Source organism: Rhinopithecus roxellana, chromosome 10 (genome assembly GCF_007565055.1).
Source record: "Rhinopithecus roxellana isolate Shanxi Qingling chromosome 10, ASM756505v1, whole genome shotgun sequence".
NCBI lineage: Eukaryota > Metazoa > Chordata > Mammalia > Primates > Cercopithecidae > Rhinopithecus > Rhinopithecus roxellana.
Genome location: NC_044558.1, coordinates 46,365,370 through 46,470,937, shown reverse-complemented (window position 1 = coordinate 46,470,937; position 105,568 = coordinate 46,365,370). Strand labels below are relative to the sequence as shown.

Here is a 105,568-nt window from a genome sequence, read left to right as displayed (position 1 = left end):
AACTCAAAGTTCAAATAATATGATTTCATCTCTGATCCAACCAATCAACACTCTTGATTCACTGACATTCCCTCACCCATCAAATCATCCTTAAACACTCTGATCCCTGGATGCTCAGGGAGACTGATTTGAATAATAATAAAACTCAGTCTCCCATACGAGGAGCTCTATGTGAATTACTCTTTCTCTATTGAGATTCCCCTCTCTTGATAAATTGGCTCTATCTAGGCAGCAGGAAACCTGTTGGGCGGTTACAAAAGGAGCCTTTTGGGCAGTTACAAAATGATAGTGTTATTTGTCAACACGTTGATGAGTAGCATTTTCATCTGAGATGAGAAACTGCCCATCCCTTCATGGATGGAGGAGTCAGAATATGGAATGGTCAAATGTAATACCTCTCTCAGGTCCTCTTCGGTTGAATTCCACGAAGTGCTTCTTCATTTGTTCTTTTTGTTGTTGTTGTTGTTGAGATAAAGTCTCACTCTGTTGCCTAAGCTGGAGTACAGTGGTGCGATCTCAGCCCACTGCAACCTCCACCTCCTGGTTCAAGCAATTCTCCTGCCTCGGCCTCCCGAGTAGCTGGGACTACAGGCATGTGCCACCATGCCCAGCTAATTTTTGTATTTTTAGTAGAGGCAAGGTTTCACTATGTTGGCCAAGCTGGTCTTGAACTCCTGACCTCCTGAACTGCCCACCTCAGCCTCCCAAAGTGCTGGGATTACAGGTGTGCATCACAGCACCCAGCCTTTTTTTTTTTTTTTTTTTGAGACAGAGTCTCACTCTGTTGCCCAAGTTGGAGTGCAGTGGTGCGATCTCAGCTCACTGCAACCTCCCAGGTTCAAGCAATTATCCTGCCTCAACTTCCCAAGTAACTGGGACTACAGGCATGCACCACCATGCCACCATGCCCAGCTAATTTTTTTTGTATTTTTAGTAGAGACATGGTTTTACTATGTTGGCCAGGCTGGTCTCGATCTCTTGACCTCGTGATTCACCTGCCTCAGCCTCCCAAAGTGCCGGGATTACAGGCATGAGCCACCGCGCCCAGCCTCTTTATTTGTTCTGAAATAATATGAGGTTACAAAATTGAAAGAGATTTCTACAATTCTAGGTATTTCAACTACCATATATGAAAGAGCTAATGTTAGTAGATAAACTGTAGATAAACTGAAGATAGGCTTTGTATGACATTCAACATAAGAAGTAACCACAAAATGAATTTACAAACAAAACAGCAAGTAAAGCTATAATACAATATATACAGCTATAATACAATAGATTGAATTGCCATATTCTTTAGGATGAGGCCTGGAATACGCTGAACATACAGACTGCAGAGGCACTCAGCCCAAGATTAGTATTGAGCCTTCATACTCGATAGTTGACCATCACAGCTAATATAAGAATTCAGGCAATGATTCAGTTATTGAGTTGTAACTAGCAGGCTGGCACTGTGCTAGACTCGGCAGATACACTGAAATAGGTAGGGCAGAAATCCTAGCCTGATAATTTTTTTCTTAGAAAGGAACATTTAATAGCAACTTGTGAATAGAAGCCATGTCTGTGTCTCTAGCAACAGTGAAACAAGATGGTGGATCCCCTCGCCATTAACCCCCATATGGAAAGGGTATATGTAATTCAGAAGGGATGTGTATTAGTCTGTTCTCACACTGCTATAAAGGACTGCCTGGGACTGGGTAATTATAAACGAAAGAGATTTAATTGACTCACAGTACCTCAGGGCTAAGGAGGCCTCAGGAAACTTACAATCGTGGCAGAAGGGGAAGCAAACATGTCCTTCTTCACATGGTGGCAGGAGAGAGAAGAATGAGTGCCCAGCAAAGGGAGAAGTCCCCTATAAAACCATCAGATTTCATGAAAACTCACTATCACGAGAACAGGATGGGGGAAACCACCCCCATGATTCAATTATCTCCACCTGATCCCTCCCACAACATGAGGGGATTATGGGAATTACAATTCAAGATGAGATTTGGGTGGAGACACAGCCAAACCACATCAGGATGTGAAGACAACTGAAGCACAATAACATCAAGGCTATTTTGACCTAAAGGCAGGATTTACAGTATGTGCTCTCACACAACTTGAAATCTTAAGAGGACTTCCGGGAACGGGGTTAATCAGAAGCCAACATGGCAGATTAGTACCAAAGATGGAGTTACTTTAGCTTCCAGATTCCACCCATCAATCCAGCTCTTACAGTCGCACCCGCCCTCCTATTTGGAGATGGTCCCTGAGCTTTTAGGGAGGGTGGTTTCATATGATATAGCTTTAGCAGCAGCACCCTAGCAGTGGAAAACAGATTGGGCCCAGAGAAATTCCAAATGAGGGAGATTCACAGGCTTTGTTGAATTATCTCTCATCTTGAGAATACCATGACTTTGGTTTTCTCAGAAGTAGAACAAGAGATACCTAGCATTAATAATTTGAATAGTAGAAACATAATGCATGCAAGGATTACAATCAAAAGAAAATTTGTATGACAGAACAACAACAAAGAACCTATTTCGTTAGGAAGCCAACTGAAAGCAGTGTGAAGAAAATTAAGGCCTGACACAGGGACTCACACCCGTAATTCCAACACTTTGGGAGGCTGAAGTGGGAGGTTCATTTGAGCCTCGGAGTTAGAGATCAGACTGGGCAACACAGCAAGTCCCCATCTCTACAAAAACAAAACTAGCCAGGTATGGTGGCGTGCACCTGTAGTCCCAGCTCCTTGGGCAGCTGAGGCAGGAGGATTGCTTGAGACCAGGAGGTCAAGGCTGCAGTGAGCTATGACCGCTGTACTCCAGACTGGGTAACAGAGCGAGACCCTTTCTCAAAAAAAAAAATCAAAACCCAGTTCTCCTTTAGCTACATCTTGTAGCCACTAGCCTGACATTTTAAACACATAAATTAGAAACATGATGCAAGAGTGATTCAAGGTATTTTATATAGGAAATGCCTGGTGTAGTGTCTTGTCCAGCTATATAAATGTAGCTGTGAAACTTTTACATTAGTTTTATTCTACGCTCTTACCATCCCTCCCTCTCCAAATTTTGTTTGTAGTCTGGGGTAGCAACCTTGTCTGTATTTCGTACATATTGAATAATCAACAATGAAATGTAAATATTGAGCACATTGTGTGTCAAACACATGTATTAACTCAAACCTCACAGAAACCCTTTGAGGTCGGTACTATTATAATCCCCGTTTTACACACTAGTAAACTGAAGCACGGGTAGACTGAAGTAAAGTGCCTGCAGTCAACTAGTAAGGAGGCGGCGTGGCAGTCAAGTCGAGGCAGCCTAAGCCTATGCTGCCTCTATGTTGCATTAATAAATTAATAAATCTGTGACCAAATAAATGAAGTGACATTTAGTGGCATCGAAAGAACCCGTGAGTAGGACTTCCTAAGAATGCTCTCCTTCTTTTGATGGACAAAATTTTAGTCTGTTTAAGATAAATTTTGGGCCGGACACGGTGGCTCACGCCTGTAATCCCAGTACTTTGGGAGGCCAAGGCAGTCGATCACTTGATGTCAGGAGTTCGAGACCAGCGTGACCAACATGGTGAAACCCCCGTCTCTAAGAAAAATACAAAAATTAGCCGGAGGTGGTGGAGCGCACCTGTCATCCCAGCTACTCAGGAGGCTGATGCAGGAGAACTGCTTGAACCCCGGAGGCGGAGGTTGCAGTGAGCCAAGATCTCGCCATTGCACCCCAACCTGGGCGACAGAGCGAGAATCCGTCTCAAAGAATAACTAAATAAATAAATACATAAATTTTGAAAAACTGTCAGCACTCATCCGTAAATCCTTACACTGCTGGACTCGGGACACTTGGGGCCGTAGACAAGCAATTAAACTGAGTCACACGTGGTTAGAACCACGTCATCTTGATTCGTGAATCCGTACTCTTAATTACTAGAAGCCTGTGTGGAACGCACGGGGCGAACCTGACGCTTGAGCTCTGACACCAGACAGGCACAGCCGGGAATTCAAGAGCTGGGTAGGGACTCCCGTGCCGGACGCCTCATCCCGGCATGCACCTCAAGCCCCGGCGACCACGCCTTCCGGCGAGCGCCAGGGAGCGCGTGTGCACCCCGCCGCCCGGAAGCGCCGCCCGCTCGCTGCATGCTGGGAGTTGTAGGCCTCCAGCCCCAGCCCGCGGGCTGCCGCCCGCACTCTCCATGAGACTGCTGGCGCCGGCGCCCGCCCGCGCGGCACCGACGCGGGGAGCGCGCTTCGCGCTGACTCAGCGGCGGCGGCGGCGGCGGCGTTAGCCGGCCCTCGCGCTCTTTCCCTTCCTGGGGCGCCGACCCCGCCCGCTTGCTTGCTTGCTTGCCTGCCTGCCTGCCCGGCGCCACGCAAGAGAAGGTGCCAGGGGACGCGGAGCGGCTAGAGGCGCGCGGTCCCTGCCAGCTGCGTCTCTGGCGTTGGCCCTGCGGCCGTGGCGGAGGACTACGGCGACAAGGACGAGGGCCGCTCTTCGAGCTCTCTGCGTGCCGCGCCGCTCCGCTCCGCTGGCTGACCATCTGGAGTGCAGACTGGGAGGCGGGATGGAGTGATAGGGAAGGTGACTCGGGGATCGGGGGCGGCGGGACCGGGCCGGATTTGGTCCGCGTGAGGCTTCGAGGAAGTTGGCCGGGGCGGACCGGCCCGGGGGAGTCCCGACGCCCGGGAGGGTGCAGGCTTGGGACCCTCCATGGCGGTGCACCTCCAGGCTGGGCGGACCGGGTGGGGGTGGGTACGATCCGGGGCCGCCGCCGAGGAGCGCGTCCCGAGTGCGTGGCCGCCCGTTGCCTGATGTTTCATCACCCGAATTGCCACGAGGCTTCCTTTAGGGGAGGGATCGGGGGAGGGATGGGAGCAAGGCTAGCCGAGGAGGGTCGGCATCGCCTGTAGTTCCCAAGCCCGTTAGTCATCGTTGTAGCCTTATCAACTGTGGACACCTCAAACTTGATTCTTTCCCCACTCCTGGACAAAAAGGAGGAAAAGTGTTATTTCTGTGCAGTAATTGGCCAGCACGGACGCTCCATTTCTTCTCAAATCTTCCTCATTATCCTGCAGGACTAGAGAAGCATGAGGTTTTCCTGTAACCAGAAAAACGAGTACTTTTTGAAAGTGCTAATTAGTTGTGGCGGGCGGGGGTTGGGGGAGAGTTAAGTTTCATTAAACCGACTTGTCAGCGTGGTGTTAAAAGGCTGGAAAGATTCAGTCGTAGTCTTTGAAACAGTCTTCAGTAGGTGTAGAGGAATTTTTCCAAATTGTTTGATTCTTAATGGCTGTCCAGGAAAAGTTAAGGCTTAATATTTTAAGTATGTTGCTCGCCTTCCCCCCAGAACCTTTGCACGATACATAATTGTTTACCGTATTGAAACACAGTTTTTGGTTTTTTTTTTTTTTTTTTTTTTTTTGAGACGGAGTCTCGTTCTGTCACCCAGGCTGCAGTGCAGTGATGCCATCTCGGCTTACTGCAACCTGTGCCTTCCAGGTTCAAGTGATTCTACTGCCTCAGCCTCCCGAGTAGCTCTGTTACAGGCGCGCGCTGCCACACCTGGCTACTTTTTGTATTTTTCGTGGAGACGGTGTTTCGCCGTGTTAGCCAGGATGGTCTCGATCTCCTGACCTCGTGATCCACCCGCCTCGGCTTCCCAAAAGTGCTGGGATTACAGGCGTGAACCGCCGTGCCCAGCCTTCCACTGCATATTGATCGTCCAAGTGCCTTCTCTGTGGGGGATTCTTTTTGTAGTGACAACTGTAACTAGTTTGTTTCCTTGGGTTTATTGGCTGTTTTCCTTGGGGCCACTTGATTTTTCTCCGATAGCTTCAGAGTGACTTGACCAAGCTTAAGCTTTTTTTTTTTTTTTTTGACACGGTATCTCACTCTGTCGCCCAGGCTGGAGTGCAGTGGTATGATCTCCGCTCACTGCAACTCCGCCTACCAGGTTAAAGCGATTCTTCTGCCTCAGCCTCCCGAATAGCTGGGCTTACAGTCATGTGCCACCACACCCGGCTAATTTTTGAATTTTTAGTAGAGCCAGGGTTTCTCCATGCTGGTCAGGTTGGTCCAACTCCGTACACCTCAGGTGATCCCTCCCCCGCTTGGCCTTCCTAAGTGCTGGGATTACAGGTATGAGCCACCCTGCCCGGCCAGCATTTTTTTTTAAAAGCCATAGCAAATTCAAGGAAGCTTTTATTGGACTTCTCAATCTGGGATTCTTAGAAACTCCGAAATTGTTTTTTCCCTCTGTGTGCATTTTTCAGGGGAATGGACATCAGATTTTCTTAACATTTAGGGGGAGCAAAGGGAACCAGTGCCTTTCTTTGTGTTTTTCTATCTTTTAAAAATGCTGATCTACTAGTATAAGAACGCCCCAAGTAGTTTCCATCCCCCATGTTCCTGCCTCTGATTATAAACAACCTATTGAGGGCTCACTATGTGCCAGCCATGCTCTGCATACCTTATCTCTTTGAAGCCTTTACAACTTTATGAGGCAGATGGTCTTTTTCCCATGTCATAGAAAGGGTTCTCTTAGGTTTTGTAAGTTTTCCAAGTGGCCCCAATTAAAAAAATGACAAGATGGGGATATAAACCCAGGTCTTTGAAATCCAAAACCTATGCTCTACTACGTCCTAGGGACATAGTGATGGATAGTGAAGACAGTCCTTGCCCTTTAAGATTATGAGAGATGGCTGAGTAGCTCACACCTGTAATCCCAGCACTTTGGGAGGCCGAGGCAGGCAGTCACCTGAGGTTAGGGGTTCGAGAGCAGCCTGGGCAACATGGCGAAACCCCATCTCTACTAAAAACTACAAAAATTAGTGAGGTGTGGTGGCTCACCCCTGTAATCCCAGCTATTCGGGAGGCTGAGGCAGAAGAATCACTTGAACCTGGGAGCCAGAGGCTGCAGTGAGCCGAGATTGTGCCACTACACTCCACCCTGGGTGACAGAGTGAGACTGTCTCAAAAAAAAAAAAAAAAAAAAAAAAAGATTAGTGAGAGAAAACTAGTAAGCTGGCAGTGACAACATAGCAGTGCTTAGGATGGGGCATGTAATCCAATTTGGGAGAGTTGGACAATAGGGGTCAAATAAGTGTTCTTGAAAGAGATGGCTTCTATGTTGAATTTCAAAGAACAGCAGGGGTTAACCTACTAACAAGAAGAAAGAGCAGTGTGCAAAGATGAAAGGTAGAATACCATTGGAGAACTGCCATGTGGTTCACTAGCACTGGCCTTGCTGACCTGTGATGCAGAATAGTGAGGAGTCATTTAGAAGTGTTTGGATCATAATCTGAAGGCAGCAGGGAGTTACACTGCCTTGAAGTCTGCAAGTATGATATGAACCATAAGAGAAAGGGCTGAGCTGTCTTCAAAGCTCTCAGTCCATATCCTGAGTTATTTGATTCAGGCAGGCTCAGAGGAAAACAGAAAAGCATGTTGTAGGTATCCTGTAACCTGGATCTGAGCCTGGCTTTGCTATTCCCTTAAAAGGCTTTTCTCCCCTACCCCCAACCCAATTAGTCTTTTGGCGTCTTTGGTTATGATAATTGAAACGAAAAACCCCACAGCCTTTTTTTGTTTTCTTTGAGATAGTCTCTCTGTCGCCCAGGCTGGAGTGCAGTGGCATGATCTCAGCTCACTGCAACCTCCACCTCCTGGGTTCAAGCCATTCTCCTGCCTCAACCTCCCAAGTAACTGGGATTACAGGTATGTGCCACCATGCTCCGCTAATTTTTTTGTATTTTTAGTAGAGAGGGGATTTTACTATGTTGGCCAGGCTGGTCTTGAACTCCTGACCTCAAGTGATCCACCTGCCTCGGCCTCCCAAAGTGCTGGGATTACAGGCATGAGCCACCATGCCTGGCCCCCCACAGCCTTTAATGGAAGTAGTAAGACTCGGTCTCCCTACCTTATAGGTCTTGAGAAAATAAATAATATTTTCACATCATTTAGAGTTTGTTCCATGTTTGCTCAAATGAATATACATTCTATCAAAAACTAGGATGCCTTTTGCGGCTTATTATTTGAGAATGTTAGAATCTATATTGTGAAGAAGTAGATTACTTCTCAGAGATTAAAAAAAAAATCTTGGCCGGGCGCAGTGGCTCAAGCCTGTAATCCCAGCACTTTGGGAGGCCGAGACGGGCGGATCATGAGGTCAGGAGATCGAGACCATCCTGGCTAACACTGTGAAACCCCGTCTCTACTAAAAAATACAAAAAAAAAAACTAGCCGGGCGAGGTGGCGGCCGCCTGTAGTCCCAGCTACTCGGGAGGCTGAGGCAGGAGAATGGCGTGAACCCGGGAGGCGGAGCTTGCAGTGAGCTGAGATCCGGCCACTGCACTCCAGCCCCGGCGACAGAGTGAGACTCCGTCTCAAAAAAAAAAAAAAAAAAAAAATCTTAAATAAGAGTAGTCAGTGTTAAGTCATTTGTGGACTTTTTTTTTTTTTTTTTTTGAGATGGAATCTCAGTCTTAACTCTCCAGGCTGGAGTGCAGTGGAGCAGGGTTGGCTCACTACAACCTCTGCCTCCTGGGTTCAAGCAATTCTTGTGCCTCAGACACTCGAGGAGCTGGAATTACAGGTGTGTGCCACCATGCCTGGCTGATTTTTGTCTTTTTAGTAGAGACAGGGTTTCACCGTGTTGGTCAGGCTAGCTTGAACTCCTGACCTTAAGTGATCTGCCCACCTCGGCCTCCCAAAGTTTGGGATTACAGGTGTGAGCCACTGTGCGTGGCTGGTTTGTGGGTTTTTGTATCTACTATTGAAAATTTTTTTTTGAAATTTCTAGAATTGGCTGGCAAAAGCAGAGATCTGTAAAATGCAAAACTAAGTCCATTGCTCAAAAGCTGAATGACTGGTTTTTCATTATCCTGTTCCTTTTGTTAGACTTCTGTTGTAGTATTTAGTAAACTCTCCAAAGGATATTGAACTCTGAGGTCAGCCATTCTAATGTTTCAAAGAAGGTTTGTGATACTGGTATCTGTAAGTAGACAGATTATTATAATTACTGTAATAAAATAGGTTTTGTCATTTTTATACTTAACTGCACTTGCACAATTGCATTTTTAAGTACTAGAGATAAGTAAAACACTGCATAAATTAGGTGCATCTACTATTTAAAGTAGAAAATGATTACTTTCTATACCTTATTAAGAAGATCCTGAAGACTAAGAAAGCTTGATGACCTTAATGGCATACTTTAAGATTTTTAGAAATTACACATTAATGGAGTAGTTAGCAGAGCCCATTTTTCTGAGAATTAGGCTCTAACTTTTAATTGTAATTTAGATAAGTTCCAAAAGAAGTTATTTAAACATTTAAGCTAAGAAGTTATTTAAACATTTAAGCTTCTTTGCATGATTTTATCCATTTACATTATTCGGGATAAGCATCTATTTGTTTATCAAGTAATGTTTTCTTTCAACTTTGTTTTTTGTGGCAGATGTTTATAAATTCTTCTGTGGGATCAGAGGGCACGCCTATTGTAACCAGAAAACTCCAAGTATAGCAGCAAGGATGGATGAACAGGCTCTATTAGGGCTAAATCCAAATGCTGATTCAGACTTTAGACAAAGGGTAAGTTACTCTGCTGAATCATTTTTTAAACCGTGTCACCACAGATTGGGATTAGGGGACTTGAATAAAAATGTACCTGGCAAAGGTCTACTTTGGGTAGAAATGAACAGAAACAAAAAAATTTGAGATATTTGAATATATTTTGAATATAGAAACAGTGAGTGTTGTGATTTATTTTCTGTTTACCTGGCCAAGCAAAAGTATTAAAATCAAATATGATTCAAGGCGGATCTTTATGCAACATCAGTCATTATTTCTAATTATTTAAAAGTTGTAATGCAAAGGATTCATTTGAGAGACTTTCCATAGAAGCAGACATGTGTATTTTATTTTCTCATTGCTTGGCTTGATCTATACAAGCTGTTTTAACACTTACCTTAATGATTTTTTTTTTTTTAATTTTTTTGTAGAGATAGGGTTTTACCATCTTGCCCAGGCTGAACTCCTGAGCTCAAGCGATCTGTCCACCTCAGCCTCCTAAAATTCTGGGATTATAGGCATGAGCCACCCTGCCCGGCCACATTAATGATATTTAACATTCTTGTTATTTGGTCTAGGCACACATAAATAAGCAGTTATGATAGGTTATGTCTTCAGTAAAATGATTACATGGCAAGAATCCATTATAAAGGGCTGGGATAGTTGGATAAATGTAAACAGTTTAATGTAGCCTACAACTGTAATCATGACTATAGCTGAATGATAGAAGAATATAAAGAGTAAGCCTATAATTAATTTTGTTAAAGACGTGGGCATTCTGAAGTATAAGGTAAGTGGAAAGGGAAGAAGCATTTTCTTTTTACTTTTCATAGCAAAGAATACTTTCTATAAATGAGCTAAATGAGGTTAACAATCTCACTAAATATAGCATTTTTTATTCTTACTTTAAGAAAAAAATCTTTTAAAGCAGTAAAAAAAAACCCCAACTAGTTTATAATATAGTACCATGTGCATGTCTCTGCTACTAAATAAGTAGCCCTTCAGATACAGGAAAATAATAGGAATTGAGATTTAAGTATCTGGCTAATTACAAGAAAACTATCAAATAAGTTAGGACATCAGAAGACATTTAAAATCCATGTCTTCTCTGTGTAAACAAATCTTTCTTGCCATAGGGTTTTATGCTACCTACTTTCAAACATAGTTGAAGCATCATAGATCTTTACCTTTAGTCTAGCTTGCTATTGCATGCTTGTAATTAAAAGCCTTTGACTGTATGTTTAGTTATTAAATGGCCTTTACTGTTATTTTTATGTGCCTCTTGAAATCTTTCATTTCTTAAGTTCCAGCATCCAGTTTTTTAAAATGTACCATGATTTCTTTTTCAGAAAATTAAAACCAATGCATTATTAGTGGTTTTAATACAGAAGTTCTGCTTTTTGTCAATAAAAATGGGTTCTGTCACAGACACGTTTTAAGCATTCAGGTCCAGGCATAATTCGGTATCCATTTAGCCAATCTGAATAACAATTTATTAGGATGAAAGGGAAGAAATCTTAAGGAAAGTGAATTTTGACAGCCCTTTTGTTGCAGTTCGGGAGTAGTGGAAACTTAATTCAGTTTGGTGGTGAGAAGAATGACTGTCTGCCAACCCCAGTTGCTCACTTGTCTATCTGTAATTCTCTGTTTTTCACATGGGCAATAAAAGTTGAACTGACTCTTGCACATAGAGTCAATAAACCATTAGAAAAAAGGTATGGGGTAGAACTAGGTGGTGAAAGCTTGGACTTGCTTGTCAGTGTCGTAGAATTTTGTTTTTTTAATTGTTAGTAATGCATAGATTCAGAATACAGAGGCTTTGTTTAAAAACTAAAAACTTCCAGGTTATCTCTCCTCTCCTTCCACTGCCCTTTTTTTTTTTGAGACAGAGTTTCGCTCTGTTGCCCAGCCTGGAGTGGAATGGCGCCATCTCAGCTCACAGCAACCTCCAACTCCCAGGTTCAAGAGATTCTCCTGCCTCAGCTGGGATTAGAGTAGCTAGGATTAGAAGCGCACACCACCACACCCGGCTGATTTCTGTATTTTTAGTAGAGACAGGGTTTCACCATGTTGGTCAGGCTGGTCTCAAACTCCTGAACTCGTGATCTCCCCACCTCAGCCTCCCAAAGTGCTGGGATTACAGGCGTGACCCACCATGCCCGGCCTCCCACTTTTTAAAAAATAAAACACTCGTCTTTGGCTTAAAACCTATTATTATTTAAAGAAAATGGTATGTCATGACATTGCTAGCAGCTGAAACCACCTCTCCCCTCTTTTGTAAGTGAAATATTAGGTGGTAGTGCAACATACATGATTAACTTCTACCTTGTCCCCTGGCCTCTGAGATATTCCTAAAGGAAACCCTGTGTTTCATGGACTGCTGTTAGAAACAACTAAGCTAGTAATATCTTTTATAGCTGCCTGTGCTCTTATAGTCTTAACTTCTAAAGAGAGACATTATTTACTCTGGGCTGTTTTCCAGTACCAACAACCAACTCTCTGATTCTGTGGACACCAACTGGTTGTCCTACAAATCAATTCAGCTCTGACACTAGCAGGATTAGCATCACATCCCACAAGTTATGGGCTCAGTCTTACAAACCGCCCCCACTTAAGACACCAGTCAAGTCCAGAACCTGTCATATTTCTAATGATGGAGTAGCCCACAGAACTTAGAAAAACAGTTGACTGACTTGTACTGATTTATTATGAAGGATACACCTCATGAGCAGCCACATGGAAGTGATGCATAGGGCAAAGTATAGGGGAAGGGGCACAGAGCTTTTGTGTCCTCTGTAGGAACACCAACCTCTCAGCATCTCGATGTGTTTGCCAACCTGGAAGTTCAGGAGTTTTTATAGAGTTGAATCTTCAGTCCCCTCTCCCCTTCCCAGGGATTGGTAGTTAGGGCTTAAATTTCCAACACTCTAATCAATTGATCTTTCTGGTAACCAGCCCTCTCCTCAGGCTGTCTAGGTTTCCCACACCAAGTTACCTCATTAACATAAGCTCTGTTGACCTCGAAGTCTCTAGTGATCCTTCCACCTTAGCCTCCCAAGTAGTTGGGACTGTAGGTGCACGTCACCACTCCTGGCTAATTTTTAAATTTTTTGTAGAGACAGGGTCCCACTATGTTGCCCAGGCTGGTCTTGAACTGCTGGCCTCAAGTGATCCTCCCACTTTGGCCTCCCAGAGTGTTGGGATTATAGGTGTGAACTGCTGTGCCTGGCACAAAGGGGCTCATTATAAATTACAAAAGACAGTCCTGTTGCTCGGGAAATCCCAAGAGTTTTAAGAGCTCTGAGCCAGCAACTGGCTGCAAAGCCCAAATGTATTTTTTTGTTATACCACATATTTAATATTATATTTGGTGATCTTCACCTAATGACCTTCATTTACCTGGTGTTCTGTCAGTGGGAGCAGCCATTAAGACCATGTATGAAAACCCATTCCCTCATTCGTACAGTTACATAGTATAGGAAACTATCACCTAAGTATAAGTACAGTGGCTTTGATCTGTAACCCAAAGAAAAAAATAACTTTACATCTTGATGACCCAGTGTGTGTGTATATATTTATATGTACATATACACATAAATAAGTAAAACAAGTTACAGAAAGTAATATTCTTGCTAGGGTACAGTATAGAATATCTAACATTCTCTATTTCATTTTTAAAAATTGTTCAGGACCCATAAACTGATTTCATAACTAGTGGGAGACACCACTGTTTTAAAAATATTTACCAATTGAAATTAGGTTTCTCTAAGGCTTATGTTTCTTTTACCTCATGTCAGGTTTTGTATCAGTACATAATTGGTGTCAAATCATGTAGCAGTGTTTCCAGTTGAGGTGCAATTTTCTTGTCTGTTGGAGATACTTTTCACAAGATGTTCACTACTATTTGTCCATTGCCATGTGTGAAACCTGCATCTGGTGCAACATGCTGATGGGAAGAGTGCCTGAAGTAACTCCATTTTCCCAACAGTTTGGTAGAGAGCATATGGACTTTGTGCTGCATCCATTCTAGAGTACTCTTACTCCTTGTTGGCACTGTTACTTGCAATTACAAGGCCCTGAATTCATAAACTTAGAGATAAGAAACTTCCTCAAGCTTTGACCTTTTCAGTTACTTAATATTTTTCAAAATTCGTATCATGCATTTGTACTCTAATTTTAATCTCTTTAGGAAACTTACATGGTATAATTAAAGACTTGAAATACTCTCCTTTTCTGTAACAGTAGATCAGATAAGGTACACAGTATGTTTTATCTTTTATAATCACCGCTTTAATAGCAGATGTGCTATTAAATAGGAAAAGTGCCCTTTATATGCCATTTTATAATTGCATATTATAATATGATCACACCCTTAACTCATCCTCTGCAATTTCTCAGTAGTATGGCAGTTGACAAAGCACTTGCTCTCATTCTTCATAATAACCCAGTGAAGTCTGCGGGGCATTTTTGTGTTGTTGCTGCTGTAAAAAAACAGGTTTGATTATCTAACTGATGGAATTTATATTTATTTAACCTATTTTTAGGAATGACCCCTAAGTTGCATATGTTTGGAAGCCTGTATTTAATGTTTTAGCTGTTTTTCTATTAAGTTTACTGACTTGTTACAAGTTTGCAACTCTCAGAATATTTTGTTTAGTATTAGCAGGGCATTGAGATTGTTTATTCTAAAATGCATTTTTTTGTTTTGCAATCTTACAGGCCCTGGCCTATTTTGAGCAGTTAAAGATTTCCCCAGATGCCTGGCAGGTGTGTGCAGAAGCTCTAGCCCAGAGGACATATAGGTAATTAAAACAAAATTTGCATGACAATTTAAATTTCTATGGGCATGACAGGACTGTTAAATTTACCTGTATTTGGAAAGTGTTTCATAAAAACATTTTATGACTTTTTTTTTTTTTTTTTTGCAAAGTCATTAACATATATCATTCCATGTAGAAATGAGAAAAGCAGTAAACCAACAGTTTGGCCATTTCAGAATTAACTTTTCAGTAAAACCATCCTTTGCCATATATTGTGTACCTGTCACCAGATCCCAGCTGGAATAAAGTGCAGAAAAAACTTCCTTATCTTATGATTGAGAGTGATAACTGCTTTTCTAAAACATTGGTAAAGAAAGTTATTGTAAATGACATATATCTTAATTTTATTATTATTATTTTTTTTCTTGAGATGGAGTCTCACTCTGTTGCCCAGGCTGGAGTGCAGTGGCACGATCTAGGCTCACTGCAAGCTCCGCCTCCTGGGTTCACGCCATTCTCCTGCCTCAGCCTCCTGAGTAGCTGGGACTACAGGTGCCCACTACTATGCCTGGCTAATTTTTTTGTAATTTTTTTTTTAGTAGAGATGGGGTTTCACCATGTTAGCCAGGATGGTCTCGATCTCCTGACCTCGTGATCTGCCCGTCTTGGCCTCCCAAAGTGCTGGGATTACAGGCGTGAGCCACCGCGCCTGGCCTATATCTTACTTTTTAATTTTAACTTAAGGTATATAATCATTCAGTGACCAAACTTTTGATATTGGACCACAGTCTTTATCTTTGTATACTGACTAGCATTTACTTTATTTGTAGGTTGGTCACACCTATAACCCATCCTCTACAATTTCAAGCATGGGTCTCTGTACAATGATTGACGATCCATAGATTTTTAAGATATTTGTCCCTGCCTCTCGAGTTTTCTGGTTATGTAGGCCATGTCAAATATATACAGATGTTTTCCTTCTGCAGTGTGGCTTTCTATGAAATCTTTCTAAAGCATTCAACTAACTTTTTACAGAAATAGGAACTCTTTTATACTCACTTCATTGGCAGATTGTTGGTCTCTAAAGGATCTTTGTCAGTGTTTATAGCTGGCTTACTGCAACTCTGTCACTCCCCTAGAAAGACAGTTGGAAGTGGGTAATTAGTGTGTTAACTTTTGCCCCCATCTTATAAGCAAGGGTACCATATTTGTAATTTAGTTTACTATATGAAACTTTGAAGCTGGACTGATAGTCCATGTGGCCCTGCTTGTTTTGGATTTGGCTACAGTAGAACTACTGGGGTTTAATTTTAAGCAGGACGTGGATGACCATCTCTACTTTCACTCAGACTCTGGCTGTTCTACCATTTGTCATTTTACACCTAACCTGTTACTGTAAAATGAAGGGGTTGTTCCAGGAATCTTAATATCTGGAATTTAGGGGGATGGTTTGCTGTTTACAAAGCAGTGTATTCAAGGTGCATCTTAATATTTTGGTAATTTTTTGCTTGTCAGAGATAACGGAAATTTTAAATATTGTATAATATTTAAAGTTCTCATAGCTTTTTAAGTAAATGGATTTTAACATCATAAAATGAGACCAGTAAGTATGAAACAAGCCAAAGGTCTAGTTTGAGAAACTTTTCTGCTGTGTTACTCATTACTATTTTGCCTTCGATTTCTTTCCCTCAGTTCATATTCTGCTTATCTCATTTTCTTTTTTTCCTTTTCAGTGATGATCATGTGAAGTTTTTCTGCTTTCAAGTACTGGAACATCAAGTTAAATACAAGTAAGGCTTTTCTCACTGTTTTGACTCTGAGATTTGCAGGGAGAGGTCATTTTTTTAATTTAATGTTTTTCTTCCTTAAGGAAACCATAATACAGGTTATAAATTGACAGTGTATATGTTATATCCAGGTCATAGATATGTTTTGATGTATCCCAGAGTGTTTCAAAAGTGCTGAGTTGGCCAGGCGCGGTGGCTGTCACCTGTAATCCCGGCACTTTGGGAGGCTGAGGCCGGTGGATCACTTGAGGTCAGGAGTTTGAGACTAACCAGCCTGGCCAACATGGTGAAATTCCATCTCTATGAAAAATACAAAAATTAGCCAGATGTGGTGGCATGCACCTGTAATCCCAGCTACTCAAGAGACTGAGGCACGAGAATTGCTTGAACCCGGGAGGTGGAGGTTGCCGTGAGCCAGGATCACACCACTGCACTCCAGACTGGGTGACAGCAAGCCTCCATCTCAAAAATTAAAAAAGTGCTGAGTTTGTTGGTTACATATAAAAATCCAAGGCTGGGCGCAGTGGCTCATGCCTATGATCTCAGCACTTTGGGAGGCCAAGGCAAGAGGATCGTTTGAACTTCAGGAGTTTGACACCAGCCTGGGCAACATAGTGAGACCTCATCTCTACAAAAAATTTTTTTAAAAAATTAGCCAGGCGTGGCTGCCTGCTTCTGTATTCCCAGCTACTGGGGAAGCTGAGGCCAAGAGGTTGGGGCTCCAGTGAGCCATGATAGTGCCACTGCACTTCAGCCTGGGCAACACAGCAACAGCTTGTCTCAAAAAAAAAAAAAAATGAAAATCCAGACATTTCACAGAAAAATGTAGATTTCCAGCTTTTCTGGAAAAGTCAGAATATCTGGTAACACCAGGCCTGTTTTTCTACACGACAGCTGTCTCTTAGAGTTAAGTGACTGCATGGGCACTTGTGTTCAGAATCTCTGACTTACTAATTAATCCAAATAACAAATCAGTACTGAGAGGATTCCTAGTTCAACCTGTTGGTTTATTCTGTAGATCACAGACCACAAAACATATTTTCTTTCGAAAAATTGTGTAGCTGTCATTCGTTTCAACATGAATAGAATCACAAATTAAAGATTGACATTGATATCCTACCTGCCACTCTCGTCCTTATCTGTAAAGCAGTGATGAGTGGCATTATCAGTTTATGTTAGGAAACTTTAGATAATTGAGAGCTATACAAATTTTCTCTTTTAAATATTTGAGGCTGTTATTTTTCACAACTATAGATACCAAATATAGCCATTATTCTTTTTCTTCTCTATTTTGAACAGATACTCAGAACTAACCACTGTTCAACAACAACTAATTAGGGAGACGCTCATATCATGGCTGCAAGCTCAGGTAAAATCGTAATTTCATTCAGTACCTCAAATTACTAGATATTTAAACTTGTTTTTCCAAGAGTTTAGAACTTTACCTCAAAGATTTTGATCAGTGTTCCTCCATTTGATTTTGTAGCTTTTTTAAAAGGTGCTGGTTTTAAAGATCATGGAAGTGGGAGTTTAGCAATAATTTAATATTATATCAATGACTGAAATGGTCATAGCTTCCATGACACATTGTGGAAACTTTGGTTTTAAAATGTAGTTGTTTTTAACTACTTGACAAACTCTGCTTTCTGTTGGCTCTTAAAGATGAGCCCTCCTGGACAGCCTCTCCACAAGAGCCCTTTATAAAGGGCCAGTTGAGTTCTTTTCAGTTAATTTTAGCTAATCTTAACATGTAAAGCAGTTGTGTAGCTAGAGTTTTTATTTTCCTTAAAGAGCAAGTAGATAGAAGAAAAACAATTTTTTTTCTTAGAAGAAATGATAGGAACTATTAAAACTCTGCACATGAAACTTTTCTGTCAAAGTGTAAGAATGAGGAATAACCATTACAGCCTTTAATGGTTCATTTAATTGTTCTTCATCTGTCCAATCACTTAAATACTTTTGATTATTTTGATAATCATAATTATCGAAATAATTTTGAAGAATATTTGTTGCATAGTTTATCTGGGCCATGTTGACATTTGATGAAGCTTTGCCTTTTAATAAGACAACATGTTTCTGGGTCTTTTCAATTTACATTTAATTTTATGGACTGTTTTTCTGTCAGATGCTGAATCCCCAACCAGAGAAGACCTTTATACGAAATAAAGCCGCCCAAGTCTTCGCCTTGCTTTTTGTTACAGAGTATCTCACTAAGTGGCCCAAGTTTTTTTTTGACATTCTCTCAGTAGTGGACCTAAATCCAAGGGGAGTAGATCTGTACCTGCGAATCCTCATGGCTATTGATTCAGAGTTGGTGGATCGTGATGTGGTGCATACATCAGAGGCAAGTAACCATGGATTTTTTATATTTAATGTTAAGTTTTGTAGGAGATAATGGGCACATACTAAAAGGAGCAGAAAGGTTTCTTGAGGTAAACTTTCTTAAGTTATATAATTATAAATTTACCTAATGTTTTGGATTGTATTTTATGAAGGAACTCAAACTTGGTTATTTTTTTTCCAGAGGTATATTGAAATTAAAGTATTATGTTAATTTTTTTTTTGAGACGGAGTCTTTCTCTGTTGCCCAGGCTGGAGTGCAGTGGTGCAGTCTTGGCTAACTGCAACCTCCGCCTCCCGGGTTCAAGCGATTCTCCCACCTCAGCCTCCCAAGTAGCTGGGATTATAGGCACATGCCACCACACCTGGCTAATTTTTGTATTTTTTGTAGAGCTGGGGTGTCGCCAGGCTGGGCTCAAACTCCTAACCTCAGGTGATCCGCCCGCCTTGCCCTCCCAAAGTGCTGGGATTACAGGCATGAGCCACTGCGCCCAGCCTGAATTTTTTTTAACTAGGCAAATACCATAGCGACATACACAAGTTGATTTTCTTTTATGAATCTGTTGAGAAAGGTAGTCTCTATTTAATACTGCTGTATAGTCCCTGAGCAAGGAAGAAGCATTGCTTAGGAGTTGTCAATGTTGCTGCTTCTGTATTCTTCATCACATAGTATAAGTACTTTGTTACTGTATTGAGAAATACCTTAAAATATGCTTAAGATTTCTAAGCAATGCTTATTTATAGTTTGTATTTACTAAGAAATTGACACTGAGGAGTAGAACAGAAAGAGGAAATACAAAGAATCACAGGATATGAGCTTAGAGCTGGTAAATAGGAAATACTGGTAGGGAATGTGTTAACAAGCCTGAAAGTTTACTCTGTGCAAGTATATTCAGCTATCAAACATTATTTTGTAAGGTAATGTGTGCATTTGGCGTTTTGTATTTTAGGAGGCTCGTAGGAATACTCTCATAAAAGATACCATGAGGGAACAGTGCATTCCAAATCTGGTGGAATCATGGTACCAAATATTACAAAATTATCAGTATACTAATTCTGAAGTGACATGTCAGTGCCTTGAAGTAGTTGGGGCTTATGTCTCTTGGATAGACTTATCCCTTATAGCCAATGATAGGTAAGTATGCCTATTATTTTTATAGCATAAACTTGTAAAATACAGTATCTAAAACTCATGACTTTGGAAATGTTACAACAATTTTATTTTCCCATTCCAGGTTTATAAATATGCTGCTAGGTCATATGTCAATAGAAGTTCTACGGGAAGAAGCATGTGACTGTTTATTTGAAGTTGTAAATAAAGGAATGGACCCTGTTGATAAAATGAAACTAGTAGAATCTTTGTGTCAAGTATTACAGTCTGCTGGGTTTTTCAGCATTGACCAGGTTGGTAAATTTATATAAAAACTTGTATGTAAAGTTGTTAGAACAAACTGGGATAGGTACTAAGTTAAATATAATGTTAGCTTTTTTTTTCTTCTAAATGTTATAAACTCTCCTTGAGATTATAATATAAACCACTGCATCTAGCCAAAATGTTGTCAGTAGCATTCTCCTTAGAAAATAGGTTATACCAGTTCTTAAACTTGAAAGCCTGCAATTGCACATTTCGCACAAACTCAGGAGATACTGACACAACTCGTTCATAGTGGAATTGAGATTTTTTGTTTTGTTTTGTTGTTTGAGATGGAGTCTCGCTCTGTTGCCCAGGCTGGAGTGCAGTGGCAGTCTTGGCTCACTGCAACCTCCACCTGCCGGGTTCAAGTAATTCTCCTGTCTCACCCTCCCGAGTAGCTGGGATTACAGGCACACGCCACTACACCCGGCCAATTTTTTACTTTTTTGGTAGAGACGGGGTTTCACCATGTTGGCCAGGCTTGTCTTGAACTCTTGACCTCAGGTGATCCACCCACCTTGGCCTTCCAGAGTGCTGGGATTACAGGCATAAGCCACCATGCCCAGCCTGGAATTGTTAAATATATAATGTCACTTTAAAATTGAATCCTGTAATTAGCACTTGATTCATACTAAAGTTCAGTTTTTCCTCTTAGCTTGGGCACGCAGTTTTAAACAGAAATGTGTCTTGATTGCTTATAGGAAGAAGATGTTGACTTCCTGGCCAGATTTTCTAAGCTGGTAAACGGAATGGGACAGTCATTAATAGTTAGTTGGAGTAAATTAATTAAGAATGGGGATATTAAGAATGCTCAAGAGGCACTACAAGCTATTGAAACAAAAGTGGCACTGATGTTGCAGCTACTAATTCATGAGGATGACGATATTTCTTCTAATATTATTGGATTTTGTTATGATTATCTTCATATTTTGAAACAGGTAAGTTTTTGTTTTATTCTTTTTGCTCAGTACATAATAATACAAAGGAGCCATGGAGAAGTGGAAAATATGGAAAAATTAAAAATGAGAAAATACCCATAATTCTACTACCTAAAAGATACTTACTGTTAAATACTAATGTATTTCCATCTTAAAAAAAAAAAGAATTGGCCAGGAAATAGTTTCAGGTTCTAAATTCAGTAGACTAACCAGCTTCAGAGGTAGTTATAGGTTTAGGTTATTTTTTATTTTGAACCTGTCTTTGTGAATACTGTTGAAATTTTCATAAGCATGGTCTGTTATTTTAATTTACATGTACATCATTCATTTCTCATGAACTATTTATTTATTTATTTATTTATTTTTGAGACAGAGTTTTGCTGTTGTTGCCCAGGCTGGAGTGCAATGGCGCGATCTCAGCTCACCACAACCTCCACCTCCCAGGTTCAAGCGATTTTCCTGCCTCAACCTCCCGAGTACCTGGGATTACAGGCGTGCACCACCACGCCTAGCTAATTTTGTACTTTTGGTAGAGACAGGGTTTCTCCATGTTGGTCAGGCTGGTCTCAAACTCCCTACCTCAGGTGATCCACCTACCTCAGCCTCCCAAAGTGCTGTGATTACAGGTGTGAACCACCAAGCCCAGCAACAATTTTTTATGATTAAAGTGTCCCCCACTTCCAGAAAGAACTTGTAGGTGGTGTTAGTCTCCATATTATAGCATTTAGCAATTAAAAGAATTAGTGACTTATCAACATGACATTGGATGTTCCATTCCAGAAATAGAAAGAGCCATTTCTGTATATTTACATTGAATTAATTGAATCAAGTCAAGCTTAAAATACCTTCCCAAATGCGTTTAGTTTCTGTTTTGTTGTAGTAAACATAACATCTATCTTTATGTATATTTTAAGAAATTTTATGCAGCAGTGTGGAAAGGTATGATCACTACTGGTAATCCCATTGTACAACTCCTAATGATTTTGTAGGCTTGTTTTGCTTTGTTTAAAAACCTTTTTTGCAGAATATGTTGTAGGTGTCTTTGTCTACATGTCAAGTTACTTACTAGAAGTGGCATTACTTGATCTTAAGTTAGGTTAGGTACATTTTAAATATAGGCAGCTGCTGCTAAACTGCCCTCCAAAAAAGTTTGGTGCATGTTTTCAAATATCTTAATTGATTAGAGGCTGGGCATAATGGCTGTCACCTGTAATCCCAGCACTTGGTAAGGCTGAGGCAGGAGGATTGTTTGAGGCCAGGAATTGAGACCAGCCTGGACAACATAGGGAGACTCCATCTCTATAAATAATAAAAAGAAAACCAGCCAAGCATGGTGGCAAGTGCCTGTGGTCCCACCCTCCTGTGGGATGGTGAGGTGGGAGGATCTCTTGAGCCAGGGATTTGGAGGTTGCAGTGAGTCATGACTGTGCCACTGCACTCCAGCCTGGGCAATAGAGCAAGACCTTGTCTCAAAAAAAAAAAAAAAAAAGGTCTTAATTGGTTAGAAAAATGTTCTGATATGCAGGTACAACTTTAGAAAACCTAATAAGTTATTGCTTACTTTTTAACAGCTTACAGTGCTCTCGGATCAGCAAAAAGCTAATGTAGAGGTAATTGACTTTATGCTTCTTTTAAACCAATGGTAGATTCTTAGTCTATAATTTGCCTTGAAATATAGCTTAATTTCAAATTATATCAAATTAGAAGGAGACTGACAAAAACTCTTTTATTCTCAATTTTATTCTTAGGCAATCATGTTGGCCGTTATGAAAAAATTGACTTACGATGAAGAATATAACTTTGAAAATGAGGTAAGAATTTTTTTTGTTGAGGAGAAAGGAGTTTTAATTTTATTATTTACTTATATCAAATTAATATTTCAAGTTTTTATTGTTTCGGGGCCCTTTAAAACTTGAAGTTCTTGAAAAATTAGTCTGTTTATATTGACACCAACCTTGGGTGAAATTAATAGAAGCCTCTTAATCCTTCATTTTTGATATTTTATCCATTAACAACCACCTCCCCCTTTTTTTTCTTTGAGACAGAGTCTCTGTCACCCAGGCTGGAGTGCAGTGGTGCCATCTGGGCTTACTGCAACCTTTGCCTCCTGGGTTCAAGTGATTCTTGTGCCTCAGCCACCTGAGTAGCTGGGATTACAGGCACGTGCGACCATGTCCGGCTAATTCTTGTATTTTTAGTAGAGATGGAGTTTCGCCATGTTGGCCAAGTTGGCCTCAAACTCCTGGCCTCAAGTAATCTGCCTGCCTCGGCCTCCCAAAGTGTTGGGATTACAGGTGTGAGCCACTACACCTGTCCCATTAACAGCCCTTTTACAAATAATCTGTAGCACTGAACGTAGTAAAATATTGATAATATTATTGGTGATCATATTTCATTTTATATTTTGTAAGAATGAGGAACTCCAGTCACAAGACTGTATTGGTAGAGTGGAAATGAGGCACTCTAGACTTGTTCCAGTTAAAAGTCTTTTTCAAGATTGTGAGTGGGTCAGCTTCCCATCAGACAAGGGCCATTGGTGCTTTCTAGGTATTCAGTCATGGTATTCGCTGCCAAGCTTTGTTCTAAAATGTTTTATTCCCCCACTTTAGGCATTGAAAAACTTAGAGTTGTAAAAGGATAATGGTGGTGATGACCAACACACTGTGCACTTGGGATGTGCCAGCCTCCTAACATTTAATATCTCCAGTTATACCACAGTATTACCACTTTTTACAGTGGATATTGACTTATAAGAATAAATAAGGTGCAAAGATTTCAAAGCCCATTCTAGTGCTAGACTATTGTCTTTAACCTTCTTAGACTATTTCTGGCTCTAGGCTTTTGAGGCCTATGGCTATGTGCAGAAGTACTTATTTGTGAGCTAGAGGGGAGAAGTTATTAAGCATAGTAAGTTTTTCTATAGTGACAAAAAATAAAAGTACAAAATGTGTAAATGCAGAAAAATACAGAACTGGATATTTACATGAATTTTAAGGTCTTTTAAGTTTTTTATTTATTTTTATTATTATACTTAAAGTTTTGGGGTACGTGTGCAGAATGTGCAGGTTTGTTACATTGATATACATGTGCCATGGGGTTTGCTGCACCCATCAACCCTAAATTTTTTAAATGAGGATTTTAACCTGTATCATAGGGTGAAGATGAAGCCATGTTTGTAGAATATAGAAAACAACTGAAGTTACTGTTGGACAGGCTTGCTCAAGTTTCCCCAGAGTTACTGCTGGCCTCTGTTCGCAGAGTTTTTAGTTCTACACTGCAGTAAGTTTGTCCTTTTGTAACAAGCCTACTTCTTTCTTTTGCTCTTTGATATGGGTCAAAAGAAATGATTCATATGACTTACTAATCTATGTTACTTATTGAGATCTTATGTGTATCTCTGGAAACAATGAAGTGTCTTCTTGATTTCTCTTGATCCTTTCTACCTTTGTGATATATATTATATTGTCTGGGAAAGTTAACAATTGCTATGACTTTTAATAATTAAAAAGACTTTTGTTGGTGTCTTACCCTGTGCATAATTCGCTGTATGAAAAATTTATCTTTAAATCTCACTGACATATTATACCTTGGTAGGAACTGGCAGACTACACGGTTTATGGAAGTTGAAGTAGCAATAAGATTGCTGTATATGTTGGCAGAAGCTCTTCCAGTATCTCATGGTGCTCACTTCTCAGGTGATGTTTCAAAAGCTAGTGCTTTGCAGGATATGATGCGAACTGTAAGTATACTGAAGATAATTTTGACCATAAATTTCTGTTTTCAGTATAAGCTAATGGGAGTTCCTTGTTAGAACTTAGTATATGTTAATACTGGGGCATTTTGATGTTGCAATAAATAAGAAGAGGTTTCTTAACTTTTTCCTGCTCTAGCTGGTAACATCAGGAGTCAGTTCCTATCAGCATACATCTGTGACGTTGGAGTTCTTCGAAACTGTTGTTAGATATGAAAAGTTTTTCACAGTTGAACCTCAGCACATTCCATGTGTACTAGTAAGTACTCTGGATTTTTGTTACTTTACATGGATTTCAGCTAATGACTTGATAGCATTGTATTTTTCTGTCTATAACTTTTCTCAGAATCAGAACCTCTCAGAAATGCTTGGCACACACTGAAAGTAACCCCTCCTCCATTTCTTTTAAATGGATAGTTTGTGCCCAATTAGTCAATTAACTAAAACAAGTTCTCTAGGGACTGTTTGTGTGTAGTTGAGAATTGCTTGTGTATTCCTGGTTCCTGCCTTTTAGGAGCTAAGATGTAAAATTCGGTGTGAACAAAAATGTAGCATGACAATAGCAACAAAACCCCTGAAAAAGTGCAGAAATAGTAAAAGTGTCTCCTTCTTTAGATGGCTTTCTTAGATCATAGAGGTCTGCGGCATTCCAGTGCAAAAGTTCGGAGCAGGACGGCTTACCTGTTTTCTAGATTTGTCAAATCTCTCAAGTAAGTATAAAATTGCAGCTAACGTTATTTTTTAAGTTACTGAATAGATGTAAAACAATAGTAAAGACATGGAATCAACCTAGGTGCCCATCAGTGGTGGATTAGATAAAGAAAATGTAGGCCGGGTGTGGTGACTCACGCCTATAATCCCAACACTCTGGGAGGCCAATCACGAGGTCAGGAGTTCAAGACCAGCCTGGCCAACGTGGTGAAACCCCATCTCTACTAAAGATACAAAAAATTAGCCAGGCATGGTGGTGGGTGCCTGTAATCCCAGCTACTCAGGGGGCTGAGGCAGGAGAATCGCTTGAACCTGGGTGATGGAGGTTGCAATGAGCCAAGATCGTGCCATTGCACTCCAGCGTGGGTGATAGGGTAAGACTCAGTCTCACAAAAAAAGAAAAAATGTAGCACACATACACCATGAAATACTAAACAGCCATAACAAAGAACAAAATCATGTCCTTTGCAGCAACATGGATGTAGCTGGAGGTCTTTAATCTAAGCAAATTAATGCAGAAACAAAAAAATGCCACATGTTCTCACTTATAAGTGGGAGCCAAATCTTGGGTACACACAGACATAAAGCTGGGAGCAAAAGACAGTTGAGGGAGGGAGTGGGACAAGTGCTGAAAAACTTCCTGTTGGGCACTGTGTTCAATATCTGGGTGATGGGATTGGATCAATAGAAGCACAAACCTCAGCATCCCATGATATGCCCATGTAACAAACCTCCTGAATTTAAAATGAAGATGGAGGGCTGGCGCAGTGGCCTACTCTTGTAATCCCAGCACTTTGGGAGGCTGAGGTGGGTGGATCACCTGAGATCAGGAGTTCGAGACTAACCTGGCCAACATGATGAAACCCGGTCTCTACTAAAAATACAGAAAATTAGCCGGGCGTGGTGGTGGGTGCCTGTAGTCCCAGCTAATGGAAGGCTGAGGCAGCTTCGGGAGGAGGCTGAGGGAAGAGAATCGCTTGAACCCAGTAGGCAGAGTTTGCAGTGAGCAGAGATCATACCATTGCACTCCAGCCTGGACGACAAGAGTGAAACTCTGTCTCAAAAAAATAAAATAAAATGAAGATGGAAATGAAAAAAAAGTAGACATATCAATTATTTTCCAAGTGCCTATGGTAGATTTGGTTCTTCCTGTTCAAGTCAAGTCATGCTTTGTCAGGTAGATGTCCCCCTCTATTTTTTTTTGAGATGGAATTTCACTCTTGTTGCCCAGGCTGGAGTACAATGGCGTGATCTTGACTCACTGCAACCTCTGCCTCCTGGGTTGAAGCGATTTTCCACCTCAGCCTACCGAGTAGCCAGGACTACAGGTGCCCATCACCACACCCGGCTAATTTTTTGCATTTTTAATAGAGATGGGGCTTCACCATGTTGGTCAGGCTGGTCTTGAACTCCTGACCTGAGATGATCCACCGTCTTCAGCCTCCCAAAGTGCTGGCATTACAGGCATGAGCCACTGCACCCAGCCCCCATTTTATGTTGCCACTTCCTTTCCTGTTCTTCAGGCAACTACTTAGTTCAATACTAAAAGTTTTTATTATTTTTTGTTGTTATTGTTATTTTTTTGAGACAGGGTCTCACGCTATCGCCTAAGCTGGAGTGTAGTGGCTTGATCCTAGTTCACTGCAACCTCAACCTCCTCAGGCTCAGGTGATCTTCCCACCTCAGCCCCCGGAGCACCTGGGGACTACAGGCGTGTGACAGTGGCCGGCTAATTTTTGTATTTTTTGTAGAATCGGTCTCACCGCATTGTCCAGGCTGGTCTCAAATTCTTCAGCTCAGTCTTCCCACCTCGGCCTCCCAAAGTTTTGGGATTACAGAAGTGAGCCACTGCACCTGGCCTGTATTATTCTTTACTAGTACCATTTTTGGGGAATGAAAACTACTCCTTATTAGGCTTATAAGATTGTAAGTCATTTTGACAATCTTATCACTACAGAGCAGATAAAGGTAATTTTTAAAAATTAACCATAGCTAATCTTAATCAGAAATGACTAGCCTACAACTGAACTTTTTTTTAGTTCTGTCTTAAAGGGGGAATTTGGTATTTTAGCACTGTTTTGAGCACTGTTATTAATTGTGATTTTCCTTTTTGCTGTTTTTCAGTAAGCAAATGAATCCTTTCATTGAGGATATTTTGAATAGAATACAAGATTTATTAGAGCTTTCTCCACCTGTAAGTATCTGTCTCTTCAAGATATTTTACCCAAAAATCATTTAAGCCACACATGCCATTAGGTTTACCTTTGTGGGCATTTAAAAAAAAACAGGTGGTGGAGGGAGGTGTATGTGCAAAGATCAGTTCTATTTACCAAAATTCTGTTGACATAGTAAATAAAACATAGGAATCAAGAGTTGACAGATCAATTTGGCAGCATGGGGTAGGTATATTGTTAAAATGTTGAAGCATTTTATGAAGAAGAAAAAATTAATTAAAGATGAGCTTGCTATTAAATTAAAATGAAAAGTATATTAAAAATTTTTTAAATGAAAAGAAAATAAAAATTGAGGAAAAAAATTCAACTTCTAAATTATTCTGTTTAGTCCTATAATTGTATTTTAAGCCATTCTTAGCAGCTGCTACTGCTAGATCAAAGGTTTTCCGTGTCATTTCAGGCTTAGGGTAAAAAAAAAATTAAGTTCTAGTCAATCTGAGTATTTTGGCGTTGGGATTGGGCCATAATCCCAAGCGTTAAAATCCTGAAATCCTAAAAACCACAATTCCGAAAGATCAAAATCTTAAAAATATAATCCTGGAAAAAGTAATTTAAAAAAATTATTTGAAAGACATTGCTTTACATTTTTAAAAGGGAATGTATTTGAGAAACATGTAAAAACATGACAGCACTTCATAGTCCACTTTACACAATAAAATAGGCAGTAATAACATACGCTTTTGCAAGTATAAGCACTCAGTTATAAAAATGACAGTTACATGGGTAAAACAGGAGCAGACAAACTGTATTCATAAAGAAATAGATCAGAAAGCAAAATGTGAAAGGGCATATCACTATGGTTAGTAATTGTGTGCCACTCAGTTTTATAACTGCACTTATCTGAAATAACCATGACAGACAACCTAAGTCTTGAGGAAATTGATAAAAAATGGCAATGGGTCACTACAACATATGCAGTCACCCAAAGAACTGAGATCACAAGAAATTTTATGTTTCACAGATGCAGATGTACAGAAAGGACCTTTCTTGTGTACATGCACAGTGTTTACACACACAGTTAATGCTGTGTGTAATGCACTTTTGCGGAGTCAAATCTCTGATGTTCAAGGCAGCAGAAGAAAAGTCTGTCCAGCTTTCAGAGAGAGACCAATTCGCCTTATGTATTTGTTCTCTCAGCGCCCCTGGTCAATTGGATGGTACCCGCCAACACTGAGGGCAGGTCTTCCCCACCTGGTCTACTTGGACAAACTAATCTTTTCTGGAAACAGCCTCACAGACACATGCAAAATAATTCTTTACTATGTATTTATTACTTAATTATTTAAAAGAAGTGTTAGGTAGCCCTCTAGAACTTTTTTTTTTTTTTTTTTTTTTTTTTTGAGACAGAGTCTTGGCTGTCGCCCAGGCTGGAGTGCAGTGGCATGGTCTTGGCTTATTACAGCCTCCACCTCTCAGGTTGAAGCAATTCTCCTGCCTCAGCCTCCCAAGTAGCTGGGACTACAGGTGTGCCACCACACCCAGCTAATTTTTTGTATTTTTAGTAGGGACAGTGTTTCACCATGTTGGCCAGGCTGGTCATGAACTCCTGACCTCAAGTGATCTGCCTGCCTCGGCCTCTCAAAGTGCTAGGATTACAGACATGAGCCACCACATGCAACCTAGCCTCATAACAATCTTATGAATAAGATCTTTACAAAAGAAAACAAGTTAGAAAGCTAACTTTAACAATTATCTTACATGATCATTTGTAGAGTCTTGTCAGGGCTGGAATTAGAACCATGATCTGTTGACCTCCAATTTAGTTTTCTTTTCATTCTGTGGTCCTGGGAGAAAATTTGTCTTTATAAGTATTTGATACATGAGTTAGTATGATAGATTACATTTCCTGTTCCTAATGCACGTTTTCTCATTAAATGAGAGGAACTCAAAAAATAAAAACTTTTAGTAAGACTAAATTTCATTCTAGGAGAATGGCCACCAGTCCTTACTGAGCAGCGATGATCAACTTTTTATTTATGAGACAGCTGGAGTGCTGATTGTTAATAGTGAATACCCAGCAGAAAGGAAACAAGCCTTAATGAGGAATCTGTTGACTCCACTAATGGAGAAGTTTAAAATTCTGTTAGAAAAGTTGATGCTGGCACAAGATGAAGAAAGGCAAGCCTCTCTAGCAGACTGTCTCAACCATGCTGTTGGATTTGCAAGGTAAGTGTGATCACAGTTAAAATTGTGAAGTGCATGTGTCTACACAGACAGAACCACTTGTTTGGTGGGCACACACATTTGTGTTTCCACAGTTGGATAGTCCACATAATTGTCTAAATCTTTGTCCTCCAAATCCAGTCAGTTAGATTCAGTTGAAGAAGGGGATAGATTACATACCATTTGCATTTTTGCCTTGACAGCTGTAAATCTTTAACCCCTCTGACTTCTTTGGTATAAATGGGTTGTGTGTTTAAGGGGATCAGCTAAAGAGTTAATATACTAAAGATACATTGGGACGGGATGTCTTTGGTTAATCTTGGTTACCTTGAAGAGAAGAGCCTAAGGTTTCTCTTTAGTTGTATTGTGTCCTGAAGACCACCCACGCAGCTATTTTTTCCCCCTCTACCCATACTTTTTGTTGACAAACAATAAACAATGGCATGAAAGTTGTAAAAATTGCTAATTAGAAGTTAAATTGTTCTATAATATACTTAAGAACAAGAGCTAGATATTAGAAAGTTGTATAAATAATTTTGAAGATGGTTTTCTAAATTTAAATGAGTAGTTTGCAGATTACCTAGTACAGCCTAGTCATAATAAGTGGATTTGTTTTCTCTTTTCTGTCCACTTTGTCAATAGGATTTTTCTCTTTCTTTTTCTTTTTCTTTTTTTTGGGGGAGACAGTCTCGCTTTGTCACTCAGGCTGGAGTGCAGTGTTGTAATCTCAGCTCACTGCAACCTCTGCCTCCCAGGCTCAAGTGATTCTTGTGCCTCAGCTTCCAAGTAGCTGGGATTACAGGCGTGTGCCACCACACCCAGCTAATTTTTCTATTTTTAGTAAAGACGGGTTTTCACCATGTTGTCCAGACTGGTCTTGAATTCCTGGTCTCAAGTGATTTGCCTGCCTCAGCCTCCCAAAGTGCTGGGATTAGAAGCATGAGCCACAATAGCCAGCCCAGTCAATAGGATTTTAATAAAACATTTAGGTAGACTCACATTAGAAGGATTATATTAACTCCGTGTCATTCATTTAAATTAATTTGAGCTTTTGTTCTGGAAAGATAATCGGAAGCAGTAGTTTACAAATAGCCATATTAGCTAAAGATAGAAGTAATTGTGATGTGGAAAATAAAGGTCTGCTTATTTAGTTTTGTTAATTTTGTAATTTGTTGTGCGTTGCTTTTGAATACTCCATAACGCTTTCAAAGAATAAAGTTACATCTGATTGCCTGATTTTTGCTTACATAGTCGAACCAGTAAAGCTTTCAGCAACAAGCAGACTGTGAAACAATGTGGCTGTTCCGAAGTTTATCTGGACTGTTTACAGACATTCTTGCCAGCCCTCAGTTGTCCCTTGCAAAAGGATATTCTCAGAAGTGGAGTCCGTACTTTCCTTCATCGAATGATTATTTGCCTGGAGGAAGAAGTCCTTCCATTCATCCCATCTGCTTCAGAACATATGCTCAAAGATTGTGAAGCAAAAGATCTCCAGGAGTTCATTCCTCTTATCAACCAGATTACGGCCAAATTCAAGGTACCGCAAACCTTCAGAGCTCTGAAAATCTCTTGAAGATCAGATGTACTTATCTTCAGACATGTTTTGGATTTGCCCTTGGGTTTCTTTCTTTTTTTTTTTTAAATGAATTACTTGAGAGCATCATGGATCATATGAATTTTTATCATCTGTGCTGTTTGGCACACTGCCTGATACATAGGTCATGCTTAATAGATGTCTGAATATAAACAGACCCTGTATGCTTTGTGTAGCGAAAGAAAACAACTAGTTGGCTGTTTTAGAAGAGCATATAAAAAGAGTACACTGAGTACTAAATGTCTAAAGAAATAAGAAGCACCATAATTTGGGTACCCAAGCAAGGGTTAAAAGTAATTCAATGTATTAGTCAGTTTTCTATAGGACATTTAAACTGGCTAATAAAAGTGGTTAATACTTACATAGTACTTCTTTTGTTCTTTTTTCTTTTTATGGAGATAGTCTCGCTCTGCCGCATAGGCTGGAGTGCAGTGGCGCAGTCACGACTCACTGCAACCTCTACCTCCCAGGTTCAAGCGATTCTTGTGCCTCAGCCTCCTGAGTAGCTGGAACTATAGGTGCATGCACCACACCAGGCTAATATTTTGTACTTTTAGTAGAGACAGCATTTCCCCACGTTGGCCAGGCTAATCTCGAACTCCTGAGCTCAAGTGATCCTCCTGCCTCGGCCTCCATAAGTGCTAGGATTACAGGCATAAGCCACCACGCCTGGCCACTTACATAGTACTTTCTATGTTCAAAAATCTGTTCTAAGCACTTTTTGTACATTTACTCATTTGATTTTCATACCAACCCTAGAAGATAGGGATTATATATTATAGTTGAGGAAACTGAGGCATGGAGAAGTTAAGGAATTTTGCCCAAGAGTTCATAAAACTCAAGAGTTCATTTGTAAGCAAGCATTGAGAACATGTTATTAAACGATGTTTTTTACCTTTGTTCAAAAAAAAAACCCCTAAGAGTTTAATCATATAAACTGATTTGTAGTTTAGCAAAACAATTCAGTTTTTGAGAATTTAATTTTGAAAATATTCCATGGCAATATTTTATTGTGAAATGTCTATTATTTTAACCTAAATCTTAATCTGTAGGAAAGGGTTTAAATTGAATGATCTTGGGTCTTTTAGTAATATTTTTTAAGGTTCCCCCCCCCCGAAATGGAGTCTTGCTCTGTTACCTAGGCTGGAGTACAGTGGTCCGATGTTGACTCACTGCAACCTCCACCTCTCAGGTTCAAGCAATTCCCGTGTCAGCCTCCTGAGTAGCTGGGACTGGGATTACAGGCGCTCGCCACTACACCCAGCTAATTTTTGTATTTTTAGTACAGATGGGGTTTCACCACGTTGGGCAGACTGGCCTTGAACTCCTGACCTTAGGTGATTCACATGCCTTAGCCTCTCAAAGTGCTGGGATTACAGCTGTGAGCCACTGCGTCTGGCCTAGTAATGTTTATGTTATATAGATTTTATCTTAAAATTGATATTTGCTAACTGAATTATGTACGTATGCATCCTAAATAGAAAAGAAAGGCTTTATGTAAAATAATTTTTTTAAGTTGTATATTAGTATTGTTACTAATTTCTGAAGTAATGATTGTTTATCTTCAGATACAGGTATCCCCATTTTTACAACAGATGTTCATGCCCCTGCTTCATGCAATTTTTGAAGTGCTGCTCCGGCCAGCAGAAGAAAATGACCAGTCTGCTGCTTTAGAGAAGCAGATGTTGCGGAGGAGTTACTTTGCTTTCCTGCAAACAGTCACAGGCAGTGGGATGAGCGAAGTTATAGCAAATCAAGGTGGGGACGCATGCCATGTCTAATTAGTCTGCTTAAGTCTGTGTCAGTGTTGTACATCTGTATGACCAAGAGCAAACTGAAGTAAATACAGAAATTTTGAAGTTTGTTGTCCCATGGGAAGACAGTTTATTGTTTTCAGGGTGGGAATCGATCACTTTTATGTAAAGCACCTAAAATTAATTTGTATTCTGTTCCCTTTTTCTTTATGCAATATTTTTAAATTTGGTTCTTTAGCAATATAAATAACATGGCTACTTACAGAATTGACCCGACAGTTGAGTCTTTATGGCAAATTTGCCATTTTGAAATATAAAATAAATGGAGGAAATTCAGGGAACAAGATACCAGAGGCAAACTATTTTTCGGTGTTTTATTTTTTTAATTTAATTGTATTTGTGAGATAGGGTCTCACTCTGTTGCCCAGGCTGGAGTGCAGTGGTGTGATCATGACTCACTGCAACCTCCACCTCCTGGGCTATCCTCCCATTTCTACCTCCTGCGTAGCCAGGACTGTTGGCACTTGCCACAGTGCTGGGCTTATTTTTTGTAGAGATGGGATCTCACCATGTTGCCCAGGCTGGTGTCAAACTCCTGGGCTCAAGCAATCTTTCTCAGCCTCGCAAAATGCTGGAATTATAGACAGGAGCCACCATGCCCAGCTGATTTTTCAGTCTTTAATGTTTAAACTTTAGGTGCCCAGTTAATAAAAATCAAGGGATTTTGGCAACTCTGTAAATGCTTTTTTCCCCCCCTTCATTTTTCCCATTCCACCTGTAAATGATTTTTCATATACATTAGTATATGAAAAGAGAACTTCAGGTTGCTTTCCTAGTTAATTTTGGAAATTACTTAAACAAGTTTTTCTCCTCAGGTGCAGAGAATGTGGAAAGAGTGTTGGTTACTGTTATTCAAGGAGCAGTTGAATATCCAGATCCAATTGCACAGAAAACATGTTTTATCATCCTTTCAAAGTTGGTAGAACTCTGGGGTAAGATGATTTTATTTCTTAACCTTCATTTCCCAAACTCTTTCATAAAACTCTTAGAGATGAAATGGAATGTAGCCCTAACAGAGAGAGAAACTGGGAGTTGGTTTTCCCTGGTGATGAATTAATTGACTTACTTTTATATATAAGATGAAAATTTGAATTCTCTTGACAGGAGGTAAAGATGGACCAGTGGGATTTGCTGATTTTGTTTATAAGCACATTGTCCCCGCATGTTTCCTAGCACCTTTAAAACAAACCTTTGACCTGGCAGATGCACAAACAGTATTGGTAAGCACCTAGGAATCTTTGTTTACCTTGTGTAGCTCTCATATATTCCCAATTTCTTCTTTAATGCCAGGTTGATTATATTATGTTTCATTGAATTTTTTTTTAATTTAGTGATTTCAGATCAGGGTTCAGTTTTTTAGATTTATGATACCTTCTGGAGTTTTTATGAATTCTTTTTGAATCCCAATGCTACTGCTGAATTTTACAAATTCTGCTCCTTCAACTTTAACACCTGACTTTTTCTAGGACCATGAAAGGACATTTGATACAAACATTCTTTCAAGTTTCAGTATTAGTTTCCTACTACTACTTTAATTCTAAAACTTGCACCCAGTGGTTTTCCCTAATCATTAAGAGCATGAAATGGCAACTTGATCCTCCTTGTATGATAGTTTCCCCAAATCTCATCTTCAGAATACTTAATGTCAATTTCCACTTTCTCACTTTCCCACAACCTGGTAAAAGCTAGATTTCATAATTGTAATGTACTGCATTAAAACAACAGTTTGTATTTTTCTGTTTTTTTTCCTTTTTTTACTTCAACCCACTTAGTCCACCTGCCTGTTACCTTTCCTTCCTCTATCCCTTCTCCGGAGTTAAATATTTCTCTGGAAATATTTATTTGAATTTCCCTGGCAGTGGCCAGGATAGTAAAGAGAAGAGCTGGATCACTAAAACAAGAATTGAGTATATAGAAATTCTTAAACTTGTTTTTCACAGGCTTTATCTGAGTGTGCAGTGACACTGAAAACAATTCATCTCAAACGGGTAAGCTTTGTAGTCCATGCCCCTTCATTTTCATCTCATGTGTGATATTATTATCTTGTTCTTGAAAGATGTATCTTGTGTAAAATTTAACTTTCGTTTTCACTTTTTTGGATGTGGGGAAAGAGGATGAATGAAAGTAGTAGTATCCATTTATTGTCCTTCATGTCTTGGGTAACATGTTTTGGTTTGACTAAGGATGTGAAAAATCTTAGCCAGAATTTCAAGATTCAATTTTCGTGATCTTGTAGGCTTCCTCACTACCAGATTTTTTACTTTATTTTTGTTTGTATTTGTCTTTTTGAGACTGAGTACAAGCTGGAGTGCAGTGGCATGATCTCGGCTCACTGTGACCTCTGCCTCCCAGATTCAAGCAATTCTCCTGCCTCAGCCTCCCGAGTAGCTGGGATTACAGGCACCCGCCACCATGGCCGGCTAATTTTTATATTGTTAGTAGAAACAGCGTTTCACCGTCTTGGCCAGAGTGGTCTTGAACTCCTGACCTCAAGTGATCCGCCTGCCTTGGCCTCCCAAAGTGCTGGGATTACAGGCGTGAGCCACTGCGCCCGGCTTATTTTTTATTTATTTATTTTTTGAGACAGGCTCTCCTCTGTCACTCAGGTTGGAATGCAATGTGCAATCTGGGGTCACTGTAACCTCCACCTCCTGGAGGCTCAACCGATCCTCCCATCTCAGTCTCCAGAGTAGCTGGGACCACACAGGTGCATGCCACCACACCCGGCTAATTTTTATATTTTTTGTAGAGATGGGGTTTCACCATGTTGGCCAGGCTGGTATTGAACTCCTGACCTCAAGTTGATCTGCCCACCATGGCATCCCAAAGTGCTGAGATTACAGGCGTGAGCCACTGTGCCCAGCCTTGCTTATTTCTTTAATATATATTTTACTTTATTTTTTGTGATAGGTTCTCCCTGTGTTACCCAGGCTGGAGTACAGTGGCATGATCTCAGCTCACTGCAGACCCAGCCTCTCAGGCTCAAATACTCTTCCTACCTCAGCCTCCTGAATAGCTGGGAGTACAGGTGCATGCCACCACACCTGGCTAATTTTTGCGGTTTTTGTATAGACCAGGTCTCACCATTGTGCCTAGGCTGGTCTTGAACTCCTGGACTCAAACATTCCTCCTGCCTTGGCTTCCCAAAGTGCTGGTATTACACCATGCCCAGCTGATTCTGGGTATTTGTAAATAGCTGGAATTGGCTGGGCACGGTGGCTCAAGCCTGTAATCCCAGCACTTTGGGAGGCCGAGACAGGTGGATCACGAGGTCAGGAGATCGAGAGCATCCTGGCTAACACGGTGAAACCCTGTCTCTACTAAAAAATACAAAAAACTAGCCAGGCGAGGTGGTGGGCGCCTGTAGTCCCAGCTACTCGGGAGGCTGAGGCAGGAGAATGGTGTAAACCCGGGAGGCGGAGCTTTCAGTGAGCTGAGATCTGGCCACTGCAGTCCAGCCTGGGCGACAGAGCGAGACTCCATCTCAAAAAAAAAAAAAAAAAAAAAAATAGCTGGAATTGGTTGCCAACATTTAAAAATCTCAATATATTTTTTTAACGAAAAATTCCTTCCTCCAGCCTCTCTCAAAGCCATAGAATGCCAGCACAGGACTGGTATTGCCACATAGCTACAGCCAGCTAAAAAGCAGTAGTTGCCCTCACTCCCTAAAAAGAACATGAGCTTTTGCTCAGTGGTCTCCATTCAGCTGTGCACTCATTTGAACTTGATTTTTTGATTCTAATAGAGACTTGAAGTGTTTTCACTTCAGCCGCATTTCCTCTATACTTGCTACCTGCAAGTAGGTGTGCAAATGGGTGGGGTAGCTGTGTGTTTAGGGACAGCAGGGGAACTGTATAAAGATAAATAAAGCATCTCCCGATATTCGGGAGCTCAGAATCAAGGGAGACCAACACATAAAAAACTCTAGTGGTTTAAGTAGTACTTTAGTGGAGATATATAAAATATTGTGGAACTAAAGCTGAATGGGCAAATTTTCCTGAGGGGGCAATCTAAGCAAGCTATAGGAAAGAGGTGATATTTTTGATGGCCCTTAAATGTAGATTGATGGAACTAATAGGGAGCTGGCATTCTGGGCAAAGTTAAGTAGGTGTACAAAGACAGATTAGATGTTGCATGGTGGATTTGGTGGGAAGTTATGGACTTAATTCTGTTTAGCTAAAGTATGGAGGCAGAAGTGATAGCTAAAAAATAAGATGAGACTAGATAGACAAAAGCCTTGTGTTACATGCGTAAAGTTGGGAAGTCAGTAGGCAGTCGGTTTGTAATTTAGGAGGGAAAGTGTTCAGAACATTGGGTCTGAAGCAGTTAGAATTAAATACTGATTTTGGAGTCCTCAGTGTAAGTCAGTCAAAGTAAAGCCATAGGAATGACTGAGACTTTCTAAGACCAGAACAGAAAGAACTTTGGCTCAAGCAAGAGTCAACAGAAAGGTAGAACCAGATAGCCAGGTGTGGTGTTGCATGCCTGTAATCCCAACTACTTGGCAAGCTGAAGCACAAGAATTGCTTGAACCCAGGAGGTGAGGTTGCAGCGAGCTGAGATCATGGCACTGCACTCCAGCCTGGGCAACAGAGTGAGACTGTCTCAAAAAACAAAAACAAAACAAAATGAAAAAGCAGAACCAGAGGTAGGAGCATTATGAAAGACAAGGGAAGACAGTCTCAAGAGAGGAGATTGGATGGCATTGTTTGGATGCTAGACAGTCAAGGTGGATGTGGATGAGGGATGAAAGGAAACAGTAAGGATGGTATTTCTAGTTCAGAAGTATTTGTTTTATCCATAGAAGTGTTAAACATACAGAATTGAGTCAAACAATATTATATTTAAAGTGTTTGCTTCAAAATCAAAAAGAAAAAAATGTTTTGCTTCATTGTTCTATTTTTCTCATTGTTTTGACTGACTTGAGGTATAAGTTTACTTTCCCTGATTCAAAACAAGCAAAACTACACTTTTAAAAAGTGATAACAGTGAGGTTACAAAGTGATGAACATTGAATAGGAAGCAATGGTACACAGACAGGGTAGACGTAAGAAAAAGATGAGAAGGAAAGTAGGAGGGATCTGGGAAACAGTGCAGGGTTACTGCCTCTCAGTTAAAGACAGGTTTCCTCTGATGGGTCATTAAACTGTGACCTAGATCCAAGGCGAAGGAGGAAACATAAATCCTTTGATTCAGGAGCACTAATATTAAACAGGAATTCCAGGTATTAGTGCAAGGAAGAGTCCATCAAGGAGAGATACATTGAATTTTTTTTTTTTTTTTTTTTTTGAGACAGTGTCGCTCAGTTGCCCAGGCTGGAGTACAGTGGCATAATCTCGGCTCACTGCAGCCTGTGCCTGCCGGGTTTAAGTGATTCTCCTGTCTCAGCCTCCTGAGTAGCTGGGATTACAGGCATGTACCATGATGCCCGGCTAATTTTTTTCTATCTTTGGTAGAAACAGGGTTTCACCATGTTGGCCACACTGGTCTGGAACTCCTGACCTCAAGTGATCCACCCACATCGTCCTCCCAAAGTGCTGGGATTACAGGCGTGAGCCTCTGCACCTGGCCAAGAACCTTATTTTTCAGATGGAGAAACCAAGGCTCAGAGAGGTTAAGTAACTTGTCCAAGTGCAGCAAACCACCAGGGCACATGTATACCTATGTAACGAAACTGCACGTTCTGCACATGGACCCCAGAACTTAAAGTATAATAAAAAAAAAAAAGAAAGAAAAAAAAGAAAAAGTTGCCAGAGCCAGGCTTCAAACCAAGGCAGTCTGGCTCTGGAGTCTGTGTTCTTAAGCACAATATTATGTTGCCTTTAAAGTGTACATGTATTGTTCCAATTCTTTTTAAGCTTATTAATGTCAAGCAAGAAAACAGTTGTATCTTTTAATCTTCAGGGCCCAGAATGTGTTCAGTATCTTCAACAAGAATACCTGCCCTCCTTGCAAGTAGCTCCAGAAATAATTCAGGTAAGAGCTGTTTCTTACCATTGTGTAGGCGAGCAATCACAGTAGTAGCAGTATTGCCTGTGACATTGTCGCCAGCAGAAATCACAAATATTTTCATATCACATAAGTTGTTGCCAGTATCTGAAAATACTGTTCATGCTTATCACCATTTTGAAATTATGAGTTACTAATATCACTACAACTTGTTATATAACAAGTTAATAAGTCCTTACTGTTCTACCATACTTTAATTTGATAACCATTGTTCAGTATAATTGGCTTCTGTCGTAATCCCATGTATTATGTGTCATGCATTTTTTTAAAAAAACATTCTAAAGGAGCCTAATAGGCTTTTCCAGACTGCTGAAGGGGACCACAGCAGAGTTCTGAAGCTTTGTGCCAGGTAGTTCATTGTGTGTACACCAAGTTTATCAAGGCTTAATCTGTAAATCTGAAACTGTATTTTAAGAAAAGTGTCTGAAAAGTTACCTTATACTTTTAAGAAGTCATTTGTATAATATTGTTTCTTGGCATATAATTTTCCAGATTTCTTGTCCAGTAGTACATGGAGTTAATGAAGTATCAAACTTTTGATTAAAACTAGAATTACAATCTCTTATGTAGATTGCAAAATCTGTTTCTTCATCAATAGTGTTTTTATTGTAAGAACACTTATATGAGAAATATACCATCAACGATTTTTACATGCACAACACAGTATTGTTAATTATAGGGACAGTGATGTACCTGTAAAATATAGGTGGATCTCTAGAACATATTCATCTTGCATAACTTAAGACTTTATACCCGTTGATAAGCAATTCCCATTTCCCACAGCCCCCATCTCCTGGCAACTACCATTCTACTCTCTGATTCTGTGAATTTCACTACTTTAGATACCGAATATAAGTGGAATCATACAGTTATTTCTCTTTTTGTGACTGGCTGTTTCACACAATGTGTTCTAGATTCATCCATGTTATTACATGTCAGGATTTCCCAATTTTTAAAGACTGAATAACATGCCATTGTATGTATATATCACATTTTCTTTATGCATTAATCCACTGATAGATTCATTTGGGATATTTTCACATCTTGGCTATTTTAAGTGCTACAGTTAACATGGGAGTGCAAATATGTCTTTGAGATGCTGATTCCAATTCTTGTAGATAAATACCCAGAAGTGGGATTGCTGGATTATATGGTAGTTCTATTTTTAATTTTCTGAAGAAACCTCTTACTATTTTCTATAGTGACTGTATACCATTTTGCATTTCCGTCAGTTGTGTAGCAGGGTTCCAATTTTACCACATCCTCACCAATGTTTGTTGTCTTTTGTTTTTTTATAATAGCCATTCTAATAGGTGTGAGGTGATACCTCATTGTGGTTTTGATTTGCATTTCCCTGATGATTAGTGATGTTTGAACATCTTTTCATATACCTGTTAGCCATTTGTATTTGGAGAAGTCTATTCAAGTCTTTAGCCCATTTTCTAATCAAGTTATTAAGTTTTTTGCTATTGAATTAAAGGAGTTTTTTATATTTTAGAAATTAACCCCTTATCAGATAAATGGTTTGCAAATATCTTCTCCCATTCTCGAGCTATTCCAGAGGTTGCCTTTTTGCTGTGTTGATTGCTTACTTTATGGTGCAGAAGCTTCTTAGTTTGATGTAGCCCCACTAATGTAGCTTTTCATGATATCAATGAAATTATTTCCAAGACCAGCATCTTGAAGCTCTTCTATGTTTTCTTCTACTTTTGCAGTTTGGAGACTTTATATAAAGTCTTTAATATATTTTGAGTTGAGTTTTGTGTATGGTGTTAGATAAGGGTCTCGTTTTCTTTTGCACATAGATATCCAGCTTTACCAGCGCCATTTGTTGAATAGATTATTGTTTCCCCATTGTGTATTCTTAGTACCCTTGTTGAAGATCAGCTGACTATATGCAGGGTTGATTTTCAAATTCTATTTTGTTCCATTGGTTTATATGTCTGTCTTAAAAGAGACAGGGTCTCACTCTGTTGTCCAGACTCAAATGTGATGGCACCATCATAGCTCACAGCGACGACAAACTCCTGGACTCAAAGAATCCTTCTGCCTCTGCCTCTGCCTCCCAAGTAGCTAGGATATATGTCTGTCTTTTGCTGTTACCATACTGTTTTCATACTGTAATATTAAAATATATTGTGAAATCTGGAAGTGTGGTACATCCAGCTTTGCTCTTTCTCTGGATTGTTTTGACTATTCAGGGCCTTTTGTGATTTTATGTAAATTCTAGTTTTTTTTCTATTTCTATAAAATATGCTCTTGGAACTTTTATACGGATTGCCTTGAATCTGTACGTTGCTTTGTTTTTTGTTTTTGGAATGATTAAGAAGCTTTTTAAAAATTTTTAATTTTATTTTTATTTTTTTGAGATGGAGTCTTGTTTTAGTGCCCAGGCTGGAGTGCAGTGGCATGATCTTGGCTCATTGCATGCAACCTCCGCTTCCCAGGTTCAAGTGATTCTCGTGGCTCAGCTTCCTGAGTAGCTGGGATTACAGGCAGGCACCACCATGCCGGACTAAATTTTGTTTTTGCTTTTTTTTTAGTAGAGAAAAAAGTTTTAGTTGAGACCAGGCTGGTCTCGAACTCCTGACCTCAGTGATCTTCCCACCTTGGCCTTCTAAAGTCTTGGGATTTTAATGTGACCACCTTGCCTGGCCATTAAGAAGCATTTTGTTGACCTGATGGAATAGCGATATTCATTTAGCAGCTCAGTTTTATATACTCTTTCCCCTGTGTCGTTTTACATAACGTGTAAAGGTGGGGAAGAGGGCCCTTTTATTGCAAAGACATTTCCAGAGTCGTCATCTTTTTCTTTCTCTTTTTTGAGACAGTCTTGCTTTGTCGCTGAGACTGGAGTGCAATGGCATTATCTCTGCTCACTGTAACTTCTGCCTCCCAGGTTCAAGCAATTCTCCAGCCTCAGCCTCCCAAGTAGTTAGGATTACAGGCGCCCACCACCACGCCTGACTAATTTTTATATTTTTAGTAGAGATGGGGGGGGTCAGCATGTTGGCTAAGCTGGTCTTGAACTCCTGACCTCAAGTGATCCACCGGCCTCGGCCTCCCAAAGTGCTGGGATTACAGGCATGAGCCATCGCACCTATCCAGAACCACGGGCTTTTCTGTGACCAAGGTAACCCCTTATCAATTACCCTAGCCCGTAGTGGCCTTGGATCTTACTGCTAGGCACTGGCTTTCAGTGTTGCTTTGTACTTCCCTGTCTTCTCCTTGGGTAATGCCACTAGGCCCGGGTAGGATGCCTGCCCTTTCACTTCACAGGTAGATTCCCATAAGAACTACTTTGAAGGCCAAAATGAGATGGGTGAGAGAACTGCTTTTTCTCCTGCTCTCCTTTCTTGTGTCCTCATTCTTGCCCATGATTTTTTTGATGTGTTCCATGATCTCCTTATTCATCTTGATCTCTATATCCACCAGGACCTGCTCTTCATAATATAAATAGAATTGTAGGAAGGGTGATGGTATTGTGTTCTCAAACATCATGATCTGCATCCAAGGGTTTTTTGTTTGTTTGTTTGTTTGTTTGAGATGGGGTCTTGCTGTAGTCTTGCTCTGTCACCCAGGCTGGAGTGCAGTAGCACGATCTCGGCTCACTGCAGCCTCCGCCTCCCGGGTTCAAGTGATTCTCCTGCCTCAACCTCCCGAGTAGCTGGGATTACAGGCGCCCGCCACCACACCCAGCTAATTTTTGTATTTTTAGTAGAGAAAGGGTTTCACCATGTTGGCCAGGCTGGTCTCGAATTCCTGACCTCATGATCCACCCACCTCGGCTTCCCAAAGTGCTGGGATTACAGGTGTGAGCCACCGTGCCCCATCCAAGGGTTTTTTTTTTTTTTTTTTGATCTGAGGTATGTTGAAAAATACAAATTTCCTGGTACCCTCACCCAGCTCCCCAGGTGTGTTATAATTCACTGTTGTGACCTTCACCAACTCCCTGAACACTACTACATCACCCTGGTCTGGGTACTGCAGAAGGGGAAGGGCCCCTTCACAGGTGGTGGCAGTCAGACACCAAAGAGGGGTAAGAGAACAGCAGACACCACTTCTCCTCAGCAGATTGCTTTGGGTAGTGAGGACATTTTAACAATATTAAGTCTTCAGTCCATGACACAGCTGTCTTTCAATGGTGTTTTTTTGTTTTTATTTTGAGACAGGGTCCTCACTGTCGCCCAGGCTGGTGTGCAGTGGTGCGATCTCAGCTCACCGCAACCTCTGCCTCCCAGGTTCAAGCAGTTCTCCCACCTAAACCTCCCAAGTAGCTGGGACTACAGGTGTGTGCCACCACACCTGGCTAATTTTTGTATTTTTGGCAGAGATGGGGTTCCACCATGTTGGCCAGACTGGTCTTGAACTCCAGACCTCAAGTGATCCAGCCACTTCATCCTCCCAAAGTGGTGGGATTACAGGCATGAACCACTGCGCCCAGCCTCAATGGTGTTTTTTTGAGGCTTTTATAATGCTGTTTTTTCAAAAATAAAGTAGATCTCACGTGAGTTTAAAAGATGAATTTAACTCATTTTTAATGAATTTGTGATCTCTTACTTAACAATATACCACCTTTAACTTTAGAGATATTAATGACTTTCTTGGTTATCATTTGTTACGTAAGTAAACTAGTATTTTAATGAAAATATTAATTATTATTGTGATCTTAGTGCTCACCAAAAGTAGAACTAGACCATTCAGTTTACAGCTAATCTTCTTCCAGATTGCTAAATGAAGCAAAATTATTTTTCTATTTAGTAATTCATTATGAAAGATAAGGAACCTCAGTTTTCCCTTTTTAATATGCCTTATGTCTGACAACACATTTTGCAGAATATTCCCTATTCTCTTTTTCTTTTGGTCTAGCTCTGTTTATCCCTCTTACTAGATGTGAGCAGCCATAGCAATGTAGTTTTTGTCCCACTCACTCTTATCAGGCATGAGTCCACCTTGTCTAGGAGAGCTGTGTTCTCAAAAGTGAAATCAGCCTGTTTGACAAGTACTAACATTTGAAAATGCTACAAACCTCTTGTGGTGAGATACTGTTTGAATTGATCTTGATAAATTAAATACTATGAATTTGAAGCAACCTTAAATTCCTTTGACAGATAAATGGATAAACAATATGGTATATACATACAATAGACTATTAAGCCTGATTCATAAAATAATCCTGTCATATGCTATAATGTGGATGAACCTAGAGGACATTATGCTAAATGAAATAAGGCAGTTATTAAAAGACAATGCTGTATGATTCCATTTGTTTGAGATATCTAAAGTAGACTCACCAAAGCAGAAAGTGGTGGTTGCCAGGGGCTGGAGCAGGGGAAAATGGGGAGTTCTTCAGTTAAGAGGCAGAAAGCAAGCTTGTTTTGCAAGATGTAAAAGTTCTAGAAACCTGTTGTACAACAGTGTGCATGTAGTTAATGCTACTGTACTGTACATATAAAAGTGGTTAACGTGATAAGTTTTAAGTGTTTTTAACTACAGCTTTTTTTAAAAAAGAGCCAGGCACAGTGACTTATACCTGTAATTCCAGCTTCTTGGGAGGCTGAGGTGCGAGTGTCCTTTGAGCCTAGGAGTTGGAGGCTACAGTGAGCTATGATCACACCGCTGTACTCCAGCCTAGATGACAGAGCAAGACCATCTCTTAAAAAAAATCAAAAAAAAAAAAAAAAAAACCTGTGGATATGAATTACGATGGATTTAATACAAATACATTTGTTCTTTCTCCCTCTTTCCCCCACCCCCCAGGAGTTTTGTCAAGCGCTTCAGCAGCCTGATGCTAAAGTTTTTAAAAATTACTTAAAGGTAGGTATTTGCGAAGCTCACGTATCTTCATACAATTAGGTAATGTTTGAGAGTCAAGAGAGAATACATATCTGCAATTATAGATGTTTATGTGAAGTCCCTTTTAAGTAAGCTGTTGCAAAAGATCATAAGTTAGGTAAGCACACTGAATGTGTACACCTTTGATTATATTGGTGAGAAAATGCCAGTTTTATAGTTTCATGATGTAATTAAATAGAAACTAGAGGGATTAGGAGAATAAGAAATGTTCAGGAACAGTTGTCTACATTAAGTTGAAAAGAAGGGGCTAAAAATATAAAAACAGAAGAATGAGATACTTGCTTATATCCTATTTTGAAACATTTGAACTGTAAAACAGACAAAAACGAGAATCCTCAGATTTGGGCCATCAAGCCTCCTTTTATAAGTGTGTCATCCTTTGACTGTGTTTCTAACATTTTCCCTTGTCAGTTTTTTCTTAGTTGTAGTTTGTCAGCTTAAACATATCAGAGAGTTTGTGTGGAAGAATATTGAGGGCTTTTTTTTTTTTTTTTTTTTTTTTTTAATCATTGGGAACCCTCCCCTTTGCCATCCTCCCATAAAAAAGCAAAGTGCCTATGCGAGTAACCCCTGTTGAATAACCATAAGTCAAACTGAATTTAAGGACTCAATCCTCACTATTAGAGGTGTCTGTAACAGTAGATCTAGGTACCCTGTAGAAGGCTTATGCTCCAGATGTGGTTATTCATCTGCATAGCTTTTGTAAAAAATCTTCCTTCTGGGCCCAACTTCTCTTCAGTGATGACATTATCTTAGTGATCATAACTATCAGTGTTAGCATTATTATTCTAGTTGGAAAAAATGAATTTCATTCTTTTGTGCTCACTCCTCCCTTCACATCTGATTGATCCTCAGATCTTGCAGATTCTTTCCTCATCCTCTCTTCTGTCTCTGCTGCTCTGGTGTAGGCTGATGTTATCTTATTCTGATGTTTCTTCTCTTGTTCTAGCCAGGCTGATGTGTTTGACTCTTCAAATAGTCCTTTGATATTTATTCGCCTTCCTCATAATCTTCCTAAACAAATTCATGTTTCTCAGTTTGGTACTTAATTTTTTTTTTCGTATTCTGACCTGAGACTACCTTTCTGTTTTTTCTTGCAGAAATGGTCTTTACTGTTCTTGTAGTTCTTCAAAAATCCTGCCTTAATAGCAGCCCAACTTCTGTATGAACTGTACCCATTTTTCTATGTTTGCCTTAAGCACGGTCTCCTTGTAAGGTTTTCTTTTGCCTATATAGTGATCATTCTTTTCCCTGCACATAGTCAGTAGATTATCTGTTAAATGAATCTCCTAGGTACTAGGGCACTATCAATACTGTTCTTGTCTGTATTAGTCCATTTTCACGCTGCTGATAGACATATCTGAGACTGGGCAATTTACAAAATAGGTTTATTGGACTCACAATTCCACATGGCAGGGGAGGCCTCACAATCATGTCAGAAGGCAAGGAGGAGTGAGTCACATCTTACATGGATGGCAGCAGGCAAAAAGAGAGCTTGTGCAGGGAGACTCCCATTTTTAAAACCATCATATCTCGTGAGACCCATTTACTATCAGGAAAACAGCATGGGAAAGACCTGCCCCCATGATTCAATCATCTCCCACCCGGTCCTTCCCACAACACATGGGAATTATGGGAGCTACAAGATGAGATCTGGGTGGGGACACAGGGTCAAACCATATCATTGTCCTTACTGAGAACAGTGAATTATGTCTGATGCTCACCTGACCTGCTATGGATGGCAGTGTGTAGTACTAGGCCATGCCTAGCACAGCCTCTAGCCAACTCCTTTGTAGTCTCAAATTCTGACTTGGAGGTACTTTTGAATCATCAAATAAATAGTAAATTCCTTATGGGGTTAGAATTGCTGTGTTTAGCTTTGACTTGTTTCCTCCTCAATATTTATTTATTTATTTTTGAGACGGAGTTTCGCTGTTGTTGCCCAGGCTGGAGTGCAATGGCACGATCTCGGCTCACCACAACCTCCACCTCCTGGGTTCAAGTGATTCTCCTGCCTCAGCCTCCCGAGTAGCTGGGATTACAGGCATGCGCCACCGCACCAGGCTAATTTTTTCTATTTTAAGTAGAGATGGGGTTTCTTCGTGTTGGTCAGGCTGATCTCAAACTGCTGACCTCAGATGATCCGCCTGCCTCAGCCTTCCAAAGTGCTGGGATTACAGGCGTGAGCCACTGTGCCCAGCCTCAATATTTAATTTACCAGTGTTAATTTTGAAATAGTACCAATCAGTAAAAAGGTGTCAAGAGCATGTTTTCTTCTGACCACTTGATTTCCATAGCATAGAGATAATACCATATTTTCACTACTTCCCCAGTTGGGTGATGTCAGCATAAGTTATATCTAGACTTACCAAATTCTCCAGAACAGAAAGTTCTTACCTTGGATTACATATGGATATATAAGGCATGCGAAATGTTCTAAATATCTATCATATGTTACAAAAGAACACTGCTAGCACTCAGAAACTTGGAGCCATTCTTCAGGTGAAAGTGGTATCTTCTGACATTAGTATTGATTGCATTAATACTTTATTTACAGGTGTTCTTCCAGAGAGCAAAGCCCTAAGGACTGGATTTCCCTGTGCCTACTTCATGATCAGGAATTCCAGTTAGTGTATAAAGAAGCGATTTTTGTGTGCCATTCACACTGGTCTTTTTCACACTGTTTTGAGCTTACTGCAGTATATGTTTTGGGATTTTTCTGTAAAATGGGTGTAATTTTCCTGATACAGGTATGTAACAACAAAAGAAGTTGCCTGCATGCCGGTCCAAATTGTTCTGTATAAAGATGCTCTTAAAAGACACAGTTATCCTAGAACCTTAATTCTTTTTTATTTGAAATTTTAAGTCAAGTCCTTTATAAAGACCACAGCAGTGGAAAACAGTGTACTTTTTAAAAAATTGCTGAGTATAAAATGTTCGAAAATTTTCTTTATGTGTGAAGACACATAAAGTATGGGGGGAATACAACAATCAAAACTAACTTTTTGTAGATAGCCATTTCATTTCTTTAAACTGTTTCAATGCCAATATGTATTCTACAAAAGAGAATGGTTTTAGGCTCCAGTGTTACACTTTTTTTTATATATTATATATATATATAAATAAATTTTACGTAGTGAAATCTACCAAGTCTTTTCTGGAATTATTATAAATACTTTAGTTTTATTTCTCATCTTAATCTCTCCCTAATTCCCCATTTAAAGGTTTACAAATATGAGTGTGTGGATGCTTTAATTCATTTAACCTCACTCCTCAAAGGTAACATGCAACTTAGTTCTGTTATATGAGAGTCTTTTTTTTTAATGTACTAGAAAAAGCCTATGTGAATCTGTTGATAGAATTTAAAATTCCAGGCCGGGCGTGGTGGCTCACGACTGTAATCCCAGCACTTTGGGAAGCCAAGGCAGGTAGATCATTTGAGGTCAGGAGTTTGAGACTAGCCTGGCCAACGTGGTGAAACCCCATCTCTACTAAAAATACAACAGTTAGCCAGGTGTGATGGTGCACGCTTGTAATCCCAACTACTCAGGAGGCTGAGGCAGAAGAATCGCTTGAACCCAGAAGGCAGAGGTTGCAGTGAGCTGAGACTGCCACTGCATGCCAGCCTGGGCGAGACAGTGAGACTCTGTCTCAGAAAAAAAAAAGAATTTAAAATCCCAATTTATTTTCTAACTCTTTTATTGGATGTATTTAGAATACAGTATACTTATAGTATACCTATGTGTTTATTATGTTTGTAAATGGTAGCTAACATTTAATTACTAGAAGTACTTACCCCTGCCTTCCTCCATTTTTATTCATAGCTACTTGAGAAAGCAAAAGGAAATAATAGTTATCAGTAGTATCACTGGAAAATTGAGAGGAGAGACAAAACTGAGCAGCAGAATTCGTATAGACATTTAAGTTTAAATTCTAAAAGCCCAATTGAGATTTTCAGGGAGGGTGTGTTTTGCCCTTTGGCCTCATGAATGGGTTTCATGAATGGGCTTCAGTGGCCTATAAACTCTGTAAAATTCTATTCTAAATTTTGCACATTTATTTTGTTCTGGTTAATTCCAGAAGACATTTCAAACATTTTTCTTATATCATATAATAAAAGTACTTAACTAAACTGACAATTATAAAAATAAATCAGCCGGGCGCGGTGGCTCACGCCTGTAATCCCAGCACTTTGGGAGGCTGAGGTGGGTGGATCACAAGGTCAGGAGTTCAAGATCAGCCTGGCCAACACGGTGAAACCCCGTCTCTACTAAAAATACAAAAATTAGCCAGGCGTGGTGGCGGGCACCTGTAATCCCAACTACTCAGAGGCTGAGGCAGAGAATTGCTTGAACCCAGGAGGTGGAGGTTGCAGTGAGCCGAGATCGTGCCACTGCACTCTAGCCTGGGCGACAGAGAGAGACTGTCTCAAAAAATAAAATACATAAGTAAATCAGTGAAATGCACCTTATACTTTAATAAAAAATGTTTTCAGAAATAGATAAGTGAAAGCTGAGTGTTTCTTTGATAGGTTCCCCTGTACTATACAAGTGATAATTACAGCTATTGTAATAGTAGTAATTGTTAAACAGATACTAATGAATAGCATAGCATAGTGGGTAAGAGTTTATATAGCACAGGCTCTAGAATCAGATTAAGTAGGTTCAAATACCAGTTCTGCCAGTAACTGGTTTAGAACCTTGGGCAAGTTAAATAATGTCTCCCAGCCTCAGTTTTCCTATTTGTAAAATGGGGGAAATAATGGTAGCTACCTCAAAACTCATGAATTCAATGAGTTAAACTTGAAAAAACTTATTACAGTAGCTGGCACATAAAGACTTGATAGTAGTTTATATGGATGCTATCTCATATTAGCATATATGGAATTAATAGTGTATCACTATACTTTTTTTTTTTTTAATAGAGACCAGTCTGTCACCCAGGCTGGAGTGCAGTGGTGACATCATAGCTCACTGTAACTTCTAGCCCCATACTCTACTAATCCTCCTGCCTCAGCATCTAGATTAGCTGTGATTGCAGGTGTGCACCACCACACCCAGCTACTTTTTTTCTTTTTTTTGGTAGAGACAGGGTCTCGCTATGTTACTCAGTCTGATCTCAAACTCCTGGCCTCAATCCTCCCACTGGCCTCACAATGTTGGGATTACAGGCATCAACCACTGCGCGCGGCCTGTACTATGCTATCAGTTCCATATATGGAAAGGTGTTTTCCCGTTCGGAGCTCTTTAAAGCTCTGCAGAAGATTTACGTGTGTTTATAGAGCTAAGAGAAATCAGGGCATGGAAATTGAGTGTGTAATAAAAATTAAACTCTTCATGTTATATAATCATGCATAATTTCTGTCTTCTTCTCTGAAGTTGCCTAGAGCACCATCACAGTTAGGAAACTTCCTTCGTGAATTTCCTTATTACCAAAAGCAAGTACCCAAATAATTGTCTCAAGAGAGGAAGGACAAACTGTTAACAAGCTGAAATATTTGGGGATTTGTGTGACCTGACTAGGGAACCACAGGGTTTTGTAATGCCTGATTTAGCCCTGTGCCTAACAGTTTATTTAAATCTTAATGCTAATGTTAATTGGTTCCCAGGTGGTTGACCTTATAAGAAAACACTGTGTGGTATTTTAATGTGGTAAACATGTGAATGAAGGCCTTTGGCTCAGTTAATCACTCCCACAACTTTGAGCTGTGGTTTTACTGGTGGTAGGAACTTTACCAGGTCTTCGCTCTTGTCATTAGATATCAGAGAACTGAAATTGGTTGGAATTGTAAGCAGTGAATAGATGTGTTGTTAGAATGATTCCATCACTTATACGTTGTTTAAAATGCTAATAAAGTAACTTGCTTTGTAAGAACACATTAGAGTGGACTTTTGTTATCTCCATTGTGCATTTGATAAAACTGAGGCTTAGAGAGGTAAGAAACTTGCTTTTAAGTTAGTAATTGGCGGCCAAGACAGCAACCCTAGGTCTGTTCCATTCAAAAGCCTCTGAGCCACTCCTCATGACTTCCCGTTCATTCGTGTTTGCTGTAGTACTACTCTGGGACACACCATCTTCCTCTTCCCCTCCACTCAGAAATTTAGCCCTAGATTAGCAGCGGTCTCTCTGCCCCCTCCTTACGTTAAGAAAGGCCGGTTTTGCTGTCCGTGGGCAGAAAGGACCCCTTCAGAAAGCTATTCCTTATTGGGAATAGCTGCTTGAGATTTTGACTGCACGAATATTGCAGGACCTAATTTTAGTATTTAGGTTTTACTTCTTAAATTCTTAAGTTTGGAGTTAGATACTCCAAAACGGCCATTTTCCAAAATACCGAGAGGGAGTTAAATGAACATAATTACATTAAGAATTTAACGTCTTTCTGGGTGATGGGAAAATGAAAAAAAGAATGTAGTCTGAATTACTGTGAGACGATAATCTGGTTCCACTGCAGCCAAAGTGGGCCCTTAAAACATAGAATCCATCCCTCCCGGCTCTGCCGGCCGTCTGTGCCTGCCCCCGACGTGTCCCACGTTCTGCACACCTGTAAATCGGGATGTAATCCCTTGTTCAGAGTCGGTCCGCCCCACTGTCGGCCGGCGCTCGGGGTAGGGGCGGGATTTGCAGTTGCGGGAATCCCAGTTACTGTGTTCGCTGCTCAGGGCTCCTCACTTCGCCTTTAGAGTAAAGGGGGGCGAGGGGAACAGTGGACGGGGTGTGTCTCCAGACATCCCCCTCATTACCGTGGCCTGGGAAGCCGACTCAGCAGTCGCCGCCACAGCTGCGGTGGCTACCGGACGGGCCATAGGCGTGCGCACGCGCACCCGCACCGGCGCGCCGGCCGTCGGTCACGTGGCCCCCGGCCAGGGCTTGCGAAGCCGGAAGTGTCCTGTGGCTCGAGGAGGCCGCGGGAGCCCGCCGGCGGTGGCGCGGCGGAGACCCGGCTGGGTAAGTAAGACGGCCGCGGGCGGAGGGGCCAAGGCGGCGCGGGGCGCGGTCGGTCAGGCCTGCGCCGCCCGGCGGGGAGCGCTCCCGCCCCCTGTGGGAGGCTGGGATGCTGAGTCAGAGCGGGGGCGGGGGCGGGCGCACCGAGAAGCCCAGCACGACCCGAGGCCAAGCCATCCAGGACCCAGGCTGCGCGGACACTGCCTCTGGGGTGTGTGTCAGGGGCGGCCGTAGCCGGTGGAATGGTCGCGCGGGCCCTCTTCCCTGCATCCCCGCTCCTCGCCGCGCGGCCGGTCCTCGACCTGCATCCCGTCCGGGGGCTTTGGGCACAAAGAGTACGACTCCGTTACCGGGCCTGGGCCCTGGCTGCCCGGGGAGGCAGGGACACCTCTTTCCCTTGAAGTTAGATTCGCTGTTTTCTACCCTCTTTCCGAGAGTGGACACAACTGGCAGTTTTTAAATGCATTGATTTTTCAGAGGATTAAAAAGAGACGTTTCCTTAGAGTTTTAGTGATGTTCTGTCCGCAGAGGTTGACTCATACCGGAAACTAGAAGCCTAAGATATTTTAAATATATGCCTATGAAATACGAATTCCCGGACGTTCCTTGCTCCTCGTCTACCTGACTTATGGGTTTAATTTGTAGTCTCTATCCCAGGTATTTTTAGTAGGTGGCCTCAAAACAACTGCCAAGTAACTGCCAAATGTATAACCAAAGACAGGTCTTTTCCACTCTGGAAGCCCCAGTGTATGAATCACATAGGGGTAGAGTTTGGAAATCCTGGAACTTTGTCCATAGGCCATGTCGTCAAACCTGTTTTCATCCCTCAACAAATAGTAACTTTCGTTTTGGACAGTATAAGGAAGTAGGCTGAACACGGCATCATCAGCAACATACTTGTTGAGTGCCTGCCTATATGCTTGTCAATAATTTGGGACGATTTATATGGCAAGCACGTTGTGGGTGTGCTGAGTCATGTTTTAGCATGTTATTGTGGAGTTATTGGAAGATAGTTTCAAAAGATATTTCCCCTGACCACTATTGTGATTACTCTTAAACAGAAACCATAGTTTTGTATCTGCATAGAGAACAGATACCTTAGCTGATAAATATTTTCCTTATTATTCTGAAGGTACATACATATAGGTACCTAATGGTACTATTTGCCATTTATAGTTACATTGATTAGGGAAGGTTTTTCATTAGATGGTTGAGACGTTTATTATTGTATCGTGAATGAAATGTAATAACTGACAAATGTGTATTCCTTATTTGTGAAAAGAAAATCTTATTTTTATTGCTTATTTCCAGTAGTCGTATATAAAATTTATCTAAATTAGATGGGTAGTAAAATTATATAAAAATATCCTGCTGTATCTGTGATTGGTAAAATTGAGACCCCTGACCATTCTGCATATTCCTAACCCAACTTGGGGATATTGGTAGTCATTAATTCATCACAGAATACCTACTCTAGCATACTACTTTTTGCTTTAACTTACTGTGGAGGGATATTAAAATCCATGTTTTGATGACAGTACAGCAGGTTTAAGGGGGCATGGTAGGACTAGTGTTTATGCTATGTTAGCATACATCAATTTTAGTCCAATGTGGAGCTTGGATATTTTGTATACCTTGATAGATCCATAGCTTTTCAGTATTAAAGACTTGATAATACAGGCTACTTGGTACGTTTATATATTTATACTTGGAGGTTGGAGAAACTACCCTTAATTTCAGAAGAGTTCGTAACTTTTCAGGAATAATCATTTTTGCACCTTTCCTTTATACTTGTCAGGTTCTGTGTAGATTGTGTAGATGAAATTTTAGCTTATGGAAATATTATGCAATGGCAACATTTGTTTTCATTAGTGTTTCCCTGCTCTGAAGGAAACAAAGTAATTTTTTCTATATTTATTATATTTTACATTATTACTTTTCTTTATTTTAAAACACCTTAAATTATGTCTTAAATTAATCTTTCAAAATATTTGAAGGAGGTAAGTAACAATATCACTCTCACTGACAAAGACAAAATTAGAAGAGAAATAGGTGTTGGTTTTTATTGTTTTTGTTGTTTTTTTTTTTTTGAGATGGAGTCTCGCTCTTTCACCCAGGCTGAAGTGCAGTGGTGCGATCTCAGCTCACTGCAACCTCTGCCTGCCGGGTTCAAGCAGTTCTCCTGCCTCAGCCCTCTGAGTAGCTGGGATTACAGGCATGCACCACCTCGCCTGGCTAATTTTTTTGTATTTTTAATAGAGGAGGGGTTTCTCCATATTGGCCAGGCTGGTCTCGAACTCCTGACCTTGTGATCCGCCCGCCTCGGACTCCCAAAGTAGTGGGATTACAGGCATGAGCCACTGCATCCAACTGAGAAATAGATGTTTCTTTCAGCCCTGTGATAAGTTAACTAAATTGAATGTATGTCATTGGTTAATTTTTTTTTCAAAGCTCGCACAGCATTGTAGCCTTGAAGATTGCTAGAAACTTAGATTTTTTTTTTTTTTTTTTTTTGAGATGGAGTCTTGCTCTGTCACCCAGGCTGGAATGGGGTGGCACGATCTTGGCTCACTGCAGCCTCTGCTTCCGGGTTCAAGTAATTCTCCTGTCTCAGCCTCACTAGTAGCTGGGATACAGGCACCTGCCACCATCCCCGGCTAATTTTTGTATTTTTTCTGGAGACAGGGCTTTTCTATGTTATCCAAGGTCTCAAACTCCTGGCCTCAGGTGATCTGCCCACCTTGGCCTTCCAAAGTGCTGGGATTACAGGCATGAGCCACTGCTGTCAGCTGAAACTTAGATTTCTTTTTGTCATATTATTGTATTTTATTATAGTATGTGTAGTGTATACTAACTTAAAGGGAAATAATGTAATCAAAATGATGATCATGGGGAAAATGGCATCTTGCTTTAATCTTCAACTTAAAGTTACTCTTAATAATCCATTTATACCATTACGTCAAATTTTAGTCATCCCTGCAGAATTTTAGACAAATGAAAACAGACAAGGTGACACCAAAGAGTTAAGCACAGAAAGTGATATTGATTAAAAAGCTGAAAGTAAAAATCTACCTTGGCTAGAACTGAACATTCAGATCCATCTCTCCAGAGGAAAATCTAACTTGAATCATAATGGTTCATATTTTGACTAGTTTATACCATATCAATTAGCAACTTATGACTTGAAAATACTTTGAAACTTAGATATTTATATTGAACTGTTTATACACTTCAATTCAGCAACAGATAATGGGTGATCTTACTTGAGACTAAAAACAGCTAACATTTGTTTCTTAACTGTGTTACTCCCTTAAAACATATTTGCAAATTTTTTTTTTCTCTTAGTATAGCAAGAGGATTGCCTGATCCAGCCAAGATGCAGAGCACTTCTAATCATCTGTGGCTTTTATCTGATATTTTAGGCCAAGGAGCTACTGCAAATGTCTTTCGTGGAAGACATAAGGTTGGTACAGAGAAAACTTTGAAGACCTTTTATCACTGTATGTATTTTGTTCTAAGATGCATGCTTACGCTAAAATGTGTGACTTGGTGATTTTGATCCCTTTGTCTGAAGAAATTGTTTTAATGATTTTTGTGGTTATTTAAGGCATAGCTGTGTCAGGCAGTGAACTGTCTACTCAGTGGTGGCAGAGGTTAAGTGTTAGTGAGTGGAGGGAAACAGATTGGTTGAAAATGGACTGGGAAAGATTACCGCAGCTCCCCTATGGTAGAGAGTGATTTCACTGACAGAAGTTCAGTGTAATGATTTGAGGTAGCATTTGATGTGGCATTTTGGATGGTAGGGAGGCAGATGTGTAGTTGGAGGGGAACTCACAGGTGTTTCTGATAGGCTGTGGTAAGGGTAAGTACTCCCACTAAAACAGCATCCTACAAAGCAGATGGGAGTAAAATGAGATTCTCAACTAGGAGCCCAGGTTGAAAAGACCATATTTTCGTATAAGGTAATCAGAACCTGGTAGTGGAAGTGGGAATAAAATAAGATTATTCCCAGAGGCACTTCAAGAACCAAAAAGGATTTTGTGTCAGATTCAATGTGGAGGATGAAATTAAAAATAGTTAAAATAATTTAAAATGAAGAAATCGAAGATAATTAAACTTCCTATTCTGGGAAAGATGCTGGAAAAATAGAGTATTCTGGGAAAGAAGCTGGAAAAATGGAGTACACAGTTCATTTATAATACAAATAATAACTAATTTTGCAGTGCCATGAATTTGTTTTGGAGCTAAATGATGTTTGGAGCTTCCTAAATCCTTATTTTCAGAAATAGGGTCCTAAAGTTTTAGTAGAGAGGAATTGCTTCCTCTTTTCCTGTATTCTTGAGACTGCTAGTCAGTTCTGTCAGTGACGATGAGATAAGCATACATCGGGGAGGGGCTGTTTCCTCTGGGGAGAGAATATTGACTATAAACAACCTTTATGGCTCATAGAGAATGAATCAGAAGTACCATACGGACAACTTTTAGCTTTCCTCCCCCTGTATGTAGAATTATCCACAATCTTACTCAGATTACTTGTGATCGATCCTGGGTACCCCATCCTAGAAATTGCTTTTGTTTTATACCAAGGAGAAAATGACTAGTGACTCAGAATTTAGCATTGAGAACACATCTGATCATCTTATCTTCCTGTAGTCCAAATTAACAAACTTTTAATTATCACTTGGTATGTGTCAGGCACTGTGGCAGACCTAGTGAATGTAACTATAGCTAATGTGCAGTCCCTGGACACAGTTTCGAGTTTAGTAGCAGGATGGATTAGAAAGGAAGTAAATTGGAAGCTGATGGGATGAGAGATAGTCAATAGTGATAGAGACTGGATGAGACATATTGAAAGGGCCTGGCAGTAGAAGATACATCACATATCCTGCTCCTCTTTCCTTACTTAAATACTCTGTGCTTCATGTAAATGACTACACATAGTATGCACTCTATGAATGTTTGCTGAATGAAAGAATAAGTGAATGAATGAAGACTGATTAGACTACCCCAAGACAACCTGAAGCTCTCCAAAGGAAACAAATATTTACCCATTATAGTGTGGAAATCTAAAATGAGGATTTGAGAAATAGAAGAATTAATTAAAAGATTGCCACGTCGGACGTAATGGCTCACGCCTATAATCCCAGCACTTTGGGAGGCCAAGACAGGTGGATTGCTTGTGTCTAGGAGTTTTGAGACCAGCCTGGGCAACATGGCGAAACCCTGTCTCTACTAGAAACACACACACACGAAAAAGATGGCCAAGGCCCAGTCTAATATTTAGTCCCCAACAGTTTTCCTAGGAAGGTGCTTTGAGAAACCATGTTTGTTCTTAATGACGGCAATTTCAAGTGTTTAGGACTATATCCTCCAAAAAATCCTGCTTCCCTTTAACTATTTAAGGATTTTTACCATGATATTAACCCTTTTATATTATTTCTTAGAATGACCAAATTCTTACATGTATTACTTGTCATTCAAAGTATATTACCTACTTAATCTCTTTTTCATTAAATTGCTTTTAGTTACTAATGTATGAGTGTGGATGTGTATGTATATTCATGGTGAAGTTGAAGGGAAGAGAGTTGACGGATGTGTTGATCTGCACATATGGATATATACACACACACACACATATATAGAATATATATGGATCTCTAGCTGGGCGCGGTGGCTCAAGCCTGTAATCCCAGCACTTTGGGAGGCCGAGGCAGGCGGATCACGAGGTCAGGAGATTGAGACCATCCTGGCTAACACGGTGAAACCCCGTCTCTACTAAAAAAATACAAAAAACTAGCCGGGCGAGGTGGCGGGTGCCTGTAGTCCCAGCTACTCGGGAGGCTGAGGCAGGAGAATGGCGTAAACCCGGGAGGCGGAGTTTTCAGTGAGCTGAGATCTGGCCACTGCACTCCAGCCTGGGTGACAGAGCGAGACTCCTCAAAAAAAAAAAAAAAAAAAAAATATATATATATATATATATGGATCTCTATTATTTGTATACACTTTGACTTAGTGAATAATAGATGACTGTGTAGGTGAATAAAGGGAAAATGGTACGTTTCCACCTATATCCCGATAATCTCACAGGCATGATGTAGTCTACACAAGTTTGGAAAATAATGACCGTGAGGTCAGTGGGTATATTGCAAAATTGTATTATTTTCCCTGCTTGCTCCTCTGTTAGGTTTCTCCTTGTTTTAGACTGAGTTTGAGGTCTGTCTCAGCTTAAGAAAAATCACTCTGTTGGGTGATACATAGATTTGGCAGTGTCTTTACCCTTGCTGAACTAAGGGAAAAAGAGTGGAACTGAACTATAGTTAAATTCTTCTCTTTTCATATGTCTGAAAATGGTCATTGGCTCTTTCATCTTTCATTTTCCTCTGGAAAGAATATATATCAATTTGTGCATTTTGTGTGACCAGGGTGAGGGGAATCACATAGGATTATGAAGCAGTTAAATGGCCTTAAGAAAAGGATCATGCGATTCTGGAGTGAGAGAGGAGGATGATAGCTCCAAGTGGTGAATCTGTGGAAAGTATAAAGAAGGCTCCAAAGCAGGAACAGTACAGAGGTCCTGATAGAGAGCCATGAAATGTCTTTAGCCATGAAATGTGCTTGAAACCCAGGCTCAAAGAGAAAAGGATTTTCCTGCTTGCTCTAGGGAAGTTCAACCTTGGATGAATGGGGGAAAATGTAAGGCTAAACTCAAGATCTGGGCTGGCCACGAGGGAGAGGCTTGCTCATTAGAGTGACTGGAAGGAAGTGAGAGGGTCTGAAAGAGAATCTTAAAGGAAGGTTAATAAGAAGAACATACGAATATGATGTTTATTTACCTGAAATGTAAGCGTGTGTTTAGAACCTCTAAGATTCCCTCCCAACTACAGCTGTGCTTTGTAATTTTGTGTGTGATCTATTTCAGTAGGTCATGAAAGAGTGAGAGTGGGATGCTGTGATACATCAGTAGAGAAGAAGAAATAAATGCCTTTAATCGTTTAGAGAGGGTCTGTGAAGGAACAGCCTGCCCTGGTCATCTAGGTAGAGTTGCAGAAAGTAACCCAGGGCAGCAGGGGTAGAATCCAACCAGGAAGTCTGCATTAGCCTCGCTTTGCAACTCCTGCTTTCCCCACTCCCCTCCCCAACATTGTCCTAGCTACAAAATAATTCTGAAAAGTTAATTGCATTACTTTGATATTCTTAATAAAAATCTCATAGGTGGAATACAGTGCTCAGTCTCTCTGTCCTGCTTTGATTTGTTTAAAATTATTAGGCCTTGGAGAAGCCCTTGTGAGTTTCACTTTCTATTTCCTCTCTAAAAGATGATTTTGCTTTTGATATTATTATAGCTTTTATCTTCCTATGTGTGACTATTTTTGCCCCACTGTATCCTCATGAAAGCTTTATGATATGAAAGAAAATATCCATTTCTAAATTCCAAAAGGTGTAATTTGAAAGAAATGTTGAGCAGTTAATTGAGTCATTTTAACTTTTTAGAAAAGTCAAAGAGTCCTAGTACAGATTCCCTGTGCCTAAAAGATGCACGATGTTCTATAAGAAAATAAGTTGCAATAACTAGTTTTAATGCTACCTTTTAATCTCTTTTACAATATTATGAATAAATAAAACATTTCTCTCTTTTTTTTAAAGAAAACTGGTGATTTATTTGCTATCAAAGTATTTAATAACATAAGCTTCCTTCGTCCAGTGGATGTTCAAATGAGAGAATTTGAAGTGTTGAAAAAACTCAATCACAAAAATATTGTCAAATTATTTGCTATTGAAGAGGAGGTAAGTAGTAAAACTTTAATCTTAAATTTATTGTAGTTATGAGTCAAGAGATAGAACCTAATATTAAAAAATGGATTTAAAAAAAAAAAGTTGAAAATTGGGGTTTGTACAACCAAATACTCTATCCTAAAGGATTCTTGAATACATAGAACAATAGAAATAAAATATCATAAAAATGGAATCAGAAACAGTAGTATAAGAAATAAAAGGGGGTGACCAGGTGCGGCTGGGTGTGGTGGCTCATGCCTGTAATCCCAGCACTTTGGGAGGCTGAGGCAGGCAGATCACGAGGTCAAGAGATTGAGACCAGCCTGGCCAATATGGTGAAACCCCATCTCTACTAAAAATACAAACATTAGCTGGGCGTGGTGGTGCACACCTGTAGTGCCAGCTACTCAGGAGGCTGAGACAGGAGAATTGCTTAAACCTGGGAGGCGGAGGTCACAGTGAGCTGAGATCGTGCTGCTGCACTCCAGCCTGGCAACAGAGCAAGACTCCATCTCAGAAAAAAAAAAAAAAAAGAAAGAAAGAAAGAAAGGATCACTTGAGCTCGGGAATTCGAGAACAGCCTGGGCAACATGACAAAACCCTGTCTCTGTAAAAAATACAAAAATTTGCCGTGCATGGAGGTGTAGTTCCTGTAGTTCCAGCTGTACCTGTAGTTCCAGCTACTCGGGAGGCTGAGGTGGGAGGATCACCTGAGCCTGAGAGATCAAGGCTACAGTGAACCATATTGTGCCACTGTACTCTAGCCTGGGTGATGGAGTGAGACCCTGTCTCAAAAAAATAAAGAAATAAAGAAATAAAAGAGTATTGAATGTGGTTACCAGTATTATTACTAGAAAAAGACAGGTAACAAGTTAAATCAAATAATTATAAAAAGAAAAAATAATTACAAAACAAAAATCGAACTTTTAAAAAAATAAAAATTTTTTATTTCACGAAAGAATAAAAATTTCAAGAGTCCTAGAGTTTAAGATATGAAGTCCAATTATAAAAGAATTGATTTTTATAAGGGGAAATGGTGGAAGTAAGAATGTCATTAGGAAACGTAATCTAGAAATAATGGAAATAGAAATTATTTTAATCCCTTTAAACATGAGCAATCAATAAAATCTTTGGGGAAAAAATGCAGTTTATACTCTTTATTCTAGTGATTTTATTTTTAGTGATTATTTCTTAGGAAGTAATCAGAAATTTTATGCATAAAGATTTAATGGGCATGCTGTTTATAATAAAGAGTGGTTAAATAAGTTGAACAAATTAGAATATGTGGCAGATAGTTACCTGAAATTAGCCAAACTCAAGGTTAAGAGCATAGCCTTCCAGACTGCCAAGTCTGCTCAAGACTTCTGATACCAATTGCAAAGGAGTTTGGCAAACTGCACAGAGAGAACAGTTCCCACAAGACTACCCTCACATCATACCAGCTGGATGCAAATATGGGGGTTGCCCATGACACTCAGATTTGGTAATTTGCTGGAAAGTAGAATGACTGACAAGACTGAGGAGAGTGCTATACTTATAATTACTGTTTTATTGTAGCAAAAAAATAGAAATTAGGACTAGCCAGAGGAAGAGACACAAAGCGTGGAATGTGGGAGGGTTCCAAACTTGAAGCTTCTTTGTCCTGAGGGACACATTACTGTCTCAGCATTGATGTATGACAGTATGCATGGAGTATTGCCAGTCAGGGAAGCTCACCCAAGCCTTCGGTGTCCAGGGTTTTTACTGAGGCTGGATCACTTATTGCCTGTATTGCTGACCTTTAGTCCCCAGCCCCTTCCAGAGGTTTGGGGTAATTCCTTTAGTCTCCATTTCCTCTGGAGGGCAGAACTCATACGGTGTGTTCTAAAGCCCCCATCATAAATCATGCTGTTAGGATCTCCAGTGGCCAAAGCTCCCAGAGGAACAAAGACAGAAGTCTTGTTCTTTCAGATAGGACATTTCAGGGGCCAGAGATCACTTTCCAGTAGCCAGGGGCAAAGCCTGACTTCTCTTTGGGTAAAGTTAATTTTACCACACAGTAGTTAAGTGGTAATGAAAAGAGATATTTACCAAAATTTTAATCTCAGAACACCTTATATATGATGTTATGTGAGAAGAATCAAGATTAAAAATATATATGTAGTATGATCTTAATAAATACAGTATAATATGCAAACAGCATTATGTATCTATGACATTATTTGATTCATAGAAAAAAGACTGAAAAAAAAACACCAAAATATTAATTCGTTATCTCCAGTTATTTCTCTCTCTCTTTTGAAATGACTGCCAGAGAGTAATTTAAAATATTTTATAAAAGTGTTTTGGACATATGTAGAAAAAAATTATAAAAGAAAGAAAGGATAAAAAGTTGGAGATGAATAGTAGATTTTAAGATTCATTCACATTTTCAGGTTCTGGAATTGGTGTGCATCTTATAATCATTGTGTATATGTAATTTGATGGTATTTCTTTTTCCCTGTAAAGCTGTTATTAAATTGATGAAGTATTATAATCAATGGTATGTTAAAATTAAGGTTTAACACAAATGAGCAGCTCAGATGCAAATGAGCAGACTGGAGCTGTGCTGCAAGAGGGACCACTCACCTGTTCTGCTCCCCATTTATTTTTAAGGATAGGACTCCATTCCTTGAAGTAACAGTAGTCATCATAAGAAAAATTCCGTTTTAAGAGGTTAGAAGAACTGTTGTCCTAAATGTACTGTTATACATAAGAAATTCAACGCTGGCACGGTGGCTCACACCTGTAACCCCAGCACTGTGGGATGCTGAGGCAGGTGGATCACGAGGTCAGGAGATTGAGACCATCCTGGCTAACATGGTGAAACCCCGTCTCTGCTAAAAATACAAAAAAATTAGCTGGGTGTGGTGGCATGTGCCTGTAGTCCCAGCTACCTGGGAGGCTGAGGCAGGAGAATGGAGAATGGCGTGAACCCGGGAGGCAGAGAGCTGAGATTGCACGACTGCACTCCAGCCTGGGCAACAGAGCAAGACTCCGTCTCAAAAAAAAAAAAGAAATAAAGAATTTCAAGTGACTGGGTGTGGTGGCTCAAGCTTGCAATCCCAGCACTTTGGGAGGTTGAGGCAGGCAGATTGCTTGAGCCCAGAAGTTCGAGACTAGCCTGGGCAACATAGTGAGACCCCATCTCTACAAAATAATAGAAAAATCAACCAAGCATGGTGGAGCATGCCTGTACTCCCAGCTACTTGGGAGCTGAGGCAGGAGAATCACTTGAACCTTGGAGGTGGAGGTTGCTCTGAGACAGAACAAGACTCTGTCTCAAAAAAAAAAAAAAAAAAAAGAAATTTAAGATAATTTTAACAAAACCATTGTAACATTGTACCAATGATTTTGTAGTTCAGAAGATTTAGCTACTTTTTACTGTGGTTTGTCTTCAAAAACAAATTCAACTTCTTAATAGGAATTTGGAAAATGTTAATTCTTTTTATTTATTTATTTTTTTAATTTATTTTTTTTTGAGATGGAATGTCTTGCTTTGTCACCAGGCTGGACTGCAGTGGTGCAATCTCGGCTCACTGCAACCTCCGCCTCTTGGGTTCAAGTGATTCTCCTGCCTCAGCCTCCCGAGTAGCTGGGACTAGAGGCGTGTGCCACCACACTCAGCTAATTTTTGTGTTTTTAGTAGAGATGGAGTTTCAGCATGTTGGCCAAGATGGTCTCCATCTCTTGACCTCGTGATCCACCCACCTCAGCCTCCCAAAGTGCTAGGATTACAGGCGTGAGCCACCACGCCTGGCTGGAAGATGTTAATTCTTATATGTGTATGGACAACAGGTACTGAATCTCAGGTAAAGCAAAGTGCTTTCATCATTGTAACAAATCCTACATTTAAATGAAATCAGATAAGTACTGACATATAATCAAAATTTATTTTTTATGTTGATTCCCAATCAATGATTTCTTTTTTTTTCAGACAACAACAAGACATAAAGTACTTATTATGGAATTTTGCCCATGTGGGAGTTTATACACTGTTTTAGAAGAGCCTTCTAATGCCTATGGACTACCAGAATCTGAATTCTTAATTGTTTTGCGAGATGTGGGTATGTTTGTTTGTTTATGTGATTTCATTTATATATAAAATTTAATAACAGAATTTTTTAAAAACATCTTACATTCAAAACTAAAGACCTTTATGCAATGCTTCCTTAGATACGACACCAAAAACACAAATACCAAAAATAAATATATAAATTGGACTTCATCAACATTAAATATTTTTGTGCCTCAAAGGACATCAGGTAAGTGAAAAGACAGCCCATAGAATGAGGAAAAAAAATGTTTGTAAATCATACACCTGACAAGGAATTTTTATCCAGACAAGTCAACAATAAAAAGCCAAATAACCCAATTTAAAAATGGGCAAAGGATTCACATAGACATTTCTCTAAAGAAGTTACATAAGTGGCTAACAAGTACATAAAAAAGGTTCAACATTAATTAATCAATTAATAACCAACATCATTGGTTATTAGGGAAATGCTCATCAAAACCACAATGAAATACCACTTTACACCAATGAAAATGACTAATATCAAAAAGACAAACAGGGCCAACCATGGTGGCTCACGCCTGTAATCCCAGCACTTTGGGAGGCGGAGGCAAGCAGGTTGCTTGAGTCCAGGAGTTCAAGATCAGGCTGAGCAACATAGTGAGCCCCCGTCTCTACAAAAAATAAAATAAAAAATAGCCAAGCATGGTGGCATGCACCTGTAGTCCCAGCTACTCGAGAGGCTGTGGTGGGAGGATAACTTGAGTCCAGGAGATTGAGGCTGCTGTGAGCCATGATTGTACCACTGCACTTCAGCCTGGGCAACAAAGCAAGACTCTATCTCAAAAAAAAAAAAAATTGAACAACAACAAGTGTTGGTAAGAATATGGAGAAATTGGAATCCTCATACATTGCTGGTAGGATTGTAAAATGATACAGCCATTCTGGAAAACAGTCTAGAAGTTCCTCAAAAAGTTAAATATAGAATTGTTTAACTTTTGACCAAATGACCCAGCAATTCCACTGCTACGTATATATCCCAAAGAATTAACATATCCATATAAAAGCTTGTACTCCAGTGTACTTAGCAGCATTATTCATAATAGCAAAAAATAAAAAATGAAAACAGCCCAAATGTCCCTCAACTGACGAATAAACAAAAATGTGATATGTCCATACAATGGAATATTATTTGTTTACAAAAAGATATGAAGTAGTTATATATGCTACAACATGGATGAACCTGAAAACATTATGCTAAGTGAAAGAAGCCAGACGCAATATTATGTGATTCCATTTATATGAAATGTCAAGAATAGGCAAATCCATAGAGACAGAAAGCAGATTAGTGGTTGCTGGGGGATCAGGAGAAGACAGAGTTGGGTATGAGGTGTCTTTTTGGTGTGACAAAAGTATTCTGAAATTAGTGGCGATGGTTGTACAACTCTGTGACCACACTAAAATTGACTGAATTGTACACTTTAAAGAGGTGAATGTTGTATGTGAATTATATCTCAGTGAACCTATTTTTTTAAAAAATACTGCAATCAAAGGAAATAACATCTTAAAATAAATGAATCAAATATTTGAGGTATGGGAAAAAGTCAAGTGATAAAGAAGGTAAAAGGTTGGTGGGAGTTCTTGACACTGGAAGCAGAGTGATTAGTTAGTTGAGGATACAATGAGAGAGAAACGATATTACTAGTATGCTACAGCCTGTTTAATCAGATAGAAATTATGGATATGATGTCTTCCTAAGTATACTGGTAGTCCTGAGTTTTAATAGTTACACATTGATACCCCTAAACCTTTTACATATTTTGAATTTGAACATTCATCTATCAGCCCTCAAGCAAATGTATAAAGTTATCACTAAGTGACAGTGCCTGTCAGTTAGACAAAATAGCTTAATTTCAGCAAAGTAGACAACTTTGCCCTTAAGAAAAGAGAAAAGAAAATGGGCTTTTTGGAATAGTGTCAAGCATATGAGAATACATGTTTATGGAAACAAGTTTGACACTTTGCTGTTTTTCTGTTTCTTTTTTGGTGTTTTACATATTGAGTCCAGTTTATTTTTTAGGGAATTTTTCTTGCAAGATAAAGAAATGTAAAACTCTGGTGAAAGATTGATATCTTTTTTGGGAATCTTTATTATTTTTATGTTTAAACAGTCACCCACATATATATAACCAAAGCAATTCAAGAAATCATATGCTTAAGACTGTTTTGTTACATTTTCCTGGTAGTACTTAAGAGACACTGGATTCTTCCTTAAGACCACATTAATTTTTATCATTCTAAAACTTCTTATAACTAAAACATAAGATATTATGTATGTTTATTTATTATCTATTCTTTGAGTAAAATTACTTTGAACCAAATTATGGAAAAATTTATATTAAGTTTGGGTGACTGTATCAATGAATTTGAGACATGCACACATACACCTAAATACATTGTGACTTCTTTTGTTTTATATTGTTGAAGTGGGTGGAATGAATCATCTTCGAGAGAATGGCATAGTGCACCGTGATATCAAGCCAGGAAATATCATGCGTGTTATAGGGGAAGATGGACAGTCTGTGTACAAACTCACAGATTTTGGTGCAGCTAGAGAATTAGAAGATGATGAGCAGTTTGTTTCTCTGTATGGCACAGAAGAATATTTGGTAAGTCATGCATCGCTAATATTTTCATTTAAAGAAGCTTGATATATTGTAATTATAATTGGGTAATTGATCAGCCAATTCGCTATAAAATACCATTTTTATGACAAAAATTAAATTTTCTATTCTAATGAATATGTGTAACATGGGAATTAGGTACTCGTTTCCAAGGGTGCTGTTATTTTTCTGTTAAAAATTCTTCTAAGTTTTATAGCACCCTTAAATTCTTGAGTTTTACTGATGCTATGGATCTGTATCAGAAGGATCCGTTTTTTGATGAGGAGTCAATATATTACAAGCTTGTTATAATACTGTTTTTTATATATTCATTATATTTATGAAACAGATAATTCTATTTGGGGGAGTCGGTTATTGAATGACTAAAAGGACCATTGTTAGAAACACACACACACAAAATTCCCCAGAGAAGATCTAACTTGAAATTTTAGAAAGCTAGAAAAGCTCTGTGGTTGAAAAAGTTTATGTAGGTGTGTTTTTGTAAAGTCAGTAAATATTTGAAACACTTAAGAAAATATACTTAAAAGTAAATAGTTTTAACATGTAATCAGGAAGTTTAATATATATAGCTCGCTAATTGTTCATGGCTCTGGGTTTTGTCTTTTTTTTTTTTTTTAATTTTTTTTTTATTATACTTTAAGTTCTAGGGTACATGTGCATAACGTGCAGGTTTGTTACATATGTATACTTGTGCCATGTTGGTGTGCTGCACCCATCAACTCATCAGCACCCATCAATTCGTCATTTATATCAGGTATAACTCCCAATGCAATCCCTGCCCCCTCCCCCTTCCCCATGATAGGCCCCGATGTGTGATGTTCCCCTTCCCGAGTCCAAGTGATGTCATTGTTCAGTTCCCACCTATGAGTGAGAACGTGCGGTGTTTGGTTTTCTGTTCTTGTGATAGTTTGCTAAGAATGATGGTTTCCAGCTGCGTCCATGTCCCTACAAAGGACGCAAACTCATCCTTTTTTATGACTGCATAATATTCCATGGTGTATATGTGCCACATTTTCCTAATCCAGTCTGTCACAGATGGACATTTGGGTTGATTCCAAGTCTTTGCTATTGTGAATAGTGCCGCAATAAACATACGTGTGCATGTGTCTTTATAGCAGCATGATTTATAATCCTTTGGGTGTATACCCAGTAGTGGGATGGCTGGGTCATATGGTACATCTAGTTCTAGATCCTTGAGGAATCGCCATACTGTTTTCCGTAATGGTTGAACTAGTTTACAATCCCACCAACAGTGCAGAAGAGTTCCTATTTCTCCACATCCTCTCCAGCACCTGTTGTTTCCTGACTTTTTAATGATTGCCATTCTAACTGGTGTGAGATGGTATCTCATTGTGGTTTTGATTTGCATTTCTCTGATGGCCAGTGATGATGAGCATTTTTTCATGTGTCTGTTGGCTGTATGAATGTCTTCTTTTGAGAAATGTCTGTTCATATCCTTTGCCCACTTTTTGATGGGGTTGTTTTTTTTTTTCTTGTAAATTTGTTTGAGTTCTTTGTAGGTTCTGGATATTAGCCCTTTGTCAGATGAGTAGATTGCAAAAATTTTCTCCCATTCTGTAGGTTGCCTGTTCACTCTGATGGTAGTTTCTTTTGCTGTGCAGAAGCTCCTTAGTTTAATTAGATCCCATTTGTCAATTTTTGCTTTTGCTGCCGTTGCTTTTGGTGTTTTAGACATGAAGTCCTTGCCCATGCCCATGTCCTGAATGGTATTACCTAGGTTTTTTTCTAGGGTTTTTATGGTTTTAGGTCTAATATTTAAGTCTCTAATCCATCTTGAATTAATCTTTGTATAAGGAGTAAGGAAAGGATCCAGTTTCAGCTTTCTACTTATGGCTAGCCAATTTTCCCAGCACCATTTATTAAATAGGGAATCCTTTCCCCATTTCTTGTTTCTCTCAGGTTTGTCAAAGATCAGATGGCTGTAGATGTGTGGTATTATTTCTGAGGACTCTGTTCTGTTCCATTGGTCTATATCTCTGTTTTGGTACCAGTACCATGCTGTTTTGGTTACTGTAGCCTTGTAGTATAGTTTGAAGTCAGGTAGCGTGACACCTCCAGCTTTGTCCTTTTGACTTAGGATTGTCTTAGCAATGCGGGCTCTTTTTTGGTTCCATATGAACTTTAAAGCAGTTTTTTCCAATTCTGTGAAGAAACTCATTGGTAGCTTGATGGGGATGGCATTGAATCTATAAATAACCTTGGGCAGTATGGCCATTTTCACAATATTGATTCTTCGTATCCATGAGCATGGTATGTTCTTCCATTTGTTTGTGTCCTCTTTGATTTCACTGAGCAGTGGTTTGTAGTTCTCCTTGAAGAGGTCCTTGACATCCCTTGTAAGTTGGATTCCTAGGTATTTTATTCTCTTTGAAGCAATTGTGAATGGAAGTTCATTCATGATTTGGCTCCCTGTTTGTCCATTACTGGTGTATAAGAATGCTTGTGATTTTTGCACATTAATTTTGTATCCTGAGACTTTGCTGAAGTTGCTTATCAGCTTAAGGAGATTTTGGGCTGAGACAATGGGGTCTTCTAAATATACAATCATGTCATCTGCGAACAGGGACAATTTGACTTCTTCTTTTCCTAACTGAATACCCTTGATTTCTTTCTCTTGCCTGATTGCCCTAGCCAGAACTTCTAACACTATGTTGAATAGGAGTGGTGAGAGAGGGCATCCCTGTCTTGTGCCAGTTTTCAAAGGGAATTTTTCCAGTTTTTACCCATTCAGTATGATATTAGCTGTGGGTTTGTCATAAATAGCTCTTATTATTTTGAGGTACGTTCCATCAATACCGAATTTATTGAGCGTTTTTAGCATGAAGGGCTGTTGAATTTTGTCAAAAGCCTTTTCTGCATCTATTGAGATAATCATGTGGTTCTTGTCTTTGGTTCTGTTTATATGCTGGATTACGTTTATTGATTTGTGAATGTTGAACCAGCCTTGCATCCCAGGGATGAAGCCCACTTGATCATGGTGGATAAGCTTTTTGATGTGCTGCTGAATCTGATTTGCCAGTATTTTATTGAGGATTTTTGGATCGATGTTCATCAGGGATATTGGTCTAAAATTCTCTTTTTTTGTTGTGTCTTTGCCAGGCTTTGGTATCAGGATGATGTTGGCCTCACAAAATGAGTTAGGGAGGATTCCCTCTTTTTCTATTGATTGGAATAGTTTCAGAAGGAATGGTACCAGCTCCTCCTTGTACCTCTGGTAGAATTCAGCTGTGAATCCATCTGGTCCTGGACTTTTTTTGGTTGGTAGGCTATTAATTATTGCCTCAATTTCATAGCCTGCTATTGGTCTATTCAGGGATTCAAGTTCTTCCTGGTTTAGTCTTGGAAGAGTGTAAGTGTCCAGGAAGTTATCCATTTCTTCTAGATTTTCTAGTTGATTTGCGTAGAGGTGTTTATAGTATTCTCTGATGGTAGTTTGTATTTCTGTGGGGTCTGTGGTGATATCCCCTTTATCATTTTTTATTGCGTCTATTTGATTCCTCTCTCTTTTCTTCTTTATTAGTCTTGCTAGCGGTCTGTCAATTTTGTTGATCTTTTCAAAAAACCAACTCCTGGATTCATTGATTTTTTGGAGGGTTTTTTGTGTCTCTATGGGTTTTGTCTTAAAAGTCATAGAATCTATGACTTTTTTGCATTTGGATTGTGCGGTTGTAATTTTATAAGATGCAAGATGTCTCCCACCCCCTGTAGCTTTATTCAGATTATTCTTAGTGGCATGAACTAAGTGTCTTAAATTGTTATCCTAACAATTGGTAACCCCAAATTCATCTGTAGATATATGTGATGATCTTTTAGATGAGAGTACCTAAGAATGGGTCAGACGCAGTGGCTCATGCCTATAATTCCAACACTTCGGGATGCTGAGGATTGCTTCCTCGGCAGGCAAAGGATTGCTTGAGCCCAGGAGTTCAAGACCAGTCTGGGCATGATGACAAGACCCCATCTCTGCAAAAAATTACAAAATTAGCCAGGCATGGTGGTACACATCTATACTACCAGCTACTCATGAGGCTGAGGCAGAAGGACCCCTTGAGCCCAGAAATTTGAGGCAGCAGTAAGCTGTGATTGCACCACTGCAATCTGGCCTGGGCTACAAAGCGAGACCCTGTCTCTTAATTTTTTTAAAAAAAAGTACCTGACCCAGGGCACGGTGGCTCATACCTGTAATCCCAGCACTTTGGGAGGCCGAGGTGAGCAGATCACAAGGTTGGGAGTTTGAGACCAGCCTGGGTAACATGGTAAAACCCCATCTCTACTCAAAATATGAAAATTAGCTGGGTATGGTGACGTGTGCCTGTAATCCCAGCTACTTTGGGAGGTTGAGGCAGAATTGTTTGAACCTGGGAGGTGGAGATTTCAATGAGCCGAGATCACGCCACTGCATTCCAGCCTGGGTGACAGAGCAAGACGCTGTCTCAGGGGATAAAAAAAAAAAAAGGTACCTAAAAATGGATTTTATTCATTCATTGCACAAATATTTATGAAGTGCCTACTATATACCAGATACTGTTCTAGGTATTCAGACTCTAGATACGTGGTATTCCTGCTCTTATGGAGCCCACATTCTGGTAGGGAAAAAAGACGATTAACAAGTAAATTCAAATCATTAAAATTTAGCAAAGACAATAAATTAAGGTAATAAGATAAAGAGTGACTAGCAGGAGAAAGATAGCCTGGGAAAGCCTCCTTTAAGGACTAATTGAACTGACACTGAAATGATAAAAAGAAGCAAGCCAGGCACACTGTTCTGACTGCTGTTCTGTGGCCACTCCCTGGCCCTGTGGAAGCCACCTCACCCTGCAGTAAAGAAACTCAACCACCAGTCCTCATACTCCTCGGCAGTTCCCTCCATCTCTGCTTGCTGTGTATTACTGAACCCTACTGCATCAGTCTAGCCTCCTCTCCCCTACGTAGACCTGTGTTGTTGAGGGCCCAGGATGCCTTTGGGGTCCTCTGGCTGTCTGAGTTGTGACGTGTGAGCTGCTTTGTGATACAGTGGGCTCCCTGTCATTGTGGATCTGGAGAATGTGTCATACAACATAGATAGCAGAGGGAAGTACAGTTGTAATGAATTTACCTTCAAGCTTCCTGAGACTCTTGGCTGGAACAGAGACAGGACTCAGATGTTTCTGGCAAATGTAATCAGGCTTCATATCCTGAATTCTCCACGAGAATGTAAGCTCCACAAAAGCAGGGACTTTCATCTTAGCCTGCCGAGAACACCAGGCAGAGTTAGACAAGAGGAAATCACCTCCTTCCTGCTCCTTTCTCTGTCCTACCTGACATTTGTGCTTTTGCTATTTTCCTTTTGTCTCTTCCTGGGCCTCAACATGTGACTGAGTCAACACACATCTTCATTCTCATTTCTCTGTTGGTGGTCTTCTCAGTTATATTTCGCTAGACCATGCTTTCTGCTTCTAGAAGCAACACTGCTGAATTCACACCAGAGCTTTGGTACAAGGCAGCTTCCTGATTCATTCACTTCCCCAGCTCAGACATTCCCCTTCTCTTTTGTCTTAGAGCAGTGAGCCTCCAATAAATAGCTCAAGGCCATATTTTCCCAGACTGCCTCCTTTCCAGTAGCAAGCTTGAGCCAGTGTCCTTCAAATTCAATTATTAGATAAAATAACTTGTTCAAAAATTCAATTTCTCTCTCTCTTTCTCTTTCTCTCACCCAGTACTTTTTTTTCCCCAACCCCACTTTCTGTAAGGACAGCCTATTTCTAAAAGCTAGTTCACCAGCCCCAGCTCCTTGTCTCTGGAGCCCACACCTGTCATGGCCAAAGCCACAGTAGATGAGTGCTCAGGACACTGCCATTCCCAGGAGGGCACTGCTTGCCAAGGTTAACTGCTCTAAGAATGTGCTTCTGCTTCAGTCTGGTTCCATCAACCCCAGAGAAAACAGGAGCTGTAAAGGCCTGGAGACAAGAATGACCTCAGGGCCGGGCGCGATGGCTCAAGCCTGTAATCCCAGCACTTTGGGAGGCCGAGGCGGGCGGATCACAAGGTCAGGAGATCGAGACCATCCTGGCTAACACGGTGAAACCCCGTCTCTACTAAAAAATACAAAAAACTAGCCGGGCGAGGTGGCGGGCGCCTGCAGTCCCAGCTACTCGGGAGGCTGAGGCAGGAGAATGGCGTGAACCCGGGAGGCGGAGCTTGCAGTGAGCTGAGATCTGGCCAGTGCACTCCAGCTTGGGTGACAGAGCGAGACTCCGTCTCAAAAAAAAAAAAAAAAAAAAGAATGACCTCAGGAGTTGGAGAAACAGAAAAGATGGCAGTTTTGCTGGAATTTAGTGAATAAAGAGGCAAGTGGAAGGAATTAGAATTGAAGAAGTGATCAAGGGGCTAGCCAGATCAGATAGGCTAGTAGTTTAAACCCTGTCAGACCAATACCCCCTTTTTATAATAAATATTTTGCAGTGTTCCCTTCAGTATCTTGAAATGAAATTCCTAGATAATATTATAAACCTGCACACCTAATTAAAATAGCATATCTTAATAATGTAAATGAAAATATTTTATAATAAAATAATAGATATTTAATATGTAAAAATTTAGAAACAGCTTCATGAGCAAACAATTAAGTAGTCATACATGCTTGCGCATATATGTAATACCACTTTGAATACAAGTGCAGTGATAACTCACGTTGTATTAGTGAATCACATCACAAGTGGTAATATTGTTATTGACATGATTTTCCAAAGTAGTGAACAATTTTTGGTAAAGTTTCTAACTAAACAAAGTGGATTTAAATATAGTTACATTCTTGGAAAAACTGTGCAAAAATGCTTTGTTATATATAAAATGGAGTTTGAAATAGATTTCTCACCTGCACAAGTATCTGGCAGAATATTCCAAAGTCATTCAGGCTATATGTAGGGGGATCATTTCTCAGAACTGTCACATATACTGCAGTATGTCCTTCAGTGTCTGGTCTCTGCCTTTTCCAATCATGATAATTACCATAACAAGCAAAGAACAGTCCTGTACCAGCCTTCATGAGGTTGCTTCCCCAATACCAACTATTAATCTTTCATGTAACCTCCTGGGAACACAGTTTAGCTTTTGCCTCTAAGACTTAAAATCAGGAGAAGCAAAACATTAAATAAACTCCACTCAAGGCTGAAATTTAACTCCAATCTATTTATTTCCTATTTCAGAATGGGAAATATTCAAATACAGTGCACCAGAAGTTATAAAATGAGATAAATAATAGTCTAAGACTCAGCAGCCTAGCTGTATTCTACATTTAATTGAAAACCTCCCTTGTTTTGAAGCTCCCAGAAACTACAACCCAGATGTTAAATCCTCTCTTTTGTATGTTAAAGTCCAAAGAAAACATTCTTCTACTGTTTTTTGTTTTTGTTGTTGTTGTTATTGTGACAGAGTCTCAATCTGTCGCCCAGGCTGGAGTGCAGTGGCACAATCTCAGCTCATTGCAAGCTCTGCCTCCCAGGTTCAGGTGATTCTTACGTGCCAGCCTCCCAGATAGCTGGGGTTACAGGTGCACACCACAACACCTGGCTAATATTTTTGTATATATATATATGTATTTTTGAGACAGAGTCTCACTCTGTTACCCAGGCTGGAGTGTAGTGGTGCCATCTCAGCTCACTGCAACCTCTACCTCCTGGATTCAAGCAATTCTCCTGCCTCAGCTTCCCAAGTAGCTGGGATTACAGGTGTGTGCCACTACCCAGCAAATTTTTGTATTTTTAGTAGAGATGAGGTTTCACCATGTTGGCCAGGCTAGTCTCAAACTCCTGACCTCAAGTGATCCACCCACCTTGACCTCCCAAAGTGCTGGGATTACAGGATGTGAGCCACCACACCCTGTCTCTTCTACTGTTTTTAATATAATGGATATCATCTCAGTAATATAATTCTGAAAACCTTGGAGTAGCTTTATCCTTATGCTTTTCTTCCAGATGCAATAGCCCAGGCCCAGCAACACCAAGCCGGTAGCACATCAGGAGAGAGCCAGTGGGCACAAATGTATCAGACCAGCATGTGTCAAGCCACCCCAAGTTAGTCACTCCCAGGGAATAGCTTCCTGCTATACCAATTAGTCTGTATATTATTGCACCTTGTGAGGAGGTCCGTCTTTGTCTCCTTCTAGAATCACTGTGTCTCCTCTTCCCAGGAGGCTTTATATTCCGGAAGGCGTCAGACCTATCCAGGTACTCTTGGCCTCTTCACGACACCATTTATACACTAAGTACCAGCTGCTAGATCAAAGGTTTGGTAGTCGCTTCTTTGGACAAAAATCACTTTATGTACGGTGCTACAGAACCAGCAGAGCCACTGAGATCCCATATATCTAGTAGGCATATGTTTGGACACTCACTTCAATACCCAGGTCTTATACTTGTCTGCATTCTGATTTCTCTTTAAAATGTATTTCTCGAAAGAGCCTTTTTCCCACCCTCATCTCCAGTACCCCCACCCCCGACTCCCAGAAATCAGAGATTGATCCTTTGGGAGTAAGATTCACAGACTGCATCATTTAGAAGCCCATCCCAGCAGCATTTCCTACACTGGTTCCCAGTTCCCTGGGCTGTAGCTAAATCCCACAGTGTCATAAGGAATTGTTTTGGTTTGGGATCATTTAGGTGGTAACTCTACTTTGGTCCATAAGTATACTTTTTAAGATTTATCTTCCAAAAATCTTCAAGTTGCCAGTGTATAACTTTCATGAAGGCAGATGGGAGGAGGCCATGCTGTGTGTGACCACTGGTTATTCTCTGCAGAACAAAATGTCCATTCCTAACAGAATATCTGTTAGGTTCTGTAAGCTCCTAAACAATTTTTTAGAAGCTCCATCTGTTCTCAGTGACTGTGGTATATAGTGCAGAGTGTCCAATCTTTTGGCTTCTCTGGGCCACACTAGAAGAATTGCCTTGGGCCACACGTAAAATATGATAGATTTTCTTGGGCCACACATAAATTAGTGATAGCTGATGAGCTATAAAAAAAAAAAAATTGCAAAAGACCTCAATGTTTTAAGAAAGTTTATGAATTTGTGTTGGGCCGCATTCAGGGTGTCCTGGGCTACATGTGGCCCACAGGCTGCGGGTTGGACAAACTTGGTGTAGTGTCTCCTATGTGTAAGGACGTGTGTTGAATGTCAGTAGATCCCCAGTGAACCCAGTCAAGTTAGTCCTCTAGAGAATTTAATTTCATTAAATTAAATACACTTACCCTGACAGATTGCATTTGAGGGATAAGGCAAAGAAATTAAGGCTGCCTGATAGGTTTCGGGTGTGAGCAGCTAGATATGTGGTGGTACTATTCACTTAAAGATTTAGGAGGGGGCCGGGCGCGGTGGCTCAAGCCTGTAATCCCAGCACTTTGGGAGGCCGAGACGGGCGGATCACGAGGTCAGGAGATCGAGACCATCCTGGCTAACACGGTGAAACCCCGTCTCTACTAAAAACTACAAAAAACTAGCCGGGCGAGGTGGCAGCGCCTGTAATCCCAGCTACTCGGGAGGCTGAGGCAGGAGAATGGCGTGAACCCGGGAGGCGGAGCTTGCAGTGAGCTGAGATCCGGCCACAGCACTCCAACCTGGGTGACAGAGCGAGACTCCGTCTCAAAAAAAAAAAAAAAAAAAAAGATTTAGGAGGAAGCAAGTTTAAGTGGGAAGACCAAGAGTCAATTTTGGATATGTTAAGAGTGAGCTGCCTTGTAGACATCAAGAGAACAGTAGGATATATGAATCTGAGGCTTGGGGCCCAAGATAGTTTGGGATGTTAAAGCATACATATGATATTTAATGCATTAGGTCTGAATGGGAGATGAGGGAGTAAGGCAGTTATAATAAGCATGGACAGTTGTACTGAGAAACTTTGCTGTGGTGGGAAGCAGAGAATTGGGTAATTGTTGAAAGGAGTTTTGTGGTCAATTTAGAGATCTTTTAAAATGGGAGATACTAAAGCATGTTTGTAAGCAGAAAGTAATGAATCAGAACAGAGGGAAACTGATGCATTAAATAAGTAGGATAATTACGAGAATTGATTTCTGGAATTGGTGAGATGATATGATGGGCTCTACAGTACAGATGGAAAAGTTGGCCATATATAGGCACAGTTCCATTGTGACTGGAAAGGAGGCCTGGAAAACGGGCACAGATTGGCCAGGGGCAGTGGCTCATGCCTGTAATCCCATTACTTTGGAAGGCCAAGGCTCTCAAGGTCCTCAAGGATCACTTGTCAGAAGTTCGAGACCAGCCTGGCCAACATGGCAAAACCCCATCTCTACAAAAAATACAAAAATTAGCTAGGTATCATGGCAGGCACTTGTAGTCCCAGCTTCTCAGGAGGCTGAGGCAGGAGCATTGCTTGAACCCAGGAAGCAGAGCTTGCAGTGAGCTGAGATCAAGCCACTGCACTCCACCCCATCTCAAAAAAAAGAGAAAAAAAGAAAACGGACACAGATTCAGGTAGGTTGTATTTGGTAAAGGGCATAAGGGAGTGCTGGTCTGATTCATTCCATTTCCACATTAAATTATGAAGCAGGGTTATCAAAATTGAGGATCAAAGGAGGTGGTGGTGGAGGTTTGAGGAGGGAGGGGAAGATATGAAATAGTCTTTTCAGATTGGGAAAGTGAAGTTATTAGGAAAACAAAATAGAATTTCTAAGCATTATTGAGTATCCATTTGTTTGTATAATGAAATTGGTCACAAGTTCATAGATTTTTCATCTTTTTTTTTAATCTTAGCACCCTGATATGTATGAGAGAGCAGTGCTAAGAAAAGATCATCAGAAGAAATATGGAGCAACAGTTGATCTTTGGAGCATTGGGGTAACATTTTACCATGCAGCTACTGGATCACTGCCATTTAGACCCTTTGAAGGGCCTCGTAGGAATAAAGAAGTGATGTAAGTGGTTTCCCGATCTAAAATCAGAGAAGCATTTAAAAAATGATTTCTATCTTGGTTCATCTTATTGTTAGTGGTTTATGCTAATGAAAATTGGTTTAACAATCATTTCTGATATTTTAAGCTACCTGAGTTTTTAAAAAGAATGCAGCCCTATAAAAGTATGCATAATTTTCCATGTTATGTTTAAATATCTTATATACACAGTATAAATGGTATTCAGTCTTTGGCCTATCATTAAAAACGTACTGCTTTCTAGACTTATTTCAGCTCACTGTTTATTTCACTCTGCGTACTCGTCAGCACTTTTCTCCCATACAACTGAAAAAAATAATACAGTTCTGTGGAATATTAGAATCATTACCAGATCTAAAACATCAGTCTTACCCTAAAGTGAACTGATTTCTTTTACCATTTAAAAAATAACATTTTGGGCCAGGCATGGTGGCTCATGCCTATAATCTCAGCACTTTGGGAGGCTGAGGGAGGAGGATCTCTTGAGCCCAGGAGTTCAAGACTAGCCTGAGCAACATGAGGGTTTTGTAGAGACCCTGTCTCTACAAAAAAAATACAAAAATTAGCCAGGGGTGATGTTATGCTTCCGTAGTCCCAGCTACTCAGGAGGCTGAGGTGGGAGGATCACCTGAGCCTAGGAGATTGAGGCTGCAGTGAACTGTGATTGCACCACTGCACTCCAGCCTGGGCAACAGAGTGAGACCCTGTCTCTAAATAAATAAATGAAAGAAACTTAAAAATAACATTTTGGCAGTAATGTAACATTAAACTTTTTTTTCCCAGTGTTGCAGATTTGGGCCAGACACTTAAATATTTTACTAGTATAATGTATGTACATTTATGTATTGTCACAATTTTTTTTTTAATTTCCATTTTTATTTTAGATTCAGAGGGTATGTGTGAAGGTTTGGTTAAAAGGGTATGTTGTGTGGTGCTGAGGTTTGGGCTTTTATTGATCCTATCACCCAGATAGTGAACATGGTACCGAATAAGAAGTGTTTGGCCCTTGTCTCCCTCCCTCCCTACTTTTGGAGTCCCCATTGTCTATTGTTTCCATCCTTATGTCCATCTTTGATGCATTAAGTAAGTGGGATAATTACAAGAATTGATTTCTGGAATTGGTGAGACAATATGATGGGCTCTATGGCACAGATGGAAAAGTTGTAAACCCAAGATTTAGCTCTCACTTATAAGTGAGAACATAACAGTATTTGGTTTTTTATTTCTGCATTAGTTCACTTAGGCTAAAGGTCTCCAGCTGCATCCATGTTGCTGCAAAGGATATGATTTCATTCTTTTTTATGGCTGCATAGTATTCTGTGGTGTATATGTGCCACATTTTTGTTATCCAATCTGCCATTGATGGGAACCTAGATTTATTCTTTGTGTTTGCTATTGTGAATACTGCTGGGATAAACATACAAGCGCATGTGTCTTTTTAGGTAGAACAATTTATTTTTCTTTGGTTATATATCCAGCAATGGGATTGTTGGGTCAAATGATAGTTCTCTTTTTAGTTATTTGAGAACTCCAAGCTGCTTTTCATAGGGGCTGAACTAATTTGCCTTCTCACCAATAGTGTGTAATTATTCCCTTTTCTCCACAACCTCACCAGCATCTGTTATTTTTTTACTTTTTTATAGCCATTGTGACTGGCATGAGATGGTATCTCATTGTGGTTTTGATTTGCATCTCTTTGATGATTCGTGGTTTTTTCATGTTTGTTGGCATCTCTCATAGTCTTTTGAGGAGAGTGTGTTCATGTCCTTTGCTCACTTTTTAATGAGATTTTTTTTTCTTGTTAATTCGTTTAAGTTCCTTATAGATTCTGGATGTTAGTCCTTTATCAAATGCATAGTTTACAAATAATTTCTCCCATTCTGTAGGTTGTCTGTTTATTCTATTGAGAGTTCTTTTTGCTGTGCCAAAGCTCTTTAGTTTAATTAAGTCTCATTTGTCTATTTTTTATTTTGTTGCATTTGATTTTGGGGTCTTCATCATGAATTATTTGCCTAAGACAATGTATAGAAGAGTATGTCCTATATTTTCTTCTAGAATTTTTGTAGTTTGAGGTCTTACATTTAAGTCTTTAATTCATCTTGAGTTAATTTTTGTATATGGTAAGAAGTAGGGGTCTAGTTTTATTCTTCTGCATATGGTTAGCCAGTTTTCCCAGCACCATTTATCAAATAGGGTATCCTTTCCCCATTGTTTATTTTTGTCAACTTTGTCAAAGATATGTTGGTTGTAGATGTGTGGCTTTGTTTTAGGAGTCTCTATTCTGTTCCATCAGTCTGTGTATCTGTTTTTGTACCAATACCATGCTGTTTTGGTTATGGTAGCCCTGCAGTATAGTTTGAAGTCAGCTAATATGATACCTTCAGCTTTGTTCTTTTTGCTTAAGACTGCCGTGGCTATTCAGGCTCTGTTTTTGTTCCATATGAATTTAGAATAGTTTTTTCTAATTCTGTGAAAAATAACATTAATAATTTGATAGGAATAGCATTGATTCTCTAGATTGCTTTGGGCAGTATGGATATTTTAATGATACTGATTCTTCCAACCCATGAGCATGGAATGCTTTTCCATTTGTTGTGTCATTTATGATTTCTTTCAGCGGTGTTAGGTCTTGTAGTGATCTTTCAGCTCCTCAGTTAAGTGTATTCCTAGGTATTTTTGTGTCTGTGTGTGGCTTTGGTAAATGGGATTGCATTCTTGATTTGGTTCTCAGCTTTATCTGTGTATAGAAATGCTACTGATTGTTGTACATTTATTTTGTGTCCCGAGATTTGGCTGAAATTATTTATCAGGTCTAGGAGTCTTTTGGCGAAATCTTTAGGGTTTTCTAGGTTTAGAATCATATTGTCAGTGAAGAGGGATAATTTGACTACCTCTTTTCCTGTTTGAATGCCTTTTAGTTTTCTCTTGCCTGATTGCTCTGGCTGGGACTTCTAGTACTATGTTGAGTAGGAGTGGTGAGAGTGGGCATCCTTGTCTTGTCTCAGTTCTTAAGGGGAATTGCCCATTCAGAATGATGTTGGCTATTGATTTGTCATAGATGGCTCTTATTATTTTGAGATATGTTCCTTCTGTGCCTACTTTGTTGAGGTATATTGCCATAATTATTATGAAATAGTTACTGTGTATAAAGTCATTTTTTGTAAGCCAAGGAAAAGAGATGGATTTCTAGATGTGAAATTAATTGTACAAATAATCTATAATTGACCACACTTCTTTTTATTTTAAAAGACATTAGTGAATAATCTTGTTTCATGAGAAAGCCAAACCGCATACACATAAAACTATGATGTGAAGAATATTAAGTTTAGTGAATGGACAGCAACTACTGACAGCCTAACCTATCCAACCATTCTTTTAGGTCTTAACATATTTCTCGGACCTTTATATATTTGGCCCTACCTTTTGTTTTGTTTTGTTTTTTTGAGACAGAGTCTCACTCTGTTGCCCACGCAGGAGTGCGGTGGCCTGATCTCAGCTCACTGCAACCTCCACCTTCCAGGTTCAAGCAATTCTCCTGCCTCAGCCTCCCAGATAGCTGGGATTACAGGTGCCCACCACCATGCCCAGCTATTTTGTACTTTTAGTAGAGATGGGTTTCACCATGTTGCCCAGGCTGGTCTCGAACGCCTGGCCTCAAGTGATCTGCCCCCCACTCCTTGATCTCCCAAAGTGCTGGCATTATAGGTGTGAGCCACCGCGCCCAGCCTGGCTCTATCTTTTATGAAGCAAACATGACTTTAAGTAATAATCACAACTGTAAAAATATAATTATTTAATCTCTTCTCAAAAAATGGAGGGAGAGCCGGGCGCGGTGGCTCACGCCTGTAATCCCAGCTCTCAGGGAGGCAGAGGCGGGAGGATAGCTTGAGCCCAGGAGTTCGAGACCTGCCTGGGTAATACAGCGAGACCCCGTTCTCCACAAAAAGGAAAAAAAAAAAAAAGACAAAAAATGGAGGGAGAAGCATGTTTTTCCTTTTGTTGGTTGGAGGAAGTAAAACAAATTCAGATGGTACAATGACTTTTTCTATAACTTGGGTATTTAAATGTTTTCCAGCAAGGACAGTGTACATATTTATGGGAAGAATAACCTATTCAGCTGTACTGATGATTTTGGCATAGCATCCTATTGAGCCTTTTTTGGTCATCGCCCTTTTAATGAAATCTCTTCATTAACAAAAACTGATAATTTGTGTTTTTCTCATTACACATAAATTGTGCCTAACAGTTAATCCTTTTCTCATCATAGATAGTATCAGCATTTAAAGCAATGTCAGCGTTTCTTGCTGCCCTAAAAATGGTTTAAATAAAAGTGTGTGCTGCTCCCTAGTGAAGGAAACATGTGACTCATAAGCAGCTAGGAATACCTGATGATTTTATCTGACACCCTTGTGGGCAGATATACCATTAGAAGAATTCTACTTTATTAGAAACTCAACTTTTTATGAACATTGGTGCTAAGAATGTTCAGAGGTGATTGAAGTACTCAGTAATAATAATTGTTTTACTTCACTAATGAAGGATGTATTCATCCAACATTATAGTAGTGCTGATTTCTCAGCATCTCATTTGCATGTTATGAATGTACTTATATGTGGATCTTATCAAAATTAAACTTTTTTAAAACTTGTAAGCATTCCCTTAAGACTTTTGCTATTTATTCATTTCTCTTTTGCATTAATCTCACATATGTGCCCTTACTCCTTAGATAGTTCTCACATGAACACACCTTATTTTCCATATTAATTTCCTCTTTGAAAAAAATCTCTTAAGGCAGAAATCCTGACTGCCACTGCTGAGGAAGCAGCAAATGGTCTAAATCAGTTGTAGTGGTTTGTTCTATGTTTTAAAAAAAATATTGATTTGCTCAGAGCATATTTAACGTTAAACAAATATGCTTTTTCCAAAATGTGCAAATGTGTGTTTACCAATGTACAAAGAATCTGATACTGTGCTCTGTATACTATAGTTTTATCTTTTTTGTTTTAAAGAATGCTATTCATTCTGCAGAAACTTTAGTTGTGCCTTTTAATAATATGGGTAAGAGGGATTAGATGCTTTTTTTTTCATGGTCTAGAGACATTCTGTGACATAACTTATTTTGTGTTTGCTCGGTTTTTTCAGATGGAAAAATTAATATTTTTGTTGTGAACATCAAGATGCTGTTATAAAGCACTGTGAGATCGCAAATGAAAATTAACTATGGCATATATAAATAACTGTACAACCACTATTTTACTTCAGTCAGTCAGATTCAAAGTATTTTGATTGTTTTATGGATCCTGTGAGCATCAATCACAAAGTTTCATCTAGTAGATAATTGTAGGTGCAATTGAGGAAATACTTTTTGCATAGCCCATTAATAAGTCATGCAAAAATAACTGCTTATTTTATTCTGCTTTTGTTCCTCCCAAGGTATAAAATAATTACAGGAAAGCCTTCTGGTGCAATATCTGGAGTACAGAAGGCAGAAAATGGACCAATTGACTGGAGCGGAGACATGCCTGTTTCTTGCAGTCTTTCTCGGTAAGTATAGTATACCTGATTCTCATCTTTTGCACTTGGGTGTTAGAAATCTTTGTTGCCTAAAACCACAGATACTCACATACTGAAGTGTAGTTTGATTTTATTTTAATTGCTTTGATAAATGATTTTTGTCTTTGCTGCTATACGAATAATTTCCCCAGATCTGCATTAGGACACAGGGCATACATTTTTAAGATTGGTAATCACTGGTCTTGGAATTCTTCCCAGTGTGGGGATCCTGCTCAGGACCTTAGTACCTTTTATAATGACCTCCATATTGATGGATAACAAATAGTGGATTGGATATGAGTAAATTTCTCAACTGGAGTTGTAAAAAGCAAACAATGAAGAGATTTAGTATTACCTTCATTTAAAAAAATTCAAATTATTCAAAGGGTGAGAAATAATAGTTTTTTGTACTTTTTAGAATTTCAAATGTTCGTATGGGTCTTTAATGTCACAGACAGAAATCAAAAAAATTATATTGTCATTTAAGAATCCTGTTACCCCAAAGAAAGAATTATGGTAAAAGAAATTAAAAGTAGAAAGGAAATTATTTTCACTCTGGAAATAAAGCCAAGACATGCATCAGTATTTAGTATTTGTGATTACTGAATTAACTTCCATTTTTCCTGACTGAGTATGGTAGTTATATAATACTTAATTGGACACAGGTTGAGTTACTGGCTTAACACCTGTTTTTAGTTGTGGGTACTTTTTGTATGACTTTAAAGAAATAAATATATAAAACAAGCTAATAAAATATCACTTATCATTTTATATGTTGGGTTCTGTGAAAATTCATTTAAACCAAGATTTCCAATGCTGAAATCATTTTCAAAAGCCACTGTTGTTAACAGTTTTTTGTGTGTGTTATTTTTAAAAGTTTCCAAAATGAAATTGTCATGCAGCTAGATTACTAAGAGAAATTCACTGTATTGGAGAGCAGAAATTTAATATTATAATTGTGATTTGTGTTAAATTTTGATTTAGGAAATACTCATTTTGGGAATCTCAGGCAAAACTGATAAAATGTAAAGGGCTCAGGAAATGAACACTTGCTGATAAGTAATTATATTGCCAAAACTCAGAATCAAAAACATCTGATGATCTGAACTGCAGCATATTTCTGGAGGGTAACAGGCTTTATCTATTGAATCAGTCTTTAGCATACCACGTTATAAATTCTTTAAGAAAAATTGCTTAGATGCCAGAAAGTATATTATATAATTTTTTTTTGTTTTAAATAGTAAGAACTTTAAGTACTACAAATTAGCAGTGAAAACAACTACCAGAAATGTAATGGAGCTTGGCACGGTGGCATACACCTGTAATCCCAGCTACTCAGGAAGCTGAGGCAGGATACTTGAGCCCCAAAGTTTGAGACTGCAATGCATAAAGCATCTGTGAATAGCTGCTATACTTCAGCCTGGGCAATATAACAAGACCCCATTTCTAGAAGAGAAAAAGCTATAATCCCTTATTCATTGATGAGTGATATTAAATGAAGGTTATCTAGCTTTCTGATAAGTTGACAGATTTTGAATTTTTAAAATTAGTCTAATATAGTAATAGTGACAGTTCCTTCGATTTGCTGGTATTACGATTTTTAACCTAGACAATATGACATAGTCACTCTTCAAGTAACTTTTCAATACTGTTTTAGGGGTCTTCAGGTTCTACTTACCCCTGTTCTTGCAAACATCCTTGAAGCAGATCAGGAAAAGTGTTGGGGTTTTGACCAGTTTTTTGCAGAAACTAGTGATATACTTCACCGAATGATAATTCATGTTTTTTCGCTACAACAAATGACAGCTCATAAGATTTATGTTCATAGCTATAATACGTAAGTATCTCTTTCTGTTTTCTTCTTAAATCAACATATTCTATTATATAATATTTTCCTAAGTTAGGAAAAGAAATAGAAAAGATGCCTCAGCTTCACCAAAAGCACCCACTTCCCACATTGAAAATTATATTTAAGTGCTTAGTAAATTCCTTTTCACTTATTTTTGGAATAAAAGGATTGATATTCTAAAATGTATAGTTAAATTAGCTTGTTTCTTTAACTGTAAGTTTTACAAAACTATTTTCATTGCTGTGCTTTCTTTCAAGTTACATAATCACATAACCACAAATGGCATCTACCAATAAACGAGCCAGGTTTTACTAAGTGTACTATCCTGCCATGTTTAAAATATCAAAGCCTAAGTCTTCATAGTTTGCATGGTTATTTGCCTGTGATAACCATATGCAGATAATATGGTTATTATTAACCATAATAATGGTTAAAGCACCTGGTGCTGGAGAAATAATCAGTGTTTGTTTTATGTAAACAAAAACACATTACACCCATGTGATTAAAAAAACTGCCCATGTGATAAAACTGCATATAACATTTTGGTCAATGATGGACCACATATATGACAGTGGTTCCGTAAGATTGTAATATCATATTTTTACTGTACCTTTTCTATGTTTAGATATGTTCAGATATACAAATACTGTTTCTAATTGTGTTACAGCTGCCTGCAGTATTCAGTACAGTAACATGCTGTACAAGTTTGTAGCCTACGAGCAGTAGGCTAGATACCATATAGCCTAGGTGTGTAGAAGGCTATACCATGTAGTTTTCTGTAAATATACTCTATGATGTTCACACAATGATGCATTTTTTAGAACTGTTCCCATCATAAGCAATGCATGACTGTACACGTACATACACTTGCATGTAAAAATGAGTGTATTGGCGTTAATAGCTGGTTGTGATGCTTTGCTGTATGTAGGATGTCACCACTGGGGGAAGCTGGGGGAAGAATATATGGTGTCTCTCTTCATCATTTCTCAGAACTGCATGTGAATCTCCAATGATGTCAAAATGTTTCGTGAAAAGCTCACCCAGTGTGACTATAGTTAATAACAACTTAATTGTACATTTTAAAATAGCTTAAAAAGTACAATTTGATTGTCTGTAGCACAAAAGATAAATGCTTGACTGGATGGATACCTCATTCTCCATGGCGTGATTATTATGTACTGCATGTCTGTAACAAAACATCTCATGTACCTCATAAATATATACATTTCCTATGTACACACAAAAATTAAAAACGAAAATTTTTTAAAAGGTCACACAGTGGAGGCTTGTAGAGCCAAATTACAATATTGTTGCTGAAACATTTCTTTCGATGTCATTGATCTATTCATGGGGAAGCTATCTTTTCCCCTAAAGCATCATTTTGAAAATACCTACTTTTATTAATTTATTTAACAAACATATAGTCACATAACAAATGCTATTCTTGATTCTTTGCGTATTTAAGCCATTTAATCCTCACAACAATTCTGTGAAGTGGGGGTACTGTTATTATTTCCATTTTACTGATGAGGAAACAGTGCAGAGGAGTTAAGTCACTTACGGTTATATAAGAAGTTAGTGGAAGAGCTGAGATTTGAACCCAAGTATCTGATTCAAGTCAGTGCTCTAAACCTCTCTGCTATGTTGATTCTCTATTTGAAAATATTAAGAATCTTGGCCAGGCGTGGTGGCTTACACCTGTAATCCCAGTACTTTGGGAGGCCGAGGCGGGTGCATCATTGGAGGCCAGGAGTTCGAAACCAGCCTGGCCAACATGGTGTAACCCTGTCTCTACTAAAAATACAAAAATCAGCTGCATGTGGTGGTGCACGCCTATAATCCCAGCTATTTAGGAGGCTGAGACACAAGAATTGCTTGAACCCAGGAGGCGGAGGCTGCAGTGAGCCAAGATTGCGCCACTGCACTCCAGCCTAGGCAACAGAGCGAAACTCTGTCACACACACACACAGAGAGAGAGAGAGAGAAAATATTAAGAATCCTGTATATTACACAGGTATCCAAACATAAAAATACTTTAGAATTGCTTACTATATGGACAGGTTACATGGAATGGAGTTTGTAGTATCCACATTAACAAAGCAAGTTTGTATGGACTGGTTATGATCTTAGGAGTATGAATTAGAGATGGATGTTGTTGCACTCATTAAAAAAATTACACTTTATCCCCAGTTATAGTGTCCTTTTGAATTTTTCTCACACAGTGCTACTATATTTCATGAACTGGTATATAAACAAACCAAAATTCTCTCTTCAAATCAAGAACTTATCTATGAAGGGCGACGCTTAGTCTTAGAACCTGGAAGACTGGCACAGCATTTCCCTAAAACTACTGAGGAAAACCCCATATTTGTAGTAAGCCGGGAACCTCTGAATACCATAGGATTAATATATGAAAAAAGTAAGTTGGGATTTTTCTCGTCGTTCTTACTAGCCGTTAGAAAAATACAGCCAGCCTGGGCAACATAGTGAGACCTTGTCTCTACAAAAAATAAAACAAAAATTAGCGGAGCATGGTGGCTTGCACCTGTAGTCCCAGCTACATGGGAGGCTGAGGTAGGAGCATCGTTTGAGCCCAGGAGGCAGAGGTTGCAGTAAGCTGAGACTGCACCACTGCACTCCAGCTTGGGAGACAGTGTGGGACCCTGTCTCAAAAACAAAAAAATAAATCCACAAAATCTGTCATTGTAGAAATGATTGTCATCTTTATAAAGCTGATGATCACATTAGTGTAAAACTTTCATAAACATTAAAATTTTATAAATTACTGTAGTTGAGAGTAATCATAAAATTGAAAAAGGCTTGTAGACATCATTTGACTTCAAATATTTTGTTTCATAAAATGATAAAGTCATTTGTCATACGTTTCACTGTAACTCTCTTTAAAAAGTGTTTTGCTAACACTCAAAATTACCTTTTATATCATAAATTTCAGCAAATATATTTTGTTTCCAGTATGTATAGAACATTGTGCCAAGCTTTAGAGTCTAAGAAAAATCAGATCTGCATTTTGAGAATCTTTTAAATTATTCATTCTACTGATAGAAAAAAAATGAATCCCCCAGAATTTTATGGTTCTATTTGAAGATTGGGATTTGATGTAGATTTAAAGAGAAGCATTGAACTCATTGTGTTGGAGTATTTTTAAGGAAAAAATGAAACTCCTTAGAAATACTGGAGGTAATTTGTTAGAGAATGAACATTATTGTTTGCAGTAATTTTTTTATCACAAAAAGTACATTAAAGATTTTTCCACTAATGTTTAATTTAGACATTCTGTTTGCTCTATAAAGGATAAAGTGATTTTTTCAAAAAGTTTTCTTTCTCATTTTATTTTACTTCATATTTCAGTTTCCCTCCCTAAAGTACATCCACGTTATGATTTAGATGGGGATGCTAGCATGGCTAAGGTTAGTATTTAATTGAATTACTATGTAAACATCTGAATTTAGTGTATGTTATAGTGGAAGCAATAACATGTATTGTGTCTTCATGTATGCCTATATGACTTAGGAAATTATTCACTTAAATTGATACCCTTTCCAAGTTATTTTGTGGGCTTTCTTTTTTACTTTTTATTCTTTCTTGAATTCATTATATAAGAAAATTCTCTCCTTTGAGACAGTGCATGTTTAGATAATGTTAAGGATAACATATTTATTATATTTATATCTATTTTTAACTCTTAGAAATTGGTTTGTTGTGTTTTTAATTAACCTGATAAAAATGTATAAGCTTGAATAATTTTGTATAAAAGTTTTTCTTACCCTGTACCACAATTAGCACCAAATATTGACATTTTATTTCTTTATTAGGCAATAACAGGGGTTGTGTGTTATGCCTGCAGAATTGCCAGTACCTTACTGCTTTATCAGGAATTAATGCGAAAGGGGATACGATGGCTGATGTGAGTAATAGATTGAAATTTTGAAATTGATTTTCATGTAGATGTTGCCCCATCATTGATATTTTCTCTCTTCAAACTAGTTAGGTACTTGATTTTTATTATAATACATTTGTTTCACATTTCATTTATAAAACATTTAGCAGCTCTTTTTTCATGAGTCCTACAATGACCTTGTGAAACAGAACAAATAGTATCTGAATTTTAAAACTTACACCACGCTATAGGATGTGATGGCAAATGCATTTCTTTTCCTAGGACCTTGACTCGGTTGTCATTTCACTATGTTAGAAGTCTTTGGCTTGTTAGAATCCAGTACAATCTGTACTTTCTAGCGTTTAAGTCCTCAGAGTCTTCCTTAATTTCCTACCATTTTCCCAAATGAAGTACACAGTCCTTTTTTATCACACCATATTTTTTTTTTCTTTTTGAGACAGGGTCTCACTGTCACCCAGGCTGGAGTGCAGTGGCACAATCACAGATCACTGCAGCCTGAAACTCCTGGCCTCAAGTGATGCTACCCCCTCAGCTTCCCAAGTACCTGGGACTACAGGCATGCCCCACCATGCCCAGCTAATTTGTTTTTTTTTTAAGAGATGAAGGTCTAGTTATGTTGCCCAGGCTGGTCTCAAACTCTTGGGCTCAAGCAATCAGCCCGCCTCAACTGGGATTATAGGCATGAGCCACCACACCCAGCCTTCACAACATTGAGATATAATTCATATACTATTAATTCATGCATTTAAGCATACAGTTTAGTGGTTTTTATTATGTTCAGAGTTGTGCAGCCATCATCACTAATTTTAGAACATTTTCATCACCCCAGAAAGTATCTCTGCACCCATTAGTATTCACTCTCCATTTCCGCCTAAACAGCCCTGCCCTAGGCAACCACTAATATACCATTTGCCTGTTCCAGACATTTCATATAAATGAAATTATGCAATATGAATATATAATCTAACGAGCAATTTAAAAGTTAATTTTTAAAAACTAGACCACTTAATATAGTTATTCTAGATCAGAATAATCATCTAGTTTAAATAGTTTCTTCCTGAAAGTGACTCTAAGAAATGTAAGATGGATATAATTTTTTCCTGTTTTATACTTTTCATGATTTATAAACGTCATCTTTCCATCTGAAAAAAATGGAAAATACATAATCTCTTTTGGGATTTATGTTTATTTCTATACATCATTCAAAGCTTTTGAATTTTGCATACACGTCATGATGGCCTTGTGGCCTACAGATGCTAAGAACTTTGTTTTCTGCGCTGATGTCGCTACGTATGTGCCCTTGGACTGTAATGCTTTTGACAGTTTATGTATGCCTACCTCATACCCACCCCTTCTTGCAAAAATGTATATGAAGCATTTCATCACTCTTTTTAGGCTCCTTCTTTTTTTCTGTTAGCATTATATGAAACCCATAAATTTGTGTTTATATTTTTCACTGTGTTCACATATCTAAGTTCCTAAGCCTATGCCTTTTTGTTCCACTAAGAATCTTCCTTGTTTTTACTGGTTTCTGGAAAAATCTCTATGTACTAATATTCATTTTCTCTCTTATCTACCGTCAGTCGCTGATCCATGAAGCTTTTATTCCTTTTACTTACTAGCTTATAGTCCAATAAGTCATGAGAAAATAGTTTTAATGTAAACCACTGTTGGCAAACATTTTCTTTAAAGATTCGGTCTAATATTTTAGACTTTGTGGGCTGCGTATGGTCTCTTCTTTGTTTTTACAGTCTTTAAAAGTGTAACGTTAGCTCATGGGCCATATAAAAGCAGGCCTCAAGTCTTAGTTTGTTGATCCCTGATGTAGACCAAAAGCCCTTCAATTGTATATTACTGCGTCATCCTTCTTCAGAGATCACATCATAAGTTGAGCATCCCTAATAAAAAAAAATTCACTAATAAAAAAGTCACAACTTTTTGCTCGAAGTTTATGCTCAAAGGAAATACTCATTGGAACATTTTGGATTCTCAGATTAGGGATGCTTAACCAGTATGTATATATGCAAATATTCCAAAATCCAAAATCTGAAACACTTCTGGTCCCAAGAATTTCAGATAAGAGATATTCAACCTGCAGTTGGTTTGAAGTATGAATCAAACAGTAGTCTACTATGAGTAGTAAAAATTAATTCTGGTGGTATAAACTGTAATGCTCTACAAACTATTTGTGTAATTATAGATTAGTTTTTACTTCTTAATGTAATATTAATACCTTAGGTTTCTAAACTGTTAACCTAAGTAGTAATGGTTTATGAAAATATGAGTTCCCTAGATATATATAAGGGTTACAGAAATGCTTTTAATAATAGTGTCTCAAAAAGTGTGAATTGACTAATATCAAGAATATTGTTATAAAATGTTTTTGAACAGTAGTACTGCAGTATAATTAGTGAAAGATAAGAAAAAGTAACTCCTTACATAAAAAAAATTTTCTTTTTTTAGTGAATTAATTAAAGATGATTACAATGAAACTGTTCACAAAAAGACAGAAGTTGTGATCACATTGGATTTCTGTATCAGAAACATTGAAAAAACTGTGAAAGTGTGAGTAGACTACTTCCTTACTAGTAGGGGTTAAATTATTAAATGTTCCATTTCTGTTTAATTGATTTAGTTATCCTTGGCACAATATGGCATGCTGTGCTAGGGTTTATATTAAAGATCAGCGGCTGGGCACGGTAGCTCATGCCTGTAATCCGAGCACTTTGGGAGGCCAAGGTGGGTGGATCACGAGGTCAAGAGATCGAGCCCATCCTGGCCAACACGGTGAAACCCTGTCTCTACTAAAAATACAAAAATTAGCTGGGTGTGATGGTGCACACCTGTAGTCCCAGCTACTCGGGAGGCTGAGGCAGGAGAATCACTTGAACCCAGAAGGCAGAGGTTGCAGTGAGCTGAGATTGTGCCACTGCACTCCAGCCTGGTGACAGAGCAAGACTCCATCTCAAAGAATAAAATAAAGATCAGCCTTAGATTAGTGATTACTTCATCATCACAAAGGCAAAAATGCCAGTTTTCTTGGTAAGAAATGAACACCATCTGTTAGTGGCATTTCCTCCCAGCCATTGGGTAGGAAAAGGTAGTGGGAAAAACATCTCATTTCTATCTTGTAAAACAGAAACTGTGAATAAGAAAATAGGAAACCTGTAATCAACAAAGGAAATAGGAGGAGGTATTCTAGAACAGCCTTTTAGTAGTATTTTTAGAAGTATAGGAATTACTTTTAGTTTATTCTTACTTGTGAATCTTATTCTTGAGAACGTGTTTTGAAAGAATGATATTTTTAACTGCCCCCTTTCTAGAATATACTATTTGTGCTGCAGAGGAAATACAATAAATGAAATCAGTAATCACTATTGACCTTCATTAATTCTGAAATGTATTTTTACTATTATCCTGACATATGATTACTTGAAATTAATTGGTCTTTTCTGTTTTATCCATCCTTTGATCTGCAAATTTAAAATAGAAGAAGATAAAATTCCTTCTTCAGGCAGGCATCATGGTTTTGTTGTTGTTGTTGTTGTTGTTGTTGTTGTTGTTGTTTTTTGAGACAGAGTCTCACTCTGTCATGTAGGCTGGAGTGCAGTCGCGCAATCTCTGCTCACTGCAACCTCCGCCTCCTGGGTTCAAGTGATTCTCCTGCCTCAGCCTCCCAAGTAGCTGGGACTACAGGCGCATGTCACCACGCCCGGCTAATTTTTTGTGTGTATTTTTAGTAGAGATGGGGTTTTACCACGTTAGACAGGATGGTTTCCATCTCCTGACCTCGTGATCTTCCCACCTCCCAAGGTGCTGGGATTACAGGCGTGAGCTACCACGCCTGGCCAGCATCAGGTTTTTTTTTAACAATCTGCTGGCTTACAGACTTTGAATCAATTTTTTACTTTTAAATGGTTATGATGAAAGCTCAAATTATTATTTATAAAGCATCTTTTTAAAACTGTGTATTGATTATACTCATTTAATTTTCTCTTTTGACTTTTCATATAGATATGAAAAGTTAATGAAGATCAACCTAGAAGCGGCAGAGTTAGGTGAAATTTCAGACATACACACCAAATTGTTGAGAGTAAGTATTTATAAAATTATGAAAACTGTAAGCTCATAACCTATTCCTTTGCTGGCACTATTAGATTTAAACGTTCTTAGGTGCTAGGCATGATAGTACACACCTATGGTTGCAGCTACTCAGGAGGCCGAGGCAGGAGGATCACTTGAACTGAGGCATTAAAGGCTGCCCCGAGTTATGATGGTGCCACTGCACCCTAGCCTGGGCAACAGCACGAAATCTTGTCTGTAAAATAAATAATTTAAATAAAGAAACTTATAGAGATGATGTTTCTCACTGCAGAGAAAGAATATTTTCCAATCTTTAGAAGCTTCTTTACAATATTAAATACTATTACTGCCTTGAAATTTTTTGTAACATATTCAAATGCCTACTGTAATTTAAACCTCTCTCTCTCTGTCTCTCTCTCTCTCAGTGTTTAAATCCATAATGTTCTTGTGTTGTTGCTGTGGCAGTTAAAGCAAGTTCATAAATGTAATTTCACATGCAGTTGAATGTAAAGTGCTTGAGCTTGTTTAGAAATAGATTTAAATTAGGCTGGGCACGGTGGCTTATGCCTGTAATTCCAGCACTTTGGGAAGCCAAGGCAGGTGGATCACCTGAGGTCAGGAGTTCGAGACCAGCCTGGCCAACATGGTGAAACCCTGTGTCGTTAGCTGCGTGTGGTGGTGGGCGCCTGTAATCCCAGCTGCTTGGGAGGCTGAGGCAGGAGAATCACTTGGACCCAGGAGGCGGAGGTTGCAGTGAGCCAAGATCACACCATTGCACTCCATCCTGTGTGACAAAAGCAAAACTCCCATCTCAAAAAAAAAAAAATTAAATTAGAAAATATTATCAGAGTTTTTTCTAAAATAAAAAGGAAAGAAAGATTTGAGATCCTCAAGGCAGTAAGCACTTCTATAACTAGAAAAAGAAATGAAGACAAGTCTCTACCCTGCTAAAAAATACAAAAGAATCTCAGGGAGTCTCTGAATCTCTTATTAAAATGTATTATAGAAGTGCACAGGTTTATATATTAGTAATCAGTGAGAGCTGATTACTAATCCCAGACCTGCCCCATTTACCTGCCTACTCATGGTTGGCTACTTAAGCAAGGCCTTTTAATTCTTTGCATCCTTGGTTTCTTTTTCAGCAATTTCTTACCCTGCCCATCTTATGGGTTGTTGTACTAATTAAATGAGATAAATAAAAATACTGTACTCTTGGCTGGGTGTGGTGGCTCACACTGTAATCCCAGCACTTTGGGAGGCTGAGTTGGATCACTTGAGTCCAGGAATTCAAGACCAACCTGGGCAACATGACAAAACCCCATCTCTACAAAAAATACAAAAAAATTAGCCAGGCATGGTGGTGCACGCCTGTAGACCCAGCTACTTGGGAGGCTGAGATGGGAGGATCACTTGAGCCCAGGAGGCGAAGGTTACAGTGAGCCGAGATCATGCCACTTGCACTCCAGCCTGGGTGATAGAGCCAAGACTGTCTCAAAATAAATAAATAAATGTATTGTAGTCTTGCAAGCTTTTAGTAGTTGAAGTATTCTTTCATAAGAATGGATGTTAAATTAAAAGTAAAAGGAACTTGATACAATATCCTTTTCACTTTCCAGCTTAGGCTGATGTTTAGTTGTTTCTTTTCCTCAGTTTTAGATCTCAAACAGTGGTTTTCAAAATATGAGTAATGAACAACTAATAGGTTATGAAGTTGAGTGCATTGTAATCAGCAATGTATTTTTCAGTGGAACAGAAGAGAAAATGTCAGAATGCGTCACATAAGGAAATCATTATTCATGAAACTTTGAATTCAGGTATATACACACTTTAAATGTTACTGAGTTAAAACAGTGAGTTTCTTACTATGAGTTCTGGTCAAGAAAGTTTGAAAAACACAGCTATAGAATAAAGTGATTAAAAGTCAGAAAGCACAAAATAGTCTTCCCCAGTATTTGTCTGCATTTAAATATAGGCAGCCATATTGCTGTCAGTGTTTTATATTCTTTCTCTGTTTTCACCCTAGAACATGATTTACCTGCTCATAGGCCTAGTGGACATTTATTTCCAGGGCCAGCATCATTTGAGCACTTTAAATCAAAATTAATATATTTTCTTTTGGGGATCTCAAAATGTTTCTCATTTTTGTGACATTCCTGTGAAATTGAGATTTCTTTAAAAAAAAAAAAAAAAAACAGAGTTTCCCTCTTGTTGCCCAGGCTAGAATGCAATGGCACAATCTCGGCTCACCGCAGCCTCCACCTCCTGGGTTCAAGCGATTCTCCTGCCTCAGCCTCCCAAGTAGCTGGGATTACAGGCATGTGCCACCACGCCCAGCTAATTTTGTATTTTTAGTAGACACGAGGTTTCTCCATGTTGGTCAGGCTGGTCTGGAACTCCCAACCTCAAGTGATCTGCCCGCCTTGGCCTCCCAAAGTGCTGGGAGTACAGGCATGAGCCACCTCACCCGACCAAAATTAAGATTTCTTATGAGAAAGCATAGATGACTAATAGCTTGAGGTAATGGAGTCTTATGACATCAGGACTTCTCACTTCAAACCAACTACTTTTCCCTAGATTTCATTTTTTCTCTTTTTCTTTTCTTTTTTTTTTTTTTTTAGTAGAGACGAGGTTTCACCGTGGTCTCGATCTCCTGACCTTGTGATCTGCCCCCTCGGCCTCCCAAAGTGCTGGGATTACAGGCGTGAGCCACCGCACCTGGCCTCTTTTTCTTTTTTTTGAGATGGAGTCTCGCTCTGTCGCCAGGCTGGAGTGCAATGGCACGATCTCGGCTCACTGCAAATTCTGCCTCCTGGGTTTGTGCCATTCTCCTGCCTCAGCCTCCTGTGCCTGGCTTCCTATTGGAGACCTTAAAGAAATTTTTCCCACACAAAAGTAAAATTTATAAGTGGAAAAAATACCACATATATTCTGCACCCAAAAAATGATTCTTAAAAGTTTTTATCCATTGCCCTGCAGCAGTGGTTCTCAGAGCGACTCCTGGGTCACAGGGCTCAGTGGTTCACACCTATAATCCCAGAACTTTGGGAGGCTGAGGTGGGCGGATCACTTGAGGCCAGGAGTTTGAGACCAGCCTGGCCAACATGGTGAAACCCTGTCTCTACTAAAAATACAAAAATTAACCGGTGTAGTGGCAGACGCTTGTAATCCCAGCTACTGGGGAGACTGAGGCAAGAGAATCACTTGAACCTGGGAGATGGAGGTTGCTGTGAGTCAAGATCATGCCACTGCACTCCAGCCTGGGCGACAGAGACCCTGTCTCAAAAAATAAAAAATAAGAAGAGTGGCTTCTGGGCCAGCAGCTTCAGCCTCACATGGGAACTTATTAGAAATGCACATTTTGGGACCCCACCTCGGATATGTTGAGTCAGCAACTCAGCTGGCAGAACCCAGCAAAGGCCCTTTTTAATAAGCCTTCCAGGTGATTCTTATGCTGCTAAAATTTGGGTAATCACTCTTTTCATTTTCTTGTATATGTATTATTAAATGATTGTTACTCTACAAACATATGGTTGTTATTTTTACTTTTTGTATAACATTATAGTGTAGGCATTTTCCAGGTTTTTTTGGTAACACCATTTTCTTAATGATATCATGTTGCAGCCAGTGGATTTATTACAGTCTTACTTATTCTTCCTCTACTGTTGGTACTTTAGTTTGCTTTTCACTCTTCTATGTAATGCTGTAAGAAATGACTTTTTCCATAAACTGTTTTCCATATATTGGATGTATAAGTTAACACATTTTAAACATTAATGTTAAAAAAGACACAAAGCATAAAAACCAAGATATATATGTGATCATATAAAAATTTAAGCCAGGCACAGTGGCTCATACCTATAATCCCAGCACTTTGGGAGGCCAAAGTGGGGGTAGACTGGTTGAGCTCAGGAGTTCAAGACCAGTCTAGGCAACACGGTGAAACCCCATCTCTACCAAAAAAACAAAAACAAAAACAAAAATTCTCAAGGCGTGATGGCACGCACTTGTATCCCATCTACTCAGGAGGCTTAAGTTGAGAGGATAACTTGAACTCAGAAGGCAGCGGTTGCAGGGAGCTGAGATTACACCACTGCACTCCAGCCTGGGTGACAGAATGAGACTCTTTCAAAAATAAAATAAAAATTTAAGATCTCTATATGTTTAAAAAATGCTAGAACGCAAATAAGTTGGGAAAATGTGATAAAGGGTTTTTTATAAAAATAACTCATACAAATTGATAAGGAAAATAGTCTGCAAAAAATAGATGAGCAAAGAACATTTAGAGACAATTTATAAATGAAGAAAATATATCTGGTGAAAACACTCTTAAAAAAGTGCTCAAATCCAATAGCAAGAAAAAATTGCTTGTTAAAACAGTAAGATACTATTTTTGTCTTTCAGATTTTCAAGGCTTAAAAAATTATAATTCCATTGCTGACAAGAGTGTGGTTTAAAGAGCACCCTTGTTTTTTGCTAGTGGCAATGTCAGCTGCTACTGACAACATTATTTGAAAGGCAATAGTGTGTATCAGGACCTTTAAAATATTTGGACTTACTTATCCTTTAAGCCTAACCTTCATCCTTTTTTCATAAATTTTAGAAATACTGTATGCATTTCTGTGGTAGGTAAGTGATAAATTTCCTAAGCTTAAAATGAACAGAATCTTAGGTGAGGTTTCTTTTCATTTTCTGTTTCTAAGAGGAGTTGCTTTGGTTTGGCTTCTTAAACAAGAAGAGCACAAATCTTGCTACCTACACAGTTGATACTTGGGACTGTTCTAGTAGTTCTATTTAATTTTCACAACAGGGCTGTGAGATGGAGAATTAACCACTTTTTATGGATAAGGAAACAAGATTAGAAGTATTTTACATGTGGTTTTAGAAGGGTATTGAATGAAATGTTTTATAAGATGTACTAGTGCTGGTCTCATGTTTTATTATCATACTGTACCCCTGGTGGAAATCAATGTAAGGAACTCTTGTATTTAAAAATGGAAATAATTACTGTGCCTTTGAATTGAAGTAATCTACAAAAGAAATGTGGTCCACACTTTAGACTTTGTTGGTACTGTGATAATCGTTTCTGGCTTTTGGCAACCTGGATCTGAACCTTTGGTTTTATTTAGCTTTCCAGTTCTCAGGGAACAATAGAAACCAGTCTTCAGGATATTGACAGCAGATTATCTCCAGGTGGATCGCTGGCAGATGCATGGGCACATCAAGAAGGCACTCATCCAAAAGATAGAAAGTAGGTTATAGCTTTGTGCGTAGTTTCTGCTCTTATTAATGTCCTTTTTCACATTGACTCAGTTAATTTATTTGAGTTTTTCTTCCTTAAATAGTGTGGAAAAACTACGAGTCCTGTTAAATTGCATGACAGAGATTTACTATCAGTTCAAAAAAGACAAAGCAGAACGTAGTAAGTAAAATTTGCTGTTTGTTAATTTAATAAATCCTTCTTAGTAATTAGTTATAATTCAGTTAAATTAATTTGGCATATCTGTAAGGGTGGCTTCTTAAGCTGTTTGTTTCGGAGATGTGATTCTGTCAGGAAAAAGGTTGATTGTGTTAAAAAAAAAAAAAAAACTATCCTTAAAATCAACCTTTTGGAAACTTTAAATCGGGGTCATGAACTCCAGAACCTCTAAAGGCCAGGCAGGTAACAAAGGAATGAGATTGGCCAGTGGGGACTCATCTACAGGGGAGAGCCACTACTCAGATTCACCAAAGGTATTGCCCAGTCTCCCATTTCTCAGAAAAAGCTAGAAATACAGAATTTGTTAGAAATACCTTGATTTTTAAATGTTAACAGTTAATTGCTTTTTACATTGTTATTTACAGACCAAATAAAAGCATCTGTGGGCCATAATTATGAAGCCCATGAGCCACAAATCTGTGACATCTGCTTCAAACTCTTAGCCTTTTTGAAGCAGTGATCTCGAAAGAAAATATGTTGTGTATAATGATATGATTCTACATTAACAAGAGTAATATATGTTCCTATTTCTAGGACTAGCTTATAATGAAGAACAAATCCACAAATTTGATAAGTAAGTATCCAGATTATGTTTATAATTAGTTATTTTTGGTGCTATTTTGGTTATCTTTATTAGGATTCTTCTTAAAGTTGAAATTAATTACAATTAAAAGTACATTTTAATCTTGATTTTACAGGATTGTTACAATATGTGCACATGTTTGAGGTTCACACATCTGCTCCCTAATTGGGAAGTTACCATGATGGAAGAAGGAGAGGGGAGAAAGATTACTGTTCCAGTCAGTCACCTTCTGCCTCATGTGCTCTGATTACAGAAGGACAGATAATAGAGCACAGGCGAGGGCAGACTTAACCACCATCTTAACTTTAACCTCATTCAATAGGCATTTTTTTTTACATCCATTTTGAACCTTTATCTTCTTGCTGCTATAATGTCTTAGAAACGTTTACTTTCTACTGTAAATACTCTAAAGCCACAACAATCATTATAAGAAAAAGATACATTTCATGTATTTGAAAATTTATAAATATCGAAAGTAGAAACAGTGACATTGGTTTAAGCCTCTTGGATTATTTCTAAATTACAGGCAAAAACTGTATTACCATGCAACCAAAGCTATGACGCACTTTACAGATGAATGTGTTAAAAAGTACGAGGCATTTTTGAGTAAGTCAGAAGAATGGATGAGGTGAGTACACTTTTGGAATAATTAGTGGTTGACTGCACAATATAAATGTACATTTGAAGTAAGAATGTTTCACTAGACTGCATATCAGTTGATTCTTCTTGGTTTTCAGAAAGATGCTTCATCTTAGGAAACAGTTATTATCTCTGACTAATCAGTGTTTTGATATTGAAGAAGAAGTATCAAAATATCAAGACTATACTAATGAGGTAGGTACAGCTATCAAAAGAAAAAAAAGCTTTTTTCTCATTAGGAAAAATTAAAATTCTTCTCAGTTTATAACTGATAGTGATTGACAGGGAAGAAATGGGATATAATGTGCCTACATTCAGTTCTACCCACCAATTTTTAATATGTATTTCGAGCCAAGTTTTAAGAATGTAGATGTTTTACAACTAAAAACAGCTGATAAACCATCCTTTTATCAACTATAAGAAAAGTTTCTTTCTTAAAAGGGTGTTGATTTAAGTATTGTATCATTGATAGTTTTGAAATCAAAATTTAAAGTTTTTATAAAGGACTTATTAAAAGCTGTAACACTTGATGTCAGATCTGTAGTAAGTACTTTCGTTCTGTGATTAATGTGGGTTTTTTTCTTTTTTGGATGTTTTAGTTACAAGAAACTCTGCCTCAGAAAATGTTTGCTGCTTCCAGTGGAATCAAACATACCATGACCCCAATTTATCCAAGTTCTAACACATTAGTAGAAATGACTCTTGGGTAAGAAACTCATCATTTGGAAACTGTAGTGTTTCCATTTGCTTTCATTGCAGTTTGTGCTCTTGCTCTTACATTTTGAAATTTTTTATGTTTGTTGTAATACAATGTTTAATAAAGTTATTTATTGACTAGTTAAATTTAGAAAACTGAAATATAAACATCATTCTAAAACATTTGCATACTTTTTTTGAGCAAAAGTGCTTGTTTATTTTATATAGTATGAAGAAATTAAAGGAAGAGATGGAAGGGGTGGTTAAAGAACTTGCTGAAAATAACCACATTTTAGAAAGGTGAGTAATACAAAAATAATTATTGTGATTTTCTTTGCAATTGAGTTCATACACATCTGTACTTATATCTTCCCTGTGTCAATAGATTCAGCAGTGGTAGAGGGTCGGAAAGTCAGAACTCAGGTTTTTCTCTCTATGATTGCGTATTTGTGATGCCTTTTAATGGTTGATTAGTTCCATTTTATAGAAGCACTGGTTAATCGAATTACTTGCTTATTTGAATTGTAAAGATCAAACTCTATTTACATTATTTTTATAACTTAATTCATTGGAATCATAATTTTCAATTTGGTGAGTCAGAGTTGCTTGTTAAGATACCAGAACTCTGGTGCTGAGTAGCTTACAGAGTCCTCTGCACACCTCCTTGCAGGTGAAAGCCATAGGTAAGTGCACTACTTTGAGGAGCTAGGTGTCTGCTTATTATCAGCAAAATCCTAATAGAGAAAGCCAAAAGAGATTTGAAAACCTGAAGAGGCGGCCGGGCGCGGTGGCTCAAGCCTGTAATCCCAGCACTTTGGGAGGCCGAGACGGGCGGATCACAAGGTCAGGAGATCGAGACCATCCTGGCAAACACAGTGAAACCCCGTCTCTACTAAAAATACAAAAATCTAGCCGGGCGAGGTGGCGGGCGCCTGTAGTCCCAGCTACTTGGGAGGCTGAGGCAGGAGAATGGCGGGAACCCAGGAGGCGGAGCTTGCAGTGAGCTGAGATCCGGCCACTGCACTCCAGCCTGGGAGACAGAGCAAGACTCCGCCTCAAAAAAAAAAAGAAAAAAAAAAAAAAAAAGAAAACCTGAAGAGGCAATAAAGCAATTTTTGGATGGCTGTTTTCCTTATCCTGATTCCTCAGAGAAATTAAGTCGTATTTGGCTCTTTAATAAAACCCTTCCTTTTTCAAGCCTTTAGGTGCTCCTCTATGGGTTCTCAAACCCTTGTAATGCTAATAAAAATATTTCACATTTGGCCGGGCACGGTGGCTCACACCTGTAATCCTAGCATTTTGGGAAGCCGAGGCAGGCAGATTGCCTGAGCTCAGGGGTTCAAGACCAGCCTAGGCAACATGGCAAAATGCTGTCTCTACCAAAAATACAAAAATTAGCTGGGCATGGTGGTGCACACCTGTAATCCCAGCTACTGGGGAGGCTGAGGCACGAGGAATCACCTGAATCTGGGAGGTGGAGGTTACAGTGAGCCAAGATCATGCCACTGCACTCCAGCCTGGGTTGACAGAGCGAGACTCTGTCTCAAAAAAAAAAAAAAAAAAGGATATGGAATTTTTGGGTCAGAGAGTATGCCAATTTAAATTGTGCTGGGTTTTACTAATTTGGTTGTTTTTTTTTTTTTTTTTTTTTTTCCTGAGACAGAGTTTCTCTGTTGCCCAGCCTGGAGTCCAATGGCACAATCTCAGCTCACTTAACCTCCACCTCACAGGTTCAAGTGATGCTCCTGCCTCAGGCTCCCGAGTAGCTGGGATTACAGGCACCCACCACCACACCCAGCTAGTTTTTTGTATTTTTAGTGGAGATGGGGTTTCACCATGTTGGCCATGCTGGTCTTGAACTCCTGACCTCAGGTGATCCACCCACCTCAGTCTACCAAAGTGCTGGGATTACAGGCATGAGCCACCGCACCCGGTCAATTTTGTTCTTTAAAAGGGTGTTTGTTATAGTCCTAAACAGACAAAACTTACGCATTTGGCAACATTGAATGTATAATGTCTTTTAAACGTTTGCCAATTTGTTTAGTAAAAACTGAGATCTTATTTTAATTTATATTTCTGTGGTTTATAGTGCTGTCAAACATCGTTTAATATGTTTGTTCAATTTCCATTTTTGGGGGGAATTACTCGTTAATTTTTAAAAATATTTTTCTTGTTTATAGTAATTATCCAACTTTTTTATAGTATCCAGTTTACAGTTTCTTCACAGCTTTAGCTAAATCCTTTCAGGCTTAAAGATCACCAAGTAGAAGAGACTATAAAGATGTGCTTTTTTTTTTTTTTTGAGACAGAGTCTCACTGTGTCGCCAGGCTGGAGTGCAGCGGTGCGATCTTGACTCACTGTAACCTCTGCCTCCCGAGTTCAAGCGATTCTCCTGCCTCAACCTCCCAAGTAGCTGGGACTACAGGCGCACGCCATCATGCCCAGCTGATTTTTGTATTTTTAGTAAAGACAGGGTTTCACCATGTTGGCCAGGATGGTCTCGATCTCTTGACCTCGTGATCCACCTGCCTCGGCCTCCCTAAGTGCTGGGACTACGGGTGTGAGCCACCGTGCCCGGCCAAAGATGTGCTTGTAACAAACTTTTATATTTAACCACTTATTCCTTGAGGAATAAAATCCCAACTTCCTAAACCACATTTAGTAAGTCAATTCCTCCTATGTTTTATTTGCAGATTTCTTGACAATATATGGGTGATATAACATGGCATAATCTTAACTTAAATATTAAGTGCCAAAACTAGTAATGGAAGCCAGATTTTGTTCAGAGTATTACACTACTCTGTCTCCATGTGGATAACCCACTATCACTTCAAATTTTTTTTGAATCTAAAATCATCTGTCCTAACTCAATTTTCCCTGTAATCTCCTTAATCCTGTTCGAAGGTACCACCTTTCTCCTATTCCCTTAAACATAAATTATTTTAGACACTTAATCTTCTTTATTCCCTCTCAACAAGTTTGGCTCCCATATTTCCCCTCGTCACCCTCATTCAGATTTCCTTTCCCTTTCATATGTGATGTATGGTAATAACCAACCTATTTTTTTCTTAACCCCAAGCTCTTCCCATCTGTCTTGGGTATTACAGCCAAAATCATCTTTCAGAATACTGATGTAATCATACGACTTACTTGGCTCAAAAGTTTCTAAACTCCTGTTACCTAAAAAGTCAAGTCTAAATTTATACTCCATTCAAAGAGTATGATAGTCTGGTTCCAGCCTGTTCACCCAACTTTACTTCCCACTGCTCCCCAAGATAGCACTGTGTTCTCTAGCAAGGTATCATTTCTCAACTTCCGTTGGGTACGTCACACTCCCAACTTGGAAACCTTTTTTTTTTTTTTTTTTTTGAGACAAACTCTCACTCTGTTACCCAGGCTAGAGTGTGGTGGCATGATCCCGGCTCACTGCAACCTCTGCCTCCTGGGTTCAAGCAGTTCTCCTGCCTCAGCCTCCTGAATAACTGGGAGTATAGGCACGTGCCACCACACCCAGCTAATTTTTGTATTTTTAGTAGAGAAGGAGTTTTGCCACATAGGCCAAGCTGGTCTCAAACTCGTGACCTCAAGTGATCCTCCTGCCTCGGCCTCCCAAAGTGCTGGGATTGCAGGCGTGAGCCACCACGCCCTGCCCCAACTCTATCTTAGTTTATAAATCCCACCCCACCAGAAAGAAATTATCCAGTTCTTACTGTTTCTTAATTACATCATTACGTTGGTTTTTCATGTATTTATGATAATACCATGCTGTTCCAGTAAGAAATGGAACAAATGGTAGTTGCTTAAGCTCTTTAAAAATAAATAGCTATTTATTCCTCTGAAAAGTATTTTAAGGTTGGGGGCCTTTATACATAAATTCAACTTTTGAGATTACCTTTTTTCTTTTTGTGTGTGTTTTAGGTTTGGCTCTTTAACCATGGATGGTGGCCTTCGCAACGTTGACTGTCTTTAGCTTTCTAATAGAAGTTTGAGAAAAGTTTCTGTTTGCACAAGAAAATAACGCTTGGGCATTAAATGAATGCCTTTATAGATAGTCACTTGTTTCTACAATTCAGTATTTGATGTGGTCATGTAAATATGTACAATATTGTAAATACATAAAAAATATATAAATTTTTGGCTGCTGTGAAGATGTAATTTTATCTTTTAACATTTATAATTATATGAGGAAATTTGACCTCAGTGAGCACGAGAAGAAAGCCATGACCGACCAATGTGTTGACATACTGATCCTCTACTCTGAGTGGGGCTAAATAAGGCATTTTCTCTGACTGCCTACTGGAAATATTTTTAAGTGGAACCAAAATAGGCATCCTTACAAATCAGGAAGACTGAGTTGACACGTTTTTAAATGGTAGCACGGTGGCTACTGTGAGTGGGGAGCAGAACCGCACCACTGTTATACTGGGATAACAATTTTTTTGAGAAGGATAAAGTGGCATTATTTTATTTTACAAGGTGCCCAGATCCCAGTTATCCTTGTATCCATGTAATTTCAGATGAATTATTAAGCAGACATTTTAAAGTGAATTCATTATTAAAAACTACTCATTTTTTTCCTTTGGCCATAAATGTATAATTGTCATTCAAATTCTAAGGTCATTTCAACTGTTTTAAGCTGTATATTTCTTTACTTTAATTCTGCTTACTATTTCATGGAAAAAAATAAATTTCTCAATTTTACTGTAAAGAGTTCATGTGTTTCTATGTATTCAGTTTGTGAAGCAAAAGTTATCTTTTGAAAGTAACAATATAGATGGTAATCATAAACTACTCTCAGAATATTGGATGTAGGGACAATTTTGTATCTCTTCTAAACCCACTAATTCTAAATTTAGTATAGAAGTTCTTTCATATACTTAGGGTATACAAATTGAAAAGGAACATTTTCTTTTTTTTTTTTTTTTTTTTTTTTGAGACAAGTCTCGCTCTGTCACTCAGGCTGGAGTACAGTGGTGTGATCTCTGCTCACTGCAACCTCGGCCTCCAAGGTTCAAGCAATTCTGCCTCAGCCTGCCAAGTAGCTAGGATTACAACCACCACGCCTGGCTAATTTTTGTATTATTATTAGAGATGAGGTATCACCATGTTGGTCAGGCTAGTCTCAAATTCCTGGCCTCAAGTAATCCGCCCGCCTCAGCCTCCCAAAGTGCTGAGATTAGAGGTGTGAGTCACCACGCCCAGCCAAAAAGGAATGTTTTCTCTGAAAAATCTACCCAGAGTTCTAGACCAAGGGATTGTGCTTAGCAAGAAAGTATTTCATCATTTCATCCAACAGGACTTTTCTTTCTTTTGGTTTTGGTTTCTGGCTTTTCAGACTGGTGAAGTGTGATTACATACAACCTGCGTATCATAAAAAAAACATATCCTAAAGAAAAATAAATTTGTGTACCAAGAACATCAGTAACCCTCAGTTTTAAGAAATGAGAAGATTAGAATTTTAT

The 105,568-nt window shown here is 39.2% G+C and overlaps 2 protein-coding genes across 6 annotated transcripts; both read left to right on the top strand.

The window, feature by feature from the left end:
- Positions 1 to 4,266: 4,266 nt before the first annotated feature.
- XPOT (exportin for tRNA) lies at positions 4,267 to 48,084 on the top strand. 2 transcript variants are annotated; one of them, XM_010386919.2, is made up of 25 exons: positions 4,267 to 4,577; positions 9,451 to 9,584; positions 14,283 to 14,365; positions 16,057 to 16,113; positions 17,410 to 17,479; positions 18,236 to 18,454; positions 19,401 to 19,585; positions 19,686 to 19,854; positions 20,566 to 20,802; positions 22,374 to 22,412; positions 22,551 to 22,613; positions 23,957 to 24,081; positions 24,397 to 24,541; positions 24,693 to 24,812; positions 25,169 to 25,263; positions 27,389 to 27,458; positions 29,426 to 29,664; positions 30,913 to 31,198; positions 32,824 to 33,013; positions 33,885 to 34,001; positions 34,174 to 34,289; positions 35,010 to 35,057; positions 38,974 to 39,045; positions 44,839 to 44,895; positions 47,492 to 48,076. In XM_010386919.2, the coding sequence occupies exons 2-25, from the start codon at positions 9,525 to 9,527 to the stop codon at positions 47,516 to 47,518; spliced, it is 2,889 nt and encodes a 962-aa protein (XP_010385221.1). In that variant the 5' UTR covers positions 4,267 to 4,577; positions 9,451 to 9,524; the 3' UTR covers positions 47,519 to 48,076. The 2 variants fall into 2 exon arrangements, with proteins under 2 accessions (XP_010385221.1, XP_010385222.2); XM_010386920.2 differs by lacking the exon at positions 4,267 to 4,577 and adding an exon at positions 6,978 to 7,712 and having other exon boundaries at positions 47,492 to 48,084.
- Positions 48,085 to 51,756: 3,672 nt separating this feature from the next.
- Positions 51,757 to 104,816, top strand: TBK1 (TANK binding kinase 1). Of its 4 annotated transcripts, none has more exons than XM_010386917.2 (21): positions 51,757 to 51,879; positions 55,222 to 55,339; positions 59,521 to 59,661; positions 63,605 to 63,734; positions 66,170 to 66,351; positions 77,132 to 77,292; positions 82,741 to 82,851; positions 84,518 to 84,697; positions 86,932 to 87,128; positions 88,079 to 88,137; positions 88,543 to 88,634; positions 91,092 to 91,193; positions 92,643 to 92,721; positions 97,838 to 97,959; positions 98,054 to 98,130; positions 98,722 to 98,761; positions 99,297 to 99,398; positions 99,508 to 99,604; positions 100,009 to 100,115; positions 100,334 to 100,405; positions 104,025 to 104,816. In XM_010386917.2, the coding sequence occupies exons 2-21, from the start codon at positions 55,253 to 55,255 to the stop codon at positions 104,074 to 104,076; spliced, it is 2,190 nt and encodes a 729-aa protein (XP_010385219.1). In that variant the 5' UTR covers positions 51,757 to 51,879; positions 55,222 to 55,252; the 3' UTR covers positions 104,077 to 104,816. The 4 variants fall into 4 exon arrangements, with proteins under 4 accessions (XP_010385219.1, XP_010385220.1, XP_030795256.1 ...); XM_030939396.1 differs by having other exon boundaries at positions 51,798 to 51,879; positions 55,227 to 55,339; positions 104,025 to 104,726; XM_030939397.1 differs by lacking the exon at positions 51,757 to 51,879 and adding an exon at positions 52,069 to 52,087 and having other exon boundaries at positions 55,227 to 55,339; positions 104,025 to 104,726.
- Positions 104,817 to 105,568: the final 752 nt, after the last annotated feature.

Excerpts from the sequence above, each read along its gene's own strand:
- TBK1 (XM_010386917.2), top strand. The coding sequence starts at position 55,253 with ATGCAGAGCACTTCTAATCATCTGTGGCTTTTATCTGATATTTTAGGC. Across the intron at positions 87,129-88,078 it reads AGGATTAATATATGAAAAAA|TTTCCCTCCCTAAAGTACAT; the intron begins GTAAGTTGGGAT and ends TTCATATTTCAG. Across the intron at positions 92,722-97,837 it reads TACACACCAAATTGTTGAGA|CTTTCCAGTTCTCAGGGAAC; the intron begins GTAAGTATTTAT and ends GGTTTTATTTAG.
- XPOT (XM_010386920.2), top strand. The coding sequence starts at position 7,631 with ATGATCTCAGCTCACTGCAACCTCCACCTCCTGGGTTCAAGCCATTCT. Across the intron at positions 24,082-24,396 it reads GTTTTTAGTTCTACACTGCA|GAACTGGCAGACTACACGGT; the intron begins GTAAGTTTGTCC and ends ATACCTTGGTAG. Across the intron at positions 34,002-34,173 it reads AAAGTTGGTAGAACTCTGGG|GAGGTAAAGATGGACCAGTG; the intron begins GTAAGATGATTT and ends TTCTCTTGACAG.